This window comes from Perognathus longimembris, chromosome 13 (genome assembly GCF_023159225.1).
Source record: "Perognathus longimembris pacificus isolate PPM17 chromosome 13, ASM2315922v1, whole genome shotgun sequence".
Taxonomy (NCBI): domain Eukaryota; kingdom Metazoa; phylum Chordata; class Mammalia; order Rodentia; family Heteromyidae; genus Perognathus; species Perognathus longimembris.
The window spans coordinates 54,176,860-54,283,994 of NC_063173.1; the positions used below are offsets into that span (position 1 = coordinate 54,176,860).

The following is a 107,135-nucleotide window of genomic DNA, read 5'->3' on the forward strand; positions in this document are numbered from 1 at the left end:
CAAAGCACACACTCATGGCTCCTCTCACCACCTGAAGCCACCAGCCAACATGCTTATCCAAACAACTCTGCTCCCCAGTAAGGAAGACTGGCAGTGAATAGTGAGATCAGCCTTTCCCACATACACTGGAACTCACCAAGACCCAGGCGAACGCTTTTCCCATGAGGCTGATGGAGGGTGGAGACTTCCATGAAGCCCCAGAAAGGGCTCATCTCAGGCACACAGCTCACGCTCAGGCAACCCAGACAGCTGCTTATGGCCTCTTGATTTGTTTTGCTTTCAGACATCTGGAATGGTGTCAATCGCTATTCTTGTGTTTGGTATGATCGTATCACTTATTGCTTCCAATACCCAAAAGTCCTCTAAGACAAAACATGAAGTAAGTACTAGGGCCCTTTGGTGGGTGGAAAGGTGCCTCATATGGGTGTAGTCTAGAGGGGTCTTCCTGTTTCTTGCTCCCTGCCCAGATGTAGGCAGAGTCACACCGTGTCTAAGCCCCCTCCTCCCCTCCACTCACCCCTGTTAGTGCTCCTCACATGTGCCTGTGTTTTCAGAACTACAGTAAATCAGAATGACTTGGGATCCAAGGAACAAGTTAACTGACATGACATGAAGATAAGAAACTCAGAAATTACCAGGTTATCTTTCCCGGAGGTCTGAAGAAGACTGTGCCCCGCTGGCTTCTACAACCCCTCTACCATGGCTTCATCCTGCGTTCCCCTTGAGTTCGCTCCAATAAACAATGCTGCCATCCTGCCTCAAATAGATAGGAACTGGTGTGTATATTAACAAGATCTTCATCAGGCAGTTGGCAGCCATGCGGTGTGGCATCCAAGTGTGAATCTTGGTGCTCACATCCATGTCTTTCCCTGCCTATGAGCTTGGAGGCTGGAGGAGCAAACTTCTATGCACCCCATTTTCACTCTTTACATCATCCGCTCCCATAATAAACATGGATTGAACACCTGCTGTGTTTGAGGCTCTGCTCATGGAAGAGGAAGGGGAAGCTTAGACAACATGATATCGTCTTTCTGGGCTCATTTTCTCTAACACAAGTCAGCATGGGGGAGGGCCAGAGGAACGCGGTGATGGGTCAGAGCTAATCCGGTGATCTGGGAAGGGCGCAGAGATAAAGCCACCCTGAGGGAGGACCATGTTGGGTGGTTTATTCAAGGACAGGAAAGATCTTTCACTACACTGAGGAACCACACAACTCCTCTGGAGACAGTAAGTCATCCACAAGCACGGTCAGTCCTTAACATGCTGTGATATGCAATGGCTTCAGGAAACAAAATTCAGAATTGGGAGACTGCTACATCCTTGTTGATGGGAATTCTGGAATCCTGAGAGAACTGTGAATGGGGCCAGGAAGTATGAGTGGACAGTGTGCATGGGGAATGCCAGATTCCAGCAGAAAACAGCTGTGACTTCTTAACTAGTGTCTGACTTACTGCGGTAATCCTGTCAAAAGATGGGATTGGGAGGGTTGGAGGCTGGGAACTAAAGATCACACTTCAAAACTTGCCTGGGCAGAAAAGTCCCCATAAAACTCTGATCTCCAATTAACCACTCAAAATGCCAGACGTGGCACTGTGGCCCAAGTAGCAGAGCACTAGCCTTGAGCACAAAAAGGCTCAGGGACAGCGCCCAGGCCCTGAGGTCAACCCTTACAACCAACACCAACAACGAAAAAGGTTTGGTGTAAAAACAAACAGCCCTAAGGCCCACCACATAAAATGTTTCAATTCACTCACATTCTACCGGCCTGCGTGGGGGCCTCAGCAGGGACCACTGGGCTGGCTTGGCTTTCTTCCAAGTTATTCACCAGCCAGCAGGGTTACCAGACCTCCCCTACAGGGTGCAGCTCAGGGTGGGAGGGGGGACCTTTTCTATTGGAAAGAAAGTCACCAGGCAGCCTGGGTTTGAGGCCAGGGCTGGGTAGGATCCTAGACTTCTGCCCCAGCTGCAGGAGGAGTGGCTATAATATGGTATGGACAGACAGAAAGGGAATAATAATAACCCCAAGGATCTAGGAAGCAGATGCAGTGCTGTATCTAAGTTTCATTTGCCAAACATCCAGTTCTACCAACAGTAACAGTAACTCCTTGATTACAGTTCAGACCCCCTCTGGGTATGGCAGCCACATCCCCAGCACCAGCTCCCAACAAGGAAATCCCCAGCCCTAGAGCCGGGAGCCAGTGGCACACACCTGTAATCCTAGCTACTCGGGAAGCTACAATTTCACCCAGGCCCAGAGTGTAAGCCCCACAACAGACCAAAAGAAAAAGGAAGCTGAGATTTGAGGACAGTGGTTCCAAAGCAATCCAGGCAGGAAATTCCATGAGCCTCTTCTCTCCAATTAACCCCCCAAAGGCTGAAAGTGGAGCTGCGGCTCAAGTGGTAGGCTGCTAACCTTGAGTACAAAAGCTTAAGGACAGTTCCCAGGCCCTCAGTTTCAAGCCACAAACTGATGCACAATTTCTCCATGTACTCTGAGTCATGTGAGTGCCACTCTGTGTGCACAAACACACAGGCACATGTCTTAACATGTGTGTGCTTGCACACACTCTAACACGTGTGCACATACCTATGCACGCTCACACCCTCACACTCGACTCCCTGCCACTGGAAGGCTGTGGTGGATCACTAGCCACTTGGCGCCATGACAGACATGTTGGGGGGGAAGGAAGGAAGACAGGCAGAGTCCCCAGATCATCCTCACCCCACCCCCGGGCCTGTTGGGGCAGGCGAAGGGCATCATGGGTCTCCACCCTAGCTCTGACACTCAGGTGGGGGACCTCAGCACCCCACTGGCCTCTCTGGGCCTCAATGTCCCCTTCTGTAGATTGGACAAAGAGAAAGAGAAGCCCCTTGAGAGTGGGAGACCAGTGACACCACACACACCCCCCAGCTCCCTCGGCCTCCTCCTCCAGGGAGCAAGGCGGAGACCTCGGGGGGCCAGGAGGGACGGAGACCTTCCCAGAGGCGCAGCTCACAGGCACAGATTCCCAAGCCCCATGCGCGCAGAAACAGCAGGGCTTTCACGGGGAAACGTGTGAATGCAGGAGTGCAGAGACAGCGGGGAGCGAGCGGCCGGCACAGCGACCCTGGCAGCCTGGTGAGTACCCACTACACAACAGAGGGTAGCCCAGAGGACCGGGGACAGGGAACCTGGCGTGCATGGGGCGCGTGGGGATGGAGACAGAAAGAGATGGCTGGGCACAAAAAGGTTGGACCCCCGGGGTCTTCCCCTTACCTAGCACAGAACCTTCTGAGACCCCCCTAGTTTGGGGGGTGGGGGCCACAGCACCACTACATGGAAAGTGGGGGGAGCGGGTGTGCATCTGTCGTGTCCCCTCAAAGCCAGTGGCTGAGATAACTCAGGCACCCTAGAGAAATGGAGCCTTGCTCTGCAGCCTGACCCAACCCTCCCTAGGGTGGCCAGAGAGAGGATCCCAAATCCAGCTGCAGATGTTTCTCCAGATGTTTCCTCCGGGGAGAGGTGAAGGGGTTCCCCACTCAAAATGAGCTTTGGGATACATTTCCCGCCTCACCCTCGTTTGAAGATAGAGAAATGAGACTCAGGGAAGGGACAGTTGACAGACAGGGAAACTGAGGCCCAGGGAGGGTGAACAACTTGCCCAAAGTTACACAGTTAAGCGCAGGGGGTAGTCGCGTAGCTCACCTACGGCTTGACCACTTATCAAAGCTGCAGCCTCCAGCTGTGCAGCCTCTCCCCAGATGTGCAGCCTCTCCCCAGATGTGCCCCAGTGCATTTCATCCAAGTCACCCCCTCTGTGTCTCTTGCCTCAGCCAGCAGCTCTGGCTTGCAAATGAACAAAGCTGTTTCTGCTCCTTCATGAAGAAGGATAAGGCTCAGAGCCACTCCTAAGACTTGTCCCGGCTGCCCAGGGGTAGCTCAGCCGGAACTAAAGGGCTGCGGGTCCACACCTGCCACATAGACACCGTGGTGGTCCTACCTACCTGTCAAGGAGAAGCCCACAGGTATGAGGGCCAGCCAGGAACAAGGTGGGCTTTTATTATCAGCTTTTAAAAACCTAGCAGTCGTTCACCGACAGTCCTGTGGCCAAGACTTGTCTTGCCATGATGTGGCGATGGATGGGTAAAGGAGAAGGAGGAAAAATGGGGGTGGGGGCATGTATTTGCTGGGGGTTTGTGAGCTGGCCTCATCCTCACAGAAGCAGGGGCTTCTCTGGAAGGGTATTAATGGGTTCCACAGAGATGCCCTGCCACCCCATCACTGAGGGTCTCTCCCCCCAAAAAAGACTCCTCACTCAACCCAGGAACCAATAGGCAAAGTTTCCATTCAAATTTCTCCCAGCTAGCTCCTTAAAGCAAAGCTGTCGCTTTTTTGTGTGTGTATGGGCCAGTCCTGGGGCTTGAACTCGGGACCTAGGAGCTGTCCCGCAGCTCAAGGCTAGCACTCTCCCACTTGAGCCACAGCTCCACTTCGTGTTGATTTGCAAGTTAACTGGGGAGAAGAGTCTCATGGACTATCCTGCCTGGGCTGATTTCTAACTCCGAGCCTCAAGTCTCAGCCTCCTGAGTAACTAGGATCACAGGTTCTCAGCCACCTGCTATCCCTAAGTCCTCCCTCGGTGGCTGGAACTTCAGCTTTAACATCTCTGCCAAATAGGTCAGCCTCGGAGGTCCACCCGCTGCCCCCCTCCATCTACACGGCCATCTGTGACCTCAGTCTACCATGTCTGCAGCACGGGCGATCACACCTCCCTCACAGTGTTCTTTGGAAATGGTCCCGGGCTGTGCTGTTTCTAGCTGTGTCCCCTTGACAGCTGACAAGGGACCTGTCGTTGAGGTCTGGTGAGTCATGTGACTCCCGGCAGGCAGCTAATGCCCTAGGAGGGGGTCGGGGACTACAAGGTCCCTTTTTCCCATCCTGCCATGCGTGCCTGCATGGTGGGAACTTGCTAGCCTGGCCCAGGTGGCTTTTGGAATCCAGCAGGTAGACAAGTAGGCCCCTGGCTTAGGGCTACAGGGGAGCAAGAAGAGAAGCATTCATGAGGCTCTCTGACACTTCCCTGCAGTGAGATCGACACTTCCTCTACCTCTGAGCCGACAGCCTATTTTTGTAGGTGTTTCTCTTCTCCTGAGGATCACATGCTCCCAGTGTTATCAAATTTCTCACCACCTCTCTGGGAGAGATGTTGTTAATTATGCCTGTGATCCCTGGGGGTTGTTCAGCCCTCCTCAATCGACTCCAGAGAACATCCATCAACCCTGTCCGCAGCGTTTAATGCCCCACAGTTTTTAACGGCCCAGTGGTGAAATGCCACCCATAAAGGTGGAAAGGAGGAGGGGGGTTTTCACCTCATTGAGTCTGTTCCGTTCAAGACGTTAAGCTTTTTTTCTGAAACGAGCCCTTCCTGGCTTTCTGGGACTAAAATAACCTTTCTAGACAAAGGTGACACCATGATGTTTTTTAGAATGAACTGATTTAGGGGAGCGCAGAGCTGATATCCCCTCATCTAAGACACAGTGGGTTTCCGATTTGATGATCTCTGATTGCCAACCAAAGCACTTCAGAATGTACTCCCAAGGAGTGACGTACAATGTGGGTCCCTTCACTCTGCCAAAGCCAGGATTCAACTCCAGGAGTGGACCGGGTTCCATAACTGAGTCCAGGACCTATCCCTAGCTCTGCTGGTGAGATGCTGTGTGACCTGAGGGAGGCAGCCACCCTCTCTGAACTTCTATTTCTCTCCTCTAAAGCACACATTTCCCACACACATACACCCTCCCTCCCCTGACTTCTTTCTCCTACCACCTGAGACTCTGGGAGCAAGACACCTTACCTGCCTTTATTCACCTCTGCCTTGCCAGCCGCTAATCTTGCTGCTGCTCATAGTAAATGCTCACACGTGTTTTTGTTGGACTGAATTGCAAGTTTCTCTTGTCCCTTCCACGAGACTCTAAACAACTAGAGGTCTTTATACATAGTAGAACCATGGGTCTGTGGCTCTAAGGAAAAACCACGCATGCTCAGGACGCTGAGTTCAGGACTGTCCTGTGGCCGCTTGACTCATTTTCCCTATAATGCCACAGACTGCCACTTCCACAGGCTGCCTTCCAACAAACCTCAGCTGTTTGCTGAATCATCTCAGCGAAGCACTTCCTATGGGCTCATCTTGGCTTCCTTGGGCTCACCTTGTTTGAGGATTGGAGCACCATTTGCTTTTGTTTCTTGTTGTTTGTTTGTTTTCTTTTGGGTCATAGGGCTTGAACCCGGGGCCTGGGCACTGTCCCTGAGCTCTTTTTGCTCAACATTAGTGCTCTACCACTTTGAGCCACAGCGCCACTTCCGGCTTTCTGGTGGTTAGTTGGAGATAAGAGTCTCAAGGGTCCCAGGGCAAGAAATTCCCCCCAGGAGGAACCTATGCCCAGAGTCAGCAGATGTGAGCAGAGAGGCCAGAAGTAGAGGGCAAATTCTGTTCTCTGGGTCAAGAAACTGGCAATGGGACCCAGATTTACCCTGTACTAGCCGTGAGTTCTTGGGCAAGTCCCTCACCCTCACTAAGGAAAGGAGGGTGCTTAAGTGGCTCTCAGGTACAAGGCATGCCCAACACACAGAAGGCCGGGAGATGGGAAAGAGCGTTCCTTCCACATCATTCAGTATAGATATTAAGATCAGGGAGTCTGGGATGGAAGAGACCCTAACTTGAGGCCCTAACTCGAGGCCCAGCATCACCCTGAGGGTAAGCCCTGGGTCTTGGACTTCACTCACCTGAGTCTTGGCCACCCCAGCTGTGGCCCAGGGTTGGGGTGCCCCTCCCCTTCTGACAGTAGGCCAGGTAAGCCAAGGTAAGGTAATTGGCGATTTATGTAAAGGTGTCACCTCCATCACTGCCCTTGCTAGCTGCCGAACCTTTGTTTCCCAGGCCCTCTGAGCACGATGTCCGCCCCTCCGGCCAGCAATGGAGTGTTTGTCGTCATCCCACCCAACAACACCAGCGGCCTCCGCCCACCCCCCACTCTTCTGCCCACCTCCATGTGCCAGCCTCCCGGAATCATGCAGTTCGAGGACCCGCCGCTAGGGGCGCAAGCACCCAGGGCCACCCAACCCCCTGACCTGCGTCCTGTGGACACGTTTCTGACTGGAGAGCCCAAAGCTTTGGGGGTGAGAATGCACGGCTTCTCTACAGGACCTTAGATGCTGATGCCGAGCGGGTCGTGAGGGCTGATGCCTGTGCATTCACGCTGGCAGAAGGGAGCGGGTGGAGGACACTTACCAAAGACTGCACTACACTAGATAGACTAGGAACCCGTCCCGCGTGGGGTCACCCACAGCAAACTGGGGAACAAATGGCTAAGAGAACTCCACAGAGGGCAATGAGGCTGAGTATGATGAATGAGTTTCACAGGCAAGGAAGGCCTGAAAAGTTCACTGTGGGGCGGGGTGGGGTGGGGGGGGGAGCACAGACATAACATGGCAGCCAAACTTTGGGTATCAGATTGAAGCCAACCCAAGGAAGATGTGGTGTAAGGGAGTGTGTGAGGGGAAGGGGTCACCAGGTGGAGACGAGCACCCACAGTCAAACATCCTGAGACTGGAATCCGTGTGGCTTGCTGAAGGAAGAGGCGGAAGGAGGGGACGAAACACACTGTGCAAAGGAAGGAGGGAAATGGGATGGAGATGAAGGGGTAGGCCAGCCCCAGCTCCTGCAGGTCTCACCCTGCATGGAAGTCTGTTTCTGAACTCTTTTCCAATCTCAGATGGCCTTGAGATATTGCTCTCTGTTAGAGATTGACAGACTAGATAGACAGACAGACAGATGGGGGGGGGCGGAATGGATGAGTGGGTGGATGGATGGATGGATGGATAGATGGACAGCCTTCAACAGTTTCAATTAAACTCGGCACCAGTGGCTCACACGTAATGCGTGCTATTCAGAAGACTGAGATCTGAGGATCCTAGTTCAAAGCCAGCCTGGGCAGGGAGGTCTGTGATCTAACACTCTTACCTTCAATTAACCAGTAGTGAAGGTGTTTTTCAAGTGGTGTCAGCCTTGAATGAAAAGCTAATAGCCAGTGCCCAGACCCTAGGGTCCGTTCCCCGGGACCAGGCGTGGCCTGGGGGCGAGGCCTTGATGGGGCGGGGTCCTGGTGGGCGGGGCCCGGAGGGGGCGGGGCCCGGAGGGGCGGAGCCTAGCTTGGCTGCTTTCCACAGACGGTGCAGATCCTCATCGGCCTCATCCACCTGGGCTTCGGCAGCGTGCTGCTCATGGTCCGCCGCGGCCCCCTGGGCATGCTCTTCATCGAGGGTGGCGTCCCCTTCTGGGGCGGAGCCTGCGTGAGTGTGGGGACCGGGGTTTGGGGGCTCTGCTCAGACCCACCTCTCCCCTCTGCCCACCCCGCCCCTCGTGCCCCTGCTGGCCTCTCCGTGTGCCCTGTCCTTCCGCTCCCTCCCCCCCCCCATGACAGCTGAGCGCCGTGGGGGGGGGGGGGCAGCCTGCTGAGCGCTAGACTAGATCCACACAGAACCCGGCCGCCATGCGTGGACGCCATGACACAGCTTTGGAAACCACCCTGGCACCCTTCGTGCTCTGTTCCTTTCACTGGGCTTCCTTGCCCCCAACTTCAAGTAGCCCACCTCCCTCCCAAAGACTCCTCACAATCTCACTACAGCTCTTTCCACTACTCCCGCTTGCTCATTTACCAAGTTACCCAGGCTGCCTACTTAGGACGTGAGCTCCTCCCTCCTGCCCAGCTGTCCCATGCTTGGCCCGCACCTGCTATCATGTTTGATGAGTGAATGCTTGGAAGAACAGTGCCTTCTTCCTGCGATTCTGATATAATAGCAATGAAACTATTTCCTTTGGAAGCTACTGACCCCAGTTCCCTGGAGAGAAGGCCCTAAAGACTTCCTCAGACACCCCTAGAGAGACTCTAAGGAGCATGGCCAAGAGGCAAACAAGCTGGTGGCCAGGAAGTGCTATGCAGGGCTGGTATGGTCCACACAGCTGCCCCACCCCAGCCTCACTGGGCCTCCTCTCCCCACAGTTCATCATCTCCGGCTCCCTCTCTGTGGCAGCTGAGAAGAACCACACCAGCTGCCTGGTAAGTGCTCAAAGGAGGGGACCAGGGCAAGGATGGTGTGGGCTCCCAGCCCTCTGCCTCCCATCGACTCATTCCTTGGCCCATCCAACCATCCTTTCCTGGGGGTGGGGTCTCCTAGGTGCCCAAGATGGGCACCCCCATCCTATATACAGGATGTGCTTCCAAAAGGCCATCCCAGGTAGAGGGTGAGGCCCCCCGGGGATGAAGTGCTCACAGTCACTCAGAGAAAGAAGGAAGCAGAGACTACAGAGGGACAAGGCAGGCAGCAGGGCCGCCTCCTGAGGCCCAGAGAAGAGGAGGAGGAGGGGGGAGGAGGAAGAGGAGGAGGAAGAGGAGGAGGAGGAGGAGGAGGAAGAGGAGGAGGAGGAGGAGGAGGAGGAAGAGGAGGAGGAAGAGGAGGAGGAGGAGGAGGGCAGGAGAAGGAGGGGGAGGAGGAGGAGGAAGAAGAAGATGAAGAGGAAAAAGAAGAAGAGGAGGAAAGGAAGGAAGGAGTAGGGGAGGGGAAAGGAGGGGGAGGAGAGAGGGAGGAAGGGGAGGAGGAAGGGAGAATGGTCCAAACAATACAACTATACACAGGTCACACCGTGAGGCTGCCTTGGCCATAGGGAGAGAGCATGAAGAGGTGGGGCTCAGAGAGCTGTTATCTCTTGGCCTTTCTCCCCTCTTCACCTCGCCCCTGCGCCTCTCCCTTCTGTCTCTCTATCCTCCCGCAGGTGAGGAGCAGCCTGGGAACCAACATTCTCAGCGCCATGGCGGCCTTCGCTGGGACAGCCATCTTGCTCATGGATTTCGGCGTCACTAACTGGGTGTGTCAGAAGTTCTGGTGGCAATGTTGGGGTGGTGGGATGCTTCCCATGAAGAGGGGGAAACAAGAGAGTCTACAGGACGGGGTCCCTGGGGTCCCAATGGACCCCGTGCATATGCTGACCTCAAGACCCTCGCCCAGGAATGTGCATGCCCCTGGGTAGGACATAGTGGCAGCCTGGAGGAGTGGAGGAGAAGGCTGGGTTGATGGTGGGGAGGCCACCCCCCCAACCTGGTGGGGTGACCTTGGACAGGTTATTCCTTTGGGGGGTGGGGTATTGGGACTGAGGCTTGAACTCAGAGTCTGGGCGTTGTTCCTGAGCTTTTTTGTTCAAGGATGGTGCCCTTCCTCTTGAGCCACAGCTCCATTCCAGCTCTGGGGTAGTTAATTGGAGATCAGAGTCACACAGACTTCCCTGCCCAGCCTGGCTTTGGATTGAGATCCTCAGCTCTCAGCCTCCTGAGTGGCTAGGATGAACAGGCGTGAGCCACCAGCCCCGGTTTGGCCAGGTTATCAGTGCATGGAGGCGCTCTTGGCTGGCCTTGACTGTGGGTTTGGGTCCCCAGGATGTGGGCAGGGGCTACCTGGCTGTGCTCACCATCTTCACCATCCTGGAGTTCTTTATCGCCGTCATTGCTACCCACTTCGGATGTCAAGCCACTCGCGCCCAAGCCAACGCGGTGAGCACTCCCACCTTAGGACCCCCCCAACCTGAGCTTCCGAGGAAGGCTTCCCAACCTCTTCCCATTTGCCTCTGAAAAGCAATAAGGTGGGGGGGAGGGCAGGAGCGGGGCTCAGCTTCCATTCCCAGACACCCAGGAACCTGAAGAAGCCTTCAGGATGGATAGAGATGGATGAAGAAAGGCCTGTTCACTTCATGGCCACAGGGGGGCGCCAACCAGGGGCTGGAGGATGAAGACACTCTGGTCTTGGGGTGAGAAAAGAGCTGGAGGCAGAAAGGTCATCGCACCCACAAGATCTGTGCACCGCCCAGGCTGCCACCCTCTGTGGACTCCCCAAGCCCGAGCAGGACCTGCCTGGGAGCACACTCGCTCCCTTGCTAACAAATGTGGGCGTCCTAGTTGGGCCCCTGCCTTGCAGAACACGTTTTTCAGGGGCTCTTCTGAGAGTAGCCACCTGGCTGACAGCCTCGGAACCTGCCCGGGATTTTCACTGAGCTTTTCTTTTTCTTTCTTTGTTTCCCATCTTCTTCTTTATAGTCTGTGATTTTCCTGCCAAATGCCTTCAGCACAGACTTCAACATCCCCAGCCCAACGGCCTCTCCACCCCCTGCCTATGACAACGTGGCCTACGTGCCAAAGGAATCGTCCGAGTAGCCGCCCAGCCGACTGGCTTCCCCTCCCCACGCAGCCCTGACCCAGCCCCATCTTACCTCCCTGGGGGCACTCGCGCCCCACTGTCCCCTACAAGACACATGCATTCTATGCTACCACGTGAAGTATCCCCCCCAGGACCCCCATCTCACACACACCCCCATTCCCAGTGGCTTCTTTCTTAAAAGAGGGGAAGCTGATGTCGAGGGTCAGTGTCCCGCTCCCTTCCGGGAATGACCCCTGCCCTGCTCTGCAGTGCGATCAGCTCAGCCAGGAAGGTCCCCACCTCTCCGAGACCCAGTTGGGGGGGCCCCCGGCTTTGGGCCTGGAGGCCTTGGGAAGGTCATGAAGGTCAGAGCACCCAGAATGCTCGGAATGGAGATGATCAACTTCACAGATCAGCCCCTGGCCCCCTCATCAAAGCCTCAGCCTGGCTTCGGGGCTCCTGGCCCAGACCTGCTTTGTTCTTTGTTCTCATTTCCCCTCAGGAAGCTAAAGGCCTCTGAGATAAAGCTGAAGCCCTTTTCTGGGTCTCACAGCTCCATGAAGCCCTGGGCCAAGGCCAAGCATTGGGAGCTGCCTTTGGGAGCCTCCCTGTCCTTATCTGTAACGTGGAGTCCGGACTGACTCTCTAGCACTGCCGGCTAGTAAACTGAGTCATAAGCATTAGGAAAGATCCAGCGGACGAAAGGGGAGAAAGAAGGCAGAGACCTCAGCAGAGCGGAACAGGCTTTCATCATGGCTGCTGGGGGACTCCGTGTAACATAGAGCAGGGTAGGGGGAGACAAAGAGCCGGGGGGCGGGCAGGGAGTTGTAGGTTTTTATGCATTCTAGAATGAGACTCTACTTCAGAAATTCTTTGTCCTCTCCTGCTGGGGGTCACTTGACCCAACTGTCCTGTTTGGTGGGGGGTTTTTTGTCTGGCATTTCAGACTAGGCCAGGTGTGAGAAGTGCCCAGGTGGTCCATAGGCCGTAGGGGCAGCACAGAGGTAGGAGAACAAGGCCGACTTCCACCCCTGCCCACGGCTCCACAGGGGAGGAAGTTGGAGAGGAGGGGGAAGCGGCCCCCTCCTCCACAGATCATTCAGGTGGACAGGGGGACCCTGGGCCCCAGGAAGCTGGGGAAGCTCCCACGCCCTTCCATGTTCCCTGCTGCACCTCCTGCCTGAGGAATAAGAATGCTCAAGTTACCATGGAAACCGGGCTGGGTCACCAAGGAGTCACAGGCCCTGACACACAACTTGTCTCGTCCATACCCCAGGGGAAAATAAACAGTGTGCTTACCTTTTGAGCTGGTCTCATGGCCAGGGCTTTGGTTTTGTTTGTTTGGTACTGGTATCAGGACTTGAGTTGGGGGTCTGGGGGCTCTCCCTTAGCCTTTTTTTTTCCCTCAAGCCTGGTGCTCTACCACTTGAGTCACGGTTCCACTTGCAGCTGGGTTTTTGCGTGTGTGTGTGTGTGTGTGTGTGTGTGTGTGTGTGTGTGTGTGTGTGTGTTTTTGCTGGTGAACTGGAGGTAAGCATCTTATTGACCTTTCTGGTTTCAAACAGATCTCAGCCTCCCAAGTAGCTAGGATGATAGACGTGAGCCATCAGTGCCCAGCTTGCAGTGACTTTGACTTTCTAAACTTGGAGACTTCTCAGGGTTGTCCCAGGTTAATCAGAGGCCCTCAGGAATTATTCCACAGTCATGGCAAAAGGATACCTGTGATGAGTTGCGTGGGGTGTAATTCTTCCACTTAACCTGCTCCTATCTCAGCCCAAACAAGCTAGTATTCATATCCCCCCTCTACAACTAACACTGACACTTATAGAGGTTAAATCCCATGATGTACGCCACCAAACTAGAAAAAGGCAATGCTGGGATTTGAACCCAGTCCATCACACATCAGAATCTAAGGCCTCCTCCTCTCCATAGTGCAAAGGTACCTTGACTGCTCCACTCTAGTTCAAGCCAATGATCTAATGAAATAGGAGTAGGAATTTGTTAGAAGAAGTGGATGTGGTAGTAACCACAGCCCCGTTCCAGTCTTTGGGTGTAAGGACTCAGGAGAAGGAGGGAGGATTGCTTTGGTTTGCACTATGGAGAGGAGGACTTTGATGTCAATCTCCTGAGTTGCTAGGATTACAGGCCTGAGCTACCAGCACCCCACTATCTTATCATAGTGGCTGGACAATTTAACATTCCTGCCCACCGTGAACAGAAGTCCTTCCCCTTCTCGCCGAAACGCTGGCTCGGTGTCATAGCGACCCCTAGTGCTGAAACTTCTCCTCTACACAAAGCATTTGCTGAATGCCTTGTTAAAAGTCAACGTCATTCTTTATATCAATTAGTTGTACCAGGAATTTCATTTTAATAAGCCCATATATGTGCGACCACGCTTCTCCATCATCATCACCTTCTCTACCATTCTTCCCTCCCACTCCTTCCTAAACCAGTCTCATCAAGTTCCCTTATTCCACTTTCACACCTGTATATAAAGTATTTCCAGTATGTTTGCCCTCCCTCTCCGTTTCCATTTGTCTAGCCCCTCCATCTAGGACCTTCACCCCAGATAAGATGTGGTTCAACATCCTAATATTTTTTTTGCTCAAGTGTACACTAACTGTTCAAAGGTTGTGTGTGTGTGTGTGTGTGTGTGTGTGTGTGTGTGTGTGTGTGTACTGGTCCTAGGACTTGAACTCAGGCCTAGGCATAGCCCCTGAGCTTTTTTTTTTTGCTCAAGGATAGCACTCTACCACTTGAGCCACAGTTCTACTTCTGACTTTTCTGAGTAGCTTATCAGAGATAAGAGTCTCATGGACTTTCCTGCGCAGGCTGATTTTGAACCTCAATTTTCAGATCTCAGCCTCATGAGTAGCTAGGATGACAGACATGAGCCACCAGCAGCCAGCCCAAAGGGTTTTGTTTTGTTTTGCCAGTCATAGGGCTTGAACTCAGGGCCTGGGCATTGTCCCTAAGCTTTTTGCTCAAGACTAGCACTCTATCACTCGAGCCACAGGACCACTTCAGGCTTTTGCTGTTTATGTGGTGCTGAGGAATCGAACCCAGGCCTTCATGCATGCTAGGCAAGCACTCTACCACTAAGCCATATTCCCAGCCTCTCAAAGGCTCTTTATCATGGCATCTTACACATATATGCCACACTTTAGTCAGATGGAGATGTGTGTATGTGTGAGTATGTATGAGCCTTATGTGCTTATGTGTATACTTGTATTTTAGGTCTAATATCCACATAGGAGAGAAAACATGTGTCCTTTGTCCTGAACCTGACTTATTTCACTGAATTATGATGGTTTCCAGATCCATCTATTTCTCTGAAAAAGACATACTTTCATGCCTCAAGTGACATAATTTTGTTCTTTAAGGCTAATATTCATATATATATTATATATATATACTTGACCCACTCATCAAGAGATGGTGTAGAGGGGGAAAAAACCCTGAACCACCATTAGTGGGGCTGCACACTAGTGCAACCACCTACCGTGCCATCCAGAGACACCACTCTCCGGGTCATATATCCACAGGAATGTAAGTCAGGATGCAGTAAAGGCATCCACACACCCGTGGGTCACCGCAGCACTAGCCACCATAGCTGAGCTATTGTAACAGAGCTGAGTCTCATTGGACATCACAGCCTCACTTTCATATTTTAGTCAAGTCACATGGTCAAACTTTTTTGTTATACATTTTTTATTTATTAATTAAATTTTGTTGACAAGGTGTTGTGCAAAAAGGGTACAGTTACATAATAGGGCAGTGAGTACATTTCTTGTGATATCTTACACCCTCATTTTTCTTTCCCTTCCCTAGATCAGGTAGGCATATATACAATACCCTGTGTACCAAAAACATATACAGTAGCCATGTGGCAAACGCCAAAGGAAATTCACCTAGAACTTTAAATATAATGTCAACAATAGAGTTTGCTTATCCTTGTCTTATATGATCATACATACATAGCTTTTGAGCTATTGTGATCCACTGAGAGGTCTATTCTAGACCTTTTTATGTTTAGTAATTGTTTGGTTTTAGATACATAATGTAAGGTCACTGACCCAAACCTGTGGGAAATACCATTTGACAAGAGTTTTTGGTTTTGCAGACCTGGTCTCTACTGTTTCCCCCTGCCCACCCTAACAGTCATATATCAAGGAGATCATGCCCCTTTGTTTTCTGTGTTCTAGGCTTGTCTCGCTCAACATTATTTGTTCAAGTTCTGATGGTCAAACTTTTTTGAGTACCCATATCTTTTCATGATCAACATTAGGGTGTTTGCTTATAAGTAACACATATCAGAGATTCGGGCACTGGTGGCTCACACCTGTAATCCTAGCTACTCAGGATTGCTGAGGCTCTGACTATCACAGTTTCCTGGGCAGGAAAGTCTGTGAGACTCTTATCTCCAAAAGGCCAAAAGTGGAGCTGTGGCTTAAGTGGTAGAGCACTATTAGCTTTGAGCAAAAAGAAAAAAACAGCTCACAAACAGCACTCAGGCCTTGAGTTTGAGCCCCAGGACCAACAACAACAACAGAAGATACTGGGTTAGGCAAAGAGAGATGGGGGCAAAAGAAAGAGGGAAACATAAGCCCTGACCTTATCTCCAGACTCCCATTCAGTGCCCCATTCTTTCATTTTCCATCACAGGGCACACCCCCTTCCCAGTGGCTCCATGTCCTCTCCAGACACACACACACACACACACACACACACACACACACACACACACACACACACACACACACACCAGCCCTGACTCCCTGCTGGAAAACAGCTTGTGCCCTATGCCACAGGACTCTCTTGGGCCGGTGTCCCAGCCCCCGCCTCCCCCATCCTCTGTCCCCACTGCTTCTGAAGCACAGGTCTCCCTGCAGTGACGGAATTTTCTGGATTTTCTGCCCATTCTTCCTGTGCTTCCAGGAAATGGCACTGAAGAAGCCATTTTTTATAGAGATCTAGAACTCATCACCAGGAAAGGAGAAAGAGTCGGGTGAAAGGGTACAGCCTCTGATTCAAGAAGGAGACATAGGACTTGTAAAATGGGGACTGCAAGAGGCATAGAGTGGGCTGGGAATGTGACGTAGTAGCAGAGCGCTTGCCTCGCCTGCATGAAGCCCTGGGTTCGATTCCTCAGCACCACATACACAGAAAAAGCCAGAAGTGGCACTGTGGCTCAAGAGGTAGAGTGCTAGCCCTGAGCAAAAAGAAGCCAGGGACAGTGCTCGGCCCCAAGTCTCAAACCCCAGGACTGGGAGAGAAGAAAAAAAAAAGAGGCATGGGGGGGGTAGGGAACAATCCCAGGGTGGGCACCCCCTGGTCCCCAGTGTAGATATAGATGGGTACATGTGCTCTGGAAGGCAGAAGCCAGGCCTGGCCTGTGATGGGTGTGCTATGGGCAGGAAGGGGCTTGCTTTGCCCCAGCCTTGGTATTCTCTGTTCTTGGTGCCACCAGGTTGGTTTTCTTAGAGAATGAGGGAAAGGGAATGTGTAAGCTTTAATGGATACCCCCACCCCCCCACACACACACATACCCTCCCACGTCCTCTCCTTTGACTTTGGAATCTGGCTGGAAATTTCTCATTTCAGGGATGATGATGATGGATCGTGTTAGCATTGTCTTAAGCCCTATCTGGTGAGCTGGCACTTTGGGCTCATTCCCTCCCGTCCCCAGCCTGGGGCAACTTTGAGGCTGTCTGTGCATAGTGGTGACTTGAGAGGAGCTGCAGGCAGGTTTCCAAGACAGCAGAGGGCAGCAGAGAGCAGTGGAGAGCTGGGAAAGGGGGAGACAGGCTGGGAGGATTTAGCTGGGTGAAAATGCCTCCCAGCGGCTCCCTATCTCTGTCCAGAACAGAACTTGGCTTCCTCCCAAATCTGAGTATTTTTTTAAACTGCATTTTTTTTGTCTTCTTTTTGGTATTGGGGATCACACCCAGGACATTGCACTTGCTTAGGCAAGCACTTTGCCACTGAGCTATATCCTAGTTCATTGGATGGATCTGGATCTTGGTCACTATCTAGACATCTACCCAGAAGCCCCAAATCCCCACAGCCAGCGTGCTGAGAACCATGCCTGGCTCTGCGCCACTTCCCCAAGCCCTTGAGGTTGCTTTTCCACATCCTGTCATGCTACACCTAACTCTCCACCCTGTGCCAGGACTGGGTTAGCATCTCTGGCCTGGAGGTACCACCCCCCCTTCTCCACACAGCAGCTGGAGGACTGGTGTTTTCCTTTTGGTGTTTTTGGTTGGTTGGTTGGTTTGGGTCAGTCATAGAGTTTGAACTCAGGACCTAGGCACTGTCTCTGAGCTTTTTCACTCAAGGCTAGTGCTCTACCATTTTGAGCCACAGTGCCACTCCCGGTTTTATGGCAGTTAATTGGAGAGAAGAGTCTCACAGAGACTTTTATGCTTGGGCTGACTTGGAAACACAATCCTCAGATCTCAGCCTCCTGAGTATCTAGGATTACAGGTGTAAGCCACCAGTGCCCAGCTATACCTCCCTTTTAACATTAAGTTACAACAAGATTAGGAAATTTGGGTGCACCGTGTAACTCTGTCTTATCCTTTGAAATAGTAAAACAAACCAACAAACAACAACGTGTACAGTCAGAAAGCAGGAAAGGCACATATGGCAAAAGTCCTGAAGGTTACATTTGTTTGGTTTTGTTTTTTTGCAAGTCCTGGGGCTTGGACTCAGGGCCTGAGCTTCTTTTTGCTCAAGGCTAGCACTCTGCCACTTGAAACACAGCGCCACTTCCAACTTTTTCTATATATGTGGTGCTGAAGAATCGAACCCAGGGTTTCATGTATACGAGATGAACACTTTACCACTACTAGACCATATTCCCAGACTGAAGGTCACATTTGGGAGTGGGTCTCACCCCATCTTATCCACCTAGAACTAATGTTTAACGTATGATTGGGGGTTAGTTAACCCCTTGCTCACTCCCCTAATGCAGGAAGAATAAAAGCAGCAAAAACAATTGCCATCTTGAGTCTCTACTATTTCCTGCCTAGGTGGATAGGAGTGTTTCCTCCATTTCTCACTACTTTAACCATGTTATGCTAAAATAAATCCTTGCTAAGACTTTAAAAAAAAAAAAAAGAATCTCACTGACTTTCCTGCTCAGGCTGGATTTGAACCACGATCCTCAGATTTCAGCCTCCTGAGTAGCTAGGATTATGGGCATGAACCACTAGCACCTGCCTTTCTTTACTCTTCTCTTAACTGGACCTGAGCACTGACCCTTAGCTTTGAGGCTCAAGACTGGCACTCTACAACTTGAGCCACAACTCCAATTCTGGCAATTGATGACGAGTCTCACATACTTTTCTGCCAAGGATGGCTTTGAACCACAATCCTCAGATCTCAGGCTCCTGAGTAGCTAGAATGACAGGTACAAGCCACTTGTTCCCGCTGATAGGTTGTTCTTGAACTTGAGTCCCACTGTGTCCATCTATCACCATAGCCTTCCCCTGGCTCCTGGGTCCCTCTGCTTGCCTCCACCATCAGCAATTCTGCAGGGCCTGAAAGTCTCAGCCAGCCACTGACTTTCCACTGATCCCCACTTCTAAATGCCAGACATGGGGCATTCTAGGGCAGGAGATGAGACTCCTGCCTCCCTCTTGGGGCCCCTACCTGCACAGGTGTTCATTTCCCACCCCACCCACTCTTCTCTTGGACTGCTCAAGGCAGGGAACGTGCTGAGAAGGTTGGCCAGGGTCGAGGAAATAAGAGAGCTTGTGTCACACACAAGCACCCCACTGTCGGGAGGAGGGCAGACATGCCCCTTTCCTGTTTCAGCAAAACCTGCAGATACCGTGGAGCTCAGCAGATAAGCTCTGCAGGCCTCCGCCTGAGCACAGGCTTGTGAAGTAGTCCTTCCCTGCCCACGCTTGCTTCTCTGCACCCTGGCCGTGCCCCGCGGGCAACAACTACAAGGCCACATGCCAGGGTGCAGGGATTTCCGGCATTCTGCCTGTCCCGGGCCTTTGGGAAAGACTCCTCCCTTCTCCCCCAAGGATGTGAGGCTCAGCCTGAGCTTTTCACACACACAGCAAAGAGAAGCCTCCAAGACAAGTGCTCACAATAGGACCTAGCAGATTACCCAGCTTGGGGGGTGGGGGGGGTGGCATGTCTGAAATTTCAGCAGTCAGGAGGCTGAAGCAGGAGGATCCTGAGTTTCAGGCCAGTCTGGGATACACAGTAAGACCTCATGTCAAAAAAATAATAGTACATTTTTCAACGAGAAGGGAAGGGAAAGGAAAGGGGAAAGGGAAAGGGGAAAGGGAAGAGAAAGGGAAAGGAAATGAATGGAAAGGAAAAAGGCAGGGAAAGGGAGGGAGGGAGGGAGGGAGGGAGGGAGGGAGGGAGGGAGGGAGGGAGGAGGGAGGAAGGGAGGAGGGAGGGAGGGAGGGAGGGGAGAAAAAAGAAAAAACTGGCAGCTTTCCCTGGGCCCTATACTCTCTGCATCCTGATTGAACAAATCTGGAAGTAACTGTTCACTCCTGCAAACCCAGGAAGAGAAACAAGTATCAAAGAAGGGGGGCTGCACCTCCAGATATGGCAAAGCAAAACTGAACAGAACAGACAACCGACCCTGCCCTGCCTAAGCAACAGCTCAGGGTCAAGGTTGGGAAAGCTGGCTGGCAACAAGAGTCCCCAGCTGCGGGGTTCTACTGAACAGCACGGGTAGCTCGCTGTGGAAGCGCACAGGTGGCTCGCTGCTGAGTGGATGAAGACCTGGCCAAGCAGTTAGGAACAGCAGCTCTGAGAGGAGACCCATCCACCGGGCACTCCACACGGGAGCCTGGGGGAGGCCTGGGAACCACATTTCTAGAAGCATGGAGGGCTGATCTCATGTATAGTGTGGGTAGGAGTGGGACCGCAGGAGGAACTGGGAATAGTTCAGCCAGGGTAAACACAGCATCGGGGAAAGTTCCAGAAAAACTGTGTTTTAATACATAAGAGAGCTCTGAGTGGAAGGGAGAGCACCTGCCCTCCCACGAGGCAGGGAGTGTGCTGTTATTACAGGTAAAGAAGCTGAGGCACAGCAAGGCCAGGACACTGGTAAATGTCACCCCGCAAATAAGTCCACAGCTTACACAGTTATTATTTTAAGTACTGGGCCTTGCCCTTGCACGGCTGGTGCTCTACTATTTGAGCCATGCCTCCAGCCCGATTATTTTAGAGATGGAGTCTCACAGACTTTTCTGCCTGAGCTAGCTCTGAACCACGATTCTTCAGATCTCAGCCTCCTGAATAGCTGGAATTACAGAGATAAGCTGTCAGTACCCAACTTCTTACTTAGAGCCACAACGCTTCCCAGGAAGTCTCCCTGTTTTACTGGTAAGAGTAAGACATCAAGGTGCAGAAAGGTTAAGAGGCTTGTCACCCAAAATCAAGCAGTAACACAGTGAGGGACCAGGCTGACAGTCCTAGCCCTGGCACACTCCCGTGGGCCTTGTGGGCCTGTCCCCAACTGCCTTAGTCCATGTTCTGGAGGGGCTGAATGTCGCCCATGCCCGGCAGTGCTGACTCTGCAAAACTGGCTTGTTTATGTAACCTAAGCTCTGCTGACAGGAAGAAAACGGCAGCCACAGATACACCCGAGACGGGGGTCAGATGTTCCCCTGAGCCATCAGTCTCTCCCCAGCCAAGGAGACATGCCGCTGAGACGATCCAAAGTCGACATCATGGGCCTGCAGCTCTCCCTTCCCCAGCCCCGCCCTCTCCCTCAGCTCTGATATCAGAGACTGGCAGGGAGAGACTGGCTGACACCCACAGAACTGAGCCCCGGGTACCTGTGAGGTCTTTCCTGGGGCTCAATTAGGCCCAGGCCAGTAGGGGGGATTTTTGGCCCAGATGCAGCACTCTGTTATTTGGGAATGATTGTTTCCCTTCTATGGACCAGAAGCTCTGAGGCTCTGAGACGTGGCCATGTGGTAACAAAAGGATGGGAAACTCCAACCTTACCCTCCATATCTAGCTGCCCCAGGCCTGTGGTCTGAGAATGTGTACGGTTGGGTGTCTGTTGTTGAGTATAGCTGGAAAAAGAGGGCAGACCCAGTGGGGCAGATAATTGCTGGCCATGCTTCCCTTTACCATTGCCCATTTTAGGCAACTTCCTCTAGACACCACCTTGGAGATAGACATTTCAGGACAAGGTCAGGAGCCGGTGGCTCATGCCTGTAATCCTAGCTACTCAGGAGGCTGGGATCTTAGGATCAAGGTTCAAAGCCAGCCTGGGAAAGCAAAAAGCCAGAAGTGGAGCTGTGGCTCAAGTGGTAGAGTGCTAGCTTTGAGTGAAAAGGCCCAGGGACAATGCCCAAACACTGAGTTCAAGTCCCAGTTCTGGTACAGACAGACAGATAGTTTGCATATATGCAAATAATGTTTGCAAAATGACCCCAGGCTATAAGCACTTATAAATGGGTAGGAGAATGAGACAGAGATACCTGAAGAACCAAGTTATTATTGTGGGCAGCTGGGCTTCTGTGAAGTCCCTCCTTACCCTCCCACCTGACACAGAAAGCGGACAGGTGTGCAATAAAAAGCTAAGGTGTACAAGGGGACAGCCTCCCAGCAGCAGCAGCAGTACACCAGCCTGTTCTGCAAACTTCTGGACTCTCCTTCCTGGACAACACAATAACAACCTGTGAGCAGATGGGAGTAGGGGGTTGTGGGCCAGCGCTCACTTGAGGAAGTTGATTACATAGCATACAAGTCAGAGGGACCTCTAAAGGTCTCCATCCTAAAACCACAGCTCTTTTTCTCTCACGCCCTGGTGGGGACCTGGATTAAACCAGAAATCTTCCAAGCAGGACTAGGACATGATCCAATCAGAACACATAAGTGCTCCCATCCGGTGGGGATGAGGGTCAGGAAGGAGGACTAGCTTACAGGTCTTTCCATCTCCTCCAGGAGACCTGGGAACTCACACGGAGGTTCTGAAAACTGGTTCATTCAGGGCTCCCAGGGAACAGGGAATTTAAGTCTGGAGGCCACTCCTCTGCAAATTGGGAATGAGAAGAGATGGATGAGGCAATGTTTGATTCCAGGGGACACTAAGACAGGTGAGGTCTTCCTGCTGGGCTCTTCTCAGCTCAGGAACACAAGGGCTCTAAGTAGAACTGGCTGAGAGTAGAAAGGTCAAGGATTCTCACAACCCACTTTTCCATCCACCAGCATCCTTTGCCTGCCTATTCATCTTCTCTGTACTTCCCAGATCCTGCACACAAAACCCATGTCCTAGACCCTATCTGATCTTTATCTTGCTCCATCGTTGGTAGAGTGGCTCAGTACGGTGGCTATGTAAGGTGCTGAGCCCCCATGGCTATCTTCCCTGGCCTTCCTCCTCTAACCCCTAAAGTCATAAGACAACTTCTCCCTCCCCCTCCCCTACCCCCTGCCACACCAACTGCAGAAACTGTGATTTCTAAAAGAAACCACTGGAATGTGCTGGGATCCCTTAGGGCCACTGCCAGACATTCCAGAGAATTAATGCTGGAAAAAGCTGAAAAGCACATGCACCATTTCCAGCATCTCCTTCCTAAGAAATGTCAGGCTGAGATTCCACCAAGATCCTGCTCCTGGGTCTTACACAAAGAGGGACCAAGAAAGTCTTCCCTGGATGGTTTTTGGGAAGTCCCCAAGGCAGTCCCTGCTCACAGGCGAGGCCTTGAAGCTCAGTGAATCAACGACATTTACAAGCCAGGGCTGAGAAGGGAGAAGCCTCAGAAGGTGCACAGCAGCAAAACCCTTGTCTTGCCTGAATGACCCAACCTGGTTCTAGATCTGGGGCAGAAGGTAGGCAGCATGGTGACGGCCCAGGTGTGTCACGAGACAAAGGCAGCTCGTGTAACTTATACCAACATCACTCACAAATGCTGAAAACGTTGAAAAGGGAAAACCACTGGTTGCATGGGGAGAATGAGAGAAGCCATGACACACCTCGAGCGCCTCTCAAGCCCATTTATCACTGCACAGGGCATTTTCCATGCAGCCTGGCATACAAGCTCCCCCGACCATCTTCCAATGCTCTTCTCTACAAAACAAAACAGGCACCCCTTCCCATCGCTTCTCTTCTTTGGCGGCATGCTCTCCTCTCCCCAGCCCTCCCTTCTCTCGCCTTTGCAAGAAAAGGCAAAGTGAATACCAGGCAAAGACTTCTCAAACTGCAGGCCTTGGCGCCACACGCATTGCGCATGCGTCTTCTGAGACCCGCCCCCCCCCCCTCTCCCCGCCAGCGGTCAACCCTGCAGCTCCTTCCCAACATGGCGTCCCTGGCAACAAGCCTTGTCCTGCTCGGCCCGGAAGTGGCGGTGTCTGACGTCATTAGAAGGCGCCGGCCGGCCGCAGCGTCGGGGAAGGCCACACGTGGAGCTGCTAGGTTTAGGAACTTCCGGGCTGCACCATGGACACGCCGCTGAGGCGCAGCCGGCGGCTGGAAGGCCTAGATCCTGAGAAAACCTCCTCCGTCTCGAAGGCGAAACGGGCGCTTGGGCAGTTCGAGACGACCGTAGAAGACAGGAAGGAGCCCGGGTCCCCTCTGAGAGTGCCGCAACACGGCCTGGAGTCTCCCCCTCATCAGCCGGAGACAAGCCCCGGGCCGCCCAGTCCGCGGCAGGATGAAGACTTGGGGTCCCCCCGAAGAAGACACTCAGAGACGAGCCAAGGGTCCCCACTGCGTCAGCAAGATGGGGTCCTGGAGTCGCCTCCAAGTCAGCCAGAGCCAAGGCCTGAGCCCCCACCCACGGAATCGCCGAAGATTTCCCAGGACTCGGAGGTGGCCGGGGGTAAGGAGGCGCTGACCTCGGAGTCCCCCCATGGTCAGCTGCAGCCGGGCCCCGGCTCTCCAGAGCCTTACCCGGGTCAGCAAGCGCCAGGTCCTGAGCCTTCGCAGCCACAGCAGAAGCTGACACCCCAGGTCCCCTGCAGCCCAGAGCGCCAGCAGGAGCCTCGCAAGCCGCCGGTGGCCGGGCAGACGACCACAGGCAGCCTGGGTTCAAAGAAGCGGAAGGGATCGTCAGCCCAGACTCCTGTGCCCAAAATTCCGAAGAAGGAGGAGAAGGAGGAATGTCCTGTGATCCCGAAGGGAAAGCCCAAATCTGGGCGCGTGTGGAAGGACCGCTCCAAGAAGAGGTGAAGTAGGGGACACATGTGGGGTCCTCTGTGTTTAGACTTTGTCATTGCTAGGGCGCAGGCCTAGGAGGAAGCTCTTTTTTTTTTTTTTTTCCTTCCAGTCCTGGGGCTTGAACTCTGGACCTGGACACTGTCCCTGAGCTAGTTTGCTCAAGGCTAGCACTCGTACCACTTGAGCCACAGTGCCACTTCTGGCTTTTCCTGTGTTTGTGATACTGAGGAATCGAACCCAGGGCTTCATGCATGCTAGGCAAGCATTCTCCCACTAAGCCACCTTCCCAGTCCAGGAAGCTCATTTTAGGGAGAAAGCAAACTGGTCATCATTATCAATATAGCTAAGCTGGACACTGGTAGCTCATACCTGTAATCCTAGTTACTCAGAAGACTGAGATCTGAGGATCAGAGTTCAAAGCCAGCTTGGGGGCTGGGAATATGGCCTAGTGGTAAAGTGCTCGCCTCATATACGTGAAGCCCTGGGTTCGATTCCTCAGCATCACATATATAGAAAAAAGCCGGAAGTGGAGCTGTGGCTTAAGAGGTAGAGTGCTAGACTTGAGCAAAAAGAAGCCAGGGACAGTGCTCAGGCCCCGAGTCCACGCCCCAGGACTGGCAACAAAAACAAAACAAATAAAACAAAAAACAAAGCCAGCTTGGGCAGGAAATTCCCTATCACTCTTATCTGCAATTAACCACCCAAAATGCCAGATATGAAAGGATGGCTCAAATGGTAGAGCACCAGCCTTGAGCAAAAAAAGCTAAAAACAGGACCCAGGCCCTGAGTTCAAGCCCCAGAACCAGCATAAAATAAAAAATAAAGGTTGTAAGGTTTCAGTGCTCTGGGATGTAGGGAAGGAGGCTCTCAAAGGTCATTTTGATGATGCAGCCTCCTTGGGGACCCTGTGGACCTGTCTCTTCATTCTCCATCAGGCATCTACCCTTGTCTTCAGAGGCAAGTAAACCATTCACTACTCCGTAGAAGCAAAGGTGTTATGTGACTATCATCAAAAGTATTAGCAAGCACCAATAATATGAGAAACTTAAGAACTGGCCAGATGGAGAGATTTTCATCACAAACACCACTTATTATTTATTGCCTTTAACTGTACTCCTGCTCTGGGATCAGATACTCCTATTCCTGTTTTACATCTGAGAAAACCAAGGCTCATGAAGGCTAACGGTTCCAGGTGTGGTGGTACATGCTTATCCCATCTGCTAGGGAGGCAGAGGCAGAAGGATCCAGGGAGTTCAAGGCCAAACTGGGTGAAGTTCGTGAGACCCTATCTCAGAAACAAAATAAGTTAGGTGCTGGTCGCTCATGCCTATAATCTTAGCTACTCGGGAGGCTGAGATTTAAGGATCACAGTTTGAAGCCAGCCCAAGTAGAAAAGTCAATGAGAGTCTTATGACCAATTAGCCAATAGAAAACGGGGAGAGCTGTGGCTCAAAGTGGTAGAGTGCTAGAGACAGGGCCTAGACCCTGAGTTCAAGCCCCCAAACTGACAAAAATAAATAATAATAAAGGAAAAGCCTGGGACAAAGCTTACATGGTAGAGCCCTTTCCTAGCAAGCACTGAGTTCAAACCCCCAGTGCCACAATAAAAGCAGGGATGGAGGACCTGAGCACAGACCTGACTTCAGAGTCTGTGTCGGCAGTCCCATGTCTGCACCTGCTCTCTGTACATCTGCCTTACACGGATTGCAGCCTTTGGGAGACGTGTCTTCCTTGCTCTTCTGTACCAGGCATCTCAAGAGGTCAAGCTATAGCTGCTGGAGGAGGGAATAGTGAAGTTCATGTGAAGATAGGAACATTCAGACTGCCAGGAAGGAGACAGGTAAATGGAACCAGGAAGGGTTCCATTGACATTTCAGTTAGCATGACCTACCAGCCGGAGGTAGGCTTTGTGACTGTGAGGGAACAGGGGAAAGAGGTATTTTTCTAGAGAAGAAATTAACAACTGAAGGTAAACCTGGCTGAAGGTAGATTGCCATAGGCCCTCTGCAGATGGCATTTTGTTGTGCCCCTAAAAAGCCACCGCACCGCCATTAAGCTGAGACAACCCTTGAGTGACTTGCTGTGAGTTACCAAGCGGACAGAGACTTTGAAGCTGCAGTGAGGAGAAGTGTGGCCCTGCGCCACCCCCTCCCCCATCCTGGCAGGTCACCAGGAGAACTGCAGAGCCCCAGTGGCTGTGTGGAACCAGACAAGGAGGTTGGTTCACGTGGGAAGAGGGTAGGGAGCAAGTGAAGAGTGAGCCAGGCGTGCTGGGAGTGGGGTTGATGGGGGGAGGAGGGGGCTGAGCAGCTGGAGCCAGGAGAGAGGCCTCCGATGTCCTCACTCATATCGTAGGAATCCCATGTGCACTCTGGGTGCCTGAGACCACACAGAAACCAGGGGGCCTGACTTAGCATCTTTGAGCCTTGATTCCCTCCTTTGTGACTTGGAGAGAACCAGAGGGCTGTCAGGCCAACAGGAGGAGATTCCACCCGCCTTCTGGGGAGCAGCCCACCAAGGTGAGGCGCACTAGGGACTCGGGCAGCAGCCCACAGGCCCTACAAGCACCTCTCCCCACCCCCAGGTTCTCCCAGATGGTCCAGGACAAGCCTCTGCGCACCTCCTGGCAACGAAAGATGAAGGAGAGGCAGGAGAGGAAGCTGGCCAAGGACTTTGCCCGGCACCTGGAGGAAGAGAAGGAGAAGCGCCGGCAGGTGAGGGTCCTGCAGGGCTGAGGCTGGAGCTCCAGGGGCTGAGTGCAGGTCTGCTGGGCCAGCCCCAGACCCCGGGGGAGGAGCAGAAGCCCCCGAGGGCTCTGGGTCAGGGAGGATGCCCTTCCTTGAGAAAGCCTTATAAAAACCCAGAAATTCCTGGGCTTCAGTTTTGCTGCTCACATTCAAGGAATGGCTTTCACCCCCTCATGTGGTGCTCCCTACCTCTTTCTTCCAGGTGACTCCTCGTCATCCCTCTCAGAGCCACAAATGTGTCATTAGCGCCCACACCCCCAGCAAGGGGTCCCAGCTTACCATGGCAGCTGGGGCCTGTGTGTGGGAGCAAGAAGGGTGCTCAGCGGGCTGTACTTGGAGGAACCAGGGTGGGGTGACCTGGGCCAGGCTTAACCATCCAGGGATGCTGCGCTTCTGATTAACCCCCAATACTGTGAACTGTCCCAGGCGCATGGTCCCAGCCTGGCCGCTGAGTAATAGGGCGAGGCAGTTACTTAGCCATCCAGCCCTGTCACTCCAGGTCAGCCTGGGGTTGAGGCCCTAGCCTGGAGTGTGGGCACCCCCTTGTTTGAAGGCATCCCTTATGAGCTCACCCCATCCCTGCCTTGCCTGCTCGCACACCTGGCCTGGGGTGAGGGAAAGCCCAGCCCTTCCCCCTTGGCAGTGGGCTCTGTGTACAAGTATGTGTTCATGGATGCGTGATTTGCAGGCTGCCGCCACCACATCCCAACCCCTCCACTGTCTGTCCCTCTGCCTACTTTCCAATCCAGAATGAGGAACTTTCCTCTGTGGTGGTTAGATGCCAGGCCCACAGCACAGATTACTCCCCTGGGTCCTTTACAGGCCTCCCTGCTCCCACCAGCAGGAGCGAGGGAAGCCCTGGTGGAAGGCTTTTTTTCCCCTCCTTGGGAATTAGGCCAGCTGGCACTCCACTGGGGCCTGACGGGCCAGGGCGAGCTCAGCTCCCAGGCTCAGCCTCCTCCTCTTCTTCCAGGAGAAGAAGCAGCGCCGGGCTGAGAACATCAGGCGCCGCCTGGAGAATGCACGGAAAGCAGAGATCGTCCAGGTGGTGAGTGCCCCACCCCATGCCCCGCCTGTGGGAAACAGACCACAGTCAGATGAACAAGGCGCCCTGCCCCCACATGGCCTGCTCTTGCTGCATCCCCTTCCCCAGGGGGCAGGGACAAATGGCACACTAATGTTTCTCCCTTCCCTGCCCCAGATCCGGAATCCAGCCAAGCTCAAGCGGGCGAAGAAGAAGCAACTACGCAGCATTGAGAAGCGGGACACCCTGGCCCTCCAGCAGAAGCAGCCACCCTCGCGGCCAGCAGCCCAGGTCTGAAGCCCGAACACCCTCCACAGCCAGGAGAGACAGATGGCTCTACCGGGACCAGTACTCCAGCCCTGGGGGCTCAGGTGAAGCCTCAGGCTGGACGGGGCTCCTGAGCCCTGAAGCAGTCCAAAGGAAGTCAGCATCCCCTTCTCCACGTGCCTTCAGACTGAGGACAGCACCTTCTTGCTCAGTGGCGTGTGGGCGTCCAGCCGGAACTGGAGGCCTGTAGTCAGAAACCACCTCTTCCTGCCGCAGCACTGGAAGGTCCCTCATCAGGGAGTCTGCAGGAGCGAGGCTCCTCAATGCTCCTCAGTCCACACTAGACTGCAGAATCCCCCGAGACTGGACAGTGTGCCTGTGCCGTCCAAGCAGAAGCATTTACTGAATGCCTGTTGCATACACATCCATTGGTGGGCACCAAAGGAAACAAACTCACTGAAGTCCTTGCCCTCGGGGAGCTTCTATTCATTCTGATAGAATCCATAATAAAGGAGTAAAGTGCATGGCGTTGGGGGTTTAGGTGGGGGAAGATGGGGAGCACAGGGTGATCACAGCAAGCTTGTTGAGCACCTGCTGTAGGCTGGGCCCGGGTCGGCAGGGACCCTGGCCTTCAGCAGCCCCAGTCTTCAGTGCCCAGGAGAATCCAGCAGCCCTGCCTTTCCTTCCAGTAACGTTTCACCACCAACCAACCTGAACTGACGTTGAGCCACCAGTCCACGAAGTGCACAGCGGGACGCGCTGGTCTCCTCTCCAGTGGCAGGTAGAGGAGTGCAAGAGCCAAAACTGACAAAGTCCCCCTCCAACCTACACTTGCAGACATCCCTGTGAGGCAGCTGCCCCCTGTAGACCAGGATGTTCTTGCTCATGCTGGACAGAGTTGAGCAGGACAGGCTATCATCACCAAAAGGCCTGAGCCAGAGTGCCTACTTGTGAGCACTGGGGCCAGCCCACCCACCCTTAAGATCAGGTGGTAGATGGGTACCAGTGGCTCACTGCTGTAATCCTATTCAGGGGACTGAAATCTAAGGATCACAGTTCAAAGCCAGTCCAGACCAGGAAGCCTGTGAGACTCTTTTCTTCACTTAACTACCCCAAGGCCAGAAGTGAAGCTGTGGCTCAAATGGCAGACCACCAGCCAGGAGCAAAAAAGTTCAGAGGCTGTGCCCAAACCCTAGTACCAGCACCATTTTTAAAAGTATCCAGTGCTTAAGTCAGCTTCGGTAGCTATCTGAAGCTGATGGACTGCTTTGCTTCTTAACCCTTTCATTTTGCTCGGGTATCATGTGACCCACACACACACCTCCTTCCACCCTCATCTGGAAACACTCTGTGGGCCATGACGGTGGGACTCTGCCGCCCTAGTGTGAGAAGTCTATTGTGACTAGCGGTGTGTGTGACTCCAAGTGGGGACCAAGGACACAGTGTCCCAGAGCCATTAGGAAGCCAGAGCCACTGCTACACGGTACCGCAGTCAGCCAGGCCTGCCAGGTATCAAGCCTCACAGATGGGCTTGGCAAGTGCTAGGTACTGAAAGATCGGTTGAGTCACCAAGACTGCCCAAAAGCAGATTCCTGAGCCCCCACCCTTAATCTCCATTTTCACTGCGGAGCTGTGCCCTGGGGGTCCACTGTCACCTGGTCACCACCCTACCTCTCTCCCCCTTTGGGGAGAAAGGTCTCACAGGGCCCTGCAACCTCACCATGTCTAGTCCGAGGTGAGGTTCAGCGCTGCACTCTGGGTGCCCATCTCGTCCTGGGATTGCGCACTGTCCCTCTGATCACCTGCCCCAGGGCCTCCCCACACACAGACCAGGAGGCAGGCGGGGTGGGGACGCCAGGCAGCCACTAAGGCACGGGTTGGAGGTGAAGGAGCGGGTGCTGGGGTGGCGTGGAACTGTGGTCCTCAGATCCCAGCCTTCGGCATAGCTAGGATTCCCGGTAAGAGCCACTGGCACCAGGCATTCCTGAGACTCTTGTAAGAGACAGTCACCTGGTGAACACTTTCTCCTTCAGGTGACAAACCAGTGTGCTGTGCCTCCTCAGAGCATGTGCAGGGCAGGAGTCCGTCACTTGGGGCTCTTCTGCCCTGTAGGGGCTGGAACTGTGTTTCCCACTCAACTTCCTACGTTGGATATAATTCCTCAGTCACTCAGAATGTGACTGTATTTGGATATAGGGACTTGAAATAGGTTAAAATGAGGCCATCAGATGAGCCTTTAGCCCAGTCTGATCCATGTCCTTATAAGAAGAGGAACCCAGGCTACCCTGTGACCCTGGGAGCACACCCATAGAGAAGAGACTTTATCAGCCAACTACAAGTTTCTTCTGGCCTCAGAAAAAGCCAGACCTGCCTCCGGCACCATGAGAAAACATGTCTATGTTGCTTCATTCAGGCAGCTGGAGCTAGCTAAAACACTGCCAAAAGGTATCCTCTGGGGGCTGGGGATATAGCCTAGTGGCAAGAGTGCCTGCCTTGGATACATGAGGCCCTAGGTTCGGTTCCCCAGCACCACATATACAGAAAACTGCCAGAAGCGGCGCTGTGGCTCAAGTGGCAGAGTGCTAGCCTTGAGCGGGAAGAAGCCAGGGAACAGTGCTCAGGCCCTGAGTCCAAGGCCCAGGACTGGCCAAAAAAAAAAAAAAAAAAAAAAGGTATCCTCTGAATTGAACACAGGGGAATCCTGCAGAGACACGCAGGCCATACACAGGTCATTCTTGCAAAGGAGCCAGTCAGCAATGAGGAGGATGCTGGGTGTTGGTGGTTCACACCCGTAATCCTAGCGACTCAGGAGGCTGAGTTGTGAGCATTGTGGCTCAAAGCCAGCCCAGACAGGAAAGTCCTCAAGAGACTCCTCTCCAATTAAGCATCAGAAAACCGGAAGTGGAGTTGTGGCTCCAAGTGGTAGAGCGCTATTCTTGAGCAAAAGGGCTCAGTGAGAGCACACAGGCCCTGGGTTCAAGCCCTACAGCCAACAATCAATAAAAGAAGTGATGAAGGTGTGGAAGACAGAAGACAGGACCCTCCCAGATCTGAGGGAGCTGAGTCCCAGGGTCCTGAACTGAACCCCAGACAAGGAAAACAGTTGATTACAAAAGTCTTTATCAGGACAATTGCTGAATGGTGCAAACCTGGGTCAAATCTCTGGTAGGAAGGATGGCTGTAAAGACGTATATGCAACCCACAGGCGAGTGTGCCATGGAAATTTCCTGAGTTTGGTCATCTTGCTGTGATTACTTCCTCTTCTTAGGAAGTAGGCATTGAATGTGTGTGTGTGTGTGTGCGCCTAGCTACTCAGGAGGCTGAGAACTGAGGATCAAAGTTTTAAGCCAGCCTGGGCAGGAAAGCTCTCAGGCCCTGAGTTCAAACCCCAACACCAGCACTAATAATAATAGTAAAGGCACTTCATAGCAGAGGAGTCTGGGAGACAATTATATAGAATTTCTTTTCTGTAAGTCTGAATAGCCTTATATTATTTCTTTTTTTTTTTTTTTTTGGCCAGTCCTGGGGCTTGGACTCAGGGCCTGAGCACTGTCCCTGGCTTCTTTTTGCTCAAGGCTAGCACTCTGCCACTTGAGCCACAGCGCCACTTCTGGCCATTTTCTGTATATGTGGTGCTGGGGAATCGAACCCAGGGCCTCATATGAGGCAGGCACTCTTGCCACTAGGCCATATCCCAGCCCAACCTTATATTATTTCAAAGGGGGGAAAAAGTTTACCAGGGGTGTGGTATAGTGATAGAGCCCTCACCTGGCTATAAGAAGCCCTCAGTTCATCCTGAGAACAAGGGGGCGGGGGAATAAAAGATTAAAACACTGTCCTGCTGGGCACCTGTGGCTCATACCTAGTAATTGTAGCTACCCAGCAGGCTGAAATCTGAGGATGGAGGTACAAAGTCAGCTCAGGTCAGAAAAATCCCTGAGCTTTATCTCCAGTGAAGCAGCCAAAAGCCAGAAGTAGGGGTGTGGCTCAAGGGAGGGAGCTCCAGCCTTGAGCAAAAGCACAAAAAGCAAGAATGCCTGCGAGGCCCTGAGTTCAAGCCCTAGTACTGGCGTGCATGTGCTCGCACACACACGAGGCAAGACCTCAAGGCCTTGAGTTCAAGCCTCAGGACCAGCACACACACACAGGTTGTACTCATAAGGCCCGCCTCGCTGGTTGCTTCCCCTCCCTCCCTCATCTCCTTCCCCCTCTCCACCTCACCCTTCCCCAGGAAGGACCCCTCCTCCCCGCTGTGACCCCACTGCATCCCAGTCCAGTGCCTCTGGGACCCCAATTGAACACTGGCTCTGGAGTTGGGGGGGGGGGGGTGTTGCTGATTGGGCTCCCCAGCCCCATCGCTCCTCCACAGAGGGGTTGCTTTCTGTCACGGAGACAGCTTCTCACTGCCATGTGGCAGGTGGCCCCGAGAGAAAGAGAACCCCAAGTTCTTCATTATGACTCCACATTCTCGCTAATTGCTCGCCGCTGGTACTCTACCCCTTGTGCCGTGCCTCCATTCCAGCTTTTTTTTTTTTTGCTGCTTAATTGGAGAGAAGAGTCGTGCACTGAGCCTTCCTCACCTGGGCACAGTCTCAGTCAATGTTCGTCCTGGCAAAGCATGACATCATTGTCACCTGTGACCCTGCACGCCTAATGCTCGTCTCTTTCAGATGTGTCCTCTCCCGGAGCCAGGCCCCCCCCCCCCCACCTCCTCCCCACCACTGCCAAGATTACCCTGCATGCCTGCTGAGCTCCCCGGAGCTCCAAACTCACTGGGGGCCCTGGGGGCATCACATGTCTGAATGGGGGCGGCCCCTGAGAGGGCGGGGTGGGTGATGAGGGATGTGGGCGGGGCCTTGGCTCTGAGCCCCGCCTGCAATAAACATCGCCATCCCGTGGAGCAGTCAGTACACTATCTCTTAGATAATGTTCTAGATGAACAGGAAAGCTGAGAAGACAAAAGAGGTCTTCTCATAGGCCAAAGGAGGTTTTTTTTCCCCTATAGTTAACGCCTTCAATTAGCACTGTACATTTGTTTCAATCGATGAGGCCAAGTGGATACATTGTGATCAGCTGTCTGCTCGGCTCTTCCAGGGCTTTCTATTCTACAGTCCCATCACGTTTCAGATGTTGGATCCATATGAATTCTAAAATCTTTGCATCTTCATGAAACCCCTTGAGAAAGGGACCCATTGGCTGGGAATGTGGCTCAGTGGTAGACTGCTTGCCTAGCATGCATGAAGCCCTGGGTTCAATTCCTCAGTACCACATACACAGAAAGAAAAGAGAGAAAGGGACCCACACATGGACACAAAATTCATTTATGTTTCTGGTCTATTTTATGCACATAGAACCTGGAGATGGTTTTACTTTGCTTGATTATAGTTCATTGTTTTTAAGATAGCATCTCACTAAAAGGCCAACTCTATCTTCCCAACCTCCCGAGGGCTACATTACAGGCCTGTCATCATGCCCAGCTGCCTGAAAATAACATTCTAGAATGTTCTGTGTGTGTGTGTCCATATTGGGGCTTGAACTCAGTGCCTGGATGCTGTATCTGAGCTTTTGTGCACAAGGCTAGCACTCTACCACTTGAGTCACAGCTCCACTCCTTGTTTTTTGGTGCTTAACTGGAGATCAGAGTCTCTCCAATTTTCCTGTCCAAGCTGGCTAGGAACCACGATCTGCAGATCTCAGGCTCCTGAGTGGCTAGGATTACAGGCATGAACCACCAGCTCCCAACTCCAGTGTCTGTTTTAACTGTGACCCATGTTTTAACTGTGGGGAACAAGTGGAGAATTTCCCACTTCTGTCAACACGCTGGTGCTCAGAACATCTCAGCTTTGGAGAGATTTTTGATTGCAGGCCAAAGACATTCGCCTGCAATAGTCCAGGAAGGGGCCTGTCGGGAGCTTACTCACCTGCTGTCAGCTCGGCTGCCGGCCTCAGAATGAGGCCTGTCCGGCTCTCCCTCTCCCCACTGCCTTGCCCCAGGAGTGAGAACGAACTGCCCGAGGCCCAGGGCAGGCAGGAGGCCGGGAGCACTGTCAGGGCAGGAAGGATGGGCAAGGTCTTTCTTTGACTGGGTGCTCGGCTATGAACCTGAGAATTTCAGGCCACCTCCCAGCCCTGGGTCCTGTCATAAAGCCCATCCTACAGCTTCAGCTTTGCTAGAAAGTTCCCTCCTCTCCCCAGCTGGGAGGCCAAAGCTGGGTGAGGGGCCATGGGCAGCTCTCTTAGCAGCCCTCTGGGCCTAGGCTGGGAGGGCGCCTTCCCCTGCCACGGAGGCAGGAATTTTACCACAGTCCCTGGTGGCCAGGTGGGGACTCTCCCACATCCCGCATGCCCCCCAGGTGAGCCCCCTTTCCTCTTTGAGGGTGCCATTTGCTTCCTTCCCATATAAGGCCTGGGAGGGAGGCGGCTAGGGCTCTGGTGGTTGTCTGTGTCTTCGCGATGGCGCAGGGTCAGTACGCAGCCCTGCTCCTGTGGGTGGCAGCCACCTTGGGTCAGAGGCAGCATCCGGAGACTGGCGTGTCAGGCCTTCGTTACAGCTATGACTGTGGGGTCCGGGGAATGCAGCTGGTGGTGTTCCCCGGCCCAGGCCAGACTGTCCGCTTCAAGGTGCTAGGTGAGTGGGGCAGTGTGTGTGTGTGTGTGTGTGTGTGTGTGTGTGACTGTGTGACTGTGTGACTGTGGGGTCTGGGGAATGCAGATGGTGGTGTTCCCCAGCCCAGGCCAGACCGTCCACTTCAAGGGAGAGTGCAGGTGGCCGTCTGTCACTGAAACCGGATCCAAAGTCTAGGAGGCCCCCATTAGCTGCATCCACTCGCCTCCGTATGCCAAATACAGGGTCATGGTAAAGGGCGGAGAAAGGAATCTGGTCCTGTGGCCACCATGGGAAGACAGCACCTTCATTCCTCCTCAGCCATGTTCACAGGCGCAGGCTTCCGGTTAATGGGGAGGGATGGAGGCACGGGCCATTAGCTCAGTCTTTGTCCTTGGGGAAGGCTCTGGGGAGATTGTCTTCACTTTATTCCCAGGACACAACAGGAACCAGGTGGTCTCTCTAATTTCTGGCTGTTTGATTGTTTTGTTGCCAGTTTTAGGGCTTGAACTGAGGGCCTGGGCACCCTGAATTGCTTTTGCTCAAGGCTAGAGCTCTACCTCTTAAGCCACAGTGCTACTTCTGGCTTTTTTCTGTGTATGTGGTACTGAGGAATCGAACCCAAGGCTTCATGCATGCTAGGCAAGCAGTCTACCACTAAGCCACATTCCTAGCCCCTGGCTGTTGGTTTTAAGATGCTAAGAAGGCATTGCCTGTTTGACAGGTGGTTTGCCTTCCACACAAGATAGTTAACCTGTGAATCTTTACTTCTGCAAAGAGACTACAGCTGAGAATAGCTCAGATCAAAGTGCACAGATACAAAGTTGGGGTGGGGGAGTCTTTTAAAACACAGGACCCGGGCTGGGGATATGGCCTAGTGGCAAGAGCGCTTGCCTCGTATACTTGAAGCCCTGGGTTCAATTCCCCAGCACCACATATACAGAAAATGGCCAGAAGTGGCGCTGTGACTGAAGTGGCAGAGTGCTAGCCTTAAGCAAAAAAGAAGCCAGGGACAGTGCTCAGGCCCTGAGTTCAAGGCCCAGGACTGGCAAAAAAAAAAAAAAAACAGGACCCAACAAAGGCATCTTTTTAAGTGTCCTCTTTTAAAGAGGGCGGGGGAGGGAGGAGAGGGACCGCATCACCATGCACAGGAATCACCTGGCCAGATAGAGGGGCTAGTTCTGGTGAGGAAACGCCAGTGTCTTCATTTCTAACCACATCCCGCTCAGGCCAGGCTGCTGGCTCGCAAGCCACTCTGGTGACTCCGATCCTAAGCCGTGAGCTCCTGAGCTTGGTCTGCAGGCTGGGAATGCGACCTCAGTCCTGCTATGTGCACTAGAGAGGAAGGTACCCCGGGGGCCAACAAGATGGGGGAGAAGCAGGCAGGTGTGTCTCTAAGTGACTGCAGCGGCCTCTCATTGAGACGGACGAGCTCAGTTCCTTCTAAAGCAGGGCTGGAATCTTCCTTCGTGGCAGGCACCTGAGGAAGCCTCAGCGCCTCCCATCTCAGCTGCTGCCGCAGGATCGAAGCTGAAGGAAGCCATTGATGAGCCCAGAGCCCCTGGGACTGGAGCCCGCTGGCTCCTCCATCCACCCCAGCTCAGAACCAGCCTGCTCGTCAGGTGCTGCCGGCTCGCACCTGTCATCCTAGCTACTCAGGAGGCTGAGGGTTGGGTTGCTGTTTGAAGCCAGCCTGGGCTTTTAAGAAAGTCTTATCCCCAGTAGACCACCAAAAAGCTAGAGGTGGAGCTGTGGAGGCCAACTTGAGGGAGAAAGATGCGTGAGAAAGGCTCTCGGGCCACACTGCAGTATTGGCACCAATAATAACAAGCCCAGCCTGCCTCTCCCTGCGCTGTCCTGGTTAGGAAGCTCTCTAAGCAGCCCGTCCCCTTACAGGGGCGGACACCGATCAGGAGAGAGGGTGAGGGTGACCACGACCTGGCCTGCAGGCTAGCAGCAAAGCTCAGGCCGGAACAGGCTCTCCTGACCCTCCGTGGGGAACCCCTTCAGCCCCCCCCCCCAACTTTGCCCTTCAGCACCTCACATCCTTCCCTCTTCCCTCTCTCCCCTCCTTCTCCCTCCCAGATGAATTTGGAAACGCGTTTGAGGTGAATAACTGCTCCATCTGCTACCACTGGGTCAGCTCGGAGCCCCTGGAGCCCGCGGTCCTCTCGGCTGATTACAAGGGCTGTCACGTGCTGCAGAAGGTAGGCAGGCGGGGTGGGGGCGGGGGGGGCGGGGGGGTGGGGGGGCGGTGACACTTGGCTGACATAGCCCTTCCCCCACCGAGGAGGATGAGGAATCCAACGCTGCCTATGAATTGGTGGGTGGCCGAGGTTGGGTCTGGGCGCTTCCCCCCCCCCCCCCCGGCCACAAATCCCGGAGCCCCTGCTCCCCCTCCTCTCCCTGGGGGCCGGCTGAGCTGAGCGGGGGCCGCTCCGTGCTCTCACCTGCAGGATGGCCGTTCCCACCTGAGGGTCGTCATACAGGCCGTGCCGCCCGATGGTCGCCGGGGCGCCGCACAGGTGGTCACCCTGATCTGTCCGAAACCTGAGCTCATCTGGACCCTGGGCCCCAAACCGACGCCGCTGACAGTGTCCGCACCCCCAGCCCCCCAGACTCTCCCTCGCCAGCCCAGCGCCCACAGAGTCCTTCCCAGCACGTCGCTCCCAGAGCGCAGCTCCATGCCTCTGTCTTCCCCATCTCCATCTTCCCCATCTCCATCTTCCCCATCTCCGTCTTCCCCATCTCCGTCTTCCCCATCTCCGTCTTCCCCATCTCCGTCTTCCCCATCTCCGTCTTCCCCATCTCCGTCTTCCCCATCTCCGTCTTCCCCATCTCCATCTTCCCCATGTTCTCTATCTCCTCCATCTCCATCTTCATCTCCATCTCCATCTTCATCTCCTCCATCTCCATCTTCATCTTCATCTCCTCCATCTCCTCCATCTCCTCCATCTCCTCCATCTCCTCGACCAGAATCTGCCCACCCCTCTGTGTCTCAATCCCAGGTGGGGACACTGAGAGGCCCGAAAACGACTGAGCCACAGTACACAGGTATGCAGGACAACTTTGTCTGGAGCCTTTGTCTGGGCTCTAGAACGCCATCTATTCACTGCCCTGTCGTCCATCCTAGGTACCCATCTGCCCCAGGAGCGGTGCCACGTGACCTCTGGGCACATCCCTTGTATGGCAAGAAATAGTTCCCAGGAGGCATGTTGGCAGGCTGGCTGCTGCTATGACCACACCAGGGAGGTGCCCTGTTACTATGGCAACACAGGTACCCTCCCCCCTCCCGTAAGAAGCACAGACCTGGCCCCTTAGGCCCTGATGTGACAACAGGCCCCTCCTGCACCTGGCTGAACCACCCCATGTCCAGTTCAGGAGTTCTCTTACGGTGGATCAGAGACCCCAAGTCCCCACCCCCAAGTTCTAGCCTGCCCACCCAGAAGACTGCCACAGATCTCCCTGTACGCACATCTTGACTCAGATCGGAAATGTGGCTGGTGACCTTACTACAACGTTTTGTTTCATTTTTTGCCGGTCCTGAGCCTTGAACTCAGGGCCTGAGCACTGTCCCTGGCTTCTTTTTGCTCAAGACTAGCACTCTACCACTTGAGCCACAGCGCCACTTCCAGCTTTTTCTATATATGTGGTGCTGAGGAATCGAACCCAGGGCTTCATGTATACGAGGCGAGCACTTTACCACTAGGCCGTATTCTCAGCCCCTACTACTTTGTGTGTGTGTTCATGCATGCGTGCATGTGGATACACACACATAAACACGACGTATATGCACCAATACTGGGCTTAAATTCAGGGCCTCATGCTCTGGGTTGGCTTTCTCTTCCCAGGGCTTGAGCCCTGATTCATTCCCCTTCTGGATCTTATTTTTCTGGTTCACTGGAGACAAGAATCTCATAGGCTTTTTTCTCCCTGGGATGACTTCAAACTGTGGTCCCAGATCTCAGCTTCCTGAGTAGCTAGGATTACGGGTGTGAGCCACGAGTGCCGGCTGCTTCACTTTTTGTTCCATGGAGGGAAAATCTTCCCTAAGGAGATTTACCAGGCCAACACTGCTGTGTGTGTGTGTGTATGTGTGTGTATGTGTGTGTGTGTGTGTGTGTGTGTGTATGTGTGTGTGTGTGTATCTAGGGAGGGACAGTGTGTCCAAGACTCCAGACTCCCAGGCCATGACTTAAGTACTGATGGTCTCTCAGCCCATCCCTGTCTCTGTGCTGGATGGACACTGAGTCCCAAAGCCCTGATCTGCCTCTCGGCTCTTCATTTGTCCCAGCCACCGTCCAGTGTTTCCGAAATGGCTACTTCATCCTGGTCCTGTCCCAAGAAATGGCCTTGGCACACAAGATCACGCTGGCCAACATCCACCTGGCCTACGCCCCTACCCGCTGTCGCCCCATCCAGAAGACCAGCGCTTTCCTGGTCTTCCAGGTTCCTTTCACCCAGTGTGGCACTACCGCCCAGGTAGGAGCAGGAGGTAGGGAGGGGGGAGTCCCCTCCCCTGGTCCCTGGCCTCATGGCTGTCTCCTCCCCCAGGTGATTGGCAACCAGCTCATCTATGAGAACCAGCTAGTGTCTGAAATCCATGTCCTAAAGGGGCAGCATGCTTCGATTACTCGTGACAGCACCTTCCGGTGAGTGGGGGAGCCCTTCTCAGGCTGGGGGTGCCAGGGGCGGGTGGGGGAGGCGGGGGAAGCACAGGACTGCTGAGGCCAAGCTTCAGAGCCAGCGGGGACAAATCTAGACTCTGCTCTTGCCTGGCTATGTGACTTTAAGTGCTGTCCCTGAGCTCTTTCCCCTCAAGGCGAGTGCTTTGTCACTTGAGTCACAGCTCTACTTCCAGTTTTCTGGTGGTTAACTGGACATGAGTCTCACCATGAACTCTCCTGCTGGGGCGGGCTTTGAACAGTGATCCTCAGATCTCAGATTCCTGTGTAGCTAGGATGACAGGTGTGGGCCACCAACACCCCTAGTTGGCTTTGAACTTTTTGACCAGTGGCAAGGTGCCTAACCTGAGCCTATGTTGCCTGCCTCAGAGAATTGGCTACATTAGCTTTGGGGTGTCCGAGGTCTCTGCTTGGAGCTACACGAGGGTTCAGGGGGTAAGGGATTGAATGTCAGGGGCCAAGTATATTTGGCCTTGAAGCACAGAGTGCTTACAGCCCCGGAGATGGGGCACGAGTCTGTCATGCTTTTGAGCCTTGATCTAAAGCAGGCATGAGCAGCCAGAATTCAGCCCAGCAGCCTGAGATTCCCAGAGTGTGGGAGACGAGGGAGACAGCTATAGCCTGGTGGGACTAAGCAAGATCCCACAGATGCCAGGTAGCAAAAGGCAAGAGGCCTTCAGAACTAGGTACGACTTCTCCAGCTACACAGCCCTGTGGCACGAGGCCTCCTATGGGGAGCAGCCGGGATGGCCACCAGGCTGGGGAGGGAGATGCTAGACACTGTGTGGCAGGCCAGCTCCGAAGACCAACCCAGACCCCGGTGAATGTGCTGTGGTCTCACTCAGTTCCCTCATAGCTCTCCGAGGGCGGAAACTAGAGGCTCTGGCTAAATGACCTTCCTTCCCATCCCACGACCTCTAAAGAATAAGATGGGAATTCAGATCTGTCCAGGCTCAACAGCCAGGTTGCAAAGGCCTCAAGGGGCAAAACAAAGGCAGATGCAGTGAGGTGGTAGCCCCCTGCCCCCCCCCAAGCTGTCGTCTCGATCCTGTGGCACCCGTGCACATAGCCATGGTCTGGCATGATGACCAGGTGGGCTGAGGGTGGGGTGACGGCTTGGGCCCTCTCCCCCGGCGCCTGCTGGGGATTCCTGTTGGGTTTTGCCCACCTGGTTAGTGGATGGCTGGTGGAGCTGTGATTCTGTCTTCTCCCCCATCCCCTTGCTCTTGGACTTCAGGATTCACGTCCGCTGTGTCTTCAATGCTGGTGACTTCCTGCCCATCCAGGCGGCCATCTTCCCACCCCAATCGCCAGCCCTGGTGACCCGGTCAGGCCCCCTGCGCCTGCAGCTGCGGATTGCCAAGGGTGCGGCCTTCCTGCTCCTTTTCTCGCCCCGCCCCTCCTTTCCCATGCCCGGCCTGCCCCAGGCTCAAGGCCCTCATGCTCCTTACAGACGGGACGTTCAGCTCCTACTACAGAGACAAGGACTACCCACTCGTGAGGCTGCTGCAGGAGCCCGTCCACATGGAAGTTCAGCTCCTGGAGAGGACAGACCCCAACCTGGTCCTGAGGCTGCACCAGTGCTGGGCCACGCCCAGCCCCAACCCCTTGGACCACCCCCAGTGGCCCATCCTGACCGACGGGTGAGGGGCTATCCCAGGGGGGTCCACCCACCCGGCCTGCCTCCCGCACAGGGGCTACCCAATTCTCTCCCACAGGTGTCCTTTCAAGGGGGACAACTACAGAACCCAAATGGTGCCCTTGGACAAGACAGAGCCTTTCTGGTCTCACTACCAACGGTTCACGGTGGCTACCTTCACCCTCCTGAATGCCAGCTCTGAGCAAGCCCTCAGGGGACAGGTGAGGAGGGATCAGCACCCTGGGGACAAGTGCCAAAGGGCCCGGGATGGGGACTTGGCTGTCAGACAACACTGAGAGCCAGAGGACAGGAAATGGTGATGGTGGCTACAATCAAACCTAAATCACAGCCTCCATGCTGATTCTAGAAATGACAGTGTGTGCTCCGCTAGCTTCTGCTAAGGTCAACTTCTGAGTTTTTCTATCCCTAAGTGGCTTCTCCAGAAGGTAAAACTTGATAAACTTGGGGTATGCTTAGGTTGTCTGTGTAAGCCCCAAATGACACCAAAGGCGACACGCTAGGACTGGAGAATCATGGTTGATTGCACAATGTTTCTGTCAGTCATGAAAACATATAACTTTAAATCACTGTCCTGTGACTCTATCCAATATAGTCTAGCCAGGCCCAGTGGCTCATGCCTATAATCCCAGCTTCTCAGGAGAATGAGCTCTAAGGTTCCAGGTTTGAAGCCAGTCCTTTATTTCCAATTAGCAAAAATAGAGTGGGGGCTGGGAATGTGGCTTAGTGGTAGAGTGCTTGCCTAGCATGCAGGAAGCCCTGGGTTCGATTCCTCAGTACCATAGAAACAGCCGGAAGTGTCTCAAGTGGTAGTGCTAACCTTAAGCATTAAAAGCTCAGGGACAGTGCCCAGGCCCTGAGTTCAAGCGGAAGTAGAGGTGTGGCTCAAGTGGTAGAGCACCAGCCTTGAACAAGAAAACCAAGCCAAGGGTGTAAAACCAAGCTCAGACCCCGGTCCTAGCACATTTTTTTTTTTTAACCATATAGATGATTCCTACTTGTAGGCACCATGTGTGGCCCCTGAGTTGAGAGGTGCTGGCCTATTGGCACAGGGGCACCCTTGGGGTGGGACCTACTGGGTCCCAAATTGGAGCAATACCAGGCTCAACACCCGCATGGGGCAGGGGCTGCCATCTCAGAAGATCCAGGTCTCTGCCTGCCTGCCCGCCCGGTCAGCAGCAGGTCTGGCTGGTCTTAGCCCTCAGTGCCTCTGCCCAGTGGCCCCGAGCCAGCCTCCCCCAGATCCCCCTCTTCCTGCCAGGTGTACTTCTTCTGCAGTGCCTCGGCCTGCCGTCCCTCCGGCCTGGAGACGTGTGTGACAGTGTGCCCTGAGGCTACACGTGAGTCTGGGGCAGGAGGGTGGTGGGTGTCCTTGCACCCAGGCACAGGCTTGGGCTTGGCTTCTGGGCCGTGGACAGTTGAAGATATTCACTCTTCTCCCCCGGGGCAGGCCGGCAGCGATCTCTGAGTCACCATCACAGTATCACCAAAGTGCTGGACATCGTGAGCTCTCCGGGAGCTGTGGGCTTCGAGGGCCCTCTGGGGCTGCGACCCCCAGGTACCGGGGCCTGTGGGTGGGTCCCTTCCGGAGGGCTGACCCAACAGGCAGACGATGTGGAACTGCTGTCTATGGCAACTAAGCAGTTGGCCTCGAGTGTGAAGAAAAGCAACTTGCAGCTGGGGGTGGCTGGAAGGTGGGGAGCAGAGACTGGCTGCACCTAGCCTAATACTTCACCCCTTGATCTGCAGGCTCCAGCAGAACCTCTAGCCCCAGTCCTCTCCTGTGGGGCCTCTTGCTGCTGGCTGGGACCCTGGTCCTAGGGGTTGGGATCTTTGTGGGGCTAAGCCAGGCCTCTGCCAAGAAGCACCGGGAAGGCGCTGGAAGGTGAATGGGCTCAATAAACCATTGTTTCAAGTACACTGAGGCGGGTATTGATCTGTAAATCCTAGAACACAATTGGGTTTTTTGTTCAAGTACTGGGGCTTGAATTCAGGGTCTCCCGGGCAATCATGGTGTGTAATGCAATCTCACTCTGCCAACCATTTTTCTCAAGGCTGATGCTCTACCACTTGAGCCGCAGCTCCAGTTCTAGCTTTTTGCTGGTAAACTGGAGATAGGAGTCTCGAACTTTCTGCCCAGGCTGGTTTTGAACCACAATCCTCAGATCTCAGCCTCCACTCAGTAGCTAAGATCATAGATGCAAGCCATTGGTGCCTGGCTTCTTTCATTTGTGCTTGTACTGGGGCTTGAACTTGGGGACCTTGCACTCTCTTGGCTTTTTTCTATTCATGGTTGGTGCTCTGCCACTTGAGCCATACCTCCATTCCCAGTTGGCTGAGAAACTTGTTCCTTCAATCTTGCTCTGCTCTTTTGAGAATTGTGACCTCCATTACAAATAGTCATGCGCCCCATAATGTCACAACATACGATGGGGCTGAGAAATGCCTCCTGCCTGGTAGTGTGGTACACATGTGTGGTGCTGGTATGAACATCCCTGTTCATAGTTACGCACAGAACCCTGTGCTTGTAAGAAATGACTATGGAGCTGATTTGTGTGTTTCCTATGCCATGCTTTTTACCACTAGTGTACTTCTGCTTTCCAAAGTTCAAGAAAGGGCAATGTGCTAGGATAACAGCAGCCTCACGCACCGGCCGACTGCATCTTTTCCGTTTTTGTGCCAGCACTAGGGCTTGAGCCCCGGGCCTGGGCACTGTCCTTTAGCGTTTTCTCTCATAGCTGGTGCTCTGCTACTTGAGCCCCAGCTCCACTTCTGGCTTTTTGGTGGTGAATTGCGAGATTGAGTCTCACAGCTTCAAACCGTGATCCTCAGCCCCCCGAGAGTGCATCTAGAGGCCCCATGGAGCAGAGCCCACGCCTGTGTGTAAAACTGCTGATCCTCTGATGATGGGATGGCTTTCCGAGGCACTCTCGGCCTTCGGTCTTCAGGCCCCGGGCCACGATGGTGTCAACTGACTCTCAGGGCTTTGCCTCTGCGCACACAAGTCTGCATTCCAGGCAGGAACAGCTAGGAAACGGGAAACGGGAACCTGGTTGGAAGGCGAGCCGGGCGGGGGATTCTACTCAACCTCCCTCAGACACGAGTTTTGAAGGTGCATCCTCTAGGCACCTTCAGGGTTGTCTTTTTGGGTGAGAAGTCAGTGTTCAGGGGTGGGAAACCTGAGCTCAGGGAGAGCGCCCAGGCCTTGGGTTCAAGCCGCACGACTAATCTAGTCACACCACTTTTGACAACCATTGACCCACCAAACGGTACTGACTGATCCTGTAAATCCCCAAGGCTGGGTTTTGTCCTGCTTCTAAGCCACGTGGCCAGTCCAGGATGGGTCGGCAGCCCTGAGAGAGACCTGATCATTCAGCTCCATCGCCTTTATCCCGACAGAGCCACCCTGGAAGTTTTCGTTCTCTCAGACTCTTGCCATGGGGGTTAAGCAACTCTCTCCTCTGGGCCTACCTTCCATCCATGACTAGGCCTGCCGTTTCTGGCTTGCACAGGAAGGTATGGGAACTGTCTGCAGGGCTGGAGTAGAATGTGAGGCAATCTAGGAAGGCTAACTGGCTCTTGGAGGCTGGGTTTCCAGTTCCATCAAGACCTGCACTCCTTGGGGAGGACCCAAGGGAGACCCCTGAACTCGGTGGGCACAGCATTCTCTGTTCATAGACGCCCATCGGAGTCTGTGTGACAGACGTCTTGCATTATTTTCTATTTTAATATAGTCTCTAAATCTTAACAGATTATTTGACGCCTTTTAAAAGGAAGGCAAGCCTGGTGATACGGAAGTTCTCAAGCTTCTCATTCTATCATATACTATTTTAGAAGAAATTGATAGGGGGCTGGGAATGTGGCCTAGTGGCAAGAGTGCTTGGCTCATATACACGAAGCCCTAGGTTCGATTCCTCAGCCCCACATATATAGAAAAGGCCAGAAGTGGTGCTGTGGCTCAAGTTGGCAGAGTGCTAAGCCTTGAGCAAAAAGCCAGGGACAGTGCTCAAGCCCTGAGTTCAAAGAGTGGCAAGAAAAGACATTGATAGGTAGATATGCTGGGTGAAAAGCCACATCCCTTATGCTGGGTGGGCATTGAGACTGTGGGTATTTTCGGCCTGTAGACTAAATCTCTGCCTATCTGAGCAAAAGTCAAGCAGCATTAGTCTTAAGATGGATCTCTTTGATTAATTTTTTTGGGGGGGGGCAAGTACGAAGGTCTGTCTGAACTTAGGGACTCATTATTCAATTGGCTTGATTGGCTGGTGCTCTACCACTTGAGTCATACCTCCAGCCTGGCTGTTTTGCTAGTTAACCAAAGATAGTCTTATGAACTTTTCTGCCCAAGCTGGCTTGAGTGAGATTCTCCAGATCTCAACCTTCTGAGTAGGTAGGAATACAGGAGTGAGCCACAAGCACTGGCTAGTTGTCTTTACAGCCATTAGTATCTAATGAACTGCCCTTTGTGTTTTAAATCTGTCATTTGTAAAGAGCAGTCACAAATCAAGGGATCAACATCTTCAAAGTTTTCACTGATCAAACATTGTTTTTTATGTGTGTGTGGGGGAGGATTCTTTTCTGTTTAAGAAAATTGTCACTCATATTTTATTGTCCCAGACTGGCAAAATGAAAAGGTCAAAAAAATGTGTGTGTGCGCGCCAGTACTGGGTCTTGAATTCAAGGCCTGAGCACTGTCCCTTAGCTTTCTTACTCAAGGCTGGTGCCCTACCACTTGAGCCACAGCTCCACTTCCAGCTTTTTGGTGGTTCCTCGGAGATTTTTAAGAGAGTCTCACAGGACTTTTCTGCCCATGCTGGCTTTGAATCTAGATCTCCAGATCTCAGCCTTTCTGAGTGCTGGTAAGTTTTGGAGACAGACGCACCCCATTGCTGTGAACCAGGACGTCAAGACACTGATGCTGCAAAACTGCATCCTGTCACCTCACATTATAACAGGCTTTCAGATCAGTAGCCTGGAATAATCCCGGCACCAGGATGCTCACAGAAACATGGTTTATAACCACAAAAGGGATAAAACTAAAACAAGCATTTATTAACAACAGAACCTACCTCCCTACAGTGGAATTTGGGGCAATTGTTTTTATTAAGGTAAGACTTGGGCCCCAGCCCCTTAATTATGTCTGAGGAAGGGCTGGGTTCCGTGCATGCAACGCAGCAATTTGGTACGGGCCACACCACATACTGCACCAGCTACGCTTAGATCCTAGATCACTTCAGAAAAACTGCTTAAAAGTACAACCCAAATCTGGGAGAGGGTGGGGGAAAAGAAATGTACTCTTTAACTGACTTATGTAACTGTAACACCCCCCCCCCCCAGTACATTACCTGTATAATAATGAAATTTAAAAAAGCACAATCCACTGGCCCAGTCCCAAGCCCAGTGCACTCCTAGAACATGGGAACCATGTAGGAGACACATGTCCAAACACTGGCCTGGCACCTGTGTGAAGTGTTTCACACTTGCCTTTGCTTGTACAACAATGAATGAACTACAGCTACAGGTGCCAGGACAGGTTAACTAAAGAACAACAGTGAGTGGGCTGGGGATATGGCCTAGTGGCAAGAGTGCTTGCCTTGTATACGTGAGGCCCTGGGTTCAATTCCCCAGCACCACATATACAGAAAATGGCCAGAAGTGGCGCTGTGGCTCAAGTGGTAGAGTGCTAGCCTTGAGCAAAAAGAAGCCAGGGACAGTGCTCAGGCCCTGAGTCCAAGCCCCAGGACTGGCCAAAAAAAAAAAAAAAAAAGAACAATAGTGAGTAAAAGCAGATAAAACAGTTCCGTTTATATAAAGTTCAAAACTTAGTTTAAATATATATACATGTATACATACAGTTTTAAATACACACACGCATCCTCCCAAGTAGCTAGGATTACAGGTGTGAGCTCTCAGCACCCAGCCCAACATGGATTTTCTTCCAACTGCTTTGTGTCCTCAAAGCCTACAGACAGGTCTGTGGGAGAGTGGGCACTCAAGTCAAACCTTCACAGCACGCGTGTCCACGGCAGGGGCCACCCAGACCCTTTATACACCACTAGCTACCAGTGCAGAGCAGGGACATTGGTAGCCAACACTTCCCAAAAAAATTCCGTTTCAGACCCAGAAGTTCAGACACAAAGGCACACCATGGAAAGCTGCAGAGCTGGAGAGCCGGGCACTGCACTGCCCCCCGGTGGCCGCTTGCATTAGTGCGCCAGGCTCCAGCATAAGACAGAGGACCCTTCAGTTCAAGCGACCTAGGGTTTGATCTTGATTGCCCAAAGGCTCCCTGGAGTAGAACACTGTGAGAACGGATTCCCTCCTTAGGCAGGCTTAGAGAATGTACATTAACATGAAACACTAGAAACCACGGGATGGCTTCTGTGCTGTGGGGGCCCTGGGCCAACTGCACCTCAGAATGGCCCAGGCCATACCGCCAACCCCTAGGTTCACAGGCCCACGTACTGCCAAGAGAGAAAAAAAAGCCCTTAAGGCTGGGCTCAGCAGCTCACCCCTGTAATCTCAATTGCTCAGGAAGTAAGGATTGGAGAGGCCAGCCCAAAAAGTTAGGTGAGACTCCATCTGAACAAAATAAGCTGGGCACGGTGGCATGTGCCTGTGTTGCAGCTAGGTAGGTGGCACAGACAGTAGGATCTTGGTCCTAGGCCAGTCTGGACAAAAACACAAGCTCCTATATGAAAAATAATTAAAGCAAAAAAAGGTCTAGAGTCCTGGCTCAAGTAGAGCACCTTCTTGGCAGCTCCAAGGCTGTGAGTTCAAGTGTTTGTTTTGATCCCTAGCACCACCAAAACAAACAAAAAAAAACCCAACCACCTCATAGATCAGAATAAACAAAGTTGTTTGATAGATTGAACTAGTTCAATCACATTTTGAATCACAGCTTCAAAGCCAGGCAACGGATTGGCGAGGGTCCTTGTGATGGAAGATGAGAAAGCTCCAAACCTTGCCTCAGGGCTCAGCCACTTCCCAGGGGCTCCAGGATGCATGCGCTGGAATGGCCTTTCCAACAGCTGACACCTGGGCTGCGCTAGGGCCAGAGCAGCAGAGCGTTAATGCTTACAGTGAAGGCTAGCCTGCTCAACTGAAGGAAACTAGGTGAGGAAGTTAAAATGCTTTATGCCTGCAAGTCTCTAGACTCAGGGCCCCAGGGCAGGTGGAGCCAGCGCTGCTCACAGAACACACCTGAAGGCCACGCACCAACAGAGCCCATTTCCAGCTCCCCTCCCGGCACAAATTCCCATCTGTACTGACTCCACAGCATTCCATCAGGATGGCCCTCCCAGTGGATCAGAGCACACCCGTCCCTAGGCCACGCCCAGTGGCCCCCACACTCCACTGGCCTCCACCCTGCTCCCATCTCATCCGCCTCTCCTCCCCCTTGAGCTCCCTGTCCTTCAGGATTCCGTGTGCTTGGCCTTTCGTGACCTCATGTAAAGCAGCCACGGGACTGCATGAACCCTCCACACACATCTGTCACCTAGCCCCTTCATTCCCTGCTCCCTGGCCGGCTCCCTTACAACCAACGCTGCACCCACGTATCAACTCATCAGCAAAACCTCCTTTTTTACCTTGGCCAGTTAGCAACAAATTTCTTACCACCTGTGGTCAAAGAAACCTACTGGACTCACAGCTCCTCGCCAGCAGGCCCAGGCCAGGCTTCCTCGTGCCATGTGCTCCTTCCTCTTGATGCTCGACCCCCCCTCCCCCCAAGATCTCTGGTACAGACAGACACAGGGGGCTAAGGCTTATTGTTTTCTTTTTTTAATGAAACTATATCACTGCTTACAAAAACCTGAACAAGCCCTCTTGCCCGCCCGCTTCACAGTTCCCTTGGCTCAGCCTGTGTCGCGGGAACTGAAACAAAGGGAGTATGGAACAGCTGTCACCACCAGGGGAGGCTCTGGGCTCCATCCCTGAGCCTTACTAGGGTGACAGCTCCCCCCATGTCATGTCCGTCCCCGTGGAGCCTGGAGGCTGCATGGATGAGGGAGTTCCATGCCCCATGGCTCTCAGGCCATCAACCAGATCAGAATGAAATGGTATGAACGTTCCCTCCCCACACCCCCCTCCCCCAAAAAGATACCCCCCCACCCCCTTCCCCTCTAACTCTAACCCACTGCTGAGATGAGGCCCAGCTACTGAAAGAAGGCACAGGGCCTACAGGCTGTAGAACTTGAGGCTTCTGTCCATGCCGGTTGAAGCGATGAACTTGGCGTGGTGTCCAAAGGCCACCCCCGTGGTCAGACCACTGTGCTCTGGGGAGAGAGGCAAGAGGCAGATGTAAGGTGGCTTGTCCCTGTCTTTTAGGGCTGGCAGGACAGAGTGCTCAGTGTCACCCTGACAGCACTTAGCACACTGCACAGTACTGCTAGTTTATGTCGTCCCTGGCCGACTAAAAGACAGTATCCTGCTCACCACTTCCCACCGGCGGGATGAATGAGTATAGGAATGTCAGTCCTCGTCCTTGCCTGAGTTTCTGGGTAACTGAAATTCAATTCAGCTGAAAACCCTGGCTTTACTCTGCTGCTGTATGTTTCCTTCTAACTCCGTGATGCCATCTGGAGAGGACCAGAGCTTGATGATGGTCAGGGGGCTCCAACTCCAGGGCAACTAGGCCCCAGAAAACAGCCAACAGCAGCTGAGGCTAAACAACCCCCTCTGTGGGGCAAATTCCTTCTAGATTTTGGTTGACATGTAGAACCACCAGCTCCCCACTAAAAGCCTGCCCAGTCCCCCTAGGCCGCCATTCTACCCAATGCAGCTCCAAAGCACACCTCTGGGCCTAGTGTGGAGCTGAAGCCACGGGCCACGTAAACAGGCTGTGACTCTTTTGGAACAGACACACTGGGCAGGGCTAGGAAAATATGAGTGAAAAAAAAATCTACAATCTTGCCTGCAACCCGCTAATAAATTTTATCACAAAGACAACAGAAACCAGCCTTCATGCAGCATCTGAGTGGCATGCTACCATGCATGCAACCTCCACACCATCAGCCGGCACACTCTGCCAAACAGTGCCAAGAGCCCTACTTTTTGGATGAAGCAGCTAAAGCTCTCAGAGGGCAAGCCACACCCCGAGGTGCACAGGACTGCTCAGAAGGAGGAAATCTACTCAGGCACCATAGTTAAGTAAATACTGTACTGTACTCAGAGGTCATTTGCCTCACATGCACAAAGCCCCCAGTTCCACCCCAGCTACAAGAAGAGAAAAAGCAGCAGCCTGGGCAAATCTCTGCCAGGACTCGGGCCTCCCACAACCTCAGGAGCCCAGAGCCAGTCCTACCTGTAAAGTGAAGAATCTCTGTCCACTGTTTGCAGATGTAGATCTGAACATCTGTGCCCCCAAGGGCCAGATAGGTACCACTCTGGTCAAAGATCAAGGACTTGACCTGTCAGAACCAGAAAGAGAGGTCAGCCCACAGGGAACAGGAAGTATGGGGCAACTGGGGGACACACAGAAGGAGCCATCAATGTGAGCAGATACTGGGGAGGGGCATACCTCAAAGTTGTTGTCCAGCTGCAACGTCTTGAAGTTCTTAAGCTTGCGCAAGTCCCAAAGCTTGACAGAGGAGTCATCAGCTGCTGTGGCCAGGTAGTAGCCATTCTCGGAGAAGGCGATGCTGGTGATAGGACCTGAGTGGCCAGGGAAGTTGGCCACATTGGTGCGCTCCTACAGGTGTGGGGTGAGTGGTAAATAGGTCACCTACTGCTCAGGAGAGGGAAGGAAGCAACTCCTACTTCTGAAGCCCGTGTCATTTAGGGATGCTGTGGACAGCTCAACCTATGGCCCATAAGCACACACCACCCCATACCGCACACACCTACCCACAGGAACACCCCAAGAGCCTGGTGCCATAATCCACTAGACAACATCTCTAACCCTGACCCTGAGCGAGCTTCAGATTAAGGTGTCTGTGTCTCACCTTTAAGTCCCAGATCTTGATCTGAGAGTCCATGGTTCCAGTTCCAAAAATGAGCCCATCAGGGTGGAACTGTGCACAGGTGAGAGCTGTGGAGAAGGAAGACGGCCTGTGATCAGCATCCGCCATGAGAGACTAACACCAGGCGAGCCTGCCTCCTGCTGTTTCCTACTACGCCCAGCAGTACTAGGCTGGTACAGTGATAAACATGCTCTTTAGGACAAAGGACAGGCAGCAAACCAATGCACCCAGCATCTCCGAGGCAACTTACAGCAGCCCGAGGCCTCATCTGTCACCTTGGTCAGCACACGCCCTGTCTGGATGTCAGAGAAGGCCCAGTACTACAAAAGAAAGACAAAGAAGCCAGTGAGAAAATGGGTCCCTAGAGTCTGGTGGCCTGCAGAGCCCATGGTACAGCAAACCCTGGCAAAGCTAGCTCTTCCTGCAGAAAGGACATTGCCTCTCAGGACCCGGGAAACTGCCTGTGGTTGACAAGATGCCCCCTCCTCCAGCAAGTACAAGTTCAGGGACCTGACTGGACCAGCACCTGGTCATCAGAGGAGCTCAGAAGATAGTCGCCGGTGGCATGGAGACTGAGGCCTGTCACTGCGCTCTCATGGGCCCGAACAACCTGTACACACGAGGTGTTTGGGACAGACCAAATCCTGATGGTGGCATCTGGTGAGGCAGAAAACACCAGTTCCTAAAAGAAAAGCCAAGAGGCAAAACATGAGCTGCCAAAAGGAGAAACAGACTAAACAGGCTTTGTAAACTAATGCAAGCTAATTTAAGCCAAACAATGCCCAAGAAAACCAACCAGATATGCTACTCAAATGACATGATCAGGCACCATCAAGCCTTGTGGTGGCCTCGCCCCCTGGTGGCAATGAGGGTAAGTACCACCCGGCAATTTCCAGGACCATAGAGAAAACTGAAAACTGAGGTCCTGAATTTTTAATTCAGTTTGCCACATGTCACAGGTTTGAACAGTGTTGGGTCTGGAAAAGACTACAAGTCATATTTCAATGCACTTCTGGATTTCAGGGACCAATTAATTTTCTAAAAGACCTAGAGGAGAATAGAGGAAGCACTTAAAGTGTTTACCATTATTTTGACAAAATATTTTGGGTAGGACATTAAGTTGCAAGATATAAATACCGTTTTTTAAAATTAACTATTTGACAAAAGGCACAACTACTAACACCAAGTAAACAGAAAAAGTGCTTTTAATTTGAATGAAGTTTCAGTTTATCAAAAATATGGCATGTTATTTTTCAATCTCCACTATCCAAAGTCAAGAGAAAAGCAAGGTTGCCATGCACTTCTACAGGCCCAGTCCAAACGGCCCTATAACTAAAACGCAAATTCCATGGAGCCGTTTAATCCGGCCTAACAAGCTCCCTTTACCCTGAAAGATTATCCAGAGCTTCAACCTTTTGAAGCCACTTCAGGGTCAACAGTCAACATTTTTTTTTTTTTTTTGCCAGTCCTGGGCCTTGGACTCAGGGCCTGAGCACTGTCCCTGGCTTCTTCCCGCTCAAAGCTAGCACTCTGCCACTTGAGCCACAGCGCCCCTTCTGGCCGTTTTCCATATATGTGGTGCTGGGGAATCGAACCAAGAGCTTCATGTGTAGGAGGCAAGCACTCTTGCCACTAGGCCATATTCCCAGCCCCAACAGTCAACATTTAGCTTAGACTCCCCTCCCTGGAGGAAGCATGAATCTATCTTCCTCAGATATCTATCTGTCCACTGTAGTTTATAATGAACGTTTCAATAAATACACCTTGCCAAATAGCATTCCGTCTCTCCTGCTGGCTTCAAGACTGCTGTCTTAGGAGAGACTTCATGTGCAATCTCTGCTCCCAAGGCCCACAAATGCCCATTCCTCATCAGTGCTTCCTCTGCCTTATTTCACCGAGACCCTAAGCCTCTGAGGCAGGGCTCGGGAAAGATGAAGTGCAATGGCTGGGAGAACTCACCTGAGAAGGGTGAAACACCACACTGGTGACTTTCTTGGTGTGGCCTTTAAGGGTGGCCAGGATTTGCTCAGAACTCTTATCGAAGACAACAACATTTTTATCTGCACCTCCTAAAGAAGACCCAAAAAGAGGCCAATAATCAGAACACTGACCCCTTTGCAGAAGGTCCTTCTGTCCCCAGGACCACGAAGAGGACCAGGCCCAGACTTACCAGTAAGGATCTTGTTGGTGTCAGAGGGACAGAGATCCAGGGCGAGGATCCCAGGAATACTGGCACTGTGCAGTCCCTTGAGAGAACCACACAAAAACCAGAGCCAAATGGAGGCAGGCCAAAAAGCCACACAATTCCCCCACTTCCACCCTAATCACCTCCCCAGCCAGGCAAACACGAGTGACTTCCATTCCTTATCTATTTAGTCTGGCTTTCTGCCTGGGGGCAGCAACTTGCTCACTGTATTACTGCAAAATGCAGAGCTAAGCAGGCAAAGCCTAGCAACTCAGTAGCCAAGATAAGGTACAAGGCCACAGCCCTGGACAGCTTTTCATTCACTGTTCCCCCATGCTACCTGCGCCTTGCCACGGAAACTGCTGGGAGCTTGTCTCTAAGTTAGGGGGCACAAAGCCACTCACCACGTGGGATGCCACCTGCCGGTATTTGCTGAGCTCTTCTGGCTTCACCAGCTCCTCGGGCACAGTCTTCCCTCTCTAACCAAATGCAATGCCCCCCAAAGAAAAGCAACAATGAGTGCAGGACTCAATGACTCTCTTTCCTCCCCAAGAAGCCAGGCAGCACACGCCAGGCCAACTCTCGCCTGGCTCTGGAAGAGGACTCACCTTCTTACGCTCCGTGGTTAGCACCGTGGCCTTGTCTTGCAGCTGTGGGAGAAATTGGGGAGGCTCAAGGTGAGACACATGCTTGGGCCAGCACACCAGATGCTAGCCACCTCTGGATTTTCACACCCATCACCAAGTTCAATGCTAACACTCTTCTTTACCCCAGCCTTATCTGAGGTGAGTGTTCAGGACTTATTTCCCAGTGGAGGAACCAGAGCCTCAGTGAAGAGAAGTCACCTGCCCAGTCTGCAGAGGTAATAAATGGCTCGGGGAAACTCTCAGGTTTATGCCACACAGGTGAGAACTTGGGTGCATGCGGACGCCTGAGCAGCTCAGAAAAACACTATCGAGAGCCCCATGAGGAAGGGCCCTGGGGTAGAATCAGAAGCCTAGCACTGCCTCTTCTAAGCTATGCCTTTGAACCTCACTGAGATTCCTCACCCATAAAAATGACAATTCCTATCCTGTCTGTCTAACAGGAAAACAACATGAAACAATGCAGTTTAATATCTGCAAATTCCCATCACAGTAAGATGTAAGCATGGCATTTATCAGTAATTAAATCTCTCCTCCAGGCCTACGAGGGAAGTGCTATTGTTCACAGGTTAGAAGCAAGAGGAATGAGGCACAGAAAGGTTGGCTAAGTGAGCAAGGGGCATAAAGCTTATAAAGCAAGAGCACCAAGATACAAGCCTAGGCAACCTGGTCCAAGAACCCACTGGGCTGTGCTTCGCACTCCTCCCCATGGGTGTGGGTTATTATTGGCAATGGACCCAAGGCAGGTGGTAAACAGTGGGGTCCACAGCACTCCCACCACATGAGAGCATGATTTACCTTCTGGATAATCTCGGGGGTCATTCCCACCAGCTCGCCCAAGTCCATGGGCTCACCTGCGCCCTGCAGAGAAGAGGCAAGGGTGAGAAACACAAGAATGCTGGAAACAAGGGAGGCACTCTCCTGCTCTGCACAAGGAGAGTTATATGAACCAGTGCACACAAATGGCTGCTGGCAGGTGGGGGGGGAGACACTCACCACAACACTGGGTTGTGAGCTTGGCACAGCTTGCGGTACGATGAGACCGGCTTGTGGTTTCAGGGTAGCCAGGGCTGTGAGAAAAGAGCATGTTAGAAAGGGGCTGTCACACAGCAGGGTCCGTCCAGAGTGGGGACAACTGGGGACAAGCCACACCTTCTCGGGCAGCAGTGACCTCCTTGGTGAGACGGGCGATGACACGGCAGGCAGCATCGTGCTGGTAGAGAGCGTGTGACAGCTCCTGGCGGGTCGTCTGCAGCTGCTGGCGCAGGGTGAAGCTGTGCAGCATGACGGCATCCTGGGAAGGGAAAGGTCACTGCGAGGGGGGAAGGGGTCAGGCCCCGAGGAGATGCTACCTTCTGTGCTGCAACCAACTGGAGGTTCAGAGAACCAAGCAACATCCAGGGACCCTGGATGCAATGGCAGACCAACACACCAAGCATCTGCCCCATAAAATTGAGCACACAGACACAAGTGGGAGCCACTTCCCACCTCCTCTGATTTCCTACCAAACAGTAGTTATAATATATCAGCTCTCTAAGAAAATAACCCTGCCGCCTCCACTGGTCATTTGCACTATGTGAGGGACTAAAGTAGACAGTCCCTTAAGATTGACTCATTCATTCATTCATCCATTCACTTATTTAGTGCCAGTACTAGGGCTGAAACTCAAGGCCTGAGCACTGTCCCTTTTTTGTTCTGGCACTCTATCACTTGAGCCACAGCTTCACTTCTGGTCTTTTGGTGGTTAAATGGAGAGAAGAATCCCACAGACTTTCCTGCTCAGGCTTACTTCAAACCTATTTTTCAGTTCTCAGACTCCTGAGTAGCTATGATTACCGATAAGCTACTAGTTTCTGGTTTTATCCATTCATTTTTTAAGATACCTACGTGCCAGATGTTCCTCTTAGTCATGAGAAAACTCACTGATGTAAAGTTCATACTTTAGTTTTATTCTTTTCGCCTTATAAAACCTAGAGACACTTGTAATCTATGTTCTGTGGTCAGGAGAATCAGGACAGAGATTGAGCAGCATGCCCAGTCACATAGTTAATAAGCAACAGACCCAAGCTGGAGCCCAGATCTGTGTGATTTCTACAACCCTCCTGTGCTACCATCCTGCTTCTCAAACAAGAAAACAAAGCTGCTAAGAAAACAAGGGTGCAGCCAGGTGCTAGTGGCTCATGCCTATAATCCTAGCAATTCAGGAGGTTAAGATCTGAGGATCATGGTTCCAAGGCAGCCTGGGCAGGAAAGTCTGTGAGACTCTTACCTCCAATTAACCACCAAGAGGCAAGAAGTGAAGCTATGGCTCAAGGCAGTAGAATACTAGGCATGATCACAAAAGCTCAGGGACAGCAACTAGGCCCTGAGTTCAAGTCCTGGGACTGACACAAACAAAAATAAAAAGTAAATAAGAGTGCAGTTAAATGGTAGAGCACTTGCCTAGCACAAGCGAGGCCCTCGGTTTGGTCCCCAGTAGAAGAAATGGAGGAAGGAAGGAGAGTGAGGGACAGAAGGAAACAATGCTCCATTCTTCCAGCCCACAGGTGGTAGTCCAGTGATGCACTCTATTAGAGTGAGGGAGACAGAGTCTCTTCCAGGAACTCACCCACTCATCCTGCAAGGCTTTCAGAATGGCTGGGATGCTGGTAGCCGAGGGAGGTTTGGGCCGGATTGGGTGAGCAACTGCCAAGAGAGGGAAAAAGGAGTGAAGAACCACAAAACCCAGACTCATCCCATCCCTCACTGCCTTTTCCCTTTTGACACTGTGAGCCACTATCAGCTCCTCCATGAGACTGGCTCCACCTGCCACCCTCCCAAGCTGAGCTATGATGGCCCTGAACCCCAGCCCCCGGTAGGCACCTTTGATGTCAATGAGTTGCTCCTCCGAGAGAGGCTGGTTGTTAATAGGGTCTGTACCATTCTCTGCAATGTACTTCTCAATGAGCCGCCGTTCATACACGTGATTAGAGACAGGGGACACACACGGATGCTCTGGCACTTCATTGGAAACTGCAAAGAAAAGCAGGTAGTAAGCTTGGTGAGAAAAGGAATCTTGGACCTAGGGGATTCTTCATCTAGCTCCAGAATGCTTTCCAGCTACATAACTGGTTTCTCCATTAACCTCCTGACAGCAAGAGTCAATAAATGATTACAAACACAACTATGTGCCAGGTACCTAGATGGCAATCAATAAGCCCTGCCCATCTTTTTTTTTTTTGCCAGTCCTGGGGCTTGGACTCAGGGCCTGAACACTGTCCCTGGCTTCTCTTTGCTCAAAGCTAGCACTCTACCACTTGAGCCACAGCACCACTTCTGGCTTTTTACTGTTTATGTGGTGCTGAGGACTCGAACCCAGGGTTTCATGCATGCTAGGCAAGCACTCTACCGCTAAGCCACATTCCCAGCCCCCATCTCACTTTTGTAGGCACATGATGGAGATACAGAAACATCACTCAAATTACAGCAGCCATCCATCACAGTCTAAAGCTCTGGATGAATCATCAGACAAAATTCAAAGCAATGTGACAGGCACTATATTAAACACTTTCAGTGTTTACTAGGTACAGAACATGGCTCTAAGCGCTTCAGACAAGATTGAAGACAGGGATTACAGTTGGGCTCTGACCTCCAGTGCAATGCAGATGGCAAGAAGGCACTCGGTAAACATGTAGATGGTGAAGGTATGAGTGCGTGAGTCTTGGGGCTCAAAAAATAATACTCCCAAGTGTGCAACTTTGGCATGCTGTGTACACTGAATTAATAAGAGATTGGAAGGTCTCATAAGCAGAAGCAGAGTCAAAGTCTTTGGGACTTTTTTTTGGTTTTTGGCCCTCCTGTCCTTGGGGCTTTCTCTTAACTTCCCATAACCAGAAAAGACAGGCTAACCTGAGCAGGGGAATGAAGGCCTTCATACTCAGAGGTGTACCTGCTGTTTTGAAGGCTGCTTGAAAACAACTTTTACTATTTGTGAGGCTTTTTATCTGCACAAGACAGTTTCTATTTCCATCTAATTTTCTTCACCCTGTCATAACCTGTGTGTGTGTCACTATTCTGTTGTTCTCTTATAGTCCCAAGCTTTGATTCTTACTTTTTTCCCCCTTACCTTTTTGTACCTCACGGTATTCTATAAACTCCCCTTCTTGAAGCCTATTTCTGAGGACTCTTGTGCCCACCCATATAGTGAAATATGGTCTTTCTCCTATTAATCTGCCCACTGTCAGTCCAGGCTCAATCATGGAATCTAGATACTGTTTTGCCTCAGCTACAAGGGAAAAGCTGGTGCTGGGCAAATAAAACGGAGCTTAAGAGCTTCTTAAAAAGAAATCGTGCAGGGCCAGAAATGTGGCTCGGTGGTAGAGTGCTTGCCTAGCATACTGGGAACTCTGGGTTCAATTCCTCCGTACCACATAAACAAAAAAGCCAGAAATGGTGCCTGTGGCTAAACGGTAGAGTGCTAGCCTTGAGCAAAAAGAGCTCAGGGACATTGCCCAGGCCTCTGAGTTCAAGTCCCAGGACTGGCAAAAAAAGAAAAAATCATGCAAGTGAAAATACTTTGTAAACTATAATTTCTTAGTGTGAGAGCCCATTTTCTGTTCATTGTTTCCTCCCTTTCCTTTACCTCTTTGGATTAAGGGGGAAGGAACAGAGAAAGTGATGGGGAAGCTAGTAACCTGATGAAACATGAAGAAGGAAAAGAAGTGTATGCCAAAATAAAATAATCACAGGGAAGTGAAAAACCATGGGTTTGGGGATTCTTGTGAAAATAAAGATGGGATCACAGTCCTGGAAGCGTGTGGCAAATTAATAAAGGGTTCTTAAGTGTGCGTTGTGTCAGACTCCTGAATCGCAGCCTCTATCTGCCTAGAACTCCTTGTATGTGCTTTACCAACTGCACAAAACTCAAGAGACCCAAGCGAGGCCTCCTCAGACAAGCACCCGGGGCAAATACTTTCCAACTCTCGGATGGGGAAACTGAGGCCCAGATCCTGGAGCCAAATCTCGCGGGCGGGAGACGGGGTCCTGCCCAGGTCCTCGGGTTTCCCACACCAGGAGCCGCTTCCCCGGCGTGCCGGGGTGCCCTCTCGGCTCAGCCCCTTTCCACTCGGTAACGCCGAGGGGGTTTGGCCTCGAAATGACCCCTCGCCGCGACCCTTCCCAGGGCGTGCAAGTCGCGCAAATGCATCCCTCTATGGGGGCCGGGGGGGACTCGGGAAGCTGACAGGCCGGAGCTCGGCCCCCCAGACGCCCGTTCCCGCCTTCACCCCGACCCCCGGCTCGCAACCGCCGCACAACCCTCAGGCTCCGCTCTCGGGCCTCCCGCGACCCGCCGCGGCCAACACTCACTGGAGCAGATCAGCGACATGGCGCCGCCTCAGCGCTCCGAATCGCCTCACACGGGGCTCCGGGACCAGCTCCCGAGCTTCCACGGGCCACTTCCGGTTCCCCGCGGCTTCCGGGAGGCGCGAGCACCGAGCCAGGCGGCCCAGCGAGGCTCGCGTAGCGCTTCACGTGGGAATGGAGCCGGTGGCGCGCCTCAGCCTTCAACACCTAACGGAAACTGCCCTTTCCCAGAATGCAACCCGGCAGGAAGAGGCCCGCCGCGGAACGCTCGGCTATTTCCGGATAGACTCGGCTTCTTCCGGAGAGGGTTCCGGAAGACAAGAGGCGGGAAGGCGATGTCAAACTACATTTCCCAACATACAACGGGAACTTAAAGGCACAGCAGTTCGGCAGCTGGTGGGGGAGGGGTGTGTGTGTGTGCGCGCGCGCTTGAACCCAGAGCCTTGGCGTTATCCCTTAGCTTAAAAAAATATATTTTGTTATTATAAAAGTGGTGTACTGGGCTGGGAATATGGCCTAGTGGCAAGAGCGCTTGCCTCCTACACATGAGCTCTGGGTTCAATTCCCCAGCACCACATATATGGAAAACGGCCAGAAGGGGCGCTGTGGCTCAGGTGGCAGAGTGCTAGCCTTGAGCTGGAAGAAGCCAGGGTTGGTGCTCAGGCCCTGAGTTCAAGGCCCAGGACTGGCCAAAAAAAAAAAAAGTGGTGTACAGAGGGGTTACACAGTTACCTAAGTCAGGTAAAGAGTATATTTCTTTTTGGACAATATCACTCCTTCCTGAGCTTTTTTTTGTTCATGGCTAGTGAGGTGCCAGACTTTGAAGTCAGGCCCCACCACGTGAACCCCATTTTAGAATCGAACCCTGAGCCAATCAGATTTGTACCTGTGTTCTAATCTTGCTTGCACAGCTGATTGTTGTAACCTTGTTCTTTGCCTTTATAAGCCCTGTGTAATCACAGCTCGGGGCTTCCTCCTAACCTCCACTGTGTCGGTGGGTAGGACGAGGCCCGAGTTGGCAGCTCATTAAATAAAGCCTTGCCTTGCTTTTGCATTTCGGAGTGTCTGAATCTCGGTGGTCTTCTTGGGGGTAGTCTTGCGACTTGGCACAACACTAGTGCTCTACCACTTGAACCACAGCTCCACTTCCAACTTTTTGGTGGTTAATTGAAGATAGAGTGTCATGTACCTTCCTGCCCAAGGCTGGCTTTGAACCACAACCCTCAGATCTCAGCCTCCTGAGTAGATAGGGTTATAGGCATGAGCCACCAATGCCTGACTTGGTAATGCTTATTTTGAAATCTTACTGCACGTCAGATCACGTCTTTCAAACTGTTTTGTATACCAGAGAATTTCTCTACCAGTTCGTTAAAATGAAGATTTTTAAGAAATCACTTAGAGAGGGGCTGGGAATATGACCTAGTGGCAAGAGTGCTTGTCTGGTATACATGAAGCCCTGGGTTTGATTCCGCAGCACCACATGTATAGAAAATGGCCAGAAGTGGCGTTGTGGCTCAAGTGGTAGAGTGCTAGCCTTGAGCAAAGAAAGAAGCCAGGGACAATGCTCAGGCTCAGAGTTCAAGGCCCAGGACTGGGGGGAAAAATCACTTATAGAGTTTGTAAGTACCTGGTGTGAGTCTGAGGCAAGCACTTCTGGGTCATCTTTTGAAAGACACTGCTAGAAGGCCCCATAAAGAAAGCTCAACTGAGCCCATGGCCACACCTATAATCCTAGCTACCCAGGAGGCTGAGATCTGAGGATTGCAGTTTGAAGCTAACCTGGACAGTAAAATCCATGAGATCATTATTTCCAATTAACCAACACACACACACACCTGGAAGTAAAGCTGTGGTTCAAGTGATAGAGAGCTAGCCTTTAACCAAAAAGCTGAGGTATAGCACCCAGGCCCTGAACTTAAGCTCCAGGACCAGCAAAAACACACACACACACACCCCAATAATCTCTTGGTCTGGGAATGTGGCTTAGTGGCAGAGTGCTTGCCTAGCATTCATGAAGCCCTGGGTTCGATTCCTCAGCACCACATAAACAGAAAAAGCTGGAAGTGGTGCTGTGGCTCAAGAAGTAGAGTGCTAGCCTTGAGCAAAAGGAAGCCAGGAACAGTGCTCAGGTCCCGAGTCCCAAGCCCAAGCCTGGCAAAAAAAAAAAAAAAAGATCATTTCTCCTATAACAGTTAAGAAACGTCCTACCTAACTAGTATCCAGATTACAGCCTGGCTGTTTCTCATCCCCACCCCCACAACAGCCAGCATTTAATTGTCATGACAAATCTATTCACGCTGTTCCCAAGACTTTTTATTCCGTTTTTATCAGGTGCCTTCTCTGGGCCATGCCTTGTTCTGATAACCAGAGATATAAAGATGAATGTGAGCGTTTTCCTGTTGTCTTGGAGCTCACATTTTTTTGTTGGGGAGGGGGTCACACAGTTACAATCAATGTACAAGAGGACAGCTGGTTCCAGAGAGTGGTAAGTGCTATAAACAAGAGAAATCTGAGTAAGATAGCTAGAAGGAATACTGGAGACTGAAGGGACACTCCTTTAGGCAGGGGATTCAGAGGACATGTCTCTAAGGATGTGTGTGTGTGTGTGTGTGTGTGTGTGTGTGTGTGTGTGTGTGTGTGTGTTGAGCTTAGGGCCTAAGTGCTATCCCTGAGATTTTATGCTACAGCTCTACCTCTGGTTTTTTGTGGTTAGAGATAAAAGTCTTACTAGACTTTCCTTCTCAGTCTGGTTTTGAACCATGATCCTCAGATCTCAGCCTCCTAAGTAGCTAGGATGATAGGTATGAACCACCAGCACCCAGATTAAGGAAGTGACACTTTGTGCTGAGACCTAAAGAAAGAGGCCAGAGTCATTTCTAAGATCGTCAATGAGGAAAGGGAGCAGGGGAAATCTTCCAAGTCCTGTACCTTCTGCCTTCCAGTGCCTCAAACACACCCACTTAGGCAGGTAACAAATTTTTTTCCTGAATGCTTTCATCAATTCTCTCCCTTTTCTCCCTTCTTTGCCAAACCTCCCAATGTAAACTTCAGTGTCATTTTAAGTGTCTCTTTCTCTGGAGCCCCTCTTGTGGCCTCTAACTGTTTTTTGGTTGTTTTTTGGTTGGTTTTTTCTTTTTTTTTGGTGGTTAATTAGAGATAAGTGTCTCCACAGCACCCTGTGATTTTCCTCCAACCCACTTTAAAGAACTATTGTCATTCAGCTATTTATAAAGAGCTATCTGCTGGGCTTGGGATATGGCTTAGTGGCCAGAGTGCTCACCTCGTATACATGAAGCCCTGGGTTTGGTTCCTCAGCACCACATATATAGAAAATGGCCAGAAGTGGCGCTGTGGCTTAAGTGAAAGAGGGCTAGCCTTGAGCAAAAAAAGAAGCCAAGGACAGTGCTCTGGCTCGGAGTTCAAAGCCCAGGACTGGCAAAAAAAAAAAAAAGCTATCTGCTATCCAGGTTTCCTACTACCCATAAATTCTGTTATGTCTGGCTTGTGCTTGCTCTTAGAGTCCAGGAGTGTCACACAGTGCCTGGGTTGGGTGAATGACAGGCTGCAAGACAGGCTGGGTAGCTCAAGTGTTTAGATGTATGACAGGAAATAAAATGACTTTTGTTTAGGCGGGATCTCAAATCCAAAGTATGTAGCCTCAATTGGAGCAGCAATAGACTCAAATTTGATTGTATTTTGTAGCAGTGGCCACTCCTATCACCCTAGCTTCTCAGGAGGCTGAGATCTGAGGATTGTGGTTCAAAGCCTGGGCAACAAAGTCCATGAGAATTTTTTTTTCTCTCTGATCTCCAGGAAGTCAGAAGTGGAACTTGTGTGGTTCCAGTGGCAGAGTGGCAGTTGCGATCAGAAAAACTAATCAAGAGCAGCGCAAGGCCCTGAATTCAAGCCCTCCTGCGGAACCGTTTAGTTTGTGCTCTGTGTTTCTTCTGCCATGTTGATGTAGTGCCCATCAGATGCCAGTGCCATGTTCTTGAACTTCCCAGAAACATGAGCTGAATAAACCTCTAGTGTTTATAGGTTACCTAGATTGTGGCATTCAGTTATAGCAACAGAAAACAGACTAAGACACCGAGTAATTATTGGCCCTGGGTGCCGAGCAGATACTGCACAAGGGCAGTACCAGAGGTGCCCTGTGTTAAGGAGCTTATGGCTCTGGTGAAAGTAGGGAATATCCAGGATGTAAGGAAAAGGGAGCCTCTTGGAGGCTTTTCTGTTTCAAAGGCTAAGGCTTCAAGAATAGAAAAGATTTAGGGTACAGAAGAGAGAAAAATGGTTATCTGTACCCTCTGAAGTTTCAGTAATTGGGTCAAATAACATAAACTGACAATGGATAAATAGGAGGAAACTCATTTTAATGACATCTGTGCACTCTCAGGTCCCACAAATTAGGAGACAAAAAAGAAGAGTCCAATGAGAGAAGGTTTTCTAGCATCCTGAGCTGAAGGACAGGGGATTTTGGCTTCTGAGGAAGATTATGAGAGCGTGAAAAATGGAAGCAAATGAGTGGTGGATTGAAGCTTCTTTCTGTGCAGGTAAGTCTCTTGGGTGGTAAGAGCTGCCAGAGAGCAGCAGACCTCAGAAGACGAACAGTCTGTGACAACGCCTGTCTCTTTACCCACAAATTCATCTCTGGTAGATGATTCCCAAACAGGGCACAAATGACCATGGACACTCCCTGTGTGAGCAGGGGTGTGTCCACCTCCAGGCAGTTAAGAGACTTCCAGAGAAAGCACCTGGGTTCCGAGCAGGCTTTCCTTATGTCTCTCTTGCAGGCCAAAGTACAATACTCTGGGGAATTTGTTGTTATAGTCCCCCCACCCCTTAGTCTCAAGGTTAACTGGTTTTCAGAGTAAACAAGGATTTTCAGTTAGAAAGTTTTATGTGTAAATGTTAATGGAGGCCTGAGAAAGAAACAGACACACGTTTGCCTTGCCTCACTCCCACCCATCAGGTTAAGACGGCTGCTGCTCCAGCAGACAGGGACCCATTGGTCCCAAACCCAGAAAGTTACATTTCCTAGGCAGATTCATTGTGTGCCACTGGTGTGGACATGTGACAGAGATTAGGGCAGGACAGTGACTCTCAAGAGCTGCCACCACAAGCAACCAGTCCCTTCCCTTTAACTCTATGAAAAAAATCTAGAAGACATGTACAGCCTAAAAATCAAGAACCTTTGAAATGGCTGAGATTGTTTCTACCACCCAGATGTAAGCTGAAATTGGAATCAGAACGTGCATCCCAAGCAAATGTGAACTTGGCTGTCAGAAAGCTGGGGAATGGAGGTCCAGGATTCTACCCGACCCCATGCTAAAGAAAGCCACGGCTGGGTCAGGGGCACCTATGAGGTGAGCTGAGAGCCTGGGAAGAAGGCAGGAGCCTGAGGAAATGGTTTTAATACTAAAAAGCAGGATATCTATGGCCGTCAGTGATAGTGATTAACAATCTGACATTTTGGAATATGTTGGCACTCATAAACTGCATTGAAATTTCCTAACTAGTATGAAATGATTGTGTGTGTGTGTGTGTGTGTGTGTGTGTGTGTGTGTGTGCTGGGGCTTGATCTAAGGGCCACTGTTTGATCCACTGCTCCACCATCTGTGGGGTGTTTTTTTTTCCTGCTGGTTAATTGGAGCCACATCTCACAGTTCCACACTGAGATGCTCAGTTCTCAGCTTCCTGAGTGGCTAGGATTACAGCCTTCCCTGGCAGCACCTTTGTGCTTTTTCAGTGCGAAAACCTTTCCTAGCCACCAGGCATGAGAACTACATTTCCCATGATGCCCCAGGAGGCAGCGTTCCGTGGCCCGAGCACTGGCCCTCAATAGCCCAGCGTTTGTAGACCGGATCCGCGACGACACCCACGGGGAAGACCGAGTCCGCGCCCTCCACAGCCGGGGTAGAATCCCCTCTTTTCCCGCCTTTTCCTGCCGAGACTTCCGTTCCCAGCTGGAACACCCGATCCCATTCTTCTGGTGGGAAAGCCTGCAGCGAGCATTGTTAATAGGAGGGGTGCGCAGGGCGCATGCGTCCGCCCCCTTCCCTCCCCCGGATTCCAAGAAAAAAAAAAAAAAAAAACCACCTTGCGTGTGCGCATGTGCCCACGGCGCCCGCCTGCTCCAGACTCGCCGGGGAGGCCGTCCTGTCTCCGCCAGAGCCTGCGCACGCGCAGACCGCCAACCAACGCCCGGGAGTTCAGGCGCGGCTTTGGTGGCGCGTTTTAGCGAAGTCGCACGTGAAAGATAGCGGCGGCCGGAGAACAGTGAGTGCGCGCCGGGATCCGGGCTGGGGGAGCCACACACTGGGCGGGGAGGCGGCAGCCCTGCAGGCAGGACCGGGGTGGACCCGCAAGTCGGCCTGCAAGTCCGACTGGTTAGCGAGGGAAGCGGGGTTGGGGGGTGGGGGGTGGGAATCGGACGTCGTGCGGCTGGCGAAGCTAACTGGGGACCCGGGATCCTCGTTGCTGTGCAACCGGGGGCGTCGTTGCTAGGTAACCCGGGAGGCGCCGGTTTCCTGGGAGACCAGGGTTCGAAGACTGCGCTGCTCCGGGGATCGGGTGGAAGCCGGGCGGCTGCCAGGTTGGGGAGGGAGGGGCGTCGGGGCTGGTTGTTCGACCCCCTCCCCCACCCTCCATCCCAGGGCCCAGCTTCCCTGCGGCCTTGGGTTCGAGCCCTCCCGGGTTCCCTGAAGCCACAGGCCGAGGCCACATCCCACCCCGGCGACGCCACCGGGCAGCCCTTGGCAGGGGACGCCGCGTTCGAAATAGCACATGCCACTGGCACCCCGTGTCCCGGAGCCCCGGCCCGCGGAGCCGCCCCTTCGCGCCCTCCCTGCCCCCAAACAGTTGCTGGGCAGCTGCTGTCGGGTTTAGCGGGGACCGCCTCCACCCGCCGGGACCGGGAGCTTCTTTCTCCTCCCAAGTGGCTTCTCTGTGTTATTTAGGATCTTTCTTGCACTCAGCAGTTGTTCTACGGTGGCCATTGTATATGAAAATAGCGTTCCTGTCCATGACTATCCGTGTCGTACCCGCGTGGCTTCTTGGCGGCTCTCTGATAATCATCTAACAAGCGTTTGTTAGTCATCCTTCTGTGCTAGGTGCTGGGCATTCCAAGAAGTTAGATGTCAAGTCCGAAAAGGACTCCCAGTTCAGCTGGGAGGCTGATAAGCTGCTCTACTATGTTACAATGTAGTTGAGTCGTCTATCTGCAAATTTATGTGCTACCAAACAGTATGGATGTCTACAGAGTGTTTGCAGAAACATCTTAACTCTTTGCAACAGCTTTGAACTCAGTGGCAACTGGATTTACATTTGAGGAGGCTGAAACAGATTAAGTAACAGGTATCAAGGTGATAGCCTCTTGTTTGTGGCAGAATGGAGCCTGTGATGGAAGTCTAAGGTCCTTTGGACACAGACGCTGTTACATGGATCCAACCTGCTTTGCCCCATTTGCCCACTTTGCCCTGGGTTTTAGGTCCTTTGCAGCAGCTGCCTGATTATGTATTGGAATCTCTGGGGAGCTTTATAAACAAAAGGCTATGCTGAGTTTGTGGGAGAGCCTGGGTGGGGTAGACATCCTTGTTTAACAGGCTATGCAGGCAGTTCTAATGGGCAGAGTTGCGCAGATTGGGCTAGGAATAGCAATGAGTAGTGATGGGACAGTCGGAGCCAACAGAGGGCACCAAGTCAGCTGTCCCTTCTGCCCTGTAGTGATTCATAGCATGAAAGGGGAGAAAAGAGGAAGGAACATTGACAGAGGTTTGTGTGGCTGGCTCCTCCCTTCCCTAACAGAGCAAACCGCAGTTGAGCATATAACACCTCCTTAAGTACCGTAGTCAGTAAAACAGTTTGTCCAGCGGAGCTGGCTTCTCCTGCCCCAGCCCAAGCCGGGTTACAGCCGTCTTAGCAGGAGCGGCAGGTCTTGTTGGCGGCAGCCAACTTTGGCTGATTGGTAGAGAATCGTCACTTGTAAGCCCAGCAGGTGGGTCATTTGCAGCAGGTGGGTCTTGCGAGGGGATTCGAGAGCTTGTTGGTATTTGGCAGGACTTCAAATTCCCGTAGGTGCAGAGCATGTCTTACTCGGGCAGTGTGCGGGTGTAGGCAGGCAAAAGGTCGTGACTGAGTTCCTGGGTTCTGGAATCAAGTTCCAGTTCTGCTGTGTGATGTTGGATATAACTTGGCCTCTCTAAGTCATACTTTTCTGAGTAAAATGAGGGGATAGTATGACCTTAAAAGATTGTCCTAGAGCCAGGTGCCACTGGGCTCATGCCTATAATCCTAGCTACTTGGGAGACTGAGATCTGAAGATCGAAGTTCAAAGCCAGCCTAGGCAGGAAAATCCGATTAACCACCAAAAAATGTTGGAAGCTCACCTTTTTTTTTTTTTTTTTTGGCCAGTCCTGGGCCTTGGACTCATGGCCTGAGCACCGTCCCTGGCTTCCTTTTGCTCAAGGCTAGCACTCTACCACTTGAACCACAGCACCACTTCTGGTCGTTTTCTGTATATGTGGTGCTGGGGAATCGAACCCAGGGCCTCAGGTATACGAGGCAAGCTCTCTTGCCACTAGGCCATATCCCTAGTCTGGAAGCTCACCTTTCTTAGTAAAAGTATTTGAGGCAAGCACCAGTGGCTCACACCTGTAATAGCTACTTAGGAGGTTGAGATCTGAAGGTACTAAACCAACCCTGGCAGGAAACTATGAGGTGAGACTCATCTCCAATTAACCAGCAAAAAGCTGGAAGTGGAGCTGTGGCTTAAGTAGAAGAGTGACAGCCTTGAGTGAAATAGCTCAGGGACAGTACCTCTAAGCCCTGAGTTTAAGCCCCAGCACTGTTACATGTATGCGCGTGCACACACACACACACACACACACACACACACACAGAGTATCTGAAAGGACTGTAGATGTAGCTCAATGATACAGTGCCTGTCTAGCATGCCAAAGGCCCTGGGTGTGATCCCCAGCACCATACACACACGCGCACAAATTTGATTGGGCCAGAGTGGGAGACAGGGTGGTGGTGGGTCAGAGTCCTAGTGCCAGACTTGAACTTGGAAGAGAGGAGGAGCTCTGGTCAGGAAAAGAAGCATGTGAAAGGAACCAGACAGTCACTACACTGGTGAGCTCTGAGCCATCTACTCCAGACTCCTGCTAGATTTGGTTTCTGGCATACTTCAGAAGGTCACCGGATAGGACAGTGCTGGCCTCACTATGTATTTCCAAGTCTTCCATCTGGGACAGATGGCCACTTGAAGTGGAGGCTGGCACTAATCACCCTGACCTTTTTTTGGGGGGGGGGGATGAAGGGAGGGAGACGACATCTGATTCCTGCTGCTAGAGGTCCTTGGATATAGGATCCAACCCAAGATAGCACCCCACTCTTGAAGTTCCCAACATGCTTGTGACCCAGATAGCTCAGGGACTGACCTGGGCTTGCTTCCTCTCTATCACTGGCAGACAGGAGCCACCTGGTTCTTGATTTGTGCCAAGAAGGGTAGAAGGACTTTCCCCCAGCCGAAGGCCGTGGCACATGAATTGTGTTTGGCAGCCCTGCCTGACCCTATAGGCTTGGGCAGGGGCTTTGGGTAGCCATTTCTAGGCCAGAAGCTACCTCATTGTTCTTTTTCTTTTTCTTCTCTCTCCCATCCCTTTCCCTCTCCTTTATCCAGATGGCTGCTGAGTTTTGCCTTGGTAACTGCAACATAAACTCAGGTGTGTTTGAAAGGGCTTTTAATCTTTTTCTCTTTTACACTTGGAAGATGTTGCGGAAAGCCAGGCTAAAAAGCCAAATTCAAACATCTGGTTTTGCCTTGGAGCTAAGTGGCTTTGTAAGTCGTTACTTAGCCTCGGATCACCAGGTCTGAATCACTGAAACTCCCTGAGCTGCAGGTGTTTCAGACCTGCAGAACAGGGGATTTGTGGGTGCTTTTTGGACAGTTCACAAGCATGGTGACAAGTAAAAAGAGGACTTGCAAACATTTTTCTTGGCTGATCCTCTCCTGCCACACTAAGTAGGTAACTTGTCATGTCTTAGCTTGTCCGTGGCATTTTGTTACAGAGGAGCTCAGAGCCCCAAACGCAACTGGCTTAGGTGAATTTTCACCAGTAATTCACCAAGAAAGGACTGGAGCATGCCAAGTTCAGCTCATGAATAATCTGTCGTGTGACTTTTTTTTCTTGATGGTCGTGAGGCTTCAACTCCAGGCCTGGGTGCTGTCCCCAAGTTCTTTTGCTCAAGGCTAGCACTCTACCACTTTGAGCTACCTTGCCACTTCCGGTTTTTCTGGTGGTTAATTGGAGATAAGAATCTCATGGACTTTCCTGCTCAGGCTGGCTTTGAACTATGATCCTCAGTCTCAGCCTCCTGAGTAGCTAGGATTAAAGGCATGAGCCACCAGTGCCTGGCTTGTTTGTGTGACTTTTTAAGCCACTTCTGAGACCAAAGTAGGAGATGGTAAAGTAGAGTGGGTGTATGTGCAGAGTCCAATGACCAATCCTTCCTCCATTTTTCCCCTTTGGGAAACACTAGCCAGTCCTATTTGACAGTAGTTGTGCATTTGAGATAACCAGTTCATAGCAAGACCAGAAACATGTTAGCTCTGTGTGTGTGTGTATGTGTGTGCGTGCACGTGCATGTGTGTGTGTGTGCATGTGTGTGCACAGGCACACGCGCTTGGGCATTACCCCTGAATTTGCTTTGCTTAAGGCTAGCACTGTACCACAACTTTACTGGCTTTTTGTTGGAGATAATTGGAGGTCATTTTCCTGCCTGGGTCAGCTTCTAATCTTGAACCTCTAGATCTCAACCTCCTGAGTAGCTCGGATTAACTGTGAGCCACTGGCATCAGCCACATTCGCTCTTTAACTCTTTATGGTTTTTCCTTTAAGGTTGTTCTTCAAGTCTTGGCCTATTTGAAGCTGGGCTGGGCTGTGACTCCAGAAAGCTATATATTATAGCTACTGCCTTTTGGTTTCATTCACACTTCCTGGTTCAGAGCTCCTGTAGCCCTTGTCATTTCCTAAGTGACTAGAGCAATAAGAATACCTTTTGCTAACATGTGTGGCTTTTTTGGTATTGCTTCCTGCAGCATCAATAGCTGAAGGTAAAAGACAGAGTTGGCTTTTGTTTGCATACTTTGTTGTTTGTTTGGTTTTGTTTTTGTTGCCAGTCCTGGGGCTTGAACTCAGGGCCTGAACACTGTCCCTGGCTTCTTTTTGCTCAAGGCTAGCACTGTGCCACTTGAGCCACAGCACCACTTCTGGTTTTTTTCTATGTATATGTGGTGCTGAGGAATCGAACCCAGGGCTTCAAGCATGCTAGGCAAGCACTTTACCTCTAAGCCACATTCCCAGCCCCACTTTGTTGTTATTTATAACAAATCCTTTCAAATACACCTGAGTTTAAGTGAATGAGGCCATTGTTGGAAGATTCCTTACATGACCGCAGGATGAGGGGCTAGTCCCCAGAAAGGCAGCCAGGTGCCAGTCCTCTGGGGAGAAGGGGCAGAGGATTGACTCAATTATCAACAGCTGTTGGGAGGATCACGGCTACAGAATGAGGAAGAACAGGGTTTGGAGAGCTTTGTGACCCTTGAGCACATGGAGGCTGGGGAGCGGTGGGGTGGACATGGGTCCTGCCTTGCCCCTCCCTCCACCTTGTCCTGTCTAGCTTTTCATCTGGTGTTCATCATTGTAACCAAACCTGAGAAAGGAGTTAGGTATAGGGACTCTTAGACCCAGTGGGTCAGAACCACAGGTAAAACAACCAGGGGCTTGTGATTGGCATCTGAAGTTGTTACTGGGCCCAAATCTGCCAGGAGGACACTACTGGATAGAGATGGTAGAGAGGAAATTGGGTTCAGTCAAAGGCTGACTCTAAGAAGATGAGGGACAACTGACCTTCCAGGGAAGGAACTCGGTCAGATATGGGAAAGGGACTTTAGAGGGAGGGGAGGTGTGAAGGGCAATGAGCAATGTGTTCAGTGGGGTCTTCTTATTCAGGTAGTGTTTCTCTTTAGCTGAAACATACAATGAATCTTGATTCCCTGGGCCTACTGCCTGTAATTACTTAGGACGACATACTACTTTCCCAAAAGCTTGACATCATTGCAGCATATACACGTTCTGTTAGTTGACCTGTCACATAGCCCAGTGTAAGCGGGACGTCAGTGGCCCATGCCCGTAATCCTCGCTACTCAGGATGCTGAGATTTGAAGACCGTGGTTGGAAGCCAGCCCAGGGTAGGAAAGCCTGTGAGACTCTTATCTCCAGTTAAGGCCCAAGTAGTTGAGCTCTAGCCTTGAGCAGAAAATCGGAGACTGTACCAAGACCTCAGGTTCATCCCCCTCCCCCCTCATGTGCCCCCCCCCCCACCACACATACACGTATACACATACACTAGAATGATTCCTCAGCAGTTAGTATCTTTGGCATTTAGATGTGGCTTCGCTTTAGAATTCAGAATGCTAGGCAAACGGAGAGGAATCGGGTGGCGACCTTTTTTGTCTTAAGCCTAAGTCTCACCCAAACAGTTCCAGGAGAACCTCTGTGCTTGGGGCACAGGCATGAAGTTCCCAGGTGGCTCTATTGAACAGCTCTGGTGGAAAGCCCCTCTACACCCTGCCTCCAAACAAGTGTAGGATCTGGAATCCATATCCTGGCCTTTCTGCTTCTTAACTTAGTCACCTTTCACAAATGCTTAACCTCAGACTCCCAGTTTCTTCTCACCTGTATCAAGTAGGGTCAGGAGGAGACTAGACACGTTGTGTAATGGCGTTGCAGAGCCAGTGACAACAGTGCATTCATTCTTGTTTGAGCACCTAACCAAGCCCTTTGCTTTACTTCATTGTACGGTGATAATCTTCTTAGTGTGCTATTTTAAAGGTGCCTTTTATATCAGCTTTATCTTAAGTAGATTAGAAACTTTGGTAGGATGAAGCCTTAGAACGTTACCATTCTTTTATGCCTACAGCCCCTAGGACATAGAGATAAGCCTTCATTCAGATTTATACAATTGGAATAAACTTTATTTTTTATTTAAAATTTCCCAGTATAGAGGCTTGAACTCAGGGCCTTGCACTCTTGCTTGGCTTTTGGAGGTTACTCGGAGATCAGAGTCTCACTGACTTTTCTGCCCAGGTTGGCTTTGAACTGTGATCCTCAGATTTCAGCCTGTTGAGTAACGGATTGTAGGCATGAGCCACCAGCACCAAGCATTGGAAAAAAATTTTCTTGGCTACCCAGAGTAATTGAATAATGAAGCTCTTTCTGGCTTACTAGCATGAAGTGGGAAGAATGCAGAAGAGGAACTTGTGAATCAGATGGTGGAACCCAGCTTCAGTTACAAGTCCCATTTCTTCCTTAGCAAGCACCTCTGTCTTGGTCTAGCTAGGGGTGTTTGCTGGGTTTCGGTGTTGGCCGGGCACAGGGCTGAAGGAAGATGGAATCAGCCAGGAATGGACGTGTCTACCAGGTCCCATCCTCAGCTTCCCCTGTGCTCTTTCCTGGCAGATCCAGTCATGGCAGGCTCAGGCCGCTGTTCACCATGGGGCAAGCATCCGTTCAGAGCTCTCCCAGTGGTCCTCGTGGCGCTCGTTCTTCTCCACTTGGCATCAGCCCAGTCCCAACGAAACTTTGCCCCACCAGGCCAGCAGAAAAGGGAGGCCTCCGCTGACCTTCTGACCCAGATGGGCCGATCGCTGCGGGAGACACTGGATACCTGGCTGGGGCCCGAGACCATGCACTTGGTTTCAGAGGTAAGGACAGTTTACTCCTGCTGTGGCTGGCCAGGCACACAGGAAAGAGAAAAGAAAAGGCATTGCTAAGGCCACCACATCCTCTCAGTGTCAAAATCCTGGTGCAGAGAGCCCCAAATTGTGCTAAAAGCAGTGGAGTACCCACAGCTCGCTTTCTCAGTGTTTGATTCCCATGCAAGGGTCTGTTAGTCCCACCTCTGTCTTTCCCTGGCTGTGGTGGAAGGCTGGGAAATGAGCCATCTTTGGGGGACTAGAGTCTGGCTTGGATTGAAACCTGACCGCCCTAAGCTGGCAACACGGAGCCCTGAGTCAGGGTCTTCACCTATAGCAGTGAGGGTAGGGTTGGTGGGGACTTATGTCCAGGTCATCTCTTCTAGCCGGTGATGTCCATTGTCCTGTCCTTTCAGTGAATCAGTTATGGATTGGTCGGTCATACTGAAGGGCGGATTTAGTCATTTACAAAATCCTGCCATAGAACCACAGTGGACTCCTTTATCATCAGAGCCTGCAAGTCCCTTACAGAGGTCTTTACACACACCTCCAGGATTTGCTGGGAGCTTGAGGGCTCCGGTGTCCTGTGTGACTACCAAAGGGATGGATGACCCCTCCCCCTTCACATGGAGGTGCACACCCTTCTAACTGCACAGCATCCAGCTGAACTGGGGTCCCAGACATCCTGATTTCTAGGTTAGGCGGAAGTGGCCTGTTGTCTGGGAAGTGGATGGGAAAGAAAGGCCCCTGACTTTAACCCAGGCCTATCACTGCTGGCTGAGAAACAGATCAGACCTTCCCTGCAGGCTTCCTCTGTGCTCCGGTGACCAGACATGGAGAAGAGCCTCATTTGATCCTTCCCAATTCTCTCTCCCTAGAGCCTGACTCAGGTGATGTGGGCTGTGTCCTCTGCCATCTCTGTGGCCTGCTTTGCCCTGTCTGGGATCTCTGCACAGCTGCTGAACGCCTTGGGCCTGGATGGTGAGTGGCAAAGAACTGGCTAGCCAGCTGGAGTTTCGTCTCTACTCTCCTGTGGGTGGGAATCTACGTTTATCAGGGTCTAGAGGACACTCCCCAGAAGCCCCTGCAAGTGTGATGGAAGAACAGCCCATCTTCCCCTCCCGCCAACCTCCCAGGCATTGGGCGAGCCCAAACATCTCCATAGCTCAGTGAGACAGGAAGAATTAGTCTGTTAATAAATGGAATTGAGTCCCAGTTCTTTAACAGTGAGGCAGGAAGAATTGCTCTGTTAGTAAATGGAACTCAGTTCCATTTATCTATGCCAACTAGGGAAGTCATCTGCCTAGGACCCCACAGAGAAAGCTGAGCTTCAAACCTGCGTTTATTTTGTGTGTGTGTGTGTGCGCGCGTGTGCATGCGCATGCACACGCATACGCACACGTGTCAGTGCTGGAGTTTGAGTTCAAGGCCTTATACTTGCCTGGCTTTTTTTTGCTCCAGACTGGCATGCCACTTGAGCCACTTCTGGCTTTTTGCTGTTTAATTGGAGATAAGAGTCTCATGGATTTGTCTGCCCAGGCTGGCTTCAAACTGCGATCCTCAGGTCTCAGCCTCCTAAGCAGTTAGGATTACAGGGGTGAACCACTTGCGCCTGGCTCAGACCCACGTCTCTTGAGGCTGTGGGGACTTAGAGAAGGATCGGCCTCCCGGCTCCTCTGGTTCTTGCTCCTCTGCGCCTCACCACTTCCCCAGTGACTCTTGTCACTCTCTCTCTTCTAGGTGACCACCTCACCCAGGGCCTGAAGCTCAGTCCTAGCCAAGTGCAGACCTTCCTGCTGTGGGGAGCAGGGGCCCTGGTCACCTACTGGCTGTTGTCTCTGCTCCTCGGCTTGGTCCTAGCCTTGCTGGGGAGGATCCTGGGTGGTCTGAAGCTTGTCATCTTCCTGGCAGGCTTTGTGGCCCTGGTGAGGTCAGTGCCTGACCCTTCCACCAGGGCCTTACTACTCCTGGCCCTGCTAACGCTCTACGCCTTGCTGAGCCGGCTCACTGGCTCCCGGGCCTCAGGGGCCCAACTGGAGGCCAAAGTTCGAGGGCTGGAGCGCCAGGTGGAGGAGCTGCGCTGGAGACAGAGGCGAGCAGCCAAGGCCTCCCGGAATGTGGAAGAAGAGTGACAAGGATGTCCCCAAAGGCCACCATCACCATACCAAAGAGCTGAGCTGCTTCTGGGCTGAACAGCCCTCCTTGCAGCCCTCTGCCCTTTCCTTGCCCTGCATCCGAACCTTCAGAACTTTCATCCCTGCCTAGCCCCTTGCTGAAGGGGCTGGTCCTCCACCTGAGGCTGGCTGTCTGGGGGTGGATCTCTGCCCACTCTCCCCTTCCGGCCTGTCTCAGCATGGCGGGTTGGAGGGGGTCTCTGCCCCAGCTTCTGCATCTGCTCTGGCCAGCATCACTGCCACTGGTTTCCTATGACTTATCCGCCTCCTCTGCTACTGCCTGGCGTCTTCCCCAAATGACAGCTCTCCGCCTTTCTGCTCCTCCACCATGCCTCCAGCTCCCTTTTCCTTCCAGGCCTGATCCCACCAAACCACAGCCCCTGGAGGCCTGCCCTGCCCTTATGGCCTGGCAAGGCGGGACCTGAGGATAAGGGAAGAGGAAACAGGGTTCCTGGAGGCCTGGGGGTAGTGGTGGGAGACCCCTTGTACTTTCCATCTGTTACAAGTGCCTTAATCTGAGCCAGCAGAGCCCTCTGCTGGCCCCTGCCATACTGTATGTGGGAAATGCTGCTTTGTTCCTAACAGAGCAGTCCAGCCTCAAAGAATCGGAATCCCCTTCAGCCAAAGGCAGTGGCTTCTGTGTAGGCTTGTCCTGCAGGTGGGGCCCTGTGGGAATTTCAGTGACCCTGAAGGGGGTTGGAGGACTTGATTCCTTGTCTGCCTAACTGCAAGGCATTCTCAGTACCTGTGGCTTCAATCCCCGCCCCCCAGGAGCAGTTGCTGACTAGAGTCACCAGCAGTGGGGATGAGCACAGAGTGGCCCCTTTCCTGCCCGTGCTCTGCAGGCCATGGGGGATGCTAGCCTCCCCCCAGGGTGCGCTTGCTCGCTCTTGGGCTCTGGCCATCAGGGGTCTCTTCCTCCTTTGGGGCCCTGGTATTCCCTAGGCCAGGCTGGGCTCATGATAATGAAGTTCTTACTGTTCAGGTTTGATGTGGAATCATGACTGCAGTGATATATATTTTTATCAGCGCTTGGTTGGTTTTAAATAAAGTGCACGCTATTTTATTATCTTGTCCTGAATAAAAACGTATTTACTCAAAAGTGGATTGCCTTAATGTCTCCCTCTGCTGTCAGTCAGACCCCTTTCTGTGGCTCAGCTGTGCCCTCCTGACTTCTCCACTAGGGGCGCACGAAGCTGTGGGGAGGGGAGAGAGCTGGGGAGGCAATTGGTGCTATGTTACCTGTGGGTCCAGGAGTGTGAGGAAGGGGGGAGGCATGTTCCATTACCCAGCTTCCACGTCTGTTGGGTGGAGTGGGAGAAGGTAGCCCTTCCCTGCAGTGCTGGGCTGCTGCTACTGGCCCTGGTACCCTGGAGGAGGCATGCCTGCCCTCATTCCTGCAGGAGGATGGGTTTCCTGCTCCTAGCTCTCACCTGGGGTCAGCCAGTTTATGCGGGTATGCACATTTTCTGTTTCGGGGGTGAAGGGGCCCAGGGTTTGCTAATGTGGACCTGGTCTCTTGCTGTGGACCTTTCTCAGCACCAGGTGGGGCAGGCAGCCCTCCCTCAGAGCTGGCCAGCCCTCATCCTCCTCCCTCTAGGCCTTTCCCTGGGTGGGGCTGGGCATGAAATCGGAGCTGCCTGCCCCTAGAGCCTGTCTTCCCCAGAGGTGGCCCAGGGCTCTGTCAGGGCAGGCCCAGGCCGGTGTCATCTGGCCTCATTTGGCCTCTCCTTTTCTGCCCCTGCAGCTCTATTCCCACATGTCCCTGAGTTCTAGTTCTGATTCAGGGTGAAATACCTCTGCAGGTGAGATGCTTGTGGGGTGCAGGAGGGAGGGGGGAAGGTGAGACAGGAAAAGAGTCCTCCCCTGCCAGCAGCCTCCCACGGGGATCTCCACGGAAGGTGCCACGTGTCTACTGACCGTGGCGCCAGTCCGGGTTCAGTCTCTGGGGCAGTGGCCTTGCTGACCGAGGGCCTGGGGTTGCTCTGGGGTTGGAGATCGGCGGGGCACTAGGACCCGGCGGGGCGGCGGGGGCAGCCCGAGTGTGCGCCGCGCTCCCTCCCACCCCAGCGCTCCCGCTCCATTGTCTGCGAGCTGCGGCCGCGGGCGGGCGGACCGGCAGTCGTGGTGGTGGTGGCGGCGGCGGCGGCGGCGGCGGGGACCTAGCGGGCCGGGAGCGCAGGCGCTGGGCGGCTGCGGGGGGAATGCGGGGTCCGATCGCCGCCACCTGAGCCGCCCGCCAGCGGTGGGGAAGGATGTGCGCCCCGATGGCTGCGCGCGCGGCCCCGGCCCCCGGGGGGCTCCGCGGTCCCTGGCTCTGCCTCCTGGTGGCCCTGGTAGCCCTGGACATCGAGAGAGGTCAGCGGGCGGGGGGCGGGGCAGGGCGAGGGGTGGCGGGGCCCGGCTGAGGCTGGGCGCGGGAGATGCCCGCGAGCCGGGCGCCTCGGGACTGGGACCAGACTCGAGCCAGGTCGCCTGGAGGCGTGCGCCGAGGGCCGGGGCGGTCCTACCTCTGGGAGCCTGGCTCTGGGCGCCCGCCTCGCCTCGTGGGCTCTTTCTTGACCCGGGGCTGGCCTGGCCGGGGCGGGAGGGGGAGGAGAGGCTATGGCTCTTAGCCAGCGTGCCCTCCAGCCCGGACCTCTAACCCGATCACCCCGTCCCGGGCGCACCAGCCTCTCCACAGCTTCTAATCCCAGATCTGGGGAGCTGGGCATCCGCACCCCTCAGCCCCAGGAGGCAAGGCAGCCCCTTTGCCTGAGTCCCGCGGGATGTGCGGCCCCCTCCCCTGCCCCGGATCACTTTCCGACCCTGGAGTCTTCAGGGATAACCCCATGATCGCATCTCTAGTTCTTGGGAAAGGGGATACCTGGCTCTGGGTAGGGTAGGACAGGGGATCTCCTGTGCCTGGGGGTGCGGGGCTGGGGGTTGGGGTGACAGATGGACTGGGGCGGCGAGGGATGCCACCGAGGAGTCGAGATGGCTAGGCACTCTCTACCGTCCCTCCCCCGCAGAGGGAGCCGAGCCGGGCGCTGCAAGTCCGTGGGAGTTTGGCTACTGAGCATCTTGTAATTATGGAACCCAGGGAGTAGGTGGTGGAGTGGAGTCCAGGAGCTACCCCAGGGGGCAATAGTCATCACCTGTTACCATTGGGGACATTGCACACACATTCTCCTTAGTGGGAAGGGCCAGAAAGGGGGCTGAAACCAAGTCCCCCTTGCCCGGGGCTGAGGGGGAGCTGGCTCAGGCTGCTTTCAGCCACCTGCTCCCACCCGGAGGGATCCAGGGGGAGCCCTAATGGCCCCTCCCACAGGGACAAGGAAAGCCTTGTCACATCCATTATGCAGTAGCATCAATCCCATTTCCACAGCCGTTGGTATTCCCGGCCATCCCAGAATATCCATGATCAGCCCATCTTTCATTGAGTATACATGGATGTAAGTCCCTAGAAGCTTCTCCTGGGAGAGTTTCCCAGTTTGGGGGTGGGGGGAGGGCAATTCAGGATGAGCTAGACAAGCTTTAGGTTGGCAGACAAATAATGAATTCAGAAGCCACTAAAGCAGTATGGTGTGTCCCTGTGGTCCTAGCTACTAGAGGGACTAAGGCAGGAAGATCATACCCAGGAGTTTGAGACCATCCAGGGCAACATGAGACCCTGGCTCCAGAATAGAGAGGGAGAGGGAGAGGGAGACCAGCACGGCTGCCTCAGACTGAGGGGACTTGTGGGAGGGTGAATGACCAAGGAGGGCTTCCTCGAGGAGGCAGCATGTACTCTTGACCCTAAAGCAGGAAGGAGGCAGACAGAAGAGGGGAAATTCAGCCCCCAAGTGAAGTCCCCAGGGCATGTCGTTGCATCCTGAGGTGGAGAAATAGATACCGGAAAGAGAAGCAGGGTAGTCTAATGGTCAGTGCCTCAGCTGGCCTCCCAGCTCCGTCACTCCAGCCGTGGGACTATAGAATGGTCCTTGAACCTCATTTTCCAAATCCACAAAATGGGGTTCATCATAATAGAGCCCAAGACTCAGAGGAGACTCAGAGATGAAAACTGAAATGGTATAAGTAAAATGTGGGCCTGGGAACATGGCTTAGTGGTAGAGTGCTTGCCTCGTATACATGAAGCTCCTGGTTCAATTTCTCAGCACCACATAAACAGAAAAAGCCAGAAGTGGCGCTGTGGCTCAAGTGTTAGAGTGCTAGCCTTGAGCAAAAAGAAGCTCAGGGACAGTGCTCAGTCCCTGAGTTCAAGCCCCAGGACAGGCCAAAAAAAAAAAAAAAAAGTAAAATGTCTAAAATAGTGCTAGTATATAGCTATTTCTGATCATTATAATGGCTTGTGGTACAAACCAATGTAGTCTTAGTGATCCTTTGCCCATTTGGTGATTGAATAATTTCTCTCCCCAGGCTGGGGTTCACATCACCAGGGCATATGACCTCTCTGAACCCCTCCCCCCAGCCCCACTCTGGCACTCTTGTACCCAGCTAGTATAGGGAAGAAGATAGCTTGGAAGGATCATATGGGTTGCCATGGCAATGATGGGGGGGGGTTGGATAGAGCATTGTCCAGCCAAGACCTACCAAGAACCCAGGGTCAGATAAATGGTTGCTACTTCTATAAAGCTCATCTCCAACCTTTTTTTTTTTTTTTAAACTGTATAGACACTATGTGGGGAGAGTCAGGACCCTCCCCTACCCTACCCCCACTCCCACCCTCTCTGCCCCACTGCCCTAATATCAGAGACAAGCCAGCAGTGGGCTGGAGTCAGGGAGAGACATTGAAAGGCTGTGTTGGAGGGAGGGAGGCAAGGCCGGCGGAAGATAGAAGTGATGACCGGAAAGCTGTCATTGCATCTCAATGCCATTTATATGCTACCTGTGTGAGGTTCTTTGTGTGTTACCTCATCTATGAAATGGGGAGGTCTCCCTACCTTCTGGGGGAATGGGATATTTACAGTGCGATTCTTCCTTCACTACTTGCTACCACCATCTCTATTCTGTGTGTGTGTGTGCGTGTGTGTGTGTGTGTGCGCCAGTGATGGGGCGTGATCTCAGGGTTTGGTATTCTCACTTGACCTTTCACTCAAGTCTGGTGCTCTACTGCTTGAGCAATAACTTCACTTCTGGCTTTTGGCTGGTTAATTGGAGATGAGAGCCTCATGGACTTTCCTACCTGGGCTGCCTTGGAACTGTGATGCTCAGATCTCAGCCTCCTGAGTAGCTAGGATTCAGGGCGTGAGCCCCCAGCACCCAGCCATCTCTACCCTTTATTCCTCTCCAGTGAACTGTGACCAGGCCCATCAGGACCCCATCTACCTGCCAGTGGCCCTGGAGCTCCTGGATACCCCTGAGCATTTTCGTGTGCAGCGGGTAGGCCACTACCCACCTGCTAACTCCTCTCTGAGCTCCCGATCTGAGACCTTTCTGCTTCTGCAGCCCTGGCCCAGGGCCCAGCCGCTTCTCCGGGCCTCCTACCCACCTTTTGCCACCCAGCAGGTAAGGAGGGGCAAAAAGGACTCTGAAGCTGAGGTCTACTGTGTACATGTGCTCAACAGCTTTCTCCAGCCTCTGTTGTGCTCCTTATTCATCAGACAGGGAAACTGAGGCCCATGAAAGTTCTCTTCTGCTAGGTTGGGATTCCAAGTTCCTCTTCCCAGATCACCACCCCCCGACCCTCCCACCCCAATCTGCCTGTGCTTTTGTTTAGCATCCTCATTCTTCCTCTAGGTGGTCCCTCCCCGTGTCACTGAGCCCCACCAACGGCCAGTGCCATGGGATGTACGGGCTGTTTCCGTGGAAGCGGCCGTGACTCCAGCGGAGCCCCATGCCCGCGTCCTCTTCCACCTCAAAGGACAGGATTGGCCCCGGGGCCTGGCAGCCTGCCCTGTGCCCGGCTACATGCCACTCACCCTGCAGGCACCGCCCACCAGGCCTGCCGCTTCCAGGTGAGTGGGCCGGTCCCACCATTGTGCCCGCCAGTGGTTGCTCCAAGATGGAAAGGGAAGTCTGGGGGTGTGAACCACACGAATCCTGTCCTATTGCATTCGCTGACAGGCCTGAGAAAGGATTAGTTAGGGCCCCATGGTGCGTGACTTTGGGCACATCGTCTCTCTGAGAGTCAGTTTTCTCCTCTGTAAAATGGGGGTAATGACCATTCCCAACTTGTATGGGGCTGGTGAAGAAATAAACAAGGCAAATATACGAATTGCTAACAGCAAAGCAATCACTGGTGTTGCCAGTATTACATTCTTCGTTTCCATCCCTGTTCTTTGGGAATCTGGAACGCCATGAAGAGTGCTGTTTCTCAGGTTTTCGGGCTTTGAGGAGAATCTGAGCCCTGGGCGGGGTGATCCTCCTGGGACCTGATCAGGACAAGGTGCTGGGACTGGCTCGCTCACATGAGACTAGCCTGAGATGTGTTCTGAGTTGGAGACCTGGTGTCGGGCCCCACCTGTCACTAGTCCATCCTGTCCCTTGGACTGCATCCCTGGCCTACCTTTCATGCACCTCTCTAGCTTGGGGTCCTGGGTATGGATAGGGGTTCCCCTTTCAACCCGCCTTCAGCCAACGGCGATCCTCATCTTCACAGCCATCCCTGGGCGCCTGCGTGGTGGAGCTGGAGTTCCCCTCACACTGGTTCTCCCAGGGCTCCACCACGCGGGCCGAGCTGGCCTACACGCTGGAGCCTGCGCTGAGGGTCCCGGGGGCTGTGGCCCTGGCGGGGAGGAAGACCCCGGGGAGCAGGCCCTCCCGGTGGGCAGCGTGGAGCTGCACTCAGCAAACCCCCCACAGTACCAAGAGGTACCCCTGGATGATGCAGTGACTCTGCGGGCGCCAGACGTGCCAGTGCGGCCTGGCCAGCTTTTCAGTGCCACCCTCTTGCTTCGGCACAACTTCACCGCCAGCCTCCTGACCCTGAGGTGGGCACTGGGTCCCTGGGGGATAATCAGCAAGCAGGGCAGGACCCTCTGCAAGAAGACGAGTGGGGACTTAACTCAGCAGCACGTGGAGCCACCGTCCCCTGGCTAGGAACAAGGTTGCAGGATCCCCGGGTGGGTGATGGGCATGGTCTAGAAGTAGGATGTCTCCTGGCTCCCCTGGCCTTTCCCTGAGTGCCATGGGAGTCTGGCCTGTTTCAAGAGGAGGAAATAGGAAGGCTCAGCACCTGGAAAGCGCATGTCTGGAACTGTTTTGTTGGTCCCCTGCTGCAGAGACTGGGTTATCGCTCTAGTCCCATTCAGTCTGCCTGTTCTGCTGGCTTCATGTACAAAGCGGCCCCCAGTGAACGGGGGAAGGGAGCTAGATGGACAGGAACTCAGTGATCAAAAGGCCCGGGGGTGTGGATGCTCTGGTGAAAGTTTGCCATGCCATGGAGTGGTCGAGCTAGTTGGCAGAATAAGGAAAATTCATCGGGCATTGTCAACGTTTCCAAAAGGCATTTGAGCCATTGGGAGCTTAAAGGGTCAGCAGAGAAGTAGAGCCGATGGAGCAAGCTGAAGGCGCAGCCTAAGCAGAGGCTTGGGGTCACGAGTGTGCCTTGTTTCTGTGGGAAGAATTTTTGGTATGGCTGAAGCACAGCATGCATGGAAAAAATATGTCTGAGCCCCAAAGGATGCTGGATCAGGGCCTGGAGAGACTCCAGTGCCAGCCCAAGGCTCCATCCAGCCTGTAGGCAAAAGAGAATCATGGTGGTGGTTAGTGGTGGGGAAAGGGGTGTGGTATGACCTTCCTTCTGGGAGGAATGGGAGGAGACTTGGATCGGATTGCAGGAAGCCAGACAGGAGGCTGATGGCGCCCCTTTGGATTCCAGTCCTCTGTTCAGCCCTTCCTTTGACAACCTGAACCTATAACCCCTGCCCAGGATCAAGGTGAAGAAGGGGCTGCATGTAACAGCCGCCCGCCCAGCGCAGCCCACCCTCTGGACTGCCAAGCTAGACCGCTTCAAGGGTTCGAAACATCACACCACCCTGATCACCTGCCACCGTGTGGGGCACGCAGAACCAGGCTCCAGGTGGGTCAAGAAAAGAGGGAACAAACAGACAGATTTGGAGGCCCAAGAAAGCAACAAGAAGGCCAGGGAGCCAAGCAAGCATTGTGGGAGGTGGTTAAGTGGTTCTGTAAACCTTCCCTTCCCCAACCTCCAGCAAGTGGAGCTCAAACTCAGGGCCTGGGCACTGTCCCTGAGCTCTTTCACTCAAGGCTAGTGTGCTGTACCACTTTGAGCCACAGCACCATATCTAGTTTTCTGGTGGTTATTTGGAGAGAAGAGTTTCCTTCCTGGGCTAACTTTGAACCACAATCCTCCAGTCTCAGCCTCCTGAGTAGCTAGGATTACAGGTGTGAACCACCAGTGCCTGGCTGGCTCTGTAGAGATCTTAAGAGAGGCCAAGACTGGGTAAGAGTCAGGATGCCTGGCTTTAGGGCTCAGCTGTACGGCTTTCCCTGTGTGCTCTCATAACTTGGGCACCTCGACTTCCTCGTCTGTAAAATGGGGAGAATTGTGATGCTGGCGTCTTGAGCGCAGGACATCCCTGGCTGCTGTTAGGCCCTCAGCTCCTCCCTCCTCTGGCCAGCAGTCCCCTTGAGCTGTCTGAGTTCCTGTGGGTGGATTTCACGGTGGAGAACGGTACTGGTGGAGGTGTGGCAGTCACGCGACCCGTCACGTGGCAGCTGGAATACCCAGGCCAGGCCCCGGAAGCCGAGAAGGACAAAATGGTGTGGGAAATCCTCGTGTCCGAGCGGGACATCAGAGCCCTTGTGCCTCTGGCTAAGGTAAGGAGTCTGTGCTTGGCTTGCTTGGGGGCCCCAGGGGCCAGGGGCTGAGCAATTCCTCCATCCCCAGGCCGAGGAGCTGGTGAACACCGCCCCCCTGACTGGGGTACCCCAACATGTGCCTGTGCGCCTCGTCACCGTGGATGCTGGGGGGGCCTTGGAGGAAGTGACGGAGCATGTCGGCTGCGAGTCAGCCAACACGCAGGTCCTGCAGGTGAGTGGCAGGCACTCATGCCCACAGCTCTCCTCCTCCTACCGTGGGTCCCCAAGAGAGCAACTTCTCACCCCAAAACCTCCCGGGCAGCACCAGGACTTCAGCTTTTGTTCCGATTTCAAGTGGGAGCTATGCAGACAGCCCTGAGCATTAGCAGATGAGCCGAGCCGGGACTGCTAAGAGCATGCGTGTTGGGATCGGGAAGTTTTAGCACCAGGGGCACTAATGGCTCACGCCTGTAATCCTGGGACCAAGGTTCAAAAGCCAGTCTTGACATTAAAGTCTGCAAAATTCTTATTTCCAATTAATCACTAAAAAGCCACGGTAGAGGTGTAGAGCGCCACTCTTGAGTGAAAAAGCTAAGGGAGAGCATGAGGCCCTGAGTTCAAATTGCAGTCCCCACAGATTTTTTTTTGTTTTTAATTTTAAACTGTTATGATTAAGGTGATATACAGAGGAGTTAACGTTTCACAAGTCAGGTAATGAGTCTATTTCTTTTTGGTCAATGTCACCCCTTCCTTTACTCTCTCCCAGCCCCACAAACAATATTTCTTTCTTTTTTTTTTAAAAAAAGCTTTAAAAGGTTGTTTTGGCAGAACCCCATTTTTGTAGTGAGATCTGAGCTTTTGAGTTTTAGAGCGGGGAGCATACAACCTGAAGTTACACAAATCCTGGCCGCTTGTATGGAGAAGGCATCTTTTTCCTACCCATGGCTAAACAGCCATGGTAGGCCTGGGGGTTCTTCTTTCTCCACAGAGCTCTGTCACGTGACTCCAGAACCAGTGTCCAAGGCCGACATGAAAGTTGTGAGCTGTGGTGTATGCCATGGCCACTCTTCCCAGCGAGAACGTGTGGCATGGCCCAGTTCATTGTAGATCAGAATCTCCAGGATTTGTTTTCCCTAGGCTGGCTTCCTACCGTGACTCTCAGATCTCAGCCTCCCGAGTTAGCTAGGATTAGAGGCCTGGGTCACGAGCCTCAGCCCTGCTGATATATAGCTGGGGCCAAGGATGCTCGCTAGTACACAACCCTGTCACCTGTGTCTTCGCCCACCTCCTTCCTCCTGACCTCCCTCAGGTATCTGAGGCCTGCGATGCCGTGTTTGTGGCTGGTAAGGAGAGTCGGGGTGCCAAGGGGGTGCGAGTGGACTTCTGGTGGCGCCGGCTCCGGGCCTCACTGCGCATGACTGTGTGGGCCCCGCTACTGCCCCTGCACATCGAGCTGACCGACACCACCCTGGAGCAGATCCGTGGCTGGAGGGTCCCCGGCCCGGCTGAAGGGTGAGTGTAGACCAAGTCCCTCTGGGACTGAGGGTTCTGGGGACATAACCATGGACCCAAGCTAGGGGCTGAAACACCACCGCTCAGGATCCGCTGTTCCTAATCCCCCCCACCCCCCAGCTACTTTGCATCCCTGTTAGACAGACTTCCATTATGTTTGCTTGTTGTCTTCTACCCCTTACATATACTCAGCCCCTGATAGGTGTTGGATGGTGACTGATAGGAGTCATACACCATCAGGAACCTCTCTCTCTCCCCCCACTCTCTGTGTGCGTGCCTGTGTATGTGTGTGTGTGTGTGTGTGTGTGTGTGTATATACACTGGGGCTTGAACTTGATTTGAGTACATGGTCCTTTAGCTTTTTCACTCAAGGCTGATGCTCTACCACTTGAGCCACACCTCCACTTCCATCTTGCTGGCGATAAGAGTCTCTCAATTTGTCTGTCTAGGCTGGCTTCCAACCTTGATCCTCAAGCTCTCAGCCTCCTGGGTAGCAAGGATTACAGGCTGGAGCCACTTCTGCCCTGCTAGGAGCCTCATGGTGGGCAGGCCCAAGCTCTGGATAGGAGCTGGAGCGAGGGGGTGCGGCTGCAGTGGGCAAGGTCTGGGCTCTGGGTCCCCTGCTCTACTGCCATGCACCCCATTCCCTGGCTTCCTCTCCCTCCCTGTAGGGCCTCTGAGCTTGAGGCTGGGGTAGCCGAGGAGGTAGAGCAGCGCTCCCGCAGCTGCCGCCTGCAGTACCAGCGCGCAGGTGTGCGCTTCCTGGTGCCCTTTGTGGCCCACCCATTGGATGGTGGCCACCGTCTCACCCACCTGCTCGGCCCTGACTGGCTATTGGATGTGACCCACCTTGTGGCGCCCCAGGCCCGCGTGCAGGACCCCCGGGTAGCCTCGCTGGAGGGAGGCCGCACCCTGGTGGGCCGTGAACCTGGTGTCACCTCCATAGAGGTGAGCCTGTGGAGGATGCTACAGAGCAGCCTCCCTTCCCCCCCAAGAGTGGAGGTGTCCCCAGAATGGTCACAGACAGGTGTGGCCAGCAGAGGCAGGGTCCAGGCTGTGCCTGGGGAGAGAAGGTGGGATTGGGGATTGGGTGAGGATGATGGGCGGTGTAACGGGGGAGTCCTCTAGGTATGAAGGACTGGGGTGTTGGGGTTGTTTGAGCCAGGTGGTCCTGGTGGAAGGAGGGGTCCTGTAGACTTGGGATTAGAGTTGAGAGGTGTATATAGATGGAGTTAAGATGTGGAGGGGAGAAGGGGGCAGCTAGCTGGGATGCCAGGAACAGGAGCCAGACCCCTTAGGATGGCACTGGTAGGTGCCTGTCTGGATAGAGGCCCCACCCACCTGCCCACACCTCTGTGTCCTCTCCTCCCCACCTTCAGGTGCGTTCTCCACTCTCCGGCTCCATTCTAGGGGAGCAGGCCCTGGCTGTGACTGATGACAAGGTCTCGGTGCTGGAACTCCGGGCACAGCCAGTGATGGGCATCTCATTGGCCCTGAGCAGGGGCACTGCCCACCCTGGGGAGGTGACAGCCACATGCTGGGCACAGCCAGCCCTTCCTGCCCCAAAGCAGGTGACGGTGGGGGACGGGGGATGAGGAACTGTACACCTTTCGATGGGGACCAATGGTAGAGGAGAATTGGAAGAGGGCCCTGGTACCTGGATCCCTTGTAGGGTTTTCAAAATGAGGACAGACTCTTCTGTGAGGTAGTGAGCTCTCTGTGGCTGGAGGTGACCAAGCAGTGGCTGGCTAGAGTGGGGAGTGGGAGATGGTCAGATAGCTCTACCTGAGGAACCTTCTGGAGGAGCCAGACCCGCACCTTACCCCACCCCTCAAGGCTGAGTGGCAGACAGGTGATTGACACACGTCCCCTCTTCTCCCTGTGTTTGTCCGCCTGTGTCTCTGTGTTCTCTCTGGTCTCTCCTCCGTGTGGCCTGTCTCTGTGGGAGTAAACTCTGTGTGCATGCTTGCGTGCCCTCGCGTGTCTCTTGCCTGTGTCTATGTGCCCTGCAGGAGGTGGCCCTTTCCTTATGGCTGTCCTTCTCTGACCGCACCTTGGCTCCAGCCGAGCTCTACGATCGCAGTGATCTGGGCCTGACCGTCTCAGCCGAGGAGCCCACTGCCGTCCTGCCCGCCAAGGAGCAGGGTGCCCAGCTTGGGGTGCTGGTGAGTGGGGCCAGTGCCGAGGGACTGCCCTTACAAGTCTCTCTGCACCCACCGGAGCCCTGCCGCCGCAGCCGCCACCGTGTACCCCTGGCTTCTGGCACTGCCTGGTTGGGGCTCCCCCCTCCTGCCCCTACCCCAGTCCCTGCCCTCCCATCCAGTCCTGCCTTGAGTTCACTGGCCACAGAGGCCAGCGTTGGGGGCAGGCGGCAGGTAGGGGGCAGGGTGGGGGGCAGTGTGGGGGTAAGGGGCAAATTTGAACAAGCAGAGGAAAAAATCAGGAAGGAGGAGACGGAGGCCAGACAGGAGGAGGAGGAGGAAGAGGAGGAGGAAGAGATGGTGCCTGCCCCTCAGCGTGTCACCGACCTCGAGCTGGGCATGTATGCCCTGCTGGGCATCTTCTGCCTGGCCATCCTGATTTTCCTGGTCAATGGTGTGGTCTTTGTGCTACGCTATCAGCGTAAAGAGCCCCCCGACAGCTCCACGGACCCCACCTCCCCCCAGCCCCACAACTGGGTCTGGCTGGGCACTGACCAGGAGGAACTGAGCCGCCAGCTGGACCGGCGGCCCCCGGGGCTGCCCAAGGGGGAGGGGGGCTGCCCCTGTGAGAACGGAGCCGGAGCGGAGACCCCAACCTCGGCTTCCAACCCTGCCGGCGAGGCTCCCGGCTCCTCCAGCACCCTGGCCCGGAAGGAAGCCGGGGGACGTCGGAAGCGGGTTGAGTTTGTGACATTTGCACCAGCGCCCCCCGCCCAGCTGCCCGAGGAGCCCGTGGGGGCCCCGGCCGTGCAGTCCATCCTGGTGGCAGGCGAGGAGGACATCCGCTGGGTGTGCGAGGACATGGGGCTGAAGGACCCTGAGGACCTTCGGAACTACATGGAGAGGATCCGGGGCAGCTCCTGACCCATCCACTCCGGCATGACTACTCACCAGCCCTGGGCAGCAGGGGTGGGTGGGGAGGGCCCCGCCCAGCCTCCTCCTCCCTGGCCCTACTCGCTCTACTTTTGGTGCTTGTTGATCCAGATCCCCTGCCTGGTCCCCCCTGAAGAAACTCCCCTCCCCTCCCCACCTCCGCCTTGCCCTTGTCATGGTCCACGATCGCGAGGAAGAGCTTGCGTCTCTTATTTATGGGAACCACTCTATCCTAATGTCGGGTACAAAATAAACAGAGAAGGAAGTCACCAGGGCTGGGACTGACTGTTCTGCCGTTCTGTCTGTCGGGGTGGAGACAAGGGCAGGGGTGGGGGGCCGTGGGTCAGCCCCTGTCTCTGCTGGAGCTGTTCTGGGAAGCTGTGCCCTGTCGCATCCTTTCATAGCGATGAGCAATCCAGACAAACAGGAGGGCCGTGCCGGCCTGCATGCCGGCCAGCAGAAAGAAGTAGTTGTCCATCCGGCAATTGTTGATGTTCCCTAGAAAAGAGGATTGGCATGCGGGTCAGGGAGAGGTCCCAGGCCTTCAACCCGTCCCCAGCGGCAGCCCGGCCCTCGGACCGGCAGCTGGAGCCATGTGGACATGGGGTGGAATGGAGAACTAGTGGGTTAGAGAGCGCCTCTGGATCTGATTGCCCCAGGATCTCCTGGGGTTTCTGTAATTCTGTTTATGTGGACACTTGAAATAAATACAAGAAAAGTGACTGCAACATGGCAGAGTTCCAGAAGCTGGAAAGGCCTCACGGGCCAATGAGTCCATGGCTGTGTGTGTGTGTGTGTGTGTGTGTGTGTGTGTGTGTGTGTGTGTGTGTGCGCGCGTGCACGCATGTGTGCTATAGTAGGGCTTAAACTTAGGGTCTCACGCTCTTGCTTGGCTTTTTCACGCAAGGCTGATGTGTTACTGCTTGAGCCACACCTCCACTTGCAGCTTTTGGGTGCTTAGTAGGAGAAGGGAGTCTCCTGGACTCTTCTGCCCAGGCTCACGTTCAACTGCGATCCTCAGATCTCGGCCTCCTGAGTCGCTAGGATTATAGGTGTGAGCTACCATTGCCTGGCCTCCTAATGCTTCCTCTTTGACAGCTGGGGACACTGAGGCCCTAGGCGGTGATGCCATGGGACACGGTGGTAAATGACCATGTTGGAGCTCCCAAGCGAACCCTGGCACTCACCGAAGTCGCTGGGGCAGTGCATCCAGCCTCCTGGCAAGGACAGCAAAGCCACCAAGCTGGAGCCCAGCAGGGAGCCCACGCCCGCCAGGCAGAAGAAGATGCCCATGATGGCGCCCTGCATGGAGCGCGGCGCCTCTGAGTAGGCGAACTCCAGGCCTGTAGAGAGGGAGCGGGGACGGCCTCAGGGGCTGCTGGTGGCATGGGGAGAGAGGCCAGCCCAGGAGCAGCACCCCCCCCCCCCCAAGTCTCCATCCTAGTGTGTGTGTGCGAGTCCTAGGTCTTGAACTCAGTGCCTGAGTGCTGTCCCTTAGCTTTTTTTTTTTTTTTTTTTTTTTTCCTTTTTGGCTCAAGACTGGAGCTCTACCACTTGAGCCACAGCACCACTTCCAACAACTCACGTCGAGTCCAAGTATCTTCTACATAGCCTGCTCCCTGTATCCAGCCACTTCCGGCTGACCCCCGACCCCCGTCCGCCTCATGCAGCCAGGTGGGATGCGTCTGTCCCATGGCTCACAAGTCCTTTGCCCAAACCCTTGGAGAATGAACAAGGCGCTGAAGCCCTGGAGGAAATCCCACCATGTAGGCTAAGCCCATGAGATCCTGTGTGACCTTGTGACCTTCTCCTCCCCTCTGCTGGTCCCCAGCCCACCAGCCTTCATTCCCCACCGGGAGAGGCCTTGCTTATTCTATTCCCTATGCCTCTAAGTCCTTCCTGCACCTGCTGAACTCTGCCTCCCCAGAAGCCTTGCTCACCCTGCCCAAGAACCCCCACATTCTACCACAGTCCCCGCTGCAGCACCGGCTGGGTTTCTTCTGTGTCTCCATTCCTCTGAGTGGAATCCTAGGAACACTTGTTTTTTGTGCAGGTCCTGGAGCTTGAACTCAGGGCCTAGATTATGTCTCTGAGCTATTTTTTTTTCCTTTTGCTCAAGGCTAGCCCTTTACCACTGGAGTCGTAGCTCTACTTCTGGCTTTTTGGTGGTTCATTGGAAATAAGAGTCTCACAGAGCTTCCTGCCTGGGCTGGCTTCCAATTGTGATTCTTGAATCTCAGCCTCCTGAATGGCTAGGATTACAGGCGTGAGCCACCAGTGCCTGGCCTAGGGATACTTTTGTCAAAGTCCTAAAAGCCTCCTGTAACCCCCAGCCTAGAAAAACCCTTCCCTAGACGTTGTGCTCCGTTGGAGGCCTGCCCCCACATAGAGAGCTGTACAAAGGGCTCTGCGTGGGAAGGGACGCCTCCTCTGCCCAGGGGCCTTGGCACTGAGGCTTGCAGTTGAAGAGGAAATAGGAACTGATCTCCAAAAGAAGACAGAGTACACTAGCAGCTGAGGATTGTGGGAAGGGGGCCCTGTGGGAGGTACTTTCTAGCTCCAAAGCCTCCCACAGTGCCCGGTGCCAATTCACACCCCTGTCCCTCCCGGGGCTTCTGCCCTGCTCAGATGCTGCCTTGCTCCATGCAGAGGGCTTGCAGGTTGTGCCCATGATGGGCCCCCTGATCTGCAAGGGACAGAGTGTTAGCCATGATATAAGAACGGAGGAGCTGGGGATCTGGGGTACCTGGGATGCTGGCGAAAATCTCACTGATGCCAATGAGCAGGTACTGGGGGATCTGCCACCAGATAGACAGGGGTGCTGCGAAGTACACGTCCTTCCCGATCAGCTGGGACACCGTCTCGTTGGCAGAAATGTACCGTAAGCGCTCCCTCTCCAAGACTCCTTCGTGGGGGCAACAGCGAGATTACAGCCAGGGCCACTCCAGGCTAAGCTTAGCCCAAGGCAGAGATTAGTAAGTAGGTGGTGGGTACTGTTACATAACCAAAGATTGACCGGGTAGCAGGTAAGAAAAGCAACACTGGCCTAGAGGATAGGGGTGAGCGTGAGGAATCAAGATTTGGATTCCAACCTATCCCTTTTTGCCTTGGCTGCCAGGAAACTCAGGTTTTGTGCTTCGTTGCAACTCGCATTAATCAAGAGCCCGTTAAGGCATTCTGACAACGGAAAGTGAAATTTAGGTTGAGCAAGAAGCCCAGAGTTACACAGCTGATAGACAGTCAGGGCTGGATCTGTAGGGCCAGTATCTCTGGTTTCAAAAGCTGGCCTACTTTCTATGATCACATGATGCTTCTGTGGTAACATCAAGGATGGCAGCGGTGTCTCTAACCTGGCTTCACAGTTTCATCATTTTGTCTCCTTCCCTTCACTGTTTGGAAAACAGCTTTTTCTCTAGTGGAAAAGACACTGAGCAATGAGTTGGAGGAGTTGAGTCCCACTCTGGCTTGCTTCTCCTGAGACTCAGTTCCCTTATACAAGAAGTAGGAATAAAATTCTCTAGGTGATTGTGAAGACAGCGTAGGACAAAATGCATTAAAGCAGTGGCTATAAAGAATCCAGCTTTGTTTTCTCACATTTAACATAATACTGCTCATTGAGCTCTGAGTTCTTCAGTTTCTACTTGTGATCCAGCTACATGACTGAGTCCTTTGTACACACCACTATGTGTGTGTGTGTGTGTGTGTGTGTGTGCGTACACAAGGCTGGCACTCTACCACTTAGGCCACATCTCTATTTCTGACTTTTTGGTGGTTAATTAGAAATAAGAGTCTCATGGACTTTCCTGCCAGGGCTGACTTTGAAGGACAGCCCTCAGATCTCAGCCTCCTGAGTAGCTAGGATGACAGGTGTGAGCCACTGGTGCCCAGCAAGAGAATCATTCCTCAAGTTCTTCCTCACCATGCTTCTTTGGAAAATGTATTCCAACCTGCTTATTAAGTAAGGTCCCCTAATCATTCTCCATAGAAATGAAGTGAAAGGAGAAATGAAAAGCATCTATCTCCCTGCCTTCAAAGAGTGTCTCTCTCATGGAAGGAAATACTCGCTCCTCTCTGCCTGCATCCTCCTCTGCCCAAATGAAGGGAGGCTGGATATGGTGGGCAGGGCAGAGGAGGCCGAGGCTGACACACGAGCTAGGGATGCCCTTGGTCCAGGACAGACCAGCCTCTCCCATCCCAGACACAGAAAGACCAGCTCTTGGTCTTGTGCCCCTCCTCCACGCACCTGCCACGATGACAGAGGTAAACCCGAAGAACATCCCCACCGCCATCTTCTGCAGGGCTGAGGGCAGCAGCTTGCAGCGCAGCAGTAAAGGGTCGAGAAAGTGGTCCTTCACAGGGACCAGGACCAGCAACACCACCACATTGGCCAGGAGGAGCCAGGCTTCAGGGATCTGTGTAGGAGAGAGCCAAGGGAAGCAGCTAGCAAAGTGGGAGGAGTTACGAGCCGGCCTCCAGAATGTCCCTGAGTGAGTGACCCAGGGACAACGGTTCCTGCCCTGCTCTGGAATTCAAACTCCTCAGCTGTATGTAGCCAAGATGCAATCTATATTCTCTCTATGTTCCAATATTCTGTTCGTCTACTGGTAGTGGTTGTGTAGAACATTTGTTGTTGTTTTTTAAAATTTATTTATTGTCAAAGTGATGTACAGAGGGGTTACAGTTTCATATGTAAGGCCATGAGTTCCTTCCTTCCTTCCTTCCTTCCTTCCTTCCTTCCTTCCTTCCTTCCTTCCTTCCTTTCTTTTTCTTTTTTTTGCCGGTCCTGGGCCTTGGACTCAGGGCCTGAGCACTGTCCCTGCCTTCTTTTTTGCTCAAGGCTAGCACTCTGCCACTTGAGCCACAGCGCCACTTCTGACCATTTTCAATATGTGGTGCTGGGGAATCGAACCCAGGGTTTCATGTATACAAGTCAAGCACTCTTGCCACTAGGCCATATTCCCAGCCTCTGCGTAGAACAGCTGTAAGCTCAGTGAGAATGTATCATGATAGATTGATTGGTGATGTCTTCCATGGGCGAGGAGCGGAAGTAGGGTTGTGAATAAATGTATCATTAGCCTGGTAGCTTTGAAGAACTTGAATTTTATGTTTTTGCAATGCCAAAGAACTGGCTCAGGAATATGAGAGAGAGAGAGAGAGAGAGAGAGAGAGAGAGAGAGAGAGAGCGAGAGAGAGCGAGAGAGAGGGATCCAAGAGTCCCAGCGAAGTAGGAAACAAGGTATGTATGTGAGGTGGGTATTAGGGCTTGAACAGAGGGCCTGGGTTGTCCTTAGCTTATTTTGCTCAAGGCTGGTGCTCTACCGCTTGAGCCAAAACTCCACATCTGTCTTTTTGGTGGCTCACTGGATATAAGAATTGCACAAACTCTCCTGCTTGGGCCAACTTCAAACCATGATCTTCAGCTCTCAGTCCTGCTGAGGTGCTAAGATTGCAGCTATGAACCCCCAGCACCCAGCTCTAAGCACACATTTTTGTCTCTCACCCTGTAGTTGCTGCTCTGTGCTCCCGGAACAGAAGAATTGTTTGTAGGGCTGGCCGAGAAAATGTTGGGGATGTGAAGGTGGAGACCTTGCAGGACATAGGTGGACTGCATCTGTGGAGAGAGACGGGGGAGGCTGGGCTGGAGTTCTCAAGATGTACCTTCCCCAGCCCAATGAAGCCACCCTCCCCTAGTCAGGGGAGAGCAGCCCTCCTCTCCTCCATGGGAACAAGCCTGGGGCGGGGCCCTCCGCCTTGTTCCCGTTGCCTGGGCTCAGCTGGTTGAGCTAGGGTCTGTGTCTCCAGGGCCTCACATCAGAGTGGGGATGGGTAAACGTTTGTTGAAATGGAAAGGATAATGACAGGGCTGTCTCCACAGGGAATCATCATCTGACATTGAAGCCAGGCTAAGTCCCACAGGTTGACACAGCCCGGAGCTGCCACGGCTGCTTGGTTCCTGAGCTTCTTTTGCTCAGGGCTAGAGTTTGAGCCACCATGCCACTGCTGGCCTTTTCTGAGTAGTGTATTGGAGCTAAAGGTCTCATGTATATTTCTCCCCGGGCTAACCTCAAACCATGATCCTCAGATCTCAGCCTCCTGAGTAGCTAGGATGACAGACGTGAGGCACCGGCACCTGCTTCCAGAGCTTCTTTTCTATTCACTAGGGGGGAACTAGTCTTTGATGGCACGGTGCCAGACCCAAACCAGCTGGTGAGCAGTAACGATTGCTCTGCCCCAGCCTTCCTGAGTGCCGGGGGGCTTCCAGGAGGATGGAGAACAAGGAGGGGTGGGGAGCAAGGCCCCCAGAGCGCATGGCAGAGGCGCCCACCTGGAAGTACACCATCCAGTAGGGCACCAGGGTCACCATGACAGGCAAGATCTTCACCAGCACCTGGAAGTTGGCAACATCCTCCAGCAAGGAAGGATCAGGCTGGCAAGACCTGTGGTTAGGCAGCAGGTGGTCACGTGGAGGGTCTCTGTGGGGCACAAGGATAGCAGAGGAAGGGTAGCGCTGTAATCTCATCACCAAAGTTACCATTGCCACCTCTGTAATCCCGTGAGCCCCACTTATCAGCCCCCACCTCCGGAGTCACCCCTCCCCCTCCCCTCTGTTAATATAAACTGCTCCACTGTCAATATTAGTATAGTGTGTGTGTGGGGGGGGGTTGCGCGCGTGCATGTGTGTGCACGTGCGCATGTATTGGAGCTTTAACTCAGGGCCTCACATTCTGATTTGGCTTTTCTTTCTTCTTCTTCGTTTTAAGCATGGCTGGTGCTCTACCACTTGAGCCATACTTCTACTTCTGGCTTTTTGCTGGCTAATTGGAGATAAGATTCTTGATCTTTAGGGAGTATTTGGTTTGTGGCATTGTGTTTCATCACAGGAACCAGGGAAGCTCCAGTGCAGTTCCTGCCCCTGAGGCTGCCATGAATCCACTACACCCCCACTCCCTGGATATTCACCCCAAGTCAATCTTCTTTCTACACAACAAGGGTGGAGGAACAGGGTGCAGGGACCATCGCTGGAGACTGGAAAGATGTACCAGCACCACAACCTCACCCTTTGCCCATTGTCTGGAGAGTTTCCTGTCCCTTCCTGTCTAAGACCACAACCCTTTATGACTCCAAAAGGGACAATAGCAGTGTATTCATCTCCAAAGACAACCGCCATCAACTCCTGTCCTGCCACCATGTGATGCTCTCTTCCACCAGTGCAGGGGTTCTTTCTCCTGCCTCGGATCAGAACATTTATTCTTGCAATGTTCTCTCCTCTTTCCAACCCAGACACTATGTGCTGAGACCCAGGTCACTACTTGTCTCAGGCCACAGGAGGGGGAAACTGAGAGTCTCCAGCAGCAGAGCTAGCTCAGTTCATCATCAACTGTCAGCCACTTAAGTGAAGATGTCCTGGCTTTTTCCAGCCCCCCAATGATGGCAGCCCTGGTGACATCAGGAGCAATAGAAAGTCTGACACATTGAGCCCAGTCACCCACTGAATTTGGGAGTGGGTGAACAGATGGATGTGTAAGCCACTAAGTTATCATGCCTGTTAGACAGCAATGAATAATTAAAACATCCTGCCAGGAGCTACTGGCTCATACCTGTAATCCTCGCTACTCAGGAAGCTGAGATCTGAGGATTATGATTTGAAGCCAGCCTGGGAAGGACAGTCTGTGAGACTCTTATCTCCAATTAACTACCAAAAAGTCAAAAGTTGAAGTGTGGCTCAAGTGGTGGAACATGAGCCACAAGTGGGAAAGCTAAGGAACAGTGCCTCGGTCCTGGATTTAAGCTCCAGTAATGGCACAAAAATGAATGGACCAATAAACAAACGGACTCCTTGGTACTTAATAACTATTCTGACAAACTTCTAGTGATGTACCAGGTCGAGCAAGGCAAGCTCTTTACTTTTTCCAATTGGTTCCTATCAACCAGAGTGCCAAGGTCTAGAGACAGCTCGGCTTAGCCTAAGTGTTCAATTAAGGGAGGAAGGACGAAAGAAAGCAAGGCCATACAGAACCCGCCCCCCCCACCAGATGTTAGCTAATGGAGGAGGGATAGCTGATTCCCTAAGACAATATTACTTCATTACAGAACATTGTAGAATTGTTCATATTAAATCCCAGTGACCTTCACTCCATCATCACCATCCTTACTGTAATGGTCACCATAACCACTGTTTATCTTCTTTTATCCTTTTTTAAAATTAGCATTTACTATTTTTTGGTTGTTGTTAGTGGTTGGACTTGAACTCAGGGCTTGGACACTGTCCCTGAGCTCTTTTGCTCAAGGCTAGCACTCTACCACTTTGAGCCACAGGTTAATTGGAGATAAGAGTCTCATAGACTTTCCTGCCTGTGCTAGCTTTGAACCATGATACTCAGAGCTCAGCCTCCTGTGTAGCTAGGATTATAGGCATGAGCCCCCAGCGCCTTGGCATACTGTGATATTTTCATCCATACTGTTTATCTTCATTGTGAGCACTGACATGATCATTCCCACTTGTATCATGCCCATCCATTGCCAAAATCACACCCATGCTCATGGTGTTTACAGTTAGAGGGTTACCAATAATACCACCATCACTACTGGACACAGCTGGTTCACACCTGTCATCTTAGCCACTCAGAAGATTGAGATCTGAGACTCAAAGTTCAAAGCCTGCCTGGGAAAATAAATCCAAGAGACTCTTATCTCTAATTAAATTAACCAGCCAAAAAAAAAAAAAAAAGCCAAAAGTGTAAGTATGGCTCAAGTGGTAGAGTGCCAGTCCAGTCTTGGGCAAAATCTAGAGTGAGAGGCCTTGAGTTTGAGACCCAGTACCAACATACACAATTACTATCACCACCATCAACAGCACTATCAGCTTTCATAGTCCGCCATAGTGGGTATCTCTGGTCACTGGAGAGCAGGTCATTATCCCGGGCCAGAGGCGGAGCTGAATAGAATGTCCAAAGTTTGATCGCAGCCTCCTCTATGTGCAGCTCCTTCCTACCTTGCTGATCGCCTTTGCCATAGCCGGGGACAGCAGCTCTGGAGAGCGAGTTTAAGCATTGAAGACACTTGGCTCCCCGTGGGGGGCTTGGTGATGAAGACAGGAGTGGCAAGGAGGAAGATGAAGAAGGCCAGGCCCACACAGCCCACAATGATGCTGTAACCCAACAGGAAGTCGATGTTCTGCTGGATGAAGGCCACCACCAGCAGGGACAGGACGGCGCCCACGTTGATGCTCCAATAGAACCAATTGAAGAAGCGACGGGTGGCATCGCGGCCGAGATCCATCACCTGCCAGCCAGCCACGGGGCGAGAGTGAGGGTCTGGGAGCCCGGGGGGGGGGGTCTCTGAACCTGCACCCACCCCTCCTGCAGGGGCAATTCTTGGGCCAGTGGATGGGCACTTTCCTCATCTCTGCTCACAAAGTGGACACTGAATAAATATTTGTTGAATAAGCAAACGAACCTTCCTCTTGGGAGCTACTGCTAACGATCAGGACATTTTAGCACAGCTGTTTTTACATGCCCAAGGAACACATTGCTTTCTTCTAATTGTCATTAAGTAGGGCACACACAGATGTCTCTAAGGCTGTGTTGTTCACTTGTGGGTGATTTATTCCTTTGTTGTAGACTGAGCAACCTTGCTTTTATAGTCAGCTAAAAGCTCATAAAGATCTCAGTTATGTTCTACACTATTAAATGTGATGGATGCATTTGATTCCAAGAACAGTTACAAGTCTGCTTAAAAATGTCCTCTGCAGCTTGGAGATGCAGAGAAGTGTATGTGGCTTACTCCTCCTAACCTCTCTCTCCTCTCTCCTCTCTTCTCTCTCTCTCTCTCTCTCTCTCTCTCTCTCTCTCTCTCTGTGCTGTATGACAGTCAAGCTGGAACTCTTTTGAAAGCAGGTTCTGACCTGGGAAAACACACACACACACACACACACACACACACACACACACACACCTTTTCCGGGCCCTTCAGCACAAACAGATGGACTGAAAATCTTTCTCCAGAGTTTGGATCAACCTTTCACTATTAGGCTCCAGTCCCCACTTTGGCCTGTTGGCTCTGGATATGTTGACTGTGCTTCTTCCTAAATCCTGGTCCTAGCTTTGGACTCAAAAGGTCTGAGGCTGGCCCAAGGCAGCTCTGTGTGTGTGTGTGCACGCGCGCGTGTGCACGCACGTGTGCACACATGTACACATGCGCACGCATAGGTACTAGATTTTAACTAGATTTTAACCAATGCTCTTCCTTAGTTTCTTTCACTTAAGGCTGGCACTCTACCACTTGAGCCATACCTCCACTTCCAATTTATTGCTAGTTAATTGGAGATAAGAGTCTCACAGACTTTCCTGGCCAACCTGGCTTTGAACTGCAATCCTCCGAGCTCAGCCTCCTGAGTAGCTAGGATGACAGGTGGGAGATGCCACCAGCAAGCCTGCATTTCTAACATAGGGAGTGAGAACTAGAGGACACTCCTCAAGATAAATGCGTCTCTAACCTTGCTCAGCCAGCTACTTGTTCAATAACTCCCCAAATCTCAGAATCTAGTGTTTTCCTTCCCACACAGAGGAATACAATCCCACCAGCTACCAAGATTTTCATCAAGATCGACTATCTGTAGTTGCACTAAATACTTTGTTGCTCGTGTGAAATCATGTCCCACATCACTGTGTGGTTGCCATTGCATTCTGGGAGACACTGCAGGGTCCTCTTGGAGACAGAGAGGGAGGGACATGTCACTTCTCTCACTCAAAGTCCTTGCTCTGGACTTTCAAGCAGAAAATTGAATTAAATCTCATGATGAACAGACACTTCCATTTATTAATTGGAAGTAAATGCATATGACAATTGTAACTGGAAGAAAAAGAGCCGGCAGCCCACTCAGGATATCAACGACTTCTTCCAGGGACTTTGTTGAGAATGATGAATGGCCCTTTCTGAAATCAGCAAGTGTGTTAAGCACACAGCTCCTGGGTAGAGCCATCTGCCAGATGGTTCCAGCCCCTCCCCCCCCCCCCGACTGAGCCCCCACCCCCAGAATTCTGCAGCCGAAGGCCCCAGGGTTCTAGTGTTTTTTGTTGTTGTTGTTCAGTTCTAGTGTTTTTATTGTTGTTCAGTTGTAGGGCTTGAACTCAGGGCCTGGGCGCTGTCACTGAGCTCTTTTGCCCAAGGCTAGCACTCTACTACCTGAGCCACAGCACCACTTCCGGTTTTCTGGTGGTTAATTGGAGATAGAAGTCTCATGGATTGGGCTAGCTTTGAACTGTGATGCTCAGATCTCATCCTCCCGAGTAGCTAGGATTAGGCATAAGCCACTGGTGCCCAGCTTGTGCATCTACTCTTGTTAGCTCATCTGTCTCACACTGCAATGGAGCCATTTATTAAAAAAACAAACAAACACACATACACACAAAAAAACAAATCCAGCGACGTCAGTGTTTCCACACTGCTCTATGGCTCTGGTCTCGTGTGTGTGTGTGTGTGTGTGTGTGTGTGTGTGTGTATGCTGGAGCTGAGGCTTGAACCCAGGGCCTAGGCACTGTCCTGTAGCTTTTTCACTCAAAGCGAGCTCTCTATACTGAAGCTACACCTCCACTTCCAGCTTTTTGGTGGTTAATTGGAAATGAGAGTCTCACAGACTTTCCTGTCTGGGCTAGCTTTGAATCCTCAAACCTCAGCCTCTTGATTAGCTAGCATTACAGGCACCAGCCACCAGCATCCAACAGAGGTCTGGACTTCTTAAGACCGCTTTCTAGTCCAGCCTTGATCTGCCCAGAGCCCTTGCTCAGCAATAAATGCACAGGAATGGCTGTCCCTGTGGGTGACATTGGAGGCCCCACTCGGTGGCCTGGCCTTTGGGAGACCACTCACTATAGGGGTGCTGGATGGCTAAATCCCTTGGAGGTCAAGAGGTCAAGGACAGGGGCTGAGGATATGGCCTAGTGGCAAGAGTGCTTGCCTCATATACATGAGGCCCTGGGTTCGATTCCCCAGCACCACATATACAGAAAATGGCCAGAAGTGGTGCTGTGGCTTAAGTGGCAGAGTGCTAGCCTTGAGCAAAAAGAAGCCAGGGGGCTGGGGATATAGCCTAGTGGCAAGAGTGCCTGCCTCGGATACACGAGGTCCTAGGTTCGATTCCCCAGTACCACATATACAGAAAACGGCCAGAAGCGGCACTGTGGCTCAAGTGGCAGAGTGCTAGCCTTGAGCGGGAAGAAGCCAGGGACAGTGCTCAGGCCTGGAGTCCAAGGCCCAGGACTGGCCAAAAAAAAAAAAGAGGTCAAGGACACAGATTAAAGGTGGCTAGTAGTGGTGGAATGGTGGGGTTGTCGACAGAACAGTAGACTTAAAGGGAGATGGGAGGTTCCTTTGGGCAAATATTGGGAACGTCAATGCTAAGTAGAAGAGGAATGTGGGTGTCCTGAGGGCCCTGGTAACTCCTCCTTCAAAGGAATCTAAGCTGGATGTGGTGGCTCAAACTAGTAATCTCTCTTTTTAGGAAGCAGAGATCTGGAGGATTGCAGTTCAAGGTCAGTCAGGCCAAAAAGAAAATTATAAGACTCCATCTCAACCCTCGGGTGTGGTGCTCATACCTATCACCCCAGCTACACGAGGAAACACAAAAAGGAGAATTATAAGACAGGATAGCCCAGACATAAAGAGACCCTATCTCAAAAATCATCACTGCAAAAGGCCGAGTGACTTAGGAGGTTGAGCGGCTGCTTAGCATGAGGCCCAAACCTCAGGACTACCTCAACACAAAACAAAACCCACAGGAGTCTTAATCATCTGGACCAAGGGCCATGGATACTGCATTGAGGGCTGGATTGTAGAGGGCAACTGGATGGAATGGTTTCTACCAACATGTCCCCCTGGGGCAGAGGGGAGGGACAGTGAGTCCGGCGGACCGAGGACTGCACGGGTGCAATCTGCTTCCGGTGTGTCACCTGTCTGCACCTCTGTCTCGTCACATGGCTGCACAGTCCACAGGCAGTTCTGCATCTGCCGTGTGCCCCGATGTGGGGCTGTGTGAATGACCACCCGAAGTCGCTTACATTACTGTCCATTGCCTGGCTCCAGACGGCTGGCAAGACGTGGCCACACTATGTGCGATTTGCTCACTCATTCAGCAAACATTTGCCGAACTTTCTCCACTGGCCACGTTCTATCCAAGGGGACTGGAGAAAGACCAGAGGGTGAGACCCGTGCTCAGCTGGCCCCAGCCGGTATGGCACCGCTGGTGGAAGAAGCCGGCTGGGGTAGTTAGCTGTGTCAAGTTAGCCAGGTGCCGGTGGCTCACACTTCTCATCCTAGCTGCTCAGGAGGCTGAGATCTGAGGGTCGAGGTTAAAAGCCAGGAAAGCTCGGGATACTCTTATCTCCCATTAGCCAGAAACAAACAAAAGCCAGGAATGGAGCTGTGTCTCAAGTGGTAGAACGCCAGCCTTGAGCAATAGAGCCAAGTGAGATAGTACTGGGTCCTGAGTTCAAGTCCCAGTAGCAACACACACACACACACACACACACACACACACACAGAGTCTCAAGTGAAAAACAATCAAAAGTATCAGGCCTGGGGCGGAGGACCTGGCTCTGAGGAGAGCAGGGGGGGGGGGGCGGGGGGCTATCCCTGCCCTGGGTCTTGCTTCCTAGGATGAGTGGTCCCTACTTCTTCCAAAGAGGGAAGTGGTTTGCTGGAGGTTGTCCTGGGAGCCGGCATCTCCTAACTGTGGGTCTGGCTCCACATGGAAATCCTAGCTTTGGGGAGGGGGGGGGTGGGTCCCCCACCCACAGCCACTCACCTGATCGGCCCCAAAAGAGGTGAGGTTGCTCCTGACCGAGCTCGCGGCCAGCGCCAGCAGCAGCAGCCCTGTGTACAGGACGGGTGCGCAGTAGGGGCTGGGCCAGGCGCGCTGGCAGCCGGGCGAGGGGCAGGGTGGCCCCAGGGGCAGCAACGACATCTCACCACAGAAGGACAGGCGGCCGTCGGGGATGGCGGTGGCCAGCAGCAGCCCGGAGGCAGCCAGGTAGAGCAGCAGGCTGAGGACCACGGCTCGGTGGCGGCTCAGGTACACGTCGGCCAGCCAGCCCCCCACGGGGGCCAGCAGGTACGAGGCGCCCAGGAAGACGAGCGCCGCGCGGGACGCCTGCTCGCCGGCCCAGTTGAAATCCTGGCTGTTGAGGTAGAGCACGAGGTTGGCCGCCACGCCGAAGAAGGCGGCCCGCTCCAGCAGGGACACCAGCAGCACCGCCGTCCCGGCCAAGCGGTGCCACCCGCGGGGCCCCCGGGCACCCCCATCCCGCGCCAGCAGCGGCCTTCGCTCCTCCTCCGCTGCTGCCGGGCATCGCTGTGGCTGCTCCCCGCCGCTGGGCATCCTGCGCCCTAGTCCTCTCCCCGCCCCTCCCCCTCCTTGTCTGACTTCTCTGAACCTCTTATTTTGGGTCCCCTCCCTCTTCCCTTCTTCCTCCCCTCCCTCCCTCTCTCCCCTTCCTCCTCCTCTTCCTCCTCCTCCTCCTCTACTCACAACTCTCTCCTCTGCCCTCCTCCCACCCCAATCCTTCCCTACCTGCTTGGCCCCCTCCCCAGCCTTTCCCCACCTGACCCCGTCTCCTCCTCTTTCTGTCTTCACCCTGCTTCTCTGACCCTCTTCCTCTTTCCTCTTGGTTCCCTCAGTCACCCTTTCTTAACCGGTGTTCCCCGTCTCTATGACACCTGGGCTGCTCTGGTTCCCCGACAGCCCCCCATCCCATCCTGGACTGCCTTCATTCTCCTGCCAGAACCCCCGCAGCCGGTCCCCAGCCTTCCCCTCCCAGGGCTCAGCCTGGCTCCCCTGCTTGCTGGCTTCTGCTTCTTGGCAAGTCTCCCGCTTCCCCTTTCACTGGCCCTGTGGCTGCCCCAGGTCACATGGTTCTTAGGAGAAGTGAAAGGCTGAGGAGGCCACAGGGCCCCTGCGATCCCAGCTCCCTAACATCTCCCCCCCTTCCTTGTACAAACACTCAGATTTTCTTTTCCACCACTCGCAGCCTCCCGCAATCCACTGCGAGGGGGCTGTCCTTTCAGTTTCATTTCTTCGTAGGATCCCGCATGGAGCACCTCCTTCCCTCCTCGTAGGGAGGCTGCAGGATTAAAGGCCACAAATGCTATGTTTAGTGGCCCTGGCCCATGTCACAAAGGCAAAGACTGAGCCCCTGGTCCTCTCCCAGCCTCTCTCCCTGTCCGTCAGGCTGGCCCAGTGTGGGTGGGGTGGGGAAGGGACACGGGGGACACACCCAATCCTGGCCACCGAAGCGGGGAGATAAATCACGGCTGGGTGAGCATCACGTGATGCAGGTTGGGCAAGTGCTGCTGCCAAGGAAGGAAACGGGCACCCGGGCTGCCCAGGGCACCCTGCAGGGCCATAGCAAGCAGAGCAGAAGGACCCTGCCCGTCAGGGGCAGTCAGGGCCACGCCCCTACCCAGGACCAGAGCCAGCCTCATCTAGACCTGCACACAAGCCCAACAGGAGAGCACCGCGGTGCTGGTGGCTCACACCCACCCTCCTAGATCTGAGAATCCAAGACCAATGCCAGCCAGGCTAGGCTCTTCTCTCCAATGATCCACCAAAAAGCCAGAAGTGGATGTGTGGCTCAAGTGGCAGAGCACTGGCTTTGAGTGAGACAGCTAAGGGATAGTGCCAGGCCCTGAGTTCAAGCCCCAGTACTGGCATGCAACACACACACACACACACACACACACACACACGTTTGTGCAAACCCCCCTCCCCCACAACCACTTCATCTCCCAGGAGGTTCCATTTCCCCCTCTCTTACTGCCTCAGGGCCTTTGTCTTTGCTCTCCTGGAAGGCTCCTCCCACCTTTGCGTCATGGCTGGCTGCCCTCATTTGGATTTTCACCTGAAAGGTTTCTTCCCTGATCGTTTTTAGTGATCGTAGTTTGTGCCCACTGGAATCTCAGCATCCTTTGTCACATTGTCTGATCTTTGTTTGCTCATGACGGGGTCTCACTCTAGCACAGGCTAGTCTGGATGGACCCCAGGCTACCCTCAAACTCTCAGTCCCCCAGCTCCCCCTCCCCAGTGCTGAGATTATAGAGAGACACATGCCACTCATTGCTGGAACCACAGGCATGCACCACCACGTCCAGCTGCATGGTCTCTTCTTAATGTCTTCTGACCACAAGGATGGTTTACCATCTTTTACTGCGTCCAGCACCTTGTCTAACTTTTTTTCTGTTTTACTCTCAAACATCAGCTGCTCAGTAAGTACTGGTTGAGTTCATGAATGGGAAGGCAAGATTTGTGAGAACATCCTGAAGGCTGAAAGCTTTGAACACATCGAGTCATGCCAAAACCTAGGAGCCCCTCCCCTCTCCCTCCCTCCTTCCCTCCCTCCCTCACCCTACCCCCTCTCCCTCTCACACACACACAGAATTTTTTTTGTCACTCCTGAGACTTGAATTCAGTGCCTGGGTGCTATTCCTGAGCTCCTCTGCTCAAGGCTAGCGCTCTACCACTTGAGCCACAGCACCACTTTCGGTTTTCTGTTGGTTAATTGTAGCTAAAGAGTCTCACGGCCTTTCCTGCCTTGGCTGGCCTCAACTTGCGATCCTCAGATCTCAGTCTTTTGAGTTGCTAGGATGACAGGCCTGAGTCACCGGTGCCCAGAAGAAAAATGGTTTTTAACCTTTGTGTTGGGTAAGAAGCCCCTCTGTAATATGGTGCGGGACTTGGGGGAGACAGTGAGAAAGCAGAGTTCTTCACTGGAACCCTATCACTGTAGCCAGGGACCATGCACCTTGGGTAACTACAGGAGAGGAGAAGTTAGCTCAGGGGAGCCACCTCTGCTTCTCTTAAAGGAATGTCAGGATCACAGCACTCGGGTGTGGTGATGACAAGCCAATCACCTCAGACACAGCACCTTTCTTGGCAAGGTCATTATCCTGGCAGAAATGACAAATGGCATTCCACAGGGCTGAGTGATCTTCAGAGGGTTGTGGATAGAGAAAAGAAGAAGGAGGAGGAAGGAGGAGGAGGAGGAGGAGGAGGAGGAGGAGGAGGAGGAGGAGGAGGAGGAGGAGGAGGAGGAGGAAGGGAGAAGGAGATGGAAACAAAGACAGCAAAGAAAAGCACCGTGACCCATCATCCTATACCCTGGTACTCTGGAGACCTAGGTGGGAGGATCAAGAGTTTTGAGGCCAGCCTGGGCTATATAGATCCTGTCTGAAAACAGAGGAGGAGGAGGAGGAGGAGAGAATGTGGAGGTATGGAAGGAAGGAAGGGGTGGCAAAGGGAGGAGAGGAAATTCGTGATGTGTGGGGCTGAGCAGGTCCCACCTCAGGCTTCCAGCCTCCCTGTAGGCAGCGGACAGGGTTGGGGTAGTTTCCTGGGGAAAACCATGAGGTATATTGAGCCAGGAGAAGGAAGGGGTGATTTGCATCAGACACACAGGGGAAGTAGTGTTCAGAAAGTAGATGTCATTGTCAGCAGGCTATGAGGGACAACACTGCTTCTCAGTATAAGGGGATGAGGGAAGAACTTTAGCATTGAGGAGGCCAGGGCTGGTGGCTATGGCCATGACCCAGAAACCCATGAGACTTGCTCTAGGTAGAGGTTAGCCACATGTCAAGATTTTTCTCTTTGGTTATTTTACCTTATTAATTTTTTTTTTTAAAGAATCAGGCACTAATGGCTCATGCCTATAATCCTAGCTTCTCAGGAGGCTGAGACCTGAGGACTGTGGTTCGAAGCCAGCCAGGAGAGTAAAGCCCATGAGACTCTTCCTTCCAATTAACCACACAAAGAAGTGAAAGTGGAGCTGTGGCTCAAGTAGTAGAGTGCTAGCCTTGAGCACAAAAGCTCAGGGGCAGCCTGGACCCAGAGTTCAAGCCCCAGTTAAAATTAAAAAAAGTCAGAAGCAGAGCTGTGGCTTATGTGGTACAGTGCCAGCTCTGAGGGTGAAAGCTAAGGAAAACAGTGAAATCCTCTTGTAAAAGCCCCAGTACCAGCACACTCAAGCACATGTGCACATGCCTGCGTACACACACACACGCACACACACACACACACGCACACACACACACGCACACACATTTTTTTTTCTATTACTAAGTCTGTATACCTGCTTTTATTTTTTTTATTTATTTATTTTTTTATTAATTGGACATAAATTTTTTTACAAGGTGTTGTGCAAAGAGGGTGCAGTTACATAGTAGGGCAGTGTGTACATTTCTTATGATATCTTACAACCTGTTTTTCTATCCCTTGTCTAGGTCAGGTTGACATATATGCAATATACAATGTATCAAGAACATATACAGTATCGCACACACATTTTAAAAGCCTGGCTACCTATAATCCTCACTACTCAAGAGACTGACT

General features: G+C 52.9%; 7 protein-coding genes and 1 long non-coding RNA gene across 10 annotated transcripts in view; 6 read left to right on the plus strand and 2 right to left on the minus strand.

The window, feature by feature from the left end:
- The window catches only part of LOC125361555, a 3,366-nt gene extending 2,399 nt beyond the window's left edge, over positions 1–967 (plus strand). Inside the window, exons 2-3 of the long non-coding RNA XR_007212955.1 lie at positions 284–379; positions 555–967. This is a non-coding gene — a long non-coding RNA (uncharacterized LOC125361555). The remainder of the gene's footprint in view (positions 1–283; positions 380–554) is intronic.
- A 2,092-nt stretch (positions 968–3,059) lies between these two features.
- Positions 3,060–11,238, plus strand: Ms4a15 (membrane spanning 4-domains A15). Of its 2 annotated transcripts, XM_048360849.1 has the most exons (7): positions 3,060–3,114; positions 6,978–7,156; positions 8,207–8,329; positions 9,040–9,096; positions 9,810–9,902; positions 10,468–10,581; positions 11,122–11,238. In XM_048360849.1, exons 1-7 carry the CDS (start codon positions 3,060–3,062, stop codon positions 11,236–11,238), a joined length of 738 nt encoding a protein of 245 aa, XP_048216806.1. The 2 variants fall into 2 exon arrangements, with proteins under 2 accessions (XP_048216806.1, XP_048216807.1); XM_048360850.1 differs by lacking the exon at positions 3,060–3,114 and having other exon boundaries at positions 6,920–7,156.
- Positions 11,239–23,592: 12,354 nt separating this feature from the next.
- Ccdc86 (coiled-coil domain containing 86) lies at positions 23,593–28,930 on the plus strand. Its single transcript, XM_048360933.1, has 4 exons — positions 23,593–24,382; positions 26,959–27,088; positions 28,095–28,169; positions 28,323–28,930. The coding sequence occupies exons 1-4, from the start codon at positions 23,655–23,657 to the stop codon at positions 28,440–28,442; spliced, it is 1,053 nt and encodes a 350-aa protein (XP_048216890.1). The 5' UTR covers positions 23,593–23,654; the 3' UTR covers positions 28,443–28,930.
- Positions 28,931–34,865: 5,935 nt separating this feature from the next.
- Positions 34,866–43,247, plus strand: Zp1 (zona pellucida glycoprotein 1). The gene is given in 14 exon segments (XM_048361424.1): positions 34,866–35,040; positions 37,102–37,223; positions 37,473–37,610; positions 37,697–37,843; positions 38,025–38,070; positions 38,150–38,293; positions 39,311–39,498; positions 39,571–39,668; positions 40,939–41,066; positions 41,155–41,344; positions 41,420–41,561; positions 42,620–42,698; positions 42,809–42,916; positions 43,081–43,247. Coding segments are annotated over 14 exon segments (1,872 nt in total).
- Positions 43,248–49,118: 5,871 nt separating this feature from the next.
- Prpf19 (pre-mRNA processing factor 19) lies at positions 49,119–59,723 on the minus strand. 2 transcript variants are annotated; one of them, XM_048360501.1, is made up of 17 exons: positions 59,496–59,723; positions 57,012–57,161; positions 56,758–56,834; positions 55,302–55,443; positions 55,146–55,219; positions 54,948–55,010; positions 54,114–54,155; positions 53,910–53,984; positions 53,491–53,566; positions 53,280–53,389; positions 51,847–52,002; positions 51,571–51,640; positions 51,303–51,388; positions 50,879–51,049; positions 50,663–50,768; positions 49,497–49,634; positions 49,119–49,233 (listed from the first exon to the last, which is right to left on the minus strand). In XM_048360501.1, exons 1-16 carry the CDS (start codon positions 59,512–59,514, stop codon positions 49,537–49,539), a joined length of 1,515 nt encoding a protein of 504 aa, XP_048216458.1. In that variant the 5' UTR covers positions 59,515–59,723; the 3' UTR covers positions 49,119–49,233; positions 49,497–49,536. The 2 variants fall into 2 exon arrangements, with proteins under 2 accessions (XP_048216458.1, XP_048216457.1); XM_048360500.1 differs by having other exon boundaries at positions 49,493–49,634.
- Positions 59,724–65,613: 5,890 nt separating this feature from the next.
- Tmem109 (transmembrane protein 109) lies at positions 65,614–76,532 on the plus strand. The gene is made up of 4 exons (XM_048360553.1): positions 65,614–65,771; positions 73,019–73,263; positions 74,133–74,235; positions 74,995–76,532. Exons 2-4 carry the CDS (start codon positions 73,027–73,029, stop codon positions 75,384–75,386), a joined length of 732 nt encoding a protein of 243 aa, XP_048216510.1. The 5' UTR covers positions 65,614–65,771; positions 73,019–73,026; the 3' UTR covers positions 75,387–76,532.
- Positions 76,533–77,616: 1,084 nt separating this feature from the next.
- Tmem132a (transmembrane protein 132A) lies at positions 77,617–88,864 on the plus strand. The gene is given in 13 exon segments (XM_048360397.1): positions 77,617–77,786; positions 80,701–80,915; positions 81,147–81,279; positions 81,282–81,364; positions 82,009–82,108; positions 82,111–82,339; positions 83,281–83,430; positions 83,993–84,191; positions 84,262–84,405; positions 85,483–85,685; positions 86,357–86,633; positions 87,065–87,256; positions 87,698–88,864. Coding segments are annotated over 13 exon segments (3,081 nt in total). The 5' UTR covers positions 77,617–77,683; the 3' UTR covers positions 88,751–88,864.
- Positions 88,865–88,963: 99 nt separating this feature from the next.
- On the minus strand, positions 88,964–103,134 carry Slc15a3 (solute carrier family 15 member 3). Its single transcript, XM_048360398.1, has 8 exons — positions 102,561–103,134; positions 97,752–98,041; positions 95,085–95,232; positions 94,260–94,370; positions 93,003–93,171; positions 91,506–91,664; positions 89,947–90,102; positions 88,964–89,257 (listed from the first exon to the last, which is right to left on the minus strand). The coding sequence occupies exons 1-8, from the start codon at positions 103,131–103,133 to the stop codon at positions 89,103–89,105; spliced, it is 1,761 nt and encodes a 586-aa protein (XP_048216355.1). The 5' UTR covers position 103,134; the 3' UTR covers positions 88,964–89,102.
- Between the last annotated feature and the right edge of the window lie 4,001 nt (positions 103,135–107,135).

Coding starts and splice junctions, on each gene's coding strand:
- Ms4a15 (XM_048360849.1), top strand. CDS start 3,060: ATGCAGGAGTGCAGAGACAGCGGGGAGCGAGCGGCCGGCACAGCGACC. Junction 7,157..8,206: donor GAGAGCCCAAAGCTTTGGGG/GTGAGAATGCAC, acceptor TGCTTTCCACAG/ACGGTGCAGATCCTCATCGG. Junction 9,903..10,467: donor ATTTCGGCGTCACTAACTGG/GTGTGTCAGAAG, acceptor TTGGGTCCCCAG/GATGTGGGCAGGGGCTACCT.
- Ccdc86 (XM_048360933.1), top strand. CDS start 23,655: ATGGACACGCCGCTGAGGCGCAGCCGGCGGCTGGAAGGCCTAGATCCT. Junction 27,089..28,094: donor AGAAGGAGAAGCGCCGGCAG/GTGAGGGTCCTG, acceptor CTCTTCTTCCAG/GAGAAGAAGCAGCGCCGGGC. Junction 28,170..28,322: donor AAGCAGAGATCGTCCAGGTG/GTGAGTGCCCCA, acceptor TCCCTGCCCCAG/ATCCGGAATCCAGCCAAGCT.
- Prpf19 (XM_048360501.1), bottom strand. Junction 56,835..57,011: donor GCAACTCATTGACATCAAAG/GTGCCTACCGGG, acceptor CTCTCTTGGCAG/TTGCTCACCCAATCCGGCCC. Junction 53,985..54,113: donor TAACCACGGAGCGTAAGAAG/GTGAGTCCTCTT, acceptor GCATTTGGTTAG/AGAGGGAAGACTGTGCCCGA.
- Tmem109 (XM_048360553.1), top strand. CDS start 73,027: ATGGCAGGCTCAGGCCGCTGTTCACCATGGGGCAAGCATCCGTTCAGA. Junction 73,264..74,132: donor CCATGCACTTGGTTTCAGAG/GTAAGGACAGTT, acceptor CTCTCTCCCTAG/AGCCTGACTCAGGTGATGTG. Junction 74,236..74,994: donor GAACGCCTTGGGCCTGGATG/GTGAGTGGCAAA, acceptor TCTCTCTTCTAG/GTGACCACCTCACCCAGGGC.
- Slc15a3 (XM_048360398.1), bottom strand. CDS start 103,133: ATGCCCAGCGGCGGGGAGCAGCCACAGCGATGCCCGGCAGCAGCGGAG. Junction 91,665..93,002: donor TACCTCTGTCATCGTGGCAG/GTGCGTGGAGGA, acceptor GCCCCCACGAAG/GAGTCTTGGAGAGGGAGCGC. Junction 90,103..91,505: donor GATTTTCGCCAGCATCCCAG/GTACCCCAGATC, acceptor CCCTCTCTACAG/GCCTGGAGTTCGCCTACTCA.